The sequence below is a fragment of the Haliotis rubra genome, unplaced genomic scaffold (assembly GCF_003918875.1).
Source record: "Haliotis rubra isolate DU_JTF1 unplaced genomic scaffold, ASM391887v1 Scf13, whole genome shotgun sequence".
Lineage (NCBI taxonomy): Eukaryota > Metazoa > Mollusca > Gastropoda > Lepetellida > Haliotidae > Haliotis > Haliotis rubra.
In genome coordinates this window covers 420,065-541,960 of record NW_025765225.1, presented here as the reverse complement: position 1 = coordinate 541,960, position 121,896 = coordinate 420,065, and the positions used below count along the sequence as shown (strand labels likewise).

At 39.7% G+C, this 121,896-nt stretch overlaps 2 protein-coding genes and 1 long non-coding RNA gene across 5 annotated transcripts; 2 read left to right on the top strand and 1 right to left on the bottom strand.

Moving 5' to 3' along the window:
• The first annotated feature begins 2,142 nt into the window (after window positions 1–2,142).
• Window positions 2,143–104,060, top strand: LOC124267071 (ninein-like). Of its 3 annotated transcripts, XM_046701901.1 has the most exons (32): window positions 2,143–2,303; window positions 12,566–12,744; window positions 27,477–27,561; window positions 29,592–29,791; window positions 59,766–59,847; window positions 62,459–62,616; window positions 63,235–63,533; window positions 64,826–64,898; window positions 65,673–65,812; window positions 66,720–66,860; window positions 68,575–68,607; window positions 70,045–70,219; window positions 70,780–70,896; window positions 71,244–71,330; window positions 72,207–72,390; window positions 74,655–74,753; window positions 76,319–76,476; window positions 77,056–77,228; window positions 77,804–78,076; window positions 83,115–83,409; window positions 83,829–85,158; window positions 86,298–86,476; window positions 88,380–88,577; window positions 88,827–89,006; window positions 89,419–89,523; window positions 90,240–90,353; window positions 94,055–94,168; window positions 94,883–94,990; window positions 95,916–95,972; window positions 98,345–98,537; window positions 98,935–99,056; window positions 99,362–104,060. In XM_046701901.1, exons 6-32 carry the CDS (start codon window positions 62,464–62,466, stop codon window positions 99,557–99,559), a joined length of 5,298 nt encoding a protein of 1,765 aa, XP_046557857.1. In that variant the 5' UTR covers window positions 2,143–2,303; window positions 12,566–12,744; window positions 27,477–27,561; window positions 29,592–29,791; window positions 59,766–59,847; window positions 62,459–62,463; the 3' UTR covers window positions 99,560–104,060. The 3 variants fall into 3 exon arrangements, with proteins under 3 accessions (XP_046557857.1, XP_046557859.1, XP_046557858.1); XM_046701903.1 differs by lacking the exon at window positions 68,575–68,607; XM_046701902.1 differs by lacking the exons at window positions 2,143–2,303; window positions 12,566–12,744; window positions 27,477–27,561; window positions 29,592–29,791 and adding an exon at window positions 46,137–46,222.
• On the top strand, window positions 38,032–40,923 carry LOC124267072 (galactose-3-O-sulfotransferase 2-like). Its single transcript, XM_046701904.1, has one exon. It carries the CDS (start codon window positions 39,228–39,230, stop codon window positions 40,512–40,514), a length of 1,287 nt encoding a protein of 428 aa, XP_046557860.1. The 5' UTR covers window positions 38,032–39,227; the 3' UTR covers window positions 40,515–40,923.
• On the bottom strand, window positions 61,227–74,014 carry LOC124267073. The gene is made up of 3 exons (XR_006895945.1): window positions 73,725–74,014; window positions 63,738–63,740; window positions 61,227–61,238 (listed from the first exon to the last, which is right to left on the bottom strand). It is a non-coding gene; the product is annotated as an uncharacterized LOC124267073 (long non-coding RNA).
• Window positions 104,061–121,896: the final 17,836 nt, after the last annotated feature.

Here is a 121,896-nt window from a genome sequence, read left to right as displayed (position 1 = left end):
ATTGTGTGACATCTGTGTGTTAAATGTCGAGCCACCCGGGTGAAACTAGGCCATTCTGTTTTCAATTTAAGGGAACCTGAAATATAGCGTTGCAACCAAGTATAGATCATTAGGTCAAGTTGTATTTACCTGTTTGTAGTTTAATTGACGCATTGTTGGACATTATACACATATCATAGAATCCTGCTTAACATCGATTCTGGACCAGAAAGACCCGTGACTGATAGCATGAGCAAATATTCACACCAGCCAAGTCACAGAAAACTACCAACAGTTCCCAATTTTATAAGACTCTTCTAACAAACTTGGAAACTGATTCTGTATTTAAATCTCATCGGGTCCAACGTTGGCAAAGACTGATGACGTCTAAAACCTTGGTGAAACCCATTTTAGCATCTCTGACAGCGTTCTGTTCTGCGGATGTCTTATGAAACATCGACAGTGAGTGACCGAGCGTGATTGTAGGCCTCTTTCCATCATTTCATGGCATTACACCCTGTAGACATGTGGGAATCGAACCCGGGCCTTCGGCTTGATGAGCAAAGAAACATATGTTGGTCTGGATAAATGCACTAACCAAACTGCCTGTGACATAGGCACATTTATTACATAGTTTATTGATCGCGGGATTGGCTCCATCAACTGATGTGCATCAACCTGACTCAACATATGTGTACACAGCCGTAAATCTTAATACATATACACCTACAACAACGCTGACTACAGCATAAAGCTTCGACAGCGGGGATCGATACTGGACATGTGTGTGTGTGTGCTGTACAAGGCCGGGCGTCCTTGTCTGCAGATTCTGCACGTCCCTCAGTGATTCTAGCTGATAGATCACACACTGTAGAACACAAATGTGACATTTGTCTAATTCTCACGGCCATTATCTTCCGCATATACATATGTATACATGCACATGGTTGCGAACATAAACGTTATTGGCAAACTTCGCCCTCCGTATAATGAGGTGCAGAAAATGCGAATGTCGACGCCGTTTGTTGCGTCAAAATGCCTGCTCAATACTAAACAATGTTAAAGAGACATGACCTATAGCTCCTAGTGATTTGTATATTTACTATACACGGTTAAAAAGGGTGACCGTTTAAGGAATTATCCAGTTTTTGCCTTTCAAGATATATCGTTAGCTACCTCAGTGTTATGACGAGGTTCTGCTGTTTCCTTCCCTGGACCATCAACTTAGTGATTATCAACTATACCGCGATGATTTCACACACACACACGCACGCACGCACGCACGCACACGCACACACACACACGCATACTGGTTTTACAAAGGATGTTACCTGTTGTTTTATATGCAATACGTGATTTCTGAACAGTAGAATGCTCAAATGTCTATTAACCGTACTACTATAGTTTGCTAAGAAGACATAAAAGCCCTCGTGACGTCAAAATGGCTATTGCGTGACGTCATCTGCTGTTTCGTCACTACCTAGTCATATTAACCTACTTCGTCATATTAACAATGGCATATGCATTATATCAGTATACAAGGTGCCTGAAACCAGTATTCAAACACGTGTTTTATTTATATCAATTGTGAATAAGTTTTGGATTCAAACCATCTTCAATTCATATTTCAACACCGACAAGAAACCTGCCTCATTTAACTTTTTATGAATATTTATATGCTATTTGTATACTTTTATGAACAGATCGCTCTTGATTAGACACCTCATATCAATCTTACTCCATCTTATTGATCATTCGTGTCCATTTGCTGGTCAGATCGGATTTAAACTGTCACATCCGTCAATCTTGAGTACAAACGCACAGATCTTCACCTCCTCACCGATTCTAAGATTAGTTTTTACCATAGTGAGTATATTTCTGTTTCTATCATAACGAACCTTTTTTTATGAAAACGTTTATTATATCGCACATGTATATCCATATACATGTACAAAGATACACAGAACAGCAACCGTTTTATATTTTGATTTAATGTAATTGTTTGTCAATATCGATGTATGCAACAGTAGCATATGTTTCCGAGCATGTTTTATGATCGATCGTGATAAATATAGAACCTGAATCAATAACAACAATAGTAATCAATATTGAATGTCACAGCAAGAACGATAACTCATTTGAATTCATCGCAGCGCCAGCCGCGCGTGTATTTGGATGATCTCACGAAAAACATGGGCGACGGAAGGAAATGAACCGTGCTGATTTTGGAGTTTCATAACATGATTCACAAGCGATGGCAACTTAGAATGGTGTGAATTTCCACCAGCCCCAAACAGAATACAGTGGAAGAGAATGATAAACAGGTATTGTTCGTGAATAGCAACTGGTAATTTTTCCCGTCATTGACGAGGTCGGTCGAGGAATCGTCACGTTTGACAGCACAGGCGCCCGTACTGCCGACATAATTATTCCATGCAATAACGGCCAATATACAATGGGTTTTATGCATGGTTTAATGGGTAAGGTGGTATTAGCCCTGTATCGTATATCGTGGGCCTGTGTGGCTCAACTCCCGTGTCTGTGGTTGTGTGTTGTATGGGAAACATGTCGGTGAGAAAATGGATACTTCGGGCAGGTGACATCTGGGACTAGCAGTTGTGTGGGTCTTCATTGGATAGGTATAAAATTATTGGCGTTCAAACTAGGTTATTTGCACAGGTTTATATGGATTTTTGTAATATTTTGATTTGGTGTGTCATTGTTTATCTGATTTGTAAGCAGTTGAGATGTCGATAAATGACCCCAGGTGCTGTAATTTCTAATTGATCAATTTTAATGTATTCATATTGTGTTCATTTTGAAGCCAAAATTTTGTCTACATTGTTATGGTTGTACCTTATGTTAAACCTTTTTTGTGTAAATGTAAAAAATAATAATATATAATTGTGTCTCACAGTTAACATGTAGCTAAGATACATAGCGTTCACTGACATGTCAGTGAACGCTATGTATCTTAGCTAAGTTAACATGATGATTTGATAATTTTGTATGATCATTTTAATTGCTGAATAATTTCCAATAATATCTGATGTATTAAAATACATCAAGTTTGATAAAGGTATAAACTACATCCTTAATTTATTGATTATATTTATAGTTAGATTAAGATTTAGATTATTTTCTATACAGTATTGTTTTCAAAAGCATAATACTACTGATGTTATGATTATTCCTTACCCGTGAAGGTCCGGGATTAGAATATTGATCTCCAGTAACCCATGTAACATACGTAACCCATGCTTGTCGTAAGAGGCGACTAACGGGATCGGGTGGTCAGGCTTACTGACTTGGTTGACACATGTCATCGGTTCCCAATTGCGCAGATCAATGCTCATGCTGTTGATGACTGGATTGTCTGGTCCAGACTCGATTATTTACAGACCGCCGCCATAGAATATTGCTGAGTGCGGCGTAAAACTAAACTCACTCACTATGATTATTTCTGACAATATATTCCTTATAAATGTCATAATGATAAACAAATGAAAGATAATAAACATTGAAAATATACAAACCGGTAGTGAATTGTCTCAAACATGGTTTTAAATTTATATAATTATATATTAATTGCATAGATGTTAGCAAGAATGCTGACTGTTATGAAACAACCTGTATTTCACTTATAGATTCTGTTGTTTTTGCTTGTTGTTTAATGCTGCATTCAGCAATACTGCAGCTATTTGATGGCAGTCAGTAAATAAGTCTGGACAGACAATCCATTGATCAACAGCATGAGCATCGATTTACGCAATTTATGAACCTGATTCTGTAGTCAACTGTATCTTTGAGTAAGTATCTTATCCAAAGAAATGTGTAACCTACTCTTCTCCTAGAAGGGAGTGGTCATTTAGAATGAAGGGGTAGGAGGGAGGACTTAGGGCAGTTAAGGAAGCAGTTCATGTAAAGGGACAGCAATAGAGGCTTCACCCAAATTGTTCACTGACAGATAGGATGGGAGAGGGGTGGGAGAGGAGTGTATGTGTTGTAAGGAAAGGGGGAATAATGAAGAAAATGCTACATGCAAATTGACAAGTTAATAGCTGCAATTTTCTGATTAAAAATAAATCAAAATGATTATTTGGCTTGTACTATCTATAGGATTTCCAGTTAGCCTGTGGCAAGAGAGATGTATACTACACAACTAATAGGGTGGTAGCTTAATGTTTAAAGCGTTCACTTGTCACTAATGACGTTATTAACTGTTGCTTTTCTGGTATTCCCTGTCGTGTTGAAAGCATTGTCAAATCAGTCTCAAACCATTCGACCGCCTCCGTGGTGTAGTGGTTAGAGCGTCCGCCCGGAGAGCGGAAGGTCGCGGGTTCGATCCCCGACCGCGTCATACCAAAAGACGTTAAAATATGGTACTTGTTGGTCCCTGCCTGGCGCTCGGCATTAATGGGTACAACAAGGACTGGTCGGCTCGGAGTCAGTATAATGTGTCTGAGTGGGGTATTCATGCTTCACTGCGGCATGGTATCTCAGTGAGCTAGCACTATAAAACCAGCTTCAGACTGGGCTAGTACAAGCAGCCGCACATACACATACACACGCATGCACGTCGTCATATGAGCGAAATATTCTCAAGCACGACGTAAAACCCAATTTCACCTCACCTCAAACCATTCTAACTCGCCCACTCAACAAGTAACAAATGTATCAATGAAGTCCCTATTCTTGACATTGTTGCAGGACCTTTATTGAGTGTCTTGGAAGATGTGAATGATTAAAACTGTTTCAATCATTGGCTAAAATTAGATAGTAGTGATCATGATGATCAATATTTAATTATCATTTCTAAATGGATAACATGAAGCCAAACCTTAATAATGTAATTTTGAAATATCTGCCTTGTAAGTTTTTTTAACATTGGTGCTGGAATGAAATAACTTTCCAACGTATCTCGTCAAATGCTTGGCAACAAACTAACAACATTCTTCCTATTGTACATTATGCATTGTGAATGTCTTTAAAAGGAGATTATGAATATGAGTAATCTATATTTTATATGTCTGGTACAGTCTGTTATGTACTAATGACTTGAACTAAAATGCTATAGAGAATTAGTCCCAAGCTACATTATTCTAAAAACACAACCACATGCATGTTATTGAAGTAACAATCGATTAAAAACGTCAGAACATAAGATTAAATATGTAATAGTGGCAAGATGTATTATGAATCACGTTTTTTAAATGTCGTAATGAACCAAACCCAGGAATATGTGATTCCAGTGAAGGGTTCTCTTTGACACTAGCATTTGGAGACTAGGGCTATGTGGGGTGGATTGAGTTTTTGCCAGTTATTTCACTAGTTGTATTGCAACGAATGATATTGTTATGAAGGTACATGTATACAGTTTTGTATATTGGTATCTGCTCCTAGTTAAATTTGTATGGCTTGTTTCAATATGGCTTCATGATATCCTGTATATTGTTTACCTGGTAACAATTTGATGATTAATGCAGAACATCAGAAACAATTTTAGAAAATTTGAAGTCAAGTATATTAACTGTGGTAAACTGAATCTTGACATGACTAAATGATCATATCACTAAGTCATTGTCAATGAAATATGTTTGAGGAATAAGTTTAGGTGAAGTTATGATGAAATCAGGTACTTTGATGCATAATTCCTAAAATGTATTGGTTAACGGTAAAAAACCAATGAGTATGCAGCTGCTAAAATTGATTTTTAGCCACATGGTTGTGTTTAAACTGCTGCCCAACACTTCAGGTGATGTTTGTCTGTGAGTGGCCTGTCTTTGTATTGCTGTTACTATAGGACAACACTGAGTAGTTTGTTTATTGACTTGCAAGCTACTGTTTGTTGTTCAATGCCACGCTCTGCAGATTACAGCGATTGATGGCATTTTGTAAATAATCAGTCCTGGACCAGACAATTCTGTGATTGATATCATGTCATTGATGTGTCAGTATTACTTTAGTGAGTCAGTGTCTGTTGTTTGTGTGAATGTCTGTTATTGGAGGAGTGAGTGTGTTATGTTAAGTAGTGGGTGAATGAGTTAGTGTCTGTTGTTTGTGTGAGTGTCTGTTATTGGAGGAGTGAGTCTATCTGTTGTTTGTGAGTAGTGTCTGTTATGTTGGTGTGTCTGTCTTTTGTTTGTGGAGTGTCTGTTATTGGAGTTAGAGTGTTTGTGTGTGTGTCTGTGTTAAGTAGGAGTATGTTGTGGATGTGTGTTACTCTGTTGTTTGTGTGAGTGTGTGTCTGTTATTGGAGGAGTGAGTGTGTTATGTTAAGTAGTAGGTGGAGTGAGTGTAAGTGTTGTTTGTGTGAGTTATTGAGGAGTGTCTGTTGTTTGTTTGTGTGAGTGTCTGTTGTTTGTGTGAGTGTCTGTTATTGGAGGAGTGAGTCTGTTATGTTAAGTAGTGGGTGAATGAGTTAGTGTCTGTTGTTTGTGTGAGTGTCTGTTGTTTGTGTGAGTGTCTGTTATTGGAGGAGTGAGTCTGTTATGTTAAGTAGTTGGTGGATGAGTTAGTGTCTGTTGTTTGTGTGAGTGTCTGTTATTGGAGTAGTGAGTGTGTCATGTTAAGTAGTTGGTGGATGAGTTAGTTTCTTTGTTGAGTGTGTGTCTGTTATTTGTGGTGAGAGTTAGTCTGTTATTGGAGGAGTGAGTCTGTTGTTTGTGTAGTTGGTGGAGGAGTGAGTTATGTTAAGTAGTTGTTTGTGTGAGTGTCTGTTGTTTGTGTGAGTGTCTGTTATTGGAGGAGTGAGTCTGTTATGTTATGTTAAGGGTGGATGAGTGGATGTTTGTGTAGTGTCTGTTGTTTGTGTGAGTGTCTGTTTTTTTTGTGAGTGTCTGTTATTGGAGGAGTGAGTCTATTATGTTAAGTAGTGGGTGGATGAGTTAGTGTCTGTTGTTTGTGTGAGTGTCTGTTGTTTGTGTGAGTGTCTGTTATTGGAGGAGTGAGTCTGTTATGTTAAGTAGTTGGTGGATGAGTTAGTTTCTGAATGAGTGAGTGTCTGTTGTTTGTGTGAGTGTCTGTTATTGGAGGAGTGAGTGTGTTATGTTAAGTAGTTGGTGGATGAGTTAGTTTCTGTTGTTTGTGTGTGTGTCTGTTGTTTGTGTGAGTGTCTGTTATTGGAGGAGTGAGTGTGTTATGTTAAGTAGTTGGTGGATGAGTTAGTTTCTGTTGTTTGTGTGAGTGTCTGTTGTTTGTGTGAGTGTCTGTTATTGGAGGAGTGAGTGTGTTATGTTAAGTAGTTGGTGGATGAGTTACTGTCTGTTATTTGTGTGAGTGTCTGCTGTTGTGTGTGTCTGTTATTGTTTGAGGAGGTGTCTGTTAAGTGTTATGTTAAGTAGTTGGTGGATGAGTTAGTGTCTGTTGTTTGTGTGAGTGTCTGTTATTGGAGGAGTGAGTCTATTATGTTAAGTAGTAGGTGAATGAGTTAGTTTCTGTTGTTTGTGTGTCTGTGTGAGTGTCTGTTGAGTCTGTTATGTTAAGTAGTTGGTGAATGTCTAGTTTGTGTGAGTGCCTGTTATTGGAGGAGTGAGTCTCTTATGTTTAGTAGGAGGTGAATGAGTGAGTTTCTGTTGTTTGTGAGTGTCTGTTGTTTGTGTGAGTGCCTGTTATTGGAGGAGTGAGTCTGTTATGTGAGTTGAGTGAGTGTGTTGTTTTCTGTTGGTTGTGTTGTTTGTGTGAGTGCCTGTTATTGGAGGAGTGAGTCTATTATGTTAAATAGTTGGTGAATGAGTTAGTGTCTGTTCAACAAAGGCCTGGGTTCTATTCCCCACATGGGTACAAAGTGTGAAGCCCAGTTCTTGTGTCCCTTGCTGTGGTATCACCGGAATATTGCAAAAGGACGTAAAACCTGACTCACTCACTCACACATTTGATGTACACTGAATCTACAGGTGTTCAGTTTAGTGGGCTTGAAAGACAAGCAGGTATGTCATGATATGATTTCTCTAGGTATGGTCTACTTTACAACATGATGCTGAATTTGCAGCAATTTTGTGTGAATTTTCATATTTCCAAAGGAATAAAAACCATTGTAAAAGCTTGAACCCACGGAAATATTTGGTTTCAGATAAACATATCTCATTTCAGTCAGTAATTTGTTCAGATAAAGCTGGAGTTCCCCCATAATAACCTCTATTTAATAAAAAGTCCCTTTTCTTAAATACCTCAGATGTATGGCTGAGATTACCTTCATAAATTGAATATGCAGGAATAAGTTCATGCAGGAAAACAACACTGGTTTCACAAATGAATTAATACAGGTTTCACATATGAATTGATATAGGTTTCAAATGTGAGGTGATACAGGTTTCAAATATGAAGTAATACTGGATTAAAACATGAACTGGTAAGAGTATGTCACATATCATATGAACTAAGAATATTTATATCTGTACTGATTAATCGTGAGCTTTCGGTATCACCTGGGAACATTTTTCTGAAGCTGAGTTATCCCTTGGGAAAGTTTAGCTATATAAAACTTTCCCCCTGAACGCAATTTTATTTTCCATAGTCGAAATATAAACAAAGTAGACAAAGTATGCCACACATTTCCTGTATCAAATGTTAGTTTGTAGGACATGAATCAATCATCAGGAAGTAGTTCTCGACCAGGGTCTATCACTGACGGCCGGTAGAGATGATACCACTATATAATCTGTTTTGGTACCTGGAAAGAAAGGTTTCTGCAAAAATATTGTCCAGTTACTTTTGTGTAAAGATAAATGAAAACGTTCGGATATGAATGTGATGTATGAAACTGTTAACATTCGTCTACCTCAGCTTCAGTTGTATTCAAGTGCACACAGACACGGTAATGATAGTTTGACAATGTCCATATATGATGTTAAAATATAGTGTTGTTATTTTATATATACTTCACTGAAGTAACAGGAATTGAATTTCTGAATTTCTTATTGAGATGCTGCTGGTTTGGGGCAGTATATGGACCTTAGAACAAGTCTAGATAAACCCATGCTTCTGACTGTGTCTACTGGAATGATTTTATGAGAGCTTCATTTGTCTGTCAGTCTTTAATGTTGAACCAGTACATTATGCTTCTCACCATGTTACATGACATTCATCATCTACACTCAAATGGCTGTGTTCATGTTGTAGCATCTGGCCCCGATTTCTCAAAGCAAACTTAAGTTTTTACTCAAATTCGAACTGAGTTTGACAATTTGAAACAGCTGAATTAACTCAGTTGCATTTTTAAAATAAAAACACCCAAACAACTTAAGTAATCTATTTACCAAACTCAAATTGTCAACTATGTTTGAGTTTGATATCGATTTCAGTTCAACATGGGAAATGCGTTTTCTCAAACTTGAGTAAAAATTTGAGAAGTTTGTTTTGAGAAATCGGGGCCAGGAAACTGTACAATGTACATTGGTGACCTGACCTATTTGAATATGCATTGTTTGGAATTTCCTTCTTCTGATTTCATGGAAGTACGAACACTTGTCAAGGCAGTTGAAGTTAAGCCAGTGAAAGTATCCAGATGAACTGCTGTCAACCCATATTATACCATGGCATTCTAAGTCTACTCTCGGTGTTATTGTTTGCTGATTTCTGTTTTTAATTCAAATGCCAGGCTACTCACATTAATTACATGACACTTTCCAGGCCTAGGGTCAATTAGGGTCTTGGGAGACACATTCGTTCCATTTGGTACCTACAGTGATAACAAGACAGGGTAGTAATACTGTATGTACAGGCCTACCATACAAACGGTGAACAAATCATCAAAACTGAACTCATATACACCAAAACAGAACAAAAGTCACCAAAAACTGCAACAATATCCTCTAAAACCGAAACAATACATCTGTAATGGAAGACAAATCGTTTGAAATGGAAACAAAACTCGCGTATCAGCTACAACACCGCTGCGAGAACGGTCGCCGAGCGTACAAAACAGCATTCATAGCATCCCAACACGGCAGTCATAGCATCCCGAAACGGCTTATACATTGTCAAAGATGGCGGCGAGGGGGGACGAATAGGCTTTGGTACATAATTGTTTTTCGTCACTATGAGTCTAATCATGAAAATTTGATATCGGGATGTAGCGCATAAACCCCCTATTGTAGTAAGCTTCAAACCTATGTCCATACTTCTCAGTGTCAGGCTTGCAATTCTACACAATGTGGTCCCTCGTTCGACCGAATAGGATTTCTTGTCAACATGCCTTGCTACAGTTTCTCTTCAGTTTTGTAAATAAAGTATTCATAGCATTACATTCAACATTACTATATTTTAGTGATTTAAAAAAGTTTACAAAACTTTGTTCATTCTCCGTGAATTGCATATCTAAGTGATCATTTTTAGAGTGTACGAGTGCAAACTCAATCCACTGATTAGGGCAGGGAGGCGACTTCTTGAGGACTTGTACCGTTTTGTACGCTCGGCGACCATTCTCGCGCGCTGTTGTAGCTAATATGCGAGTTTTGTTTCCATTTCAAACGATTTGTCTTCCATTACAGATGTATTGTTTCGGTTTTAGGGATATTGTTGCAGTTTTTGGTGACTTTTGTTCTGTTTTGGTGTATATGAGTTCAGTTTTGATGATTTGTTCACCGTTTGTATGGTAGGCCTGATGTAGGGCCGCTACAAATCCACTATGAAGCAAATGTAATACATATCATGAATATTGGGTCACTATTTTAATAACAAGGTAGCAGTAGATGTATTATTCATTATATTCAGTGGGATAATATCAGAATACATTTTTTTACCTGTTTTGACCATGTTGACAATGGTATTTCACATGACTAGTGATCTCATTAATGTCAAATGAAATGTATACAAGTGTTGACTACAATCCTGTTTGGTATGGATATACTCCATTTTGCATGGCTTGCTTTGATAAATAACACTTCAACTCATCTAAAAGCAATCTTTTTTTTAATTAAATTGAATATGCATTCCTAGTGATGGGTCTGCTTGTCAAGCTGAAGACCTGGGTTTGATTCCCCAAATGGGTACAATGTGTGAAGCCCATTTCTGGTGTCCCCTGCTGTGACATTACTGGAATATTGTAAAAGCAGCGTAAAACCTTACTCTCTCACTCCTAATGATGGTAAAGACAGAATTGAATTCATGAAGGGATACAGTTTGATTCCATGAATACACAACAACCCTAGTTGTAAGTAGTACAATGTCCATAAGAGGCTCGGTTGATACCCTTCCATGGAAAAATTGTTCTGATAACACCCTGTTGTGTGTAAATGTGAAAGAAGGTTGAGGGAGGAATAGCAACCTTTATTTAGATTGGATTAGAGAAGTTATTGAGACCCATTTTCCTAGTTAATAGAGGACAAGCTGTTGTAATGAGTCATTCATTGTGAGAGCTCTCTGCGGTGAATTGTGAATTTTGGGGGGTTATCCTAAAATAATCAGGAAAAAATCCACTCCTTTGTCATGAGATATAGATTGTGAGAGACTTCCTCATGGCCATATATAATTTCAGATTAGGGATAGAAATGCATTTGTGTTCAAGTGTGCAGCAAGTTACACATAATTATGTTGTGGAGTGCCATTTAGAATTCACATGTGACAAGGAACACTTTTCATCCATATTAGACATGTTAGAAGAACAGGATCAGAGGCAGCTGCAGTTTTGAAAGTTTGTCCTTCCTTTTCACTGAGGTGTATAATGCCATTTTTAGTTTATGAATCTCCAGGTTTATTTTGTGAATCATACTGTGCATCAAGTGTGTTTTTTGTTTTCATTTTCCATGTGTTTGGTCAGCTGACTTGTGCAAAAGTAGAACTATAACACAGGCTCAGTTACTTCATTATTTTGTTAAGAAATAGGATTTCTATTTCTTTCATGACAAAGTTATTTTAACAGTGATATTACAATTTCATCCACGTGTCTGCACAAGATTTTAGCACTGTAGACAGGTATCTATAATCCTGTCGTACTGTATCATGAGGTGTGAGTATATTGAAGGTAAAGATTATCGATATGTAACACTTACATGTAATTCACAGCAAGGTCATTATCATAGACAGTGTATCATGTTCTTATTGTTCCATTGTGCTAATTAATCTAAGTGAATGTTAGTGTTAAACAGGAAAGCATGATATTGTATGTTGGTGTTGACCTAACTGACTGCAGTAAAAAATGAAAAATGTTTTCCTGGTGTATGTTTGTGTAAAGATGCTCTCAGATTGATTTACAAAGAAGGGTAACGTTTAAGTGGGTGATTGTGCACCATGGTGAACAAAAACTGCCACGATCAAATGTTGTAATTTAATATTACCACTTAATGTATGAGTAGAGTGTATATTCATGATGGGCGAGTCAATCAGTGTTGCGTTTGTTTCGTGTATGAGTATATTTGTTGTTGAACATCATGGCAGAGCATGTCAGTATAGTGTTTATTGTGTATGAGTCTATTTTACTTGATGGATGCCATTTATTAAGTGTGTGAGTATATATGTAGTAGGATGTGATGGAATCTGTAGTATGTGAGTATATATATTGTAGGACATGATGCCATTTATTAGGTGTGAGTATATATATTGTAGGATGTTATGGCATCTGTTCAGTGTGTGAGTATAAATATTGCAGGACGTGATGGCAGAGTCGGAGGAATACAGCTCCCAGCTGCGAGATGTGTTTGACATGTTCGACAAGACGGGCGAGGGCGCCCCCTGGGACGAGAGGCCCTACTGGAGCTGTGCAAGGGCCTGCAGCTGGAGGAGTACTCAGACCTACTCCTGGACAAGGTGCTTGAGAACAAGAAAAAGGTCAGCAGGACATCACAATTATCTAATTTCACCTATCCCTAGTGTACAGTACACAACCCTGTTGGTAAATGACCAGATGGTGGCCACATGAATACGTGCAAACACCCAGTTGCAGGTACAGCTACGTGCAGTGAACTTGGATAAAGTACAGTGACTATCTGTCCCAGTCCACCCAGCTATGAATGGGTACCTCATAAGGATGAGAAAGGCGCAATAACCTGGTGCGCCTAATGGCTGCAAAAATTGTTTAGATTGATAATACGCTGTGCTGTTGAGACTGACGTCTAATGATCAAGGGAAAAACCAGTGCCTGAGCATGTACTAGTTGCATGGATATGTGCACTATATTCATATCCTATAATAATATCCCAAACAACAAATATGGGCCATGGACATGCAAATTTTTGTTAATGCGATCAGTTGCTACAACCTTTATGGTGTCTTTTGTCTACTTAGGTGCAGGAACCGCCTCCGTGGTGAGCGCCTGCAGGAGAGCGGAAGATAGCGGGTTCGATCCCTGACCGCCTCATACCAAAAATATGGTACTTGTTGGTCCCTGCCTGGCGCCCGGCATTAATGGGTACAAGGACTGGTTGGCTCAGAGTCAGTATTATGTGTCTGAGTGGGGTATTTATGCTTCACTGCGGCATGGTATCTCAGTGGGCTAGCACTATAAAACCAGCTTCAGTCTGGGCTAGTACAAGCAGCCGCACATACACATACACACGCATGCACATCGTCATATGAGCGAAATATTCTCAAGTACAACGTTAACCCTATTTCACCTCACCTCACCTTAGGTGCAGGGTTTTACCCACTACAATACGCTGTGTCAAATGCTATTTTAAATGTATTATGGATATTCACCATTGTTTTGACTGTCACTTTTGTCTTTGTAATAACGACCAATTCTACTTAAGAGGTTTTACATATTTCCTGACGTGACGGGTGTGAGGTTTTACGTACTTTATATGACCGTCTATAAGACGACCCCATGGGTAAGACGACCCCCAAACTTGACCCTTAAAATCAGTGTCAAAATGGTATGTTTCGTGCATAAGTCGATCCCCCGGGATGGGGTCCTAATCGCGGCAAACACAGACCACAGACAACTGGCAGTTACCAATAATTATAACTTTGGTCCACATTATTCAAAGAATTCACTGTCATATATATTGTGTCTACTCACGGATCGAAACGAAGTGTAGTTGACAGAAAATGCATAATATATTTTGCTTCTCTAAATATCATATTTATTGTAGCAACAAACTGGCTTGCTTATTTTTCCCCATTCAACAATCACGAACTGATTACCGCTTCGTTTTCCATTGACTGCTAGTTTACAGTAACATCGGTAAAAATGTGTGAATTTAAATGGCTTCCTACCCCATTCCATGTGCTTACAACGTTCATGAGGGTCCGTATAACCTTAGTGTTGATTATATATATTTTACATAAAAACTGTAAATAGAATTACACAATGCTAGGATATATTTCTTTGGGTTAATTCATAGTATTCTGTATTATATTTTACTGACGACTGCGTCAGAATTCATCCCGTTATATTATTGTGCATGTTTGAACTTGTTCGCCGGGAAACGTGTGCACAGCTGATTGCTATTTCCGGCTCAAACACACACGGTAATCTTAATTAATTTATAGAGCAAAATCTGTAACTAAAATTACACAATGCTAGGATATATTTCTTTGGGTTAAATAATGGTATTCTGTATTATATTTTACTGATGACTGCGTCAGAATTCGTCCCGTTATATTATTGTGCATGTTTGAACTTGTTCGCCAGGAAACGTGTGCACAGCTGATTGCTATTTCCGGCTTTGTGTACGAGGCAAATTCGCACGGTAATCTTAATCCCTGCAAATAATACAATGCCCAGCAAAACAACTTATAACTTAAAAGGTAAATAATCTTGTCTAGTGATGTTTAATTGCAAATTTGACGTCTCTACTGACAAAGTCGTCTTCTGTTGTTTGTTCACGCGAAGTGATAGTGATACGATGTTGTTTTCTTACCCCTCGAAAAAAGTTTGACGAAAGCGTAACCCATGGAAAAGACGACCCCCTTCTACAGACTGCTTTTTTGGTCCTCAAAATTCGGCTTATAGACGGTCATATACGGTACTCGTTTTTCTAATGTGAGGTTTTACATATTTCCTGATGTGTTGGGTGTGAGGTTTTACATTTTCCTGAAGTGTCGGATGTGAGGTTTTACTTTTTCTTGATGTGTCTGATGTGAGGTTTTACTATTTCTTGATGTGTTGGGTGTGAGGTTTCACTCTTTCCTGATGTGTTGGGTGTGAGGTTTTATTTTTCTTGATGTGTCGGGTGTGAGGTTTTACATATTTCTTGATGTGTCGGGAGTGAGGTTTTACTTTTTCTTGATGTGTCGGGTGTGAGGTTTTATATTTACATTGTAAATAGTGTTGCCGATGAATTTTGGATTTACAGGGAGTGTTTAAAATGTTCGGTTTTCTAATAACAATAATTGAAATATTTTCTTCATAGGTGACAGTAACTGAACCACAACCACCTGATGATTATTAAAGCTTTTTATCTATTAGACCACAGAACTTTCTGGGATATGGGTCATAACATAATTTCTCGTAATAATTAAACATTGATAAATATTATTTTTCCTTATCCTGACTCATGCTAATTATGCTTGTCTCCTTCCTCTTGCGAATAATAGTGGAACACTTGAAATCCCTTGAAGTCCCCTTTAAAAAAGCGGACGTAAAATCACTCACCCAAGAGTAGCATCCCTTTCTTCCCTTTAGCGCCCAAATGGTCACATGATCGGCCATATTTGTCACTCTCTCCTTCTTCGCCCTTGAGGACGGTTGTGAGAGCACCTGGGTCCCTATACGGCACATATCCTTTTATATTTTCGGACCTTACATCAAAATTATTGCTGTATACGTTTATTAGGATTATATTCTACATTACGGTTTGAAATTTGTTCTAAATTTTCCGTTGTTTGACATGTGGTTTCTTCATGTTAACAATTGATGAAAACTTGTATTCGTTGTAGGTACCTAGTGTCTGCGGCTGACCCGCATTTATTATGTCCAAATTGCACTGTTTCATGTTCTTTCAGCTCTCGCTGTGAGTTTTGTGTAAATTTAAATTCGGTTGAGTTTATTAATTACCTTTTTTCCATCCATAGACGTGCTAAGGACTGGGTAAGTAGGTATTCACAAGTCATGTCTAAATCGAGTGATTGCGCTGATAACCGTGTGTTAACCACTGCTGCAGATATTCATAATTCTAGTGAATTGCTGAACGTTTCTCAGGAGCAGGTCGATGTACCAGGAGTGAACGCTGGAGGCCATAATATTATAGGCATGAGATTATGGTACTTGCCACAATAATAGATATACAATAACATTATTAATAACGGGTGATTAAGAGGTGAGAAGATACAAATTATGAGAGGATTTAATAATGTATTTAAGATATAAAGTGATTAATAACGTTGTAAGGTAGAAAGTCAGTAGTGGAGGTTACAAACGGGAAAGTAGGTCGTTAGAGCTGATGAGGGCAAGGTGAGGTGACTCATAGCTTAGGTAAGGGAAAAACTACTGCACTATCAAGATGGAGCGACGTGTCCGGGGACCTTGCTACCAGTTCTTGGTACTCTACGAGTCATATATGGCTAGGGGAGAGAGACTCTGAGATTCCTGGAATCCACCTCACGGTCTTACAGATATGGTAGTGGGGGTACGAAATAGAGGTGGGGGAGAGTAATAGATAGTCAGGTTGTGGGTTATTGACCAATAGAAAAAATGAAAAAGGGTGTTGGTTGTGACGTAGGAACCGAGGTTTAAGCTGGAGCAAAGCTCAGAGACGGGAGTCTGGTGCGGGCCTACTCTTGATGTTGGTCACTAGGAATCGTCTCAGAAATTATCTTGAAGCACCAGCATTTGGCTTAAGACTGAAGCTTTGCGGCTGAAGTCTTATAGAGTGACCATAGAGTAGGTTGACCAGCAACACAGTGTTAATAAAAACTATTGAACAATGATCATCGTCTTGTGTTTGCTGGGTACTGACATTGTACCTCTCGCACATCCCTTATCGTCAGGACCGAAGAACGGGGGTATACCGTAGTTCTGGTAACGACACGGCATCCCAGGTGTGGGATACCGACAGGTATATTTCCATCTACATGCCAGGTAAAGGTGCTAGTCAAAACGCCTTGGAAAATAAGAGATCATTTTCTACTGAGCTGACCTCATCGCAGATAAAGAAGGCCAAATCTTCATCTTCGCAGAAGAAGAAGGCTACTACTATGAAGACTTCAGCGAAGTCTAAGATCAGCTGTACTCAGAAGACGAGGTCTTTCTCAGCCGAGATTGTTCCTCCGGAAGAAGCAGATGTTTATGATGATCCACCCATCCTCATACCTGAAGTCACCATCGTCAGTAAGAAGACGAAGCCTGCTTCTACAGCTACATCGGCATTGGTATCAGCGCAGACATTGACAGGAGACCTACTATCAACGCAGTCATCGAGTACCAGAGATAGCAGCAGCATCAACTCTTCACGAGTGCAGCGAGCCTTAGATGACGTCTCTTCAGTATCAGATGCATCATCCCTGCAGCAGTCTCTTCAGACAACGCAGAACTTCAACCCGGGACTGTTCATGCAACAGTTTACAGACCAGATGATGTCGATGATGGAACGTCGCTTTGCTCAGGAGAAGGCTGCTATGAAGACCGCTACAACGTCTACTAGCCTGCGTGAAGGCTCTACAGTCTCCCCACCACATCTGGATGAAGAGGGAAGCCTGCGCGAAGGCTTTCGGACACGACGATCTTCCCCATCTGAAGTAGACGCCCCAGAGAGTGTTGCTAAGAAGTCTCCACGCAGGAAGGAATCAAGGCGTTCTCCAGAACCCTACAGACGTCGCAGATATGAGTCGTCATCTCGTTTGGACTCTGACGCCCATCAAGAGCCTGCGCGAAGACACTCCTATAGAGGGGAAACTACATCCAGGAATCCACCTTCGCGAAGATCTAGAGAAATATCTCAAATCTCCAGGAAAGATTCAAGATCACATCGGAATCGATCACCTGCACAAAGCTCATCTTATAGATCGTTGGAGACTCAAGTCGTCGTGCATCCTTAGAGCGAGAAATGTCTAAATCAGAGGATGAAGGTGAAGGCGTCTTCTCCGATACAGAAATTAACTCCTGGATCGCCAATGGCTTGGACTTCATCACCTTCTAAGGACACAGATGAGGCGTTTACGTACAAGATATCCAAAGATGATTTCGACACACTCACCTTTCCACCACCAAGTCGCAGAGTCAGCACATCCCGACATTCAACGCCAGGAAATTCCCTCTACATAGGATGGAACCCTTCCTATAGGCTCCAGAGGTTGATGATGACTATAATGAGATGAGATTATCACCGACTCCCGTCAAAGAACTTACAAGATTGAGGATAAGAAGTTAGCGCAGCTGGATACAACCACCAGATGTACTTTCTTCGGATGAGCCAGATCGAGGGCTATCAACGAAACTCTCATCTTTAAGTTCAAGAATTCCTCGGCCGAAGAAGACCGGATGATATACTCCGCTCTACTTATGCAGAAGAGAGACCATCAATTTATGTCGGAGCACCTAGCATCCACCTCAGCGGGCTTGACTCTCCTGAGAAGACAAGGGTTATTGTCAGCATGCACTTGGAGTGAACGCTTCACCAGTCTTTATACAGAGCCCCATGGTCATCATCTTACATCTTCCGAGGAGGAATTGAAGAAGTCACCAGAGAAGTCCCTCACGACTCTAAGGAAGTTATGATGATTAAATCCATCGACACTTTGGCTAACGTGATTCGTCAGGCGTCCCAACGCTACTCCAACAAATCTAAGTTTGCAGGAGTCCAGAGAGCCTGAGAAAAGAAGTAGAAAGGAGGAAGAGGCTCCTTTCGTCGGCCAACCGGAACTCTTAGAGGTAACAGAGGAAGAGGCCGAGCACCCAGGGGTGCAAGAGGAAGCAAGCATTGAAGGTCAGGTTCGGAACGACTGGAGTCTTCCACCCCCCAGCCTTTCCTGTGCAACCTTCGACAGTGGGTGGACGTCTTCAACAGTACTGGGAGAATTGGGGGATACTACAGGACGACTAGTAACGTATCCCAGATACTGCGCAGAGGGTACAAGATACAGTTGGAAGCCCATCCGCCGCTCACAAGCAACCCGATGGCCTTCAACTGCGCAGCCGACCAGTTAGAGAAACTGGATGATGCTATCAAGACCCTACACGACAAAGAGGCGGTAGAAGAGGTAGATCAAGATCTCATCACGCCTGGGTTCTACTCCCCAATATTCCTGGTACCGAAGAAGAATTCCAAGGAGAAATTTCGGCTCATTTACAACATGAGGCAGTTCAACCGGGAGTATCTACGCAGACCAGCAAAATTGCGCCCACTACAAGTATTTGTGATCGCCCACCTAGACAGCCTAGATCCGTTAATACTACAGGACAACCTGAAACCATATCTCCTATGGTGGACTCGGAAGTCGAATGTTTGCGGAGGGACCTTTTTGTCAGAGCCGGTTTGCAACACTCATCTCTACGTGGATGCCTCCCTACAAGGATGGGGTGCGTACTTCAACAACGAAGTGGCAGCAGGGAAGTGGTCGAGTCAGGATCAGAAGTCACACATCAATCTGTTGGAGATGAAAGCAGTAATCAACACTTTACAACATTGGTCCCGCGTACTAAAGAATGCTGACTCATGGTACACATGAACAACTCCACAGTGGCGTTTTGCATCAATAAACAAGGGTCAACATGATCAAGAAGTCTGCTACAACTCAGCTTTCTCCTGTTCAGCATAGTTGACGACCTGAACATCTACATGAAGGCATGCCACATTCCAGGAGCAAAGAATGTCATAGCAGACGCCCTATGTCATCCACTACAACCATCCCCGACGGAATGGATGTTGCATCCAGAAGCATTCAAGTTCATCAGACAGACTTTAGGATCCCCACTAATAGACCTGTTTGCAACAAAGTTCAACACACAGCTACCAACGTTCGTCTCACCAATTCCAGATCCTCAGGCATGGGCAACAGATGCTCTAAGTATCTCATGGAAAGGACTAAATGCCTACGTGTTTCCACCCCCTCCATTACTACCACAAGTACTACAGAAAATCAAGCAGACGACTACGTTGCAACTGATTTTGGTCACGCCCTACTAGCCAGCGAGGGTATGGTTTCCCGTCCTCATACAAGAACTCGGAAGTCCAACCCTGAAACTACCAGAGTGGTCGAACCTACTCGTCCATCCACACACCAAGCAAGCTCACGGGAACCCGACACTGTTCCAGCTACATGCGTGGAGCGTATTAAAGCTTGCCTGAAGACTAGAGGGTACTCTGCCAGAGCAGCGAAAGCAGTAACACTAGCTCTACGCAGATCAACTCGCAACTTGTACGACGACAAGTGGCAGAGATTGGAACAATATGCAAAGAGGAAAGACTTTACAGCAATGAAAGCAACACATCCTCAAGTGGCGGAATACTTATGTCATCTACGACAGACGAAACACTTAAAAGGTTCAACACTCTCAACGTACTTAGCTGCCTTAGTACAGTTATCACCATGAAAACGGGTATCAAGCTGACCAAAGTACCAGAGATTCTGGCACTACTACGCTCGTTCAAGTTGGAAGACCAACAAAAGAAATTTAAGGCTCCTGCCTGGGATCTTAACATAGTTTTACAACATCTCACCAGTGATGCCTACGAGCCTCTAGAACGGACATCCTTTGAACTACTAACTCAGAAAATGCTGTTCCTGATCGCCCTAGCAACAGCTGCAAGGATATCAGAAATACATGCTCTGGACTTTGAACGAAACACGATTTGAATCAAGACATCGTGACATCGTACATCTGGGACTGAGATGGGATTTTATCGCCAAGAACCAACTGCCTGGTCAGCCTGACAGACAGTTCCACATGCCAGCACTATCTACAGTCCTTGGGCCACAGGATATGCAGGATCTATCCTTATGCCCAGTTAGAGCACTTAAAGTCTACTTACAAAGAACTAAAACAAGGAGACGAAAATTCAAGCGCCTATTCATCCACTTGTCCACTGAGTATATCTAAAATCCACACGAAAATGTCAGGAGAAGTTTCGGAAGAAATCTGACATGTTGTGGTCCCCCCAGACTCATCAGAGAGAAGTTGAAAGAATCTTCAACAGTGCCGTCATAAGTTCCCAAGGGGGGTAATACAGGACGTAAATCTACAACCAGGGAATCCAGAACGTGGCTTGACCCACCACCGTTTCCAACGGATTCTGCAAGCATAATTAGCATGAGTCAGGATAAGGAAAAATATGTAATTTTCTGACTAAAATTGATATTTTATACTTATCCTGACTCATGAGGTTAGCCCTCCCAACCCAGGGTTTTTCCTGTAAATCCGGGTGTCGGGCTTACATACGGAGAGAGTGACAAATATGGCCAATCATGTGACCATTTGGGCGCCAAAGGGAGGAAAGAGACGCTACTCTTAGGTGAGTGATTTTACGTCCGCTTTTTTAAAGGGAACTTCAAGGGATTTCAAGTGTTCCACTATCATTCGCAAGAGGAAGCATAATTAGCATGAGTCAGGATAAGTATAAAATATAAATTTTAGTCAGAATATTACATATTTTTCCTTATCCTGACTCATGCTTATTGCTTGTCTTCTTCTTCTTGCGAACATAGTGGAACACGTGTATCTCCCAATTGAAGTTCCCTTCAATAAAGAAATCACTAATTAGTACTCACCACGAGTTACCTCCCTTGCCCAAGCGCGGGAACGAGGGCGCCACCTCAACCCATGTGCCTCACTCTCTCCTTCTTCGGGGGCGGTGGGGTAGCCTAGTGGTTAAAGCGTTGGCTCGTCACGCCGAAGACCCGGGTTCGATTCCCCACATGGGCACAATGTGTTAAGCCCATTTCTGGTGTCCCCCGCCGTGTTATTGCTGGAATATTGCTAAAAGCGGCGTAAAACCAAACTCAGTCAGTCAGTCAGTCTCCTTCTTCGCCCAGTGAGCTGGACGTGAGAGCGCCTGTGTCTCCCAACACACTATATCCTTTTAGTTTAGTACCTCTTATACTTAGTATAGAGGTGTAACTAGTATCCTTATTCAACTTGCATTGATTATTAATTGTGTTTCTGCTGTTTATTCACGGTTCGCCGTGATTGTTCAGTAGTTTACGCTAATGAGAATCTGCACAGATTGTAAACTACGTTATTCCGCTACTGATCCACATTTAAAATGCCCTAGTTGCATTACTCCATGTTCTTTTGTTTCTCGTTGTAAATTATGTATTAATTTACCAATTTCTGCCTTTGATAAATATTTATGTTCCGTTTTTAGACGGAAAGCAGATAAATATTGCAAACAATCTTCAGTCATGGCTAATAGATCAGAAGCTAATATTCCCTGTCAACTGTTGACTGACGACCCGCCGCCACCGGCTGGTGACATGCCTGAGTTTCCCTCGGGGGATAAGCGTGGGACGCAGTCCGCTATGTCCAAGAAGCGACCGGCATCTCAAGACCTGCCATCTTCTCAGTCTAAGACTAGGAAAGCGTCCATATCATCACGTACGCTTCGAACCCCCAGGTCTTCAGCTACGTCAAAAAGGGAAATCTACAAAATCTAATAATTTTGCCTCCGATATTTTACCTGTCACAGAATTATCTTTATATGATGATGACATTCCGATTATCATTCCAGATGTTCGTCATAAGAAACGTCCTGTATCTGCGACTGTCACCTCAGCGCAGATTAACACGCAACCAGAGATGCCTACGCTGACACCAGAGATTATGACTGAGGGTCCCGTCACTTTCACAGAGAGGCCACCCTCATCGTCAGCGCAGACCGCCTCAGACGACCTGGTCAACCAAATCATGAGCTGATGGAGGACCGTTACGGTTTACAGAGGCCCCAGAGCCACGGGCCCCAGAGCCCAACCCATATTAAGTCATAAGCCTTGGCTTCGCGTAGGGCCCCAGAGCCCACAAACGCGCCTCCGCGAAGGGCATCCCAGCCCGGAGCGAGCACTTCGCATAGGAAGTCCCAGGCCGCCTCCGCGAAGGAGCTAGAGCGCTTCGCCGAGCCCACACCCTGTACATCACAGAGGTCGTTCGCGAAGCAAGCGCTCATATGTCGATTCGGACACTGACTCGATACATTCGCGAAGGTCGCGAAGGCTAAGTGGCTCCAATTCTACCTCGCCTAGAAGAGCTTCGCGAAGCCCCTAGCGTTCGCGAAGGATGTCTACTCCAAGGTCTCCGTACACTAGCCACTCGTCAGTCCGTTCATCACAGTCCTCTCATAGATCTTCCTATAGATCTAGGACTCCGACATATGACCCTACGTCAGAAGAGGAGGAAAGTATCATTTTCTCAGATGCTGAGATTAGATACTGGATGGTGAATGAGTTACAACTTGTTTTCCCATCGAAGAACGAGAATTCAACTCAGACTTACGTCATGAAGGATGATGATGTAGACTATTTCACCTTACCTCCTATTGACCCGATTGCAGCGTACCAGCTAATCTGGATACAGCCTGCTCCAATCTTCGGAAGCCCAAACGCAGATCTGCAGACAATTCTGTTACGGAATTGAACAGCAGCCTTGTTACAGCGAATAAAACTCATATCGTCAACGATTTCCTGAGAAGAAATATGTACAACAAGTTCAGCTTTAATTCTACAATTATGACGATACATTCATGTATACAGTCTACAAGCTGACAACTTGCAAGTTTTATTGAACCTTTATATAAGGAAGTCGGAATTATCTTCAAGACTGAAGTTACTTTCACGACAGCCAGGAAAATAACCTACCCAGCATTAATATTACAGAGCGAGGTATTTCGCGCCGGAGGTTTCGCGCGTTTACCATTAAACCTCGAAACACGTGGTTACTCGGGTAACTTCGGGAAGCTACGGTGAAGACCGACGATTGTTCTAATATCAACGATGGCACTATATTATACAAGGTTCCTTTTCCTGTTACACCGGTGACATCACAGCGCGGGTACTCTACAGAATCAAAATGCCTTGTTCTGATTGGACCGCGATGGACAAGGCCCTACACAGAGGTCGAGCATAGTTCACAGTTCAAGACATAGGTTGCAAGTGACAACATTATATCAGTGAACGAGCAAGCCTCCTTACAGTCCAGCTAATCTGAACCTTCATGATTGGGCTGCCTTCTTGAGGTTTGAGACCTCCCCTGTCAAGTAAGGACGAGGGCACGGCAGTCAGGCGATTTTTTACATAAAGTTCAACGATGGCAGTCAACCCTGGTTGTGCACCTACATCGTCAAGGACTTCGCAGCGAATTTACCTCGACGACGGGATACAAGTGGATCCAAATCCACAGCGTCTCAGACTACAGTTGAATTTCATCATCAAGACCAAGAGATTGAATGTTTGGTCAGGCGTCTCCTTAGTAGAGCCGGAATCGAAAACACATCTCTACGTAGACGCGTCACTACAAGGTTGGGAAGCCCACCTTGCCGGCAGGACAGGGTCAGGTCTATGGAGCAATCAAGAGAGCAAATGTCACATAATCTGCTAGAGATGCAAGCAGTTATAAACGCCATAAGTCACTGGAGCAACCTACTACAGAACGCTCAGTTGATGGTTCACACAGACAATTCAACAGTGGCATTTTATGTGAACAAACAAGGTTCAACAAGGTCACAGAACCTACTGACTCGATGTTTCAGACTGTTCGATCTAATCGACAATCTAAACATACACGTCAGAGCTTGCCACATTCCAGGAGCATAGAATGTATTAGCAGACGCTCTCTCTCGGCCACAAATGGCACAGTTTTGTCAATTACGCTGCTAAGAAAGGATTTTCAGCCAGATATGCTACACATCCTCAAGTGGCAGATTTCTTATGTTATCTACGTCAAACTAAGAATCTAAAAGGCTCATCCTTGTCCACTTATCTTGCAGCTATAAGTTCTGTCATAACTATGAGAACGGGCGTCAAGTTGACAATAACACCGGAGTTACTCGCTTTGTTACGAGCGTTCCGATTGGAAGATCAGAAACGGAAGTTTCAAGCTCCAGCCTGGGATCTAAATATAGTGCTCCAACACCTCACGAGCGAGGCTTATGAGCCATTGTTATCTACGTCGTTTGAATCACTGACCCACAAAACCTTATTCCTGTTAGCATTAGCTACTGCCGCCAGGATGTCTGAGATTCACGCTTTGGATTACGAGAGAACACGCTTTGATGATACTCATACATCGCTTCATCTGGGACTTCGCTGGGATTTTATAGCGAAAAACCAACTGCCAGGTCAACCAGACAGATTATTCCATGTCCCAGCTCTCTCATCCATACTTGGACTGCATGATACGATGGATCTATCACTATGTCCAGTATGTGCACTGAAAATATATCTCCAACGATCCAAACAGTCCAGAGGGAAATTCAAGAGATTGTTTATCCCTATATCTACAGCTTCGCAGACGGAAGTCTCGCGTACTACGATCTCTATTTGGATCAGAACTGTCATACTACGAGCCTACAAGGCTGCAGGACTCGACCCTCCTAGAGCTTCTAATCCTCACGAAATTAGAGCGCTAGCCTCAACTCTCGCTCTACATGGGAATTGCTCGTTGAATACCATAAAGGAGGGATGTTTCTGGAGATCCGATATGGTGTTTGCCAACCACTATCTGAGAGATATCACCACCAAGGACGTCTCAGGTATCCACCATTTCGGTCCCATGGTCCTCACTCAACAGTTGACAGTTCCACGGAGAAGATAAGTCTATCTTACAGATTTAATACTTATCTGATAACAGTACTAATAGATACATGCTATCTATATATTTTGCTTAAGTTTAATTTATTATCTTAAGCTCAGTACTATGGTTTTTATATCATACTATATATAAGCTAACAACTCTACGGAGTTTGTTATCATATCTTAAGCTCAGTTCTATGGTTTCATTATAATGTATTAGCTAACAAACTCTACAGAGTTGTTGCTATTATTTATGTAGCTTAAGTTTATTCATATCTTAAGCTCATTACTATGTTTATATCATATAAGTATATTAGCTAACAAACTCTCAAGAGTTTTTTGCTATTATATATTTAGCTTAAGTTTCATCATATCTTAAGCATTATGGTTACATTATAACATGTATTAGCTAACAAACTCTACGGAGTTTTTTGCTATTATATATGTAGCTTAAGTTTATTCATATCTTAAGCTCAGTACTATGTTTATATCATATAAGTATATTAGCTAACAAACTCTCAAGAGTTTTTTGCTATTATATATTTAGCTTAAGTTTCATCATATCTTAAGCATCATGGTTATATTATAACATGTATTAGTTAACAAACTCTTCGGAGTTTTTTGCTATTATATATTTAGCTTAAGTTTCATCATATCTTAAGCATTATGGTTACATTATAAAATGTATTAGCTAACAAACTCTACGGAGTTGTTTTGGCTATTTAGGTATCTTAAGTTAATTATATCTTAAGCACAGTACTATACTCATATCATAAAGTATATTAGCTAATAAACTCTAAGGAGTTTTTGCTATTATATATTTAGCTTAAGTTTAATCATATCTTAAGCTCAGTACTATGTTTATATCATAAAAGTATTTTAGCTAACAAACTCTAAGGAGTTTATGCTATCATATTAACAAGCTTAAGTCTATTAGTCTTAAGCATTGTATTAATGTTATATATACTTTTATCATAATAAGTAAATTGTAATAACCTTTATATGGCAGCTGATAAGTTAGCAGCAGGAATTCATCAGTTCAGTGCCTTTATGAAGTTCCCATAGGGTTATTACAATCTTCACAGTTCAAATCACTAATTATTAAAATCCAAAGTATTATATATTCCCACCTCCTCTCCGTCAATGGATTCTACAAGCACAGCATGAGTCAGGATAAGGAAAAAATATGTAATTTTTAGAGTAAAATTGATATTTTATACTTATCCTGACTCATGAGGTAAGCCCTCCCATCCTCCCCACATAACACTTTGGATTTCCCTGGAAATTCAAGTGTTGGGCTCAGTATATGAGGAGAGAGTGAAGCACATGGGTTGAGGTGGAGCCCTCGTTCCCGCGCTTGGGCAAGGGAGGTAACTCTTGGTGAGTACTAATTAGTGATTTCTTTATTGAAGGGAACTTCAATTGGGAGATACACGTGTTCCACTATGTTCGCAAGAAGAAGAAGACAAGCAATAAGCATGAGTCAGGATAAGTATAAAATATCAATTTTACTCTAAAAATTACATATTTGTCAAAAACTAGCGTTTGAGTTTCCATTATTGCTGGAGAAATTGTTTTATATAGTAAGATGAGGGCTCAGTGAGTGAGTTTATTTTAACGCTGCTTTTAGCAATATTCCAGCAATATCACGGCAGGGGACACCAGAAATGAGCTTCATACATTGTACCCATGTGGGAATATTGAACCCACGTCTTCGGCTTGATGAGCGAACGCCTTTGCCACAAGGCTACCTCACCACCCCTGAAGGCACAGTGACCAGATGATAGTTACTCTCACTTGCAGTCATTTCAAAATGAGCTACTAAGAAAGTAAATCTGTATTATGTAAAAGCCAATAATTGTTTTTGATGTATTGTTAGTGAAAGAAAACCTGAATATTTACAGGTGCAGTTTGATGACTTCAAGGAAGCTTTTGTGGGTATTCTGCAGGATGTGGCACCGCTGAACATCGACGAAGACAAAAAAAACGGTGAGACTTCTTCTTTGACTGATCTGCTATAGGGCTTCAGATATTATTTGAGTATTTGCTCATTAGTCATCAAGTAAATTGGTTAATTATGGTTTTATTTTGTGATTACATTGTGTTTCCAGTTTATTTTTAAAGCTTTTTGAGACTTTAAGCAAATATAATTCTTCTCACCATACTTTTTCCAGTTATTTCTAATTTGCATCTGTTTGTGTGCTACCCTCAATGTGTAACATGTTGCATAAACTCACAGTAGCAAGATATATCTAATTTACAGCTGCTGAGACAAAGCACATATTTTATGCATTATTCATGGCATTTGCATAGATTGATGCTCATGCTGTTGATCACTGGATTGCCTGGACCGGACTTGATTATTTACAGACCGCCGTCATATAGCTGGAATATTGCTGAGTGAGGCAACAAACAAACAAAATATATGGTGATGAATTTTGGAGAACCCAAGAGGCGTTGTAACATTTGTTTATACCATTTTCAAATGTTGCATGTATGTTAATAATTTGACCCGTGAAGGTCCGGGTTAGAATATTGATCCCCAGTAATGCATCTTTGTCTTAAGAGGCGACTAATGGGATGGGGTGGTCAGGCTCGCTGACTTGGTTGACACATGTCATCGGTTCCCAATTGTGCAGATCAATGCTCATGCCGTTGATCACTGGATTGTCTGGTCCAGACTGCCGCCATATAGCTTGAATATTGCGGCATAAAACTAAACTCACTCACTCACTAAAAATTGATTTCCTTGTTGGTAAAGTGGTTTATCTGCAAGCCTTAATGAACATAAATTTATTACCCTTAAGATAAATTTGTCGAATTTTGATTGGTTAATAGCCAAAGCATGTGAAACCATGTAGGCGGATTTGCCACAGTGTACAAACCGTACACCTTGTCAAATCTGCCATGTGACACACTACACTGGTTGTACGAATGACCTTGACCTTAGATGGAATGTGGTTGCCAAAAAGCTGATTGCTTCGAAAGTTTAGAGTTGGCATATAAAGTTATGAGTATAAACAGAATAATAAACTTGTTGCTATAATTTCTTATTTGTTTGTGTCAATAAAAATAGAAAAAAAATTGAAATGCATTTGTGTTTTACTTTTCGATTAACAAAACCTCAAATTCAATCATTTTTATCATAAACTAAGTGATCATGAGTTATCTCCCTTTATGACCATTCAGGGAAAATCATGGGCGAAATGTTTTGCGTCTCATTCTGTTGAAGACTGAATGCTGGTTTTTATAGATAAGCTAAATAAAGGGATCTTAGGGTAATATATTCATCACATGATGTTTTGAAAGGGTGTAAGAGACTGTAAGACTCTTGTAAATTCTGTGATTCCATCGGCTGCACCTCAGGAAATATGGAATTTACATTAATACGTTCCATGATTTACGATAGGTAGCGTATGTCTTCTCTTAATATGTTCAGAATAGCATTATTTACCCAAAACTTTTGTCTTAATCTAAAACTGTTCGCTTTCTTTAGGACGGTATCCATTTCCATAATATGATTGGCTGCTTAGGTCACGTGTCTGATTTTGACCAATCACGACCCTTATAAGCAGAGTGTAGTGAAAAAAAGCGTCGTTAGAAACCAATCTTTATCCAATAAAATGTCGCTTCTTACAAATGTGAAAATACTCTCGGCAAGAGTACAGTGATATTGTTGATGTTCAGAGCTTTCGAACGATACACCATCAAACGATTCGCTTACCTCTATGTAAGTGACACGTGCCACTCACTAATTAACAAGAAACTGATTGACACTTCCGTTTCTGAATAATCTCGAGTCAATACCGCAAATCAACAAAATGTAAACACTTGCTTGTTTATACAGTCAAACTGCCCACTATATGTATTAATTACTCTGGGTATACACTATAGTACCTGTACACCTTTTCAAAACACAGTGTAACTAATAATATGATGCCCTGAAAATATAAATATGGGATCCTACTATTATGTGAAATCTGTGAAATGTCCATAAAGTAAAGTATTTTTATTGTCAGATGTCAGTGTCACACCTAAGTATGTGCTGGGTGGCAAGACATACGGACGTCGTTCCAAGCCGGATGTCTTCAACGGTGGTCAGTTGGATCAACTAACAATTGAGGATAAAGAATTGCTGGACATTGAAACTGCAGCCTCCACTGGCCGTCTCGGCTTCAAACAAGGAGGACGGATTATCTCCCCTGGATCAGAGAATGAGGTGAGATTGAAACATAGATATTTAGTTGGAGATATCAGTGCAACCTGTTGATTACCTAAAGTGTAATCCCAAATATAACATATGTTACATTAAGGCTTATGGTAAATTTTGGGTTGGTCAGATGTCACATTACAATGATAAAGCTGTTGAGTGACTGGGATCCAGATAATAATTCCCACAAATATTGACAGATGTTGACAATGCATGCATGTCAATGTGTGTGAAACAGGTGTAACAAATAAATCATGGAGGCAGTATTCAGTGAGGGAACACGTTGTGTGTTGACAACTTGTACCACCAGCTGAGCAACAGTCCAGCAGGAAGTCTTTGGTACAACTGATTACAGTGATAATCAGAGAGGCAGTGATAGCTAACAAGATGAGGATGAGCCAGTTGGCCATTCCCCACATGGATGCAATGTGTGAAGCCCATTTCTGGTTTCCCCTACTGTTATTTTGCTGGAATATTGCTAAAAGCTGCATAAAACCCAACTCACTCACTCACTGGAATATTGCTAAAAGCTGCATAAAACCCAACTCACTCACTCACTCACTGAATGAAACTGTTTTAATTCCATCTAAGTGTTTTCAGTAATACTGGATCTCTGAAAACAGTTGTTTGTGTTTTTAATGAGTGTCCCTTTTGTAAGTTTTCTCAGAGCCAGGGATGCTTATAACAGCAAACAGCTGGACCTTCACTGACTGGCCTCAAACTATATTCACCCACTCACTCATCCCTTGGAGGGCTCTTATGTAATAGAACACAATATATACTACTGAAAAAAGTTAAAGAATACCTGAAAATTTCATATGACTAAGTAATCTGTCATGGCTAACTCCTAACATCTATTTTACATGAACTACTAACCTGCAATGAGGTGTAGGGGAGATAGATTTGACCAATGGGTTCTACCCCATTTTCTGTGTGGGAAGGGGCGGTGGGGTAGTCTAGTGGTTAAAGCGTTGGCTCATCACGCCGAAGACTCGGGTTCGAATCCCCACATGGGTACAATGAGTGAAGCCCATTTCTGGTGTCCCCCGCCGTGATATTGCTGGAATATTGCTAAAAGCGGCGTAAAACCAAACTCAGTCAGTCAGTCTGTGTGGGAAATGTGGGATCACAAGTGGTCAGAAATAGATAAACATGTTGTTTTCAGACTTGAGATTATTCAATACCTGGACATTTCAACAAATGAACCTATAATTGTGGGTGTTGTATTTTTAAAACCATGTCAAATGCCATGTTATTAAAACATTAAACTACCAGAAGATGTCTGGACTTAAAATTTCATTTTTAGCCTCTGGGGATACAGGGTGAAATGCGATCCCCAGCAATCTTGTAGGAGGGGACTTTATGGATCAGATGCTCATGATGTCAATCAGTGGTTTGTCTGGTCCAGATTCAATGTTTAATAAAACCAGCATCATATAGCTGGACAATTGCTGAGTGCGGCATTAAACAACAGACTTTCAGGTTAACCATCAACAACCTGATGGCCTTGGTGTTTGATGTTGGTGTATAATATAACCTTGAGAGACAAGGGTAAAACAGTCGACTACTTATAGCACTGCAATCAATCACAGAGGTTTACTGTTCATGCTTAATCAGTAAGTTTTATTGTTTATTGTAATTTGAAATTGTTCCATGTATTTGTTTGCTTCACAGACATTTATTTTTGGGCCAAACATTTTGTGAACCCCCTTAGAAGTAAGTGCCTTATTGAAATACAAGTGATTGATCTTGCACCTTCAACCGTGAGAAATGAAGATGAAAGGTTTATCTCCATCAGGCTACAAGTCTGACATATGTTACATTAATACCATGCTGATAACACCTGTTAGGCTGATTAATTATTTGTCCTATAAACAGTAAAGCCATACCCGGAACACTGTTACAGGTTCAATATAATTTGTTGATCGTAGGCTTAGTTTAGCTTTGTACACATTACCCGTTAATCTCCCGTGAGTGATTTTCTGTGCACGTGATATCCTGGACAGAGAACAATTTAAATAAAAGCAATTCTTCTGCACAAACAAGGGGTGCAAGTCAGTGCTTTAATTTTGAAGTATATGTGACAGGTATTGGTAGGAACTGTGATTATATACCGGTGAAGATCCAGGTTAAAATTGGTCATCTGCCACCCATGCTTGTCCTCTGCTGCTACTTATGCGATGGGTGAACAGGCTTGCTGTCTTGGTGGAGACATGCCATTGTATCCCAACTGTGTAGATCGATGCTCGTGCTGTTGATCACTGGTTTGTCTGGTCCAAACTTGATTATTTACAGACCGCTGCCATATAGCTGGAATATTGCTGAGTGTGGCATTAAACAACAAACCAAAACTGTGATTATCTTGAGCTATTCAATTGAGGGCCTAGTTAGGAGTGTGATTACATGAAGATATTTTGTTGAGTGCATGACCATTCTTACTGTGCCATACAGATCAAATAGAAATTTACAATTGAAATCAAATTGAACTACATTTTGAGTAGTAATCTCAACACAATAGACATGAAACTGTAACATGACAAAGTCCTTCATAGTCAGGTGCTTGGGTGGATTAGAATGTTTTTATTTGATAGTAGTACATGAGATGGCTCTGACATTTTGTGTAGTTTGACATTAGTTTTATATACTGTATATTAGAGCTGTGTAGCGTTGCCTAAGTGGCGAGACGATATATACATGATAGATAAAATGACTGAATCTTTATTTGTTATACAGCAGAACTTGTGTTACATTCCCACACACGTAAAAAGCTGTTCAGCTAATAAAGTTTCAGCATTTAATGCTTAAGAACGTACAGTCAAACATATTCAGTATACCTTAATCTAATATATATAAGCTTGCAACTGAAGTTTCCCTTGGGAAGTTGTGTTTCTGCACCAATGCTTTCACAAACAATTCAAGGTAATTTATATCAGAATTCAGAATCACTGAAAAAACTCTTAAGTGTGCTTTCTAAATTTTATGTTCTCTTTCTTAACAAAGCTAAGACATCGTTCATAATTGCTAATAGTGCTATTTATCAAACAACTATAGCATATTTCAAACACTTGAAGACAAGTATTCTTCAGTTCACAGTGTTTGAAAAATGTTCACACTCTTTCACTTATACACCAACTCCGTTGTTCCTGTAACAAAGATAGCAGACACAAACAAATTCCTTCAAGGTTTAATTTGATTTTAAAATTCAGGAGACTTTCAAAGAGACTCCCTTCCTATTCCTAATGCAATACTCCCTACAACTTTAAGTAGTATTTAAGTTGTATCGGGATATATCGTCTCTTGTGGCGATGCATCGATGTATCATGGACCCTCGCGATATAAATATCCTAATATATTGCCTAAAAGTGTTTTGTATCGATGCACTCATATTGCGTAGTTGACGATGCAAACATCGATACTATCGATGAATCGTTACACCACTACTGTATATCATTAGATACAGTTGTACTTGCTGTCTTGCTTATCTTGGAGGTGAGATGTGTAGCTCGGTTATCTAAGGCCTCATGATTTGCTGTGCAGAATTTAATACCTATGTCAGACTAGAAACCTGTGAGTGTGTTCAATATACGGTTTGCCCAGATACAGGTTTTCTAGGTTTGTCAGGAGCATACCTACTCTCATGTTTTTCAGGGTGGTGGGGTAGCCTAGTGGTTAGAGCGGTCGCTCATCACGCTGAAGACCCGGGTTCAATTCCCCACATGGTCACAATATGTGAAGCCCATTTCTGGTGTCCCCCGCCATGATATTGCTGGAATATTACTAAAAGTGGTATAAAACCAGTCACTCATTCACTCTCACACAGTCTTTCATCAGAGTGTGTTACATGCTTCCACACTGAACTGCCATGCCAAACTGCCATGCCAAACTGCCATGCCAAACAGACACTAATACACAAACCTCAACATTCAGTTCCAGGGTGGTATTTTTTATTATTTGCCACAGATCAGGGACATCTCACGTTATGAAAAACTAATTTTGCTATTGTTTACATGTATTATTATTTTGCATTTGCAGTTTGTTTTAACACTGCCTTATAGTTAGATAGTTATTTAAGGAAAAGATGGAACTTCAATGCTATTTGAAAAGAAATAAATATATCAAAGTAACTGTTATGCTAAAGGTGTGTCAGATAATTTGAGATAATCAAACTTATCATATTTCTGATTCTTCTCTGACACATATTGATGTTATCATTCTATCAGCTGTCTTGGAAATCTAGACTGAGATTTATTTAACTCATTAAGGCAGAGAGCCGCATATATGGGGCAAATTAATCAGCTCCTCACAGCGAGAGCCACATATATTCGTCAACAGAAAGCACCTCCTATTCAGCGAGAGACGCACATGTGTGTCCTACTTTTGAAAATCGCACTGTACCTATTATTTCAACCAATTTAGTAGTACTGAGCAAATATTAGCTTTTCTTGCGAGAGATGCTACCTTTAGTGTCAATCAGAAGAAGTATTTAAAGTGTTTTGATAGCAATTGCTAATCATTATCATAGGCTTGAACAGCATTTGGCAAATGAACACATGTCAGCGAGAAAGAGGATTATGATGTTTTTACAGAGGTAAGTGTCTGGTACTCTTCATTGGGAATGGATACTAAAATACTTCGTATGCACATTGATTTAATTAAATGTAATGGTTTAGAGGTTACTGAAGATTATATTTTCTTCAACTTCCTAATAAATAAGAAACAATATATGAAATTTCAAGGACATACAAAGAATTCAAACACAATAGAATAGTTTGAATTTATTTTTTTAGGTATTATTACATTGTCATGTTTCATATAATGAAACATAATGTATAAACACAAATAATTATACATCCAATCTCGAATAGATTAGACATAATTTAACTTACTAATTTGAAGCTTACTGAATTGTAACTATTTATTTTCCAAAATCTAAAGTTGATAATGTTACCTAAGCGAATATAAAGTGATAACACGCTCTTTTGCGTGGAATATAACATGTCAGTGTTATTACAACAATGAAATCTTTTACTACGTTTGTTACAAAACACAGTAAGTTGGTAATTCAAAAAAATCTCACACCTAAACAGGAGTAATGTCATAAGTTATTACATGTTAACCATACAAAGGTATTTCAAGCATTTTTTGTTCAAGCTGTTGAAAGTTTCATGTTGATTTGAATTGTCAGTTTTGTATGCAATTTACATGTGCATTGTGTAAAACATTTGTATTTGATCTCTGTAATTATCAAATCCGGTGTAATTATCACTTGTTTCAATGAACTCAGTCTCTATTGATCCATCGTCAATAAAAGCTGGATAGTATGTCAGTTACGGTATCGATACACATGCGTATAATCATTCAATCAGATTACAGTAATGAGATAATTGAACACCTCTTTCAACCTTGAAATAACAGCTTCCGGTAGGATGCATATGTAGTTACGTCCTTGTTGAAAAGTTTGTCCTGTGACAAGTGTAAAATGGTTTAAACATATTTTATTCCATTCAAGAAGAAAGAAAAGGATTGGCAAACAAGCCTAAATGGCATATATTAATGCCGCTCCATAATACATATGAAGGTTCACATTTATGCGTAATGTTGTGCATTTTTATGATAGTAATAACATGCTGTCTCTGAATAATAACAATCTTGGATATCAACAATTTATCTTGGTTTTGTTTCGTGGCCAGTTGATACAAATAGGAAAATAATAGAAACTATAAAGCATTTTATGAATCAAATCGTTTAGAATATCCATATTCGTCAGATGTGATACTGAGTTACGACCATTTAGCACATCTCGCAGGGAGAAACCTTTCTCATAGAAATAAGATACGTATCGAATGCTATCATATTTAGGACAGATAAAAAAATAGTGGAATATATCCTCACAATCTTGTGAGCAGGAACAAGAAGCATTATCAGAAATGAAACGATTATACTTATCACTGTTTAAGTCACTACATCCCAATCTAAGGAGGCAATGTATCATTTGACAGAATCAACTACCAAAATTTAGATCGAACATTGTGTTGGTATTAACTTGTGGTGTGATTAAATTCTTAAACTGTCCAACAGAGGAAGCGTTTGTCGCATTTGTAGGTAGGTCGTTCCACAGTTTAATTGTGTCGGGCAAAAACGATTTGGCATAATTGGTAGATTTGCATCTTATAGTCCGATAATTTTCATTATTCCTAAGATTGGAGTTACTGTTATCAGAAACATTCCCTTGAGCAAGATCACAAACATAGTCAGGCACCATGTGGTTTACCATTTTGTAAAATAACGTTAATTTAGAAATTTCTCTCCGCTTGGCTAAGGATGTCAGGTTTGTCTCATGATATAGTTTTGCATGGCTCGTACCTCTAACTGCACCACATATTGTGCGTAATGCATCTAAGTGAAGGTTTTATAGTGACAAGGACTGTTCGTTTGTACAATTGTCCCAGAGATGACTGCAATAGTCAAATAAAGGTAAGATAGGAAATCAGATATAAAAAGAGTTCATTTTTGAAAAATAGTCCTTGGAACAGATATTTCAAACAAAATGCAAAGTTTTCATATGAAACAACAGTAGTGCCAGCTAGGTATCAAACATTGGTTGACATTGCCAGTAGAACCTGGAAGCTGGAAAATACACGTGAGACGTTGTTGTACCCATGAATTGGTTACCGTCTTCACATGACCCTTCTTTTAGCTTGGGTGGTAGGATTTAGAGGTGATTGTGCAACCCCCAACACTTTCAAAATAAAATAATGAATTAATAAAGATATATAAATAAATGGAACTACAATTTAGACAGATATTTCAATTTAACTTTGTAAACATTGCAATGAAGAAAATGACATTCAGTGTTGGACTAGTGATCATACCCATCATACAAGAATACCTTGGTGTTTTAACAGATATTCAGCAGGTGAAACCAGTGAAAACCTTCCTGATGTGTCATACACGCCAACCTTTACAATCCCATGTACACATGCATTCAATATCAGGCACAGACACGGACATCAAACCGGCCAACTTGTACAATCATGTCCACCCTACAACATTCAAATATTAAGTCATGATGCCCTGGTCAATGGATCCTATTTAGCTCATAGAAGTCTGTCTCTTGTACCCAGAAAATATAATAAGTGACACTAATATCTGGAATTGTTTCAAGTCAAATGATAGGGGAAGTCTATATTGCCTCGACTCTTTGCCTGAAATTAAGAATTGTTTTTCACTTCTATTGGATTTTAATTTATTATGACAGACAGTCTGTCTGTCTGTCTAATTTATTATTGTTTTTGTAAATATATATTTTAGGTGATATTGTTTAATTTCTGGGAATAAATGTCTGTCTATGCTGAGAGATTAAACATGGAAAAATGAGATATTGCTATATTTTCATTCAAATCATCTGCATGTTTTAAAGATGTGTACATTACAGAGTTGAATCGATGCTTAGGAAGAAAACAATATAACATTCAGTTGTCACCTGTTCTGAAATTTTGCTGAACAGTGATAATGAAGTATGTAATTTGCAATTTCAGTTTAGTCAAATTTAAGTTCAATAAGTAAAACTGTGTCTAAACAAACTTCCTTTGTGCAATAATCAGACTTAACAAACATACTGAGAGAAACAAAACAACGCAGGAAAATTCAAGTCATTTAATATTTTCCAGTTTTCATCACTAGCTTTGAATAGTGCTGTGGAAAGAAATCTGAGAATAAATAAAGGCACAATGCCATGAAGTGGTGTTCCCTTATTTGTTTCCCTCAGTATATCTGTAGTGTTTACAAAATATAAAATTATGCAATTATTGGCCAAATATTCATCCAAACAGAATTATAATTTGAATTTTAAAATTTCAAATATGTGTAATTCTCAGCCAGTGTATGATCATATGCACTGGTGCATTTGTCAATCCCACAACAAAAGGGGAGAAGTGCCTTTATTTGTCTTCCTTTCAGTAGGTAGCTGTGTCAATCTCAACTTATCCTCGAGGAGTATAAATAGCTCACAAGATTCAGCTTGCTCATGGGGGATGCTAGACTTGCTGTATGTCATCTAAATTTTGTAACTCAAAATTCATGTGTGTGGACTCATGATTGGAAAAATATCAAATGTACATCTGAAAATCTGCTGGAGGTTTTTGTCTGGAAATTAAGGCTTCACTATGATGTAGTGTTTGTTTATCAGTGGTATATTTATGCAAGTGACTTGTAGAGAGTCTAGTCGTTGGGTGGTGTGCAATTACCTGTGTCGAAGCTTTACGGGTGCTGTAAATTAAGCCTAACCCTGAAGTGTGCCCTGAGATAATTCAGGTATGCATATGAAACACCTGTCTACAGGTACAAGCTACAGGTAAATCATTGCAGGGAAACTGAGCTTGAGGGAAACTGACTAGTCATGTGAGACCAACGACACGACACCATCCTTGAGGAAATTCATTGCTTGGTTAATTCCAGATCAATAAATTTTGATCAACACAGTGACATCTGTTGCCATGGCTGCTTTGGGTAATCAAAGTCCTGCATGACAATAGTTCCAGACATGGCTGTCTCTATACCTATGTGACAGTGTGTAGGTGTCCAGTGATCAACACACAGTGGCCCGTGTTGGAGTTGAACAGAGGTGTGCTTGAAGGTCCTTTATCACAGGCAGTGTGTCACGGTCATTTCAGTGTTTAACACTCTATGGTGTGAAGACACAAGTGATCGTCAGACTTTGTATCAGGGATCTTGCAGATCAAGGGTTAATGTTGTGCTGTTTTCCTGCTTGAAACATTGACTTACTTCCTCATCGAGTGTTGGGATCATGTTAGTAGTATGAGGAGCATGTTGAGTGACAGAAGGCTGAGGACAGGCAGTGGCTGATGTTTGTGTTGTCTAGAAATACATCTGCAGTTGTGGTATTACTGGTTAAGATGTCAAATGTTGAAACTATTCATGAAGCTCTCATCATGAATGGAATAGCAAATTGATCCTGTGCTATTGACAAAAGTATCATGAGATCTTGATCATCTAGGCTTAACTGCAACATGTTTCTGTTGGGAATTCTGTCGTCAGAGCTTCAGGAGCTTCACAGTCTGTTTTGAATGAAAATATGTGAAAATATTAATCCTAAAGCTGGGTTGTGAATTATCTTATTGCTAAACAATAATATTTTCCATATGAGAATTTACAAGTAGTCAAGAAACTGTTGGAATCTCACAATCTCTTGAATTCCATACTGGACTGTTTAACTAGCCTTTTTTACCTTTTTGAAAGAAGAGAACTTTGGGATATTCATTCAATCCTGTGTCTGCCTGCACTGGTGGTTGTTATCATTGTAGATAAAAAACCATATGAATAAGAGCATTATATTACACCTCTGTGATAAGGCAGGACCAAGCTGTGTACACAGGAATAATTGAAATTATATCATCCTTGATAACACCAGCTTGAGATCAGCAACATGAGGTTATGGCGTAAGTGGTGCAGATCCCGTCTGCTTTTTGTGAGTGGCATTGCTGTGACTTTATACTTGACACTTACATTTGTGACATTAAATTTGAAAACAGAAGAAAAGGTAGCTCTCCCAGTTGAAGATTACAAAGTCGCCAACAATGATGGCCATGGTGAACATGGAGATGGAAAACCCAAAGCTGCTGCACAAATTGGGAATGAAAATAATGGCAGAGCTCAAGTGGACAGTGTCAAAGATTTACATTTGGATTCAAAAACTTGCAAAGAAAAACACAACTTTGTGTTCATCAAGTGCATGAAATGTGCGACGGAAACCATGGCAACGATTATTCGTCGGTTTGGTTACACCCGAAATCTTTCTTTTGTGACACCAGTGAGTAATAAGTTGTATCTCGGCTGGCCATATTTGATGACAGAGTATGACATTCGTCCATCTAGTCGTGGTTATAACATCATCATGGAACATTCAATCTACAATAAGACTATCATGCAGAAACTCATGCCGAAAGATACTCTGTATATCTCAATCATACGGGAACCATTCAGTCATGTCAAGTCAACGATAAACTATTTCAAGGTGCTGCAGATTTTAGACATTACAAGTAAAAATGGATTAAGCGAATATTTACATAATTTAGAAAAATATGAAGTTATTTATAAAAGTCCCGAAAAGCATCAACCCCGATTTTGTATCCCTGATGGGTTTTCAATGACGAAGAACCTGATGTCTCATTGTCATGGGATGCCGTTGGGTTTTCCTCCAGGTAGGGACGACATATCGGGGGACCCTGCCGCAGTTGACCAGTACATACAGGACCTGGGGAAGGAGTTCTACTTCATGATGCTTGTCGAATATTTTCATGAATCTCTTGTACTGTTGAAGCGTAAAATGTGCTGGACATTTCAGGATATTCTCTACAAGTCTGTCAACACTGGTAACTATACTTACAAGGACACACAACCTGATCCAGAGTTGGTGGCCATTTACAAGAAGTGGAGTCCTGTGGATTACAAGCTTTATGATTATTTTAACAGAACATTCTGGCAAACTGTTGACAAGCAGAGTAATGATTTCTTTGATGAAGTGGCTGCATTTGACCAAGTACAGAAACGAGTTAGTTCCTTCTGTGACTATGGAGGGCTGAATCTCTTGAAGATCGAGACGGCAGGTGGAGTCCAGGGTTTAGCATGGTCAGACATGACTGTAAGATGTTGTGGCCAGACTTACTCAGACGGATCCAAGCACGTCATAATAATGACGAGAAGGTACTGCTAAAGAAGGAACATATGGCAGGCAGTTATCTCCATAAGCCTCAAGCATTGTGCTAGTCTTAATCAATGTGTTTTAGTATTGTGCTGGTCTTTAGTAAACATAGAGTTAGCTTTCTTTTAGTATTGTGTTATTGTGATGGTCTTGGTTCAACATTGTGTGAAATTTGTCGTGGTGTTCACCGCCATGATATTGCTGGAATATTGCTAAAAATGGTGTAAAACTAAACTCACTCACTCACGGTGTTCGTCTTTGTTCAGGTTTTATGATTCGACATGAAAAAGTTAGGTAACATGAATAGTTTTTATGGTGATTTTATGAAGTTGTGTGCACAGTGTTCACTACAAAAAATATTCCCTAAGTGTTTATGATCCTTAACATTTTTTGTTGAGTATATAAAGTGAAATCTTGTTAATTTGAAATGGGTGTGATTGGTTTAGTTGTCTTGTGCCACTTCATGGTGTTGAGTTGCAACCCTTAGTCATGCCAGAAACAATGACTGTGAGATGGAGCACAATTTGCCATGAAAATATTAGTTGGTTTGTCAGCACCATACACATACTCATGGTTTTCACCACAGTAGCAACGACCTGTTACAAACTGACAAAACTCACTTATTAACAGGGCCGGTGGGGTAGCCAAGTGGTTAAAGTGTTCGCTCATCATGCCCAAGACCCGGGTTCGATTCCCCACATGGGTACAATGTGTGAAGCCCATTTCTGGTGTCTCCCGCCGTGATATTGCTGGAATATTGCTAAAAGCGGCGTAAAATCATACTCTCACTCACTCACTCACTCATTAACACCTCCGGACGGTAGATCAGTTTAGATGATGTCACTTAATGGTCCAAGGGGAATGTATGTTGTAGTTTGATGTTTTTGAAGTACTGATTGTGTGTTTTCATAGTCCTGAGACTACACTTGAATCATCTGTTTGTTGTTTCTTCTCATATTGTACAAATTTGCAGCAAAAGTTACTTAAATCCGCTGTTTCAAATTAATAGTTCACCCATTTTTATTGATAAGGTTATAACTAATGTTAAGATCTTGTATGGGTGACCTTGTATTTCACTGAAAGTGGTCGATATTATGAACAACGCTCCATACTAGGGTAACCAAGTCACAGAGCCTTACCATTCAATCAGGGCGGTGGGGTAGCCTAGTGATTAAAGGGTTCACTCATCCCGTCATAGTCTTGGGGTTCAATTCCTCACATGGGTACAATGTGTTAAGCCCATTTCTGGTGTCCCTGCTCGGATGCTGATATTGCTGGAATGTTGCTAAAAGTCAGTCAGTCTGGTGTCCCTGCTCTGAATTGCTAAAAGCGTCGGGAAACTAAACACACTCCTTGTACAACCGGTATGGGGATGGATTCTAACTGATCACTGGATTGTCTGGTCCAGGCTCGATTATTTACTCGAATATTGCCGAACTCACTCACTCACTAGAACACATTACAACGGTACAAACAGGAATCACATGGCCGAAATGGCTGGTTTGATTTTTGATGCACCATGTTGCTAAACACAGTTTGCACACACCAGATTGAAATTTATACCTCCATAGATACAAACAGAATAAATCACTTCTTAAAAACACTGTACTACAGTGCTTGACTGATTTTGACATGATGCAGGTGATGGGGACTTGAGGTTCATGGTGATCCTTTGAGTGACAGCTGAATGACATTTACAGTCAACTTTTGTTTGGAATGTTTTTCTTTCAGTATGTTCATACTGAGTATGTATGGATGAATGACCCTTTGAAAAAGTGCAATAAGGGAATAAAATGTGTGATTTTACCAAAACATATCAAGTATGTTGTTATTCTTAATTCCAATGTTTCAAATTTCAGTTTCCAGTGTGAGAATTGTGATCATGTAGGAATTAAACCAATTGCATGTCATAGTGAATCTATTGTGTTTGTGAACACTAAATTTTGTTTGTAAGTTGTGCAAGCCTGAACAGGTTACTCTTTAATGGATCTTAGCACTATCATCAAATTACCCCATAACACACAATGGAGTCTTTTGACATGTAAATGTAGTGTCCCATGTCAGCAGAATTCACATAATACTTTTTATGAGATTTTCAATGTCCCTCGTCAACAGCTCACCTTTGTCAGGTAGAGATCGCAAGGTCAGAAGATCCCTGACCTGTGAAGATCTGGGATAGAATTGGTCTTCAGTAACCATGATGCTTTGTCATAAGAGGCGACTAACAGGATCGGATGGTCAGGCTTGCTGACGTGGTTCTCAATTGTCCCAATTGTGTAGATTGACGCCCATGCTTTTGATCACTTGATTATCTGGTCCAGACTCAATTATTTACAGACCGCTGCCAAATAGCTGGAATATTGCTGAGTGTGCCATTAAACAAAAAACAAACCAAAACAGAAGATTCCTGGCTGCATCATATGGAAAGGTATTAAAAGATGGCACTTGTTGTCACCTTGCCTGTACTCAGCATTAATGGCTTACTGGTCTGAAAATGTCACATAATACTTTGTACAGGACTATCGATCTCTCTCAGCAGGGTGTCACACATTCACATAATACTTTATACAGGACTGTCGATCTCCCTCATTAGCTGGGGTATCAAACATTCATATAATAATTTGTACAGGACTGTCGACCTCCCTCATTAGCAGGGTATCACACATTCACATAATACATTGTACAGGACTGTCGACCTCCATCAACTGGGGTATCACACATTCACATAATACATTGTACAGGACTGTCGACCTCCATCAGCTTGGGTATCACACATTCACATAATACTTTGTACAGGACTGTCGACCTCCCTCATTAGCAGGGGTATCACACATTCACATAATACTGTGTACAGGACTAATGATCTCCCTCATTTGCAAGGTATCACACAGTCACATAATACTTTGTACAGGACTATCGATGTCACACAATACTTTGTGCAATATTATCGATCTCCTCAGCACACAGTCACATAATACTTATTACAAGATAATTGATCTTTGTCACCAGATGTCACACAATTACAAAAGAATGCAATCAAGCAGAATTAATTGTCTGATATGTGCATAAACATTAGCATGCAATGGTGATTACAGCAGGTTTTTGCAAAAGTGTGTGTATCCAGCCCCACTGGTGGCACTCAATACAAGCACATACAAAAACAAATGTTCATAGAATAAACGTGGGAACACATGGTACAAGTCAATAGGGAATGGCATCAAACATCAAACTTTAATATTATCACGACATATTGTAATCTTAATAAAACACGTACCCCAACTGAGTAGATCGATGTTCATGCTGTTGATCACTGAATTGTCTGGTCCAGACTCGATTGTTTACAGACCACCGTCATATAGCTGGAATATTGCTGAGTGTGGCGTAAAACTAAACTCACTCTCTCACTTAATGAAACAATTTTGTAGCAAGAGTTCTCTAAAATCTTCCAAGAAAGAACATGCTTGATTACACCTCAAAAGTTGTGAAATGGAATCTTCAAAGGCAGGAGCTGCTGGAATATTGTTTAATACAAAGCCTTAACTACTGGAAAGTCCCAAATCTAACATGTGTTACCTCTTGCTCTTGTCATACAGTCTTGTGCATAGTTTTTATGCTCAGAATGTGTATGAACTTTAGATCTAAATATGAAACAGACGAGGTGGACACGCCCGTCTTATGTATATCTTGTTCAGATAGATAAATAACTTTGACCATTGTTGTATGATCTCCGATTATTGATATAGCTGAAGCCAATCCAGGCAGTCATTCTTATTCATTTGCATAATGAAACTGATATGGAAATCCCAGGAGGACATTTTGATCCAGTGTCAACTTATATTGGGATAGATCCACATGAATGTCATATCAACAGAATAGATGATTCAATGTACTGGAGATTGTTGGTAGTGTTTGTGGCAGAGCAATCCACGCAGATGGAAATTTGAAACTGAAGCATATTGCTCCATATGATTTTGAATTTCATGATGACACAAAATAAGTGGTGATTGCGTGATCTGAGAGATCGTGTTGGCAAGGTATTCAGGCGCCATCTTGGTCACACACTGGTATGGCAATGAAAGTAGTGCATCAGACAATGCATTGAAGACAAGGATGGAGTCTGTAGATTCATCTGAAATTTGAAGACACACCTCACACACTAATTAAAGTTAAAGAGCATAATTTTGATGTGAAGATTTTACACCTCTCCCAAATGCTGATAAACTTTTACAGCTCCTCCAATACATGATTAGATTGACTGAAGACATTCATATGATCATGCTGTGATCACTAGCAGTTTTTACACCATCTGGACAAAGGTGGTGAATACAATACATATCACGAATATTGGGTAACAAATACAAATATTGGATAACAAATACTATAACAAGTCAGAAGTTGACGTGAATTCAGTGAAACCATAACAAATATTCATTGGGGTAGGCAATCAATGTTTTGACCATGTTGACAGTGTTGACATCATGACAGTGACCAGTGGCTGGATTGCTGTCAAATGAAATATGTAAGAATGTTGGCTATTATTCTGTCTGGCTAAGATATATTCCATTTTCCATATTTTGTTTCAATAAATAACACCTGAATTCAGGTAAAAAAATCCTTTAAAAACAAAAATATTCAGTTCTAGTGATCGCATATAATGAATTGAATTCATGAAAAGATATGGTACAATTCACCGAGTATGTGAGTGAATCGTAACCGGCATAATCTGGACCATCTTGGCATAGTGAGTTTACCTCAGTTTAAAGTGGGGCGGTGGGGTAGTGTAGTGGTTAAAGTCGAAGACCAGGGTCAAGTCCCCATGTGGGTATAATGTGTGAAGCCCATTTCTCGTATACCCCGCCGTGATATTGTCTTGTGATATCGTCATCTATATTTTTGCTTCTAGTTTGTGCTATTGTCAAACCTATATTCTCCTATATATATCAAAATACTCCTTATACTTTAATACTGGAGGCACAATTGTCCAAGGTGCTGCAGTTCAAGATGGTTGTACTCAAGAGGCATGTCATTTGTGCTCTGATTATGAGTGAGTGAGGGAATACTCAGCAATATATAGTGGCGGTCTGTAAATAGTCAAGTCTGGACCAGACAATACAGTGATTTAAACAGCATGAACATCGATCCCATCGATGGGATACGAAGACATGTGTCAACCAAGTCAGCGAACCTGAGCACCCAATCCCGTTAGTTGCCTCTTATGACAAGCATGGGTTCCTGAAGATCAATTATAGTCCGGATCTTAATGGATCTGCACTGATCATGATTCTTGATTTGTTAGCAATGCTGTGTGTTTCACTACACTGCTGAAAGACTTGCATCATGTAGGCTGTCCTCTAACATTAGCCGATACATGCCGAGATATAACTGAAATGCTCCTTAGAGCAGGCATTAAACCCCAACTCCTGAACTATCTATACTTCCGAATTAGACATGTTAATGCAATGCGTCAAAACTGAAACAATTCTAGGTAACATTTCCCTTTTGACTTTGTGAAACACCACAAAGGTTTCGGTGATAATTATAGCATGGGTGCTCACTGCAACCTTTGTACATTGGTGCAGATGACTTCCTATGTTGTGAGCAGGGCTTGTGGGGGGAAGCATTGTTAATGAGCTTCCTGTGTGTGTAACAACATCCTACTTCATTCATGACACCATGGCCGAGACAAGGACTCCAGGGGAACTGTGACGACACTATGGGTTGTGAGTATTCTCTGTAGGGGAATCATGAACACTTCGCTGTTGATCTTATATAGTTGCAGATACAAGTATAGTATAAAGATACAATGATATCATAGGCAGCTCTATCGATTATTTGAGGAGATTTGTGGTTTTCTCTGATGTGATTCTCTGATGTGATTCTCTGATGTGATTGTCTGATGTTGACCCATGCTGGTTGCATAAGGTTATACAAATAAGGATCTGAAGTGTGAAGTTTTCTCTGACCCATATAAAATTACTCTAAAGTAATAGACCACTTTGAGTCTTTCATATCACTTAATATTGTTGAAATAATATTGATGAATTGTGTGGTCCTTAACTTCTGTTGAGTAGCATCTCTGTGACATAATGTTCACTCCCTCCCTCCCTCGCTCACTTTCGGGCTTAATATTTTAGGCATTGTTTGTATTGCCTGCGTGACTGAACCCTGTCAGGAAACCTATAAGGGCGGAAGATGACTCCACACCCTGTTGTAAAATATTTACAAGAAACCAGTCTAAGTAGACTTAGGCTCAGTATTATTCGTTACACTGCTATACTGAATCTAACAAACCCTAGTAGAAGGTCTCGTCAGCTAACCTTTGAGCGATCTATGACGGTCCAATCTAACGCAAGACGACCAAACAGTCAATTAACCAGTCAGTCAATGGCTACTTGTTAGGGTTTGGTGGGACTTCCAAAATGGTTTCATTCCCTTCCCCGGTCACTGAAAACTGATCTTTCAACAATTGGAAATCCACATAAAATACAGATATTTGACCTGCAGTATATACGCTTATGGGTTTCTGATGACATTGTTACTATGAGCTTATAATTCTGCTAGATGACATCCTGAAATATTGACAAAAACGCTATTTTCAGCGACTGTTTACCCATTGTTGTGAATAATGGCATCCTCCATGTGTATCACTCGGAAGCAATTGTGCGAAAATACCATTCGGAATCATTCGAGATTTCAAGGTGAAGGTTCAAATGGTATGTGTGAATATTAACTTTCACGATTTGGTAAGCTGTATTCTGATTGGTTTATCCAAAAGGCTAGCTGATGCGACCTTCAACTAGGGTTTGTTAGACTCAGTATAGCAGTGTAACGAATAATATTTACTCAGACTGTACAAGAAACTAAATGAAAATGCCCATATATTGATAATCAAGAGAATTCATTTCTTTTCCATCTCACTGGCCAGGATCATTGTGTGGTCATATGATGTCATGTATAAATCTCAGATGTTAAAAGTTTGACATGTGAATCCAAATCTGACATTTGTGATTCAAGTGGCAACTGTAAATTCCACCCGTTACCTCACCCAAAGAGATTCTGGAGCAGAGTATACCTGCATATATCACCCCTGGCAAGTTGTTAGAGCTGATATATATGAGAATCAGATTATTACAAAGATTGAACTGGTGTACCTTGCAGGCATGGCTATTTGCCCATGCTGTTGGTTGTATACAGGATGTATTGATATCAGTAATATTGGTCTGTACAGTGTGACATAACCCTCAACACTCACCCGATCACCTACCCCCATGAATGACTGAAACACTCTGTGTATGTGCAAAAGAAACCAACTTGGAGTAGACTGAGTGGCTCTTGTTATGTGTGAAGAGCAGGAGACCATTCTTATATTTCAATGCCCTTGTCTGAAGGTTCATATTGTATGATAACCCCTCAGGTGAAGCATGTCAAATAGGATCAAATTTTGTTTTTACGTTTGTTGGTCTTCCTCAAAGCCAAATAGCAACAGAAGTATGGGAATTGTGTGTGAGAGATAATCTTGAAAACATTACAAATTGTCTTTTGGACTCAAATATTCTGCACAAGAGATGTTATAAATCCCTGTGTATAAATGGAATATGTACATATATGTTAATTTTATTATAACTTGATGATGAAGCAACATTGCTTGTTGTAGATATACATACATCATGTGATAGGTACAGGATCAAACACTCCTCCTCTGTGTGGTTGGTTCCGTATTAATGGATGTTTTCACTTGCAGCTGACATGACTCAAAATGAAGTATAACTTTTTGAAGCCACAATGAATACCAGTAGGACAATGTGTTACAAATTACTTTGCTATGTCAGTGCTCGGTTTAGTGCTTTGTTACTTGCACTGGTGCAAACCAGTATTACAAAGTGCAACCTAAGTCTCACTTGTACCAGGTGCAAGTCATTTTTATGCCCCCGCCATATATGGCAGGGGCATATAGGGTTACCCTCGGTGTCCGTCCGTCCGTCTGTCTGTCCGTCCGTCTGTCCGTCCGTACGAAACAGGGAATGTATTCTATCCACTTCTCCACCATAACCGCTCTGTGGAAATCAATGAACTTATACATGGGCTTTCTTGGGACTCTAATGGTGTGCATCTCATATTTTGTTTTTTTATTTTATTGTTTTTTTTTGTAAGTTTAGAGACATTTGAACTTAGGTACATTTTGCTGAATTTGTCTATGATGATAGTGTAATAGGGGATGAAGTCTATCCACTTCTGCACAAAAAACTGCTCGACAGAATTGAATGAACTTCTACATGACTTTCGTAGGGACTCTAAAGGTGTGCATTTCATAATTTTTTATGCAATTTCTTACTTTTGTCACTTTTACAGATGTTTGAACTTAGTTGAATTTTGTTCTATTCAGCCAGTGTTCGTTCCATCCAACAGGGGGTGTACGTTATCCACATATCCTCACAAACTACTTTATGGAATTCTTTTAGATTACACATGTGCTTTATAGGGACTCTAAAGGCGTGCATCTCATATTTTGATTTTGTATTTTATTCATTTTTCCAATTTTAATGCCGTTTGAACTTAGATCAATTTTTGTTGAATTTCTCTCTGAATATAGTGTTGTAGGGGGTGAAGTCTATCCACTTCTCCACAAAAGCTGCTCAACAGAATTGATTAAGCTTATACATGTATTTCATTGAAACTCGAAAGGTGTGCATGTCATAGTTGCATAGATGTTTATTGAACTTGTTCGTGAATTTTGTTCAATTATTGATCTTTATATGTCTTATGAATGTCAGCGGGGGCATCCGTGTCCCTGGACACAATTTTTTCTTGTTTGAGAAATTAATCAGCAATAAATCTAATATTTTAAGCATAAATATGTCAGCTCATTTTTCTTCTAAACTTTGAATAGTTATGGCGCCGAAACATTGCTATTTCTAGACACGTCTCGGCTATGACAGCACTGTGTTGCTATGGTTTCATGGCACTACATCACTGAAATATGTTTATGGGCACCGAAACCATAATGATGTTGAGGTTATAACCAGGTATTAACCGTGAAGATCTGGGTTCAAATTGATCTTCAGTAACCCATGCTGACAGGATCGGGTGGTCAGGCTCACTCACTCGTTCACTCACTAACTCACTCACTCATTCACTTGTGGACCAGTGAAGATCTGGGTTAGAATATTGATCTTCAGTAACCCATGCTTGTCGGAAGAGGCAACTAACAGGATCAGGTGGTCAGGCTCGCTGACTTGGTTGACACATGTCATCGGTTCCCAATTGCGTATATCGATGCTCATGCTGTTGATGACTGGATTGTCTGGTCCAGACTCAATTATTTACAGACTGCCACCATACAGCTGGAATATTGCTGAGTGCAGCGTAAAACTAAACTCACTCACTCACTTGTGTTAAATAGTATAGCAACATCACACCGTAGGAGCAGTGAATGGCAGGAAATATTTCATAGCAGGAAGTGAATGATTTATCACGCGAGAGGAGTGCAAGTTTTATTTTTTAGGTGTAGGAAAATTGTCAAGATCTATATTTGTATAGGCCACACTGTCCCTAAAATTCCTGCTGTAGAATAGAAGACACATGTGCGTAAGTCTACCAAATATCTTTCCATTCCGTCATCATACAAGCCATGAGCCTGTAAAACATTGCCTAACTTCGGCTACGTTTCCATAAAGATGCATAAACATATCAAAATTTAAGGTATCATTGCTGTATAAGCGAAAAACAAAATACACCAACATTCAGAGTAATTATCGAACTATCTTTATGCCAAATTTGGAATCTTAGTGTTTCCCCATTTTCGAGCTTTCATCCTCGTAAGACCAACACCATCAAACTGTTAGTGAAAGATTTAAGAACATCATGGTGAACAATGTCATGTCAAACTCTAATTTACACAGTGAACGTTTTACGGTGGTTATTCAGTAAAGTTTCTAGTGACAAACCGGTGCTGTACTGCCCAAAAGTATTTTATTCACAGAGAAACCATATAGACACATAAGCATTTCAGTCATGTAGAGCTAAATCAACTTGATAATTGTTTTTCACCATTTTTTTGCATTATATTAATCATATTTCTTACGTACTGATTCTCTCACCCAACTTCCATATCTGAGTAAAAGTGGCAGTGGTTTGTATTCTTAACTATTGTTTTGACATGGTCATATGATCTCCATCTGCAAAACATTTGCAGATGGAGATACTAGAAGTGAATTGAATCACCTTGGACGGCTCATTAAACAAAACACATACTCACACCCCTGTGATCACATCTACACCTATCAAAAGTAGTACTACTGTGAAAATGCGGTTTCATTCATCACTTTATCATCTACTCTTCACAACAACAAAAAAGAAACTCACAGGTGATTTTGAGAATATTGGACTCATGTATAGCTCCAGCAAAAACAATACAAATATGCTATTTCTTTCCAAAACGTCATCTTTGTGCTTCACCACCAATCGAAACATCGCCAAAGGCCGCTTTGAAGCTGGGGAGTTGCAGTTTGCAGTTGCCCGACTTTTCAACGTTCATTAGTGTACCATATGTCACGTTTGGGATCGTTTTTGCCCAAGAAGCGGCCTTCTAAGAGTTACCACCAAAACCCAGGACCTCTCCATCCCGGCTGCTCACTTGTGGCATCGTCTTGACACATCCATGGAGACTGCACAACGCATTCCTCAATTGAGAAAAATTTCTGACCAAACTGTCAGGAATCGATTGCGTGAAGTGGGGATTCGACCAAGAAGGCCAGTTGTCGGCAGGACTGCTAGTATTAATGGTATATCGCAGTACGCCTTTCAAGCGATACATATTCCAATGTTGTTGTTTTTTGTGATTATATCTTTATGGTTTAAGTTCAAATCCATAGAGGCGATACATAAAGCGTTCCAATGTTGTACAATGTTTTTCTGTGATTATATCTTTGGATGGTTTCAGTCAGTCAGTCAAAAATCCATAGACTTTCATTCATGCTGATGTTTTCCATTGTACTTGATTGACAAAACAGCATACTTTACATACAATACATTTTATAAAAAAGAAAATGCAACCCTTCAAAAATAACCCTAAATTAGAAATTTCTGTTATCACAACCATTAAGTTTTTGTTTATGGCTTTAGTATGTAGAAAATAGGCTCTGCATGTACAATTGATGTCACTCACTGTAAAACACTTAGGCTCCCAATACATTGCAATACGTATCGAATAACGGTACCAGAATCACAATATATTGCAATACAATTTATTTGCCAATACGCAACCCTAGTTTTGAGAGACTTCCATTGGCTCAATCGCTTGTGGTGATGTCGTAGTCTAAACCCTAGAAACTGGAGGCAAGTCTGGTTTGCGATTTCTTCTTCACCGGCAAGATTTTGAGTTAGCGAACTCTTTGTCTATGGACTTGTGATTTTTCACCTTTTTACCATTGAAACTACATGAAATAATTGCTCTTAAACTAACACAATAAATTCTTATAAAAATGGCTTACTGTAAACGTATTATATTTCGCGCAGGTTTTATTTTTGCGCTTTTCGCGCAAAACATTTTAGCGCGAAAATTTATACACCGCGAATAAACCTGTCATTCATTCAGTCTAGCCACGCTCGCCCCTGAGTTGTTATCATAACACATCACGTTTGAAGACAGAAATCAACGGGAATCTTAAAATGACGACTGATCATACTTAACTGTCGGCTGTAATGTTTCCCAAAACATAATTAAATAATAGGCCAAATCCATTGCCGAATTAGCGAAAACAGCAATGTGTGTTGTGGCCGCCATGGAAATTGGTCACATGACATGGTTTGATACAAAACAGATTACCGTGAAATGACTCGGAAAGAAATAATACAGCAGTATTTTATTTATTCATTAAGATTTTATTCACCAGTACATCATGAAGCCGAATAGTCACTAACACTCAATCATCTCATTCACAACAACCCGGCTTGTTTGAAATCACAAAGAGCTTCATATATAGTATAAGTTAATTCGTCAAATCGTCAGAATTCGAACATAAGACTGATGTGTTTTTCATCTCTTCCGGGAGTAAACGGATTACTGTGTACTAGTATATCGCTCAGATAGGGATTTCCTGTGATCAAGCAATAAACGCCACCTGACAGGTTAAGCCACTCTGTTTGTTTTCACTGCTATTAGTGGCGGCCAAAGAGACAGCTGGCAGTTCCGGCAATTACTGATTGCGCGAATAATTGACCGCGCGAAGTAGTCTAAACTGTCAATTCCGCGAAAATTGCACCACGCGAAAATAAGTACGTTTACAGTATGTGTTTCTTTTTTTTGAAGAGTGTATCTTTTCTCTTTTGGGTGGACATGGTGATTCATCATCCTTTGATACTAAGCTGAGTTTTTCAGGTTCCTGAGAGACATCAATATCTTTATCAGTTTCATTTGGCACATATTATAAATCTTTTGTATGTATTTGAGGCTACCTGTTATGTCCCATAAATGTATTTTTAAAATAATAATTGTCATCTCTCTGTAAATGTCAAAACAGTGATATATCACCCCACGGAAGTCTTGAAAATGTTGAGACAGTAGTAGCAGTTATATGGTTACATTTCCGTCGTTTTAGCAGCACATCTGCAGAATAGAATGCTTGATAGTTAGTGGTAATGATGTGTAGCAAATTGGATAACGAGTTTAGGTTGACCGAGTTCAGGTTGACCGTAAATCGTTCACCAACAGAAAATGAAATCGTTCACCATGACCAATTGTCTGGGTTCTTAAATCTTTCACTAACAGTTTGATGGTGATGGTCTTTCGAGGATGAAAGCTCGAAAATGGCATGACACTAAGCATTCAGATTTGGCACAAAGATAGTTCGATAATTACTCTAAACGTTGGTGTATTTTGTTTTTCGTTTATACAGCAATGATACCTTAAACTTTAATATATTTATGCATCTTTACAGAAACATTGCCGAAGTAAGGCAATGTTTTACAGCTCATGGGCTTGTATGATGACAGAATGGAATGATCTTTGGTAGACTTACGCACATGTGTCTTCTATTTTACAGCATGAATTTTGGGGACAGTGTATATATATGTACTAAATATAAACTAGGCAAATAAAGAAACTGTGCATACAAAATTTAAAATCTAAATTTATCAAACCTGTGGAGACACATAAGGATTTAAACTCAGAGATTAGTGACATGTATCCAACATGCATGCACGTGCCACGTTCCGTGACATCAGTGGGTTCGTCCTTGAGACGTGCAATACGTTGTTGCACGTGCATTCCGGGAAAGAGAAACAGAGCAAGTGAATGCCACACAATACTGTCACTTTGGAAAGCTCAACCCCTCGTTCAAATAATTAAACGGCTATTGAAACGCATAGCATGCCAAGGCTCACGTCTGCACAACGTCATGAGGCCATTGGGATGGTCCGTGGGGAAATGTCTCAACGACAAGTGGCTGCACATTTCCACTGCCACCGAACACCATTTCTGCACTGGTGAGACGCTACCAGAACACAAATGGCGTCATCGATCGGCCACGCTCTGGGCGTCCACGTGTAACAACGCCAAGACAGGACATATATGGATAAGGGTGACCCATCTTCGCCACAGTTTTCAGACTGCAGTGATGAGTGCCCGAACCATCCCAGGACTTCGCATTATCCAGCCCAACACAGTTCGACAAAACGCTTCGTCATCCACGGGATCAGACCACGGCGTCCGCCATATTAGGACTCGTGGCGTCATTGTGATTGACTTTTCAATAGATATGGTCTCATGATGACAATTTTCCAACTGGGATAATACAATGCACTAAAAAATAGATAAAACTTTCCTACACTCCTCTCGCGTGATAAATCATTCACTTCCTGCTATTAAATATTTCTCCTACGATGTGAACATGCATATAGTGATAATTTAATGCTGGTTTTATAGTGTGAACCCACTTCAACAGCAGTCTGCAGTTTAACATGCACACCCCACTCAGACACAAGAAACTGACTCCGAGATGACCAGTCCTGTTTTTGAACCCTTAATGCCTAATAACTGGCATCGAAATAACAAGCTTCATTTTTAAAAAGTTTAAGCCTTTTGGTATGATGTGCCTGTGGATCGAACCACAGACAATCTGCACTGCAGGCAGACACTTTTCAACAAGACCAAGGAGGTGCACTTTTGAAATATTTTGACATGGTAGTATCATGATTTACAAAGTGAATACACATACATATCACTGTCCAAACATGTTCCAGCAACAGGCCATCTGTGCCATATCATCATCCGTGGTGGAGCAATCAATAAACAACAAACATATGACAACAGCTGAAGGCCGAACTGTGAACAATAATCAATGCTGACACATTCCTGGTGTTGGAAATTACTTTAAAATGTATCGTAAAATGAAGAAAGTCTCACGTGGCTCCGTATGTATCCCTAATGTACCAGATTTCTCAGTGCATGTGTTGTATTTACACGTTGTTGAGTCAATATTAATTGTAGGAATCAATACTGATATTATTGTCTGTTTCTAAACATTGGGTTTAACGTCTTGCTTGAGAATATTTCGCTCATATGACGGCGTTTTGTATCATAACACTCATGTTCAGCTTGTACAGCCCAGACTGAAGCTGGTTTTATAGTGCTAGCCCACTGAGATACCATGCCGGAGTGAAGCCTGAATACCCCACTCCGACACATTATACTGACTCTGAGCCGACGAGTCCTTGTACCCATTAATGCCGAGCGCCAGGCAGGGACCAACAAGTACCATATTTTAACGTCTTTTTGGTTATGATGCGGCTTGAACCTCGCGCCTTCCGGGCGGACGCTCTTGAGAGGCGGTCAGAAAATAGATGTAACAACACACATACCAAAATACCAAATCAGGATTATTTCCTTAAACCGGAGATGATATAATAGTCCAATTACATGATCTACCTTAACTGAACTTCTAATTCTCTATCTGAGCTCACAGGTTGTACTTCATTCTCAGCAGAACCTATCCTATGTTTAAGGATACTGTTTGTTTGTACTGGGTTAATATATATCAGAGTGTTCTATATACCTCTTGTTTGTCACCCTCAGTGGATACCAGGGCAGAGAAGGGGTAGAGTACCATATGTTTGTCAGTCTGTGTAGATGCCAGGCCAGTTGAGGTCCCCAGAACCTCATGTTTGACCCTCAGTGGATACCAGGGCAGAGAAGGGGTAGAGTACCATATGTTTGTCAGTCTGTGTAGATGCCAGGCCAGTTGAGGTTCCCAGAACCTCATGTTTGTACCCTCTGTGGATATCAGACCTGAGGAGATCCCCTGTACTGTAAGTTTGTCAGGCCAGTGGAGGTCCGAATACGTCATGTTTGTCACTCTTTGTCAATACCTCGATAAGTGTACAAGTAACAATATAAACAGACTAGGTGGTTCCAGTTCTGTCACTGATTGATATAATCATACGCAGACATTATGAAATATTGACCATTAACGTTCAGTCACAGGTTTGCCCATTATATACAGGCCTCTGTTTATATATATGCAGGTACTATAAATATTTTGTCTTCTTTTACTGCAGCAACCCCAGCAGCCATATTATTGGAATCAGTTCAACTTTCTGTTTTAAGTAATTCAGGGGGTGATGGGGTAATCTAATGGTAGAAGTGTCAGCTTGTCAGAATGGTGTGCCACAATGTGATATTGCTGGAATACTGTTAAAAGTGGTGTAAAACCATAATCACTCACTCACTCACTATAAATAATTCAGAACAAATTTCATCATTGAAATATAGAATCAGCTTAATATTGGAAGAAACATTTATATGAACATGTAAAAACATGTAGGGTTTATCTAGCGAATAGTGTCACATTCTAACAATTAAAGATTATGTAGTAACTTTAATATTTCATATAAACCACTGAGGGAATGGATATATAAGTAACCTATTGTTCCATGTGCTTCTGTACTTATGTGCTTTATCCCACATCAGTGAAGATGACACTGGTTATGTTTGGTAAAGCTCCAGGCTAGCTTTTAGACATTTGTTTTTGAAGAATATATCAAACATAGATATGATATAATATAGTGTACTTTATCTATAGTCTGTTTGGCTCAAAATCGGACAAATGAATTGCAATCTAACTCGAAAACAACTAAACATAGAATACTCAATGAAACACTAATCATAATCATAATATCAGACCAACTCTGTGATTTTTTGTAGAATTTATGACCTAAAAATAAAATAGTTATTTTACAAACTAATGTTTAAAATTTTGACACAGTTCACTTTTTGTTACGATGGAGGACTGCAAAGAGAGGAACAGCCAGGTGTACGCGAAGCACGAGCACAAGTGCTGACAAAGTCATTGATTCATTAACCTGTGCTGTGCCGTCTCCATCCTTTTTTGCACACCTGGCTGTTTCTCTCTTTGCACCCTTCCCTTGTAACAAATAGTGAACTATGTCAAGATTTTAATTCTGAAAAAATATCACAGAGTTGGTCTGATATTTTGATTATGATCAGCGTTTCATTGAGTATTATATGTTTAGTAGTTTTCGAGTTAGATTGCAATTCATCGGTCCGATTTTGAGCCAAACGGACTATAGTAGGTGCTGGGTCTTTCTTAGGCACTGGCCTCATATAAAGCACTGCGTATGTAACAGCATACAAGATCTTAATTAGTAGGTCTTTTATGGTATGACCAGAAATTATGGAGAATTTTAGGTATATGTTTAATTGCATTTCTAGTATAAACAACCTTGACCAGCTATCAAATGCTTGGTTTCATTCAAGAGAGACAACTCCGTTAATCGTTTTTCATTAGTTTGTGAAGAGTTATCCCCCTTTGTTTACTTGCTAGCACACAGCATTTTCAGTGATCCTCAGTAGGGATGATTTAGAGAAGAGGAAGTTGATTTTAGAGTATTATAACAAGGACATCAGATCAGCTAAAGTGATTTCAAGTAGAACAGTCATCCCTTTGTCCACTGTTTATCGTGTTTTGAAAAATATTGCAAATGGATAGGGCATTGAGCACCAGGGAGGTGCAGGTAGGCCCAGAAAATTGACTGTCGGTGACAGGAGGCGGCTTGGTATTCTTGTTTCTAAAAACAAACGAAGGAGTTTAGAAAACATAAGGCTGGATATGATTGATAGAGGAACTGTGGCTGTCTGTAAGGAGACAATTAGAACTGAGTTGCATGCAATGGGTTGGCAGAAAAGTCGAGGAATTCCATCACCGATAATGAAACCTGAACAAAGGGAGCAACGGTTGAACTGGTGCTTACAGCATAGAAATTTTAACTGGGACAATGTGATTTTCTCAGATGAAAGTTCTGTGTGGCTGTTTCCTAATACACTTAAATTTTGAACCAACAAACTGAAAAACCTTTGTGTTAGCACCCAAAGTACAGTCCAAAATTTAACGTGTGGGGTGGCATATCTGTGTTAGGGGCAATGCCCCTCTGTGTATTTGAAGGGAATATGAACAGTGAGGTGTACACAGATATTCTCGAGGGACATTTACTTCCATCTGCTCATGTGTTCTATGGAAATTTTTTTTCCAGCAGGACAGCGACCAGCATCGTTCAAAGCATTCACAGGCCTGGTTTCGGACCCAAAATATGACATTATTAGATTGGCCAAGCTATAGCCCTGACCTAAATCCAATAGTAAATGTTTAGGGACTTATGAAGGAAAGTGTCAATAAGAAAAATCTGACAAATATTGCTGAAATGAAAGAAGAGGTGGTCCAATATTGGGACAGCATGGTCCACGACTTTCTAACTTCTTTGATCAGTAGTATGCCCGGCCGCATTGAAGCCTGCATTGCTGCCGATGGTGACTTGACAAAATACTAACTGTTCACCTGTCTTTGAATCTGGAGTTATGTTCTGCTAATATTCACATTTAATAAGTGAGTAATGAGTGAAAAAAATATTAAAAATTACAATCTTAAATTCTCAATAATTTCTGGTTGTACTGTATAAGCACCAGGTCTCTTTGCATAAGCACTGAAAATGCAGTTCTCAAATTTGGTCAAAACTCAGACTTAAGTTTGTTTAGAAATCGGGGCCACATAGACATTAAGCCTTGGATCTCTAACAGGCACCAGCTCTCTAATGGGCACTGGACGTGTGAGATTTATAGTAATAGTCCACTTATATGGTGCTCATATCTTGGCACATTGCCTGCTCACACCGCTATGTACAATACTGTCCCCGGTCATAGGACACTATCATACTTTCCTATACTTTTTCAACTCCCTGAGGATCATACAGCCATGCTGCCTGTTAGGTGCAATGAACTAAACACTCACATTGCCAGGACATCCTCCTAATGGTTAAAGCCATTTCGAATCCCCACATGGGCTGGGTGAACTGATGTTGCTGGAATATTGCTGGATCTAAACTATCAGTTCCTCCAAGGATTTTACAGCTGGGTGAACTGAGACAATGTGGATCTAATGTGCCCAAGGATTGGGACCACCTTGGGACCCGAACCAAGGTGCCTCCACCAGTAATAAACTTACAGTATCCACTGAATATTTATAAGATCAGAAATGAAGGGTCCTGTTTTACCATACCTAGTCTGAAATATTGAGGTCTATCTACAACCAGGCATCCATTACCCTCTTGTTCATGGAACAAGTGCCAGGGGTTTTGTTGGAGGAAATACTGTCCTTGTAACGTGATATATTTGTGATATCACCCGTTCTCAGTAAATGGTGTACCTCTTGCATACAGTACTTTTCTTTGATATGTTATATTTTTATATTATATTCCGGTAAAACTTTTTAAAGTGACTCTGGTCATACATGTTTGTCACATCTGTATGTGAAACCCATTTCTGGTGTTCCCCGTCGTGATGTTGCTGGAATATTGCAAAAAGCGGCGTAAAACCAAACTCAGTCAGTCAGTCAGTCAGTCACATCTGTATGAGCAACAAGTTTGGTGCTGACAAACCATCATTGAACCCGCCTAATTAACAGATCCTGGCAACAAGGGGCAACAACTCTCTACATTGAAATGCAAAATATGTGACAATATTGGCCACCTGGAACCTCTGTTAGATTTGTATTTCAATGCATCATGTGAGATCTGCCCAATATGAAGGAACTAATCGATTTGTTGTAAGCTTACCTTTGTCACCGTACACTGTTTTTCTGCTGGAGTGATAATTCTACAAACCAGACCTGAGACTGCTGTTGCAAAAACCTGAAGTTGTTGTCCATAAACTTGTATGTTTTGTTCTTTCAAAGCTTACCTTTGTTGTTTGTTTGGCAGGACAATGAGTTCCACATCAAAAGAAGACGGAAAGATGCCCCTCGGTCCCGTGGGGTTCAGGATGAGACCTTTGAGGCTGAAGGTAGGTCATTGTCAAGTGAGATTATCTGAATGAGATGGTAATTAGCGAGGTGTAAAGTGCAAGCAATGTGAGTGAACCATGTGCAGTATACCCTACAGACAGGATTGCCATCACCACGTCTTTGTTTCTGAAGGGCGGTGGGGTAGTATAATGGTTAAAGCATTCACTTGTTATGCCGAAGACCTGGGTTCGATTCCCAGATGCATACAATGTGGGATCCCCTTTCTGGTGTCCCTTGCTGTGATATTGTTGGAATGCTGCTAATAGCAATGGTGAACCATACTCCCAGACCAGACATGAAAAAAAACCCATTTAATTTTATGGACAGCTACTTCTGTCTTTTTTGGGGAATGTTTTGATGTATATCCTAACACATTATTAAGCTGGAGTGACAATGTTACAATCCAGACATCATATTGCTATTACAATAATTCAGAAGTTGTATCTTCTTCTTTACTCAGGGCGGTGGGGTAGTCTAGTGGTTAAAGCGTTGGCTCGTCACGCCGAAGACCCGGGTTCGAATCCCCACATGGGTACAATGAGTGAAGCCCATTTCTGGTGTCCCCCGCCGTGATATTGCTGGAATATTGCTAAAAGCGGCGTAAAACCAAACTCAGTCAGTCAGTCGGTCAGTCTTCTTTACTCACCAACTTCAAGAATGCTGATCAAACGATCACACTTTATGTTTGCAGTGTTCGAGCAAAGGAACTGATAAACAGCCAGTTAACATGCTTAATCTGTATCTGAAAAATAGTATATTTGGGGTTAATTTAATTAAAAGTGTTTTCATTGATAAATGTGTCAAAGTGATCAGATATGGTCAGATGCCTTCCTTTTGCTGGAAGTTGAATGTGGGAGCATGAATGTGTGCAAAGGAAGAAATGCTTGTTCTGCCTCAATTACAATGTCACTATAATCTCATTTAAGCAGGAATGACATAATGCTTCCTGACTATCTTGCCCCACTGATTGTTGGGTTGTGTAACACCACAAACAATACTGGCTAGATAATGGGTGGCTGTGTCTGGGGTTATGCAAGCGGGCTTGGGTTACATCAACCTGACTGGAGCACATCTCCACTCATGTCTGGTGTGGAGGCCATGTACCATGTCTGGGATATTTTACTTTTGGAAGTTTTAATATTTTATTGGAACTTTAAAAGCATTTTACAGTGAGTAGTTTGTTCATGAGATAATGTCCTCATGTGTAATACACCTTTGTTGGGGATGTAGCAGTGTTAGCTTGGAATGCGAAGGACCCATGTTTATATTGTGAATTGTATTCTTGGTATCCTCTGGGGCGGTGGGGTAGTCTAGTGGTTAAAGTGTTGGCTCGTCACACCGAAGACCTGGGTTCGAATCCCAAAATGGGCACAATGAGTGAAGCCCATTTCTGGTGCCCCACGCCGTGATATTGCTGGAATATTGCTAAAAGCGGCGTAAAACCAAACTCAGTCAGTCAGTCAGTCTTGGTATCCTCTCTAGTGTACATTTTAATGTTGCCAACTTTCTCAATTGAAGTAAACAGCGATGATTTTGAAGCCACACGTTCCTTAATATCTTTGTTAAATGTTTTAAGAATCTGTGCATGTCCTTCCAATCGTTGTGAGATAAGGTCAACCAGCATCCTATGCTGGTCACAAGAGGTGAATAAGATCTTGTGGTAATGTTTAGTGACCTGGTTTATTGTGTCATTATACCAATGGTTGTCCATATCAATCACTAGATTCTTTTGGTCCCAGGGGTTTGAAAATGATTGAAAGGTTAAATAAGTCATAAGTCCGATTTCCAGATCTCTTCAAATGTATGCTTAATGACATTCTTTGACTGATTCCATGGCATGCAATCTTTGTGACTAATCTGTGAATGCTTGAAAGATCTGCACTCAAAATAAGTCATTTGAAATTATTGTCCCGTACACAGATGATTAAGCATAGATCAGGCAAACAGATGATCCACGCCCGTAGGGTATGATTCCGCATGGAGTATCTGTTTGCAATTTTGGACTGATGCTCACTGCTTCTGGAAGCATAATTATCCCCCACCAAGCGTTTAGTGCGAAGTGGGAATATATAGAATAAACTCTGTTTGTCCGTAGGGGCAGTGGGGTAGCCTTGTGATTAAAGCGTTCGCTCGTCACGCTGAAGACCCATTTAAATGTCCTCTGCTATGATAGTGCTGGAATATTGCTAAAAACGGTGTAAAAGTATGCTGGGTGCAGAGAGATTATATGTACAAGCAACCGCCGCCATATAGCTGGAATATTGCTGAGTGCGGCGTAAAACTAAATTCACTCACTCAACCATATGTACAAGCAACTGACAATAAGATACCTAAGGTGGAAACAGTTGATTAAAAGTTAATAATATAAATAGGCATAGATGATGGCATCACTGAAGATTCAAGACATCTTTTGAAGAACAGCAGTACTGTTTCAACCCTTGTGTTATATAATATAATTTCTATTTTATTTGTATCCCTCCTTAATACCATTCAAGAACTTCTAAAACTTGCATCACTTTGTGCTTTCCTGTCACTCTAAGCTAATATTTGTTTGTATGAGTAAAATACTTTTCAATATTTTGTTTAACCCTCCTGACACTTCCATTGCAGGTCAGATGAACCAGACGATGACTGACGCAGACGTGGAGTCAGGTGAGGACAAGCTGCTGGAGGTGTGGCGGACACTCGGGGTCGGACAAGATGGTTACCTCACACTGTCTGAGCTTCGCACTGTCTGCAACTACATCGAGATGGAGATGGATGAAGAGGTGAGTTGTGTTGTTACCAGTTTTGAAAACTTTAACTTTTACGTTGAACCAGTGTACCCATGAACATCAGGGTTAGAATTGGTCTTCAGCTACCCATGCTTGTCATAAGAGGCGACTAACGGGATTGCATGGTCAGGCTCACTGACTTGGTTGACACATGTCATTATATCCCAGTTGTGTAGATCTATGCTCATGCTGTTGATCACTGGATTGTCAGGTCGAGACTCGATTATTTAAAGACCGCCTCCATACAACTGCAATATTTCTGAGTACAGCATTGAACAACAAACAAACGTTGAACCAGTGCGTTTTGTTTCTTTTAATCATTTGCATCATATCCTATAAAAATTCATACTTAATTATTAAAAATATAAAAAATATACTTTTGATTGTATTATGAAAGTTGTTTTGTAATGTCCTTTTTAAAACAGATTTATTTTTTTTAATTTAGGGTAATTATTCTCAAATAATCTAACAATGTATGTTTTTTATTTTGTCATGTTTATATCTCCTCAAATATCTTGCAGTAATGGAAATTTAAGTAAAATTGATTGTCCTAACTGAAATATAACTGATTTAAAATTGAAGGAAAAATAATGAGGGAAATGTTTTCTTCAGGAGGTCTGGAAGCTCTTCAAGAAGCTTGATAATGACAATGATGGCCGAGTCAGCTTTGAAGAACTACTGAAAAGTTTCAGCCAGAGCTCCAGCGCCCGATCACTGACCCCTTCCCCACGGCCATCAAGGAGCATCCAGCAGTCCCAGAGGCCTGTAAGCACTCCCACAATCCGATCTTTGTCCGCTCAGCGGAAACTGCGACTTGGTTCCACTCCTGCCGAGCGGAGTGTTACTCCACTGGTCCTGACAAGCGGGGAAGTGACAGGTCTCTTCACAGCCCTGGACCCATGGCACTCCGGGTATGTGGTATTTCAGTTGTTATCGGAGTCTCAGGATTCTTGTTGATTTACTCTCTAGCTCATTGGATAAAGTGTTTGCATGGTTATTTGGTCAGTGTCATGCAAGAAGACTTTAAAACATGTTACCTGTGCTTACTCTGCCTTGTGCTCAGTGTTTATTATGCAACAACCCCTTTTCACCTCACCTCACCTCAAATCTGTGACGATCTGGGTTCGAATTGATCTTCAGTAACCCATGCTTGTCGTAAGAGGTGACTAACGGGATCGGGTGGTCAGGCTCACTGACTTGGTTGACACATGTCATTATATTCTAATTGCGTAGATCGATGCTCATGCTGCTGATCACTGGATTGTCTGGTCCAGATTCGATTATTTACAGACCGCCGCCATATAGCTGGAATATTGCTAAGTGTGGCGTAAAACTCACCTCACCTCACCTCACCTTCTTGCTTTGAGTACCGACAGGGATCAGGTGTCTGCTCATCTGTCCTGGCTAATTGTATAGATTTGCTCTTGCTTTTGGTCAGTGGTTTGGCCCAAACTCAATACAAACCAGTTTTATAGCTTGAATATTGCTGACTGACATTTTACCAGATCTAATCACTTACATTAATAATTATTTAACTTAGTGGTAATAAGGCCTGTGAATATTAGTCTTCAAAGGTTTACCACTATGTGGGGATTTCAAGTAGATGATTGTTCTAACCATTGCTGGTTGTAAGAGGCGACCAAATGAATAGGGTCATCAGACTCAATGACTTGGTCGATTGCATATCATTGTACCTCAGTGACATGCACCTTTGTTTCTCAATATTAATCACAGGATTGTTTGGTCCAGCCTGCAGGACTCCATCGTATAACAGGAATATTGGTGATCGGGTTGTTAGACAACGAACAAACACATCTAAAATTTGCCCCTTGTTATTCAAGAGTAGAGTAGACACCCTGCACTTTGTGACTGTCTTGTTAGCATGCCAAAATGGGGATCAGCAGCTGCAGTGTCTTCAAAGGATCCATACTATGAGCTGCTGTGTTTCTGTGTACACTGAGTGTGACAAAACTGAGGAAACAAGCTGGCTGCAAGGAACAATGTTCTTGTTCTTGTTGGGGCCGTGGGGTAGTCTAGTGGTTAAAGTGTTCGCTCGTCACACTGAAGACCCGGGTTCAATTTCCCACGGGTACAATGTGTGAAGCCCAGTTCTAGTGTCTCCTGCCATGATATTGTTGCTGGAATATTGCTAAAAGCACCATAAAACCAACTCACTCTTAATCTTGTTAATATGTTGTTGCAGATTTGCCCAACCAGAAGATGTCATAGATCTCTGGGAGAAGCACAACATCATGAATGGAGCAGATATTCTCACGGTATGTTTGTTGTTGCTGCAGCAGATTGTTCTTAAAGATACTGACGTAAATGATAGTCAGCTGTTCTCTTTCGTTATTTATTTGAAAAAATATTTCAAATGTTAATGAATGTGTTTATGTATTTCAAAAATGTTCTTCAGCTGTAAAAAAAACCCATGCATTGTAAATTATGAAATTAATGTGAAATAAATGTGAGTGCCCAACCCAATGTGTTGTGAACTTCCGTGAAATTGATATGACAAAATGACAAGTAAGGCTGAAGGGGTCGTTGTCGACGCAGGTACTACAGATATGTACCCCAGGTATGTTCTGTGTACAGAAACAACGATCCCTTCCATGTAAGCCTCTAAAATGTTTATTGTTTAAAGTTATTATCTTTTGAACTTAAACAAGAAAAGTCAGAAATGTTAGGCTTCATTTCTCTTCTCCTAAATAGATCTTGCAAATGTTATTTTCCTCTTCTACCTTGAACAACTATCTAATATATAGATTTCATATTTCATGTAAGACTACAGGAATGAATTACTAAAGGAGTTGTCTCCCTTTAGTCATAAAGCGAAATCTGTGACTTTGTTATGATACATGCACCTAGGCAGCTGTACTTACAAAAAAAACAAAACATCAATATGTTTCATGTGTTATTTTGATATGACAATATTCTTGCACTTGAATCCCTTGGGTTGAATGTAAAAACTCAAAGCCAGACACTATTCATGAGGCAGGAAATAGTATTGCGTGCAAATAATGATTCTTTGACTGCTGTTTGTTTTCTAGGCCCTTGACTTTGACCATGACACCAAGCTGAATCTCTCTGAGCTGTCGTATGCGTTGGAGCAGGCTTTAGCCAATGAGAATCTGGACAATGTCTCCCATGCTGCACTGGTCTCGTGCCAACAGGAACTGAGACATCTCAGGTCAGCCTTGTCAGCGGGTGTCCTTGATGAATGCATGCTAAGTTACTGATTTGTCTTATTATTCCAGACCCAGTTCCAGGTTATGGGACGTCCTTGGTCATGCAAACTTGTAAGAGGCATTTATAGGACTCTGAGATTGAGTTGTGAATCCCATTTCTGGTGTCCCCACCGTGATATTGCTGGAACAAAAGTAAAACCATGCTCGCTCCCTCCCTCCTCTCTCCTCCCTCCCTCCCTCCTCCTCTCCTCCTCTCCTCCTCACTCACTCACTCACTCACTCACTCACTCACTCACTCACTCACTCACTCACTCACTCACTCACTCAGATCAAGTTAATTACCAGGAGTCAAGTGCAGTTTAGAGCACTGTGTTGGTTAGAGTGTGGCTGTGTCCGTGTCTTTGTGTCATTTTTCACCTCATGTCTTGAAAACTAGAACCTTCATGAAATTGGACATATTTTAACCACTGGTTATTCCAAAGTTTCAAGATGCAACTCTGCACACAGAAGCAGTGTCATTCCCTGGTAGTCCAGTCAGTACTAAAATTACAAAATACTATTCACACAGAGGGTTAGATTTGGTCTTCAGCAAGTAAGAGGCGACTAACAGGATTGGGTGGTGAGGCTCGCTGACTTGGTTGGCACATGTCATCCAAATCACGTTGATCAATGCCCATGCTGTTGATCACTAGATTGTCTGATCCAGACTCGATTATTTACAGACTGCTGCCATATAGCTGGAATATTGCTGAGTGTGGTGTTAAACAACAAACAAACAACAAAACTACTCACACATACTCGCATGTGGTAATTTACAAGTGTACTGAGTGGAGGTTCGGTTCTCTCAAACAGCTCCTGGACAGTGTATTTGTTTTTCATGTTTAATGTTTCTGGCTATGTTCTTGTCAGGTCCTGTGTGGATGCGTTGACGAGTGAACGGGACAAGTTGAAGCTAGATCTGCAGGAGTCGAATGCCCGAGCCGCACTACTGGCCAAGGAGGTTGACGAGAGGCACGCACACATGGAGAAGTCAAATGAGTCCAAGTTGTTGTGAGTTGACATGAACAGAATTCACGTGTTCATTTCTTATCATCCCAACTGGGATACCAGGACCAGCGCCGATTTTAGTTTCTGTCTGGTAATCTTCGATTGAAGAGTGTAACAGGTGCCCCTCAATATATGCTGGTTGTTTCGGGCGACCAAATGGTTTGGGTGGCAGGGTTGAGTGACTCAGGTTTGTAGTGTATTAATGTTGGTGTGGATCATTTGTAATACCAACCCCTGTATTGGTTTTCTGGTCTAGACTTGCTTATTTACAGGTCACTGTTATGTAGCTGGAATACTGCTGATTGCATCCTTATACAACAAACATGATAGCTCAAAAACTAACCTGAAACAATGTTCGAAGAGTGGGCAACGGGTGCAAGAGTTGTATTCAGAGTACATCATTAACAGTTTTTACCACTCCTTATATTTCCAACAAGTTAGACCCATGAATATCACAGGTAGAATTGATCTTCCATGCTTGTCGTAAGAGGCGACTAACGGGATCAGGTGGTCAGGCTCGCTGACTTGGTTGACCCATGTCATCGTATCGATGCTCATGCTGTTGATCACTAGATTTTCTTGTCCAGACCAGATTATTTACAGACTGCTGCCATATAGCTGGAATATTGCGGAGTCCTGCATAAAGCTTAACTCACTCACTCACTCACTCCCTCCAACAAGTTAACTGAACATGTTTGCCATGTGAATATTGGTTAATAAAGCATTTCTGCAAGTTGCTCTGCCCAAATCTGTGTTAAAAAATGTTCCGTTATCAACAGTCACAAGGATTCATAAAAGCCTCGATTGGACAATGTACTTAATGCCATTTCATGATTAATTTCCATGTCAGCTTTGTGCACCTGTCTCTTTATGATATTGACACGTAAACTGTCTGCACTTGCAGTAATTTATGTGAAAATGAGCATCTGTATGCATGAAACAGCTGCCTCTTGATGAAAAGATTAAGTGCCACTGCAACTACTGTGAACCTTTTAACACCGTTCTTCATTAGAATCTCATGGCCGTGCTTGAAGTAAAAGAGGACTGTGATAAGTTCATTGGCCATAGTTTGTCATCTGTTCTCTGTTGTATAGTCACTTGTCCCATATCGGTGTACCTACTAATGTTTTCATTGTGCATAATATATACACAGTTATCTAAGCTTCCAAATCCAAGGCCACTGTCAGACAAATTGAATGTTCAAACTTGGGGGTTTTCTACTTCTTAAGGGACAAAGTATTATATAGGCCTTATTTGGCCCAAAGGTTCTGCTTACTTTAAGCAATTAGCAAAGCAGACACAGCCATGAAAGTTATCAGGTGTTCATAGGAATGGGTAGTTAACAGCAACTCTTAACGTATAAGTAAGATTAAATTCCTTAAGAAACATTTTATAAATATTTGAAGTCTTTCACTCAAACTGATTTTCTTCAGCGATAAAGATGAAGAAAATACAAACATTGTGAAAAGAAAACATTTAAAACGTTTAAAAAGTCATCCTTTTTCACTCTTTTAGCCATTTGTGTGATCTTGCAAGAAGTGTTAACCTTAGAAGAACAAAGACTCTTTCTCCCTCATGTGAACATGTTCTGATCATCATATCATGTTAAGAAAGTGGTCTGTAATGTAACATTTGATATTTCCTTTGGCCAAAAATCTTACCTCCCCCGCTGTTAATATGAAACATTTTGATGTAATAAAACACCTGTTTCCTACAGTGACATAATCTGTGCCATTAAAGACACCTACATGTGAGTACTCGTGGGCTCATGTAGTCACATTTTCAAGTGGGAATATGGGTTCATGTTATGGTCTCAGCTGGAAAAGGATTTTAGATTATTGGCTGGTTTGGGTGCAGTATGGAACCCATTTATCAACTTCCTGGTTTTGTTTTTAACCCTGTGGTGTTTCCTGGTCGGCAGCTGTCCAGTCCCTCATGCTGGACATAAGAGGAAATACGCAAATGAATGGACAAGGTGACATTAATACACTGTGTAACTATATATTGACACTGGTTGTTATTATAGGTTCCCAGTAACCTGTGCTTATCGTACCAACAAAACGGATCAGATGGTCAGATTCATAATATAAGTCGGGGCGGTGGGGTAGCCTAGTGGTTAAAGCGTTGGCTCGTCACGCCGAAGGCCCGGGTTCGATTCCCCACATGGGCACAATGTGTTAAGCCTATTTCTGGTGTCCCCCGCCGTGATATTGCTGGAATATTGCTAAAAGCGGCGTAAAACTCAACTCAGTCAGTCAGTCAGTCATAATATAAGTCACTGGAATGTCTGGTCCTGACTCATACACTTAAAGACTACCATGATATAGCTTTGATATTGCTGAGTACAGTATTAAACAAAAGCAATCAAATCGAAAGATTGATGATGATGATGATGATGTGTGCATGAACTATGTAGCTTTACAAAGTTCATCTGGTGGTCACTGTTGTAAGTTCAACTTTTATTCCAATATTATTTCCCCTTAAATCATCTTTATTCATCTGTAGATTGGTGGTTGGTGTTGCTTGTTTAGATGAATCTGAACATTACCTCTAGGGACCATAGACACATGGGTTTCCCTGTTTGGGTTTTATTTTTTACTACTGTAAAAAATGTTTTCCTTTAGTCGTAACAATGGAGACATTAAACATGACTTTGCTTATTCCACTTTTGTGGATTGTGGGTCTAATACCATTTCTGTTTATTAATAACATTTTCTTTAGTATGCTTTGGGTGAAATTAATGTCTTGTTTGCAGATGTAGCGTAGAGCTTTTAGCTCATCTGGTCTGAATGTCCATGGGAATGGACACTTTTTGTCCTACATTTTTGCCATTAAGCTGAAGCCTTGGGAGGTTGTTTGGCAATGTGATGGCTGTAAATTTGAAAATGTTATGTGTAAAAAAAAAGTAAACATGCATGCGATCAAATTTATAATGTTAATGCATTGTGTTAGGTTGAAGTTGTGTAAGATACTGTAGCAGAAAACAATCAGTAAAGGACACTACTTTAATTTGAGAAAATACTACTCAAGATGAGACAGTCTGAGGCCATTTGCTTGTTGATAAAACATTCCCCTTGGCTTAAACTACTATTTTGCTTAATCCCAGATTAATGAATTAAAGAAAAACTTTCACTAGCTCTTCCATAATTTGACCCGTGCCCACATCTCAAGTTGTCTTCTTGTCCAGAACAATAGAGAAGAAGTATCAGGACCAGATCCGCAGCCTCCAGGGGGCGCTGGAGTCCGAGCGTGAGACCCACTCGGCCCACTCTGCTAAGCTGCGGCAGAACCTGGAGACAGAGATGGAGGGACTGAGACAACAGGAGACCAAACTGAAGGAGAACCTGGCTCTGGCACAGGAGGTATGTTGGGGGATGGGGCATTGGTGTGGCACTGAGACAACAGGAGACCAAACTGAAGGAGAACCTGGTTCTGGCACAGGAAGTGTGTTGGGGGGTGGGGCGTTGGTGTGGCACTGGGACAACAGGAGACCAAACTGAAGGAGAACCTGGTTCTGGCACAGGAAGTGTGTTGGGGGGTGGGGCGTTGGTGTGGCACTGGGACAACAGGAGACCAAACTGAAGGAGAACCTGGTTCTGGCACAGGAAGTGTGTTGGGGGGTGGGGCGTTGGTGTGGCACTGGGACAACACAAATCATTCTGCCTCTGAAGCTGGCTAGCTGTATGTTTTATAGTGGTTATTGCTGTTTACCAACTCAAAAAGGTAGGAAGACTGATTTTGGATGATAAATAAGAATCACATCCTCATGTCTATGGAAATAAGATATATCAGAATTCATCAGCAACAGCTTAAAACTCCCAGCCAAGCATCCAAGTTTTCAGATGTTTCTTCCATGTTAAAATGATGCATCATGACATGATGAGTTCAAAGTGGTGTTAAACCCGGTGCCTTTTTCTCCCAGGAGGTGGACCGTCTGCAGCTAGAGTGTGCCAGGTCATGTGAGAACATTGATGACGTTCACAGACACAACATACGCTTGCAGAAGGAGCTTGGCAATCTCGATGATCTCCGCAGGAAGGTAGGGAAATGTTCTCAGTGATGTCAGAAACAATTAATTTAATCTTAGGCAAACAAAACGTTCACTTTTTGTTACACATAACACAAAAGCCCAGTTTGGAATCACAGCCTGGAATAGGTCCCCAGCAACCTGAGCAGGTTGTAAGAAGTGGCCAAATTGGTATTATCCTGAAAAACATTGACCTTTTCTCACAATATCAATGATGGGATTATCTTATTCAGGTGCAATATACTAGTAGCTGGAATATTTCTGAGTGCTGTGTTAAACAAAGAAACAAATGTGCACTACAAAGTGTCACTTTGCAAACTTGTACATATGACCATGCGATGGAGATGATGTTGTTGCAGCTGACAGAGTACGAGCAGACGCCAGATATGAGTGAGGAGAGACAGCACTATCTCGGCAAAATCAGCTGGCTGGAGCAAATCAACAAGGTACTGTCTTGTTATACAACCAGAGCCACATTCCATGTTGTGTTACACCTTGGTTAAGAATCCTGCAGTTACTTGGTAAGTCCATACCATGTGACAGAACAATACATTTGTGACTGACTTGTCATTTGATGAATATTGACATGTCAGCTAGAAAACAAGATGGTGTTTACAAGATTTGGTTAGTGTAAAGACTTCATAGACTTACAAGACCCGTGAAGATCCGGGTTAGAATTGATCTTCATTACCCATGCTAGTTGTAAGAGGCGACTAACAGGATCGGGTTGTCAGGCTCACTGGCTTGGTTGACACATGTCATTGTATATCCATTGCGTAGATCGATGCTCATGCTGTTGATCATTGGATTGTCTGCTCCAGACCCGATTATTTACAGACTGCCGCCATATAGTTGGAATATTGCTAAGTGCAGCGTAAAACTTAACTCACTCACTCACGAGACTACTCATGCTTGTCTCATAATGATGATACATGGGCAACATAGGTTTCCAGCACTCTGCATTTTTCACAATGATGATTCTTCATCTAGAACAGGTTTCCAGTACAGTGTGCTTTACTCACAATGATACTGTATCTGTAGAACAGGCTAGCAATTCTCGAAACGTTCTTAGCCTTACGAACTTCTTAAGCCCATTCTTAACACATTGGCTACGATCAAAGTTAAGAATTCTTAGGGCTACGAACGTTTCGAGAATAAGGGCCCAGGTTCTCAGTACTATGTGCTTGCAGATAATTATGATGCTTTTGTAAAGCAGGCTCAGGTTTCCACCACCCAGTTTGCTCAGTCTATAAGCCATCATAGCATCTAAGACTCTACAAATTCTTGCACAAAATGTTAGTTGACACCGCATTCTATTTCAGGATCTGAAAGATAAAGTGGATGAACTAACAGCAGAACTAGAGAATCTCAAACAGCAGTTGGCCTCGTGTACACGCAAACTGCGGGGCAGCTCCAGCTCTCAGTCCAAGATTCCCATCCGAGAGGGCAGCCAGCTGACAGACCCCACCAGGAGGAAGTCATCCCTGGCATCCATGTCCTCCACAGGTAGGATATATTTGCAATACTACCGGTGTAGCAGGCCATTTCTTCTCCGGTCTAAACTTTCCCCATGGAGAATCTGGCCAAGGCCAAACTTTCCCCGGGAAAGTTTGGTCCTAGGATATTCTTTCCCCGGTTGAAGTCAGGGCTAGGCTAAAGTTCTCATCTCTCCTCCTCCCTTTCCGCCTGGCCTAAGTTTCCCTCCTGTTTAAACTAGGATATTTTGTTCTGTTTTCTATGAAAAGGGGGGAGATTCTGGCCTAGCTAGGCTACCTCTTCCCAACCCTTGCTCTTATATCAAAAGGGGAGAACCAAGTTATTACAAACATCAAACCGACAGTAGTTTTGACTTAAATTGTGGTACACAGTTTTGCCAAAGAGTCCATTCTTGCCTCTGACTTGGGTGTAGTGATTTGAATGCATACATGTTTGAACGGCAAATCTCTAAATCCATCCTGCTCCTGCCGCCATTCCTATGAAGACACATTGCATTAGGTCTTCATCTGTCCAAATCATGTCACCATAAGATGTAAACATTCAATCGCACATTTGATGGGTTAATAAGATGTAATATACACAGGTTGCTTGCTCTCTTATCATGCTGTTTATTATCTAATATTTGTTGTATTTATGTATACCTGTAAATGTAATGGAACATTATTCACATAAGCTTGTTTACTAATCCATAATCACTTTTGGTGAATGAAATATGTTTCAGATATCCATGGGCCAAGTTTACCCCTTATCAAACCTTGTCTTTTGAATTTAGAATAAGGCACTATAGTGGAATGATAGATGATACAGCATTTGATACAGATATTGTGTTGTGTTGTTGTGTTGATGTTTACGTCTGCTTCCAACTGTTAAGTTGATGTCGCCAACGTGGATGCCATATTTAAAGCCATGAGTGAGGGAATAAAATTTTGAATGGACATGGACATCCAAGTAAAAAATGGGTGTTTAGTTAAAGTTTCGAATATAGTAATGATTTTGAGATAAGCCAATTTGGAATAAGTGGGGATAAGTAAATTATTGAAATATAAAAATATGTATATGATAATTTAAAACAATAGTAATGATATACCCCGGTAATATATAATAAAGTAAGATAAATTTGGTAATATTAAATTATTTTTAATAATTTGGAATTAGGGAATTGTGTTGGGTCAAACATGATTTGACAAAACAAAATGTGAACCATGTACATGTTATATATGAAGATGAAGATGACCAGTAAATTGTTAATGGAAATTGAAATCAACCTGAATATCTTATCAATATGTTCACGTGAATAGCTATGTCTTGTTTTCGTTTCTGACTTTTTCAAGACGAACATAAACATGAAAACAAGGGTGGAAAAGAAGTAGCCTTTAAAGTTGATTCAGGGGTGGGGAAAGCTTGGCCTAGGACAAACCTTCCCAAGGTAAGATTAAGCCTAGGGTTTGTTTGTCCTAGACCAAAATTTCCTCGGGGAAAGTTTGTCTCTAGGCCTAAGTTTCCCTGGGGAAGGTTTGGCCAGGGGGAAAGTCTGGCCTGTTACACCGATACAAAATTCAACTTGATAAATCGACCAATTAATATTTTGATACAGTGTTATTGCATGCTCAATTTTTTGGGATTATTTCTTTTGGAGGAGGCGGTGGGGTAGCCTAATGGTTAAAGTGTCGCTCATCATGCCTAAGACCCAGGTTTGAATCCCCAATGTGTGAAGCCCATTTCTGGTGTCCCCCATTGTGATATTGCTGGAATATTGCTGAAAGCGGTGTAAAACTAAATTCACTCGCTCACTCTTTTAGGGGAAGCAAATGCTTTCCGTCGGCTTCAACATGTGGGAAAGAACAGACATAGTCAAAATGTAACTGTACATTTAGAGATAAAAGATTTGTGGACCAGTTATTTCCCAAAATGAAAAGTCATTATCTGCCACAGCAAGCATTTATAGCTTTCAGTTTTCACATGCTAATTCAATAAAATGGTGTGTTTTTTCTTCTATTTTTCTATCACCATATTTGTTTTCTTGGGTATGGATAAGATATGTTATTGAAATCATATAATATATTTTGCTGTACAGTATGCCGATGTGAAGTTTATCTAGTTTGATGCATGGTAAAAACATGTGGGGTAAGCCTACTGTACAATATGGTGTTGTGTTTAACATCATGGTGCCCAAGGACCTAAAATATCAATCTATGGTGTGTAACTGTTATTGTGTTGCAGGCTATAAAGGTTGCTGAATGTCTCACTGATTCTTTATATTCTTTCTGTTTCAGAAGCAGAGGTGGAAGATCTGGACAATTCAAAGACAAAAGTAAGAAGATCAAAACTAGCTAAAAGAAAACCACCTGGAAGGTCCTCATTAGAAGATGATAGTGAGTGTTATGTTGTGTTGTGCACTCTAAGATGAATGGGGATGCAAGGGAAGCAGTTGAGGGGGCACTAATTTCAACATGGAGACCTTTTCATTATGAAAATGAGCTAAAGATTGTCAGTAACTAGGGCTCCAAACAAGGCACCATGGGCATTTGCAGCTGGATGGTCATGTGGGTTCTGTGATATCTGCCCAACTTAGTACTCGTTTTGAATCCCTGACCGTTGGCTTGTCAGTATGATTGACCAGTGATATTAAATTGGTGATTATAACAGGGTTCTGTCATTTTAGATTATCAGAATTATGCTCTTTATCACAGTTTCACATTCCGATATCAGGCCTACCAAAGAAAACTTTCCCACTGTGCAGAAAAACGCAGAAAAGCCCACATTAATCGTGGAAATAGCAACGTAAACATAATACCTCGCTACTGAAACAGTACAAACGGCAACGAAAAACTATGAAACTGCAACATTTTAATATCAGCGAACTTTGACCTCTACTGCGCATGCGCATTACGATCCACGCTTCGTTCCAATTTCCGAGCAACCGTGAATCGCCTCGCGTAAAAAAGTATTAAATATGTCGAAATAAGTGCTGTCAATCATTTCATACGAATGGAAAGTAAACTAAACAAGTGTGCACACAAGTATCATGATAATAAATGACAAATAATAAAACAGAAATACTTAGAAAGGGAATGTAACTTTTGCCCAACTGGAAAATGTCAACATGCGGTCGAGACTTCCTCTTCCATGTGCGCACGGCAAAATCAAAGTTGCAGGCTCTTCGTTTTTTTATGCAGTTTTAGCGATTTAAAGATGCCGTTTTTACTGTTTCAGTTGTGAGGTATTATGTTTATGTTGCTATTTCCACGATTAATGTGGGCTTTTCTGAGTTTTTCTGCACAGTGGCAAAGTTTTCTTTGGTAGGCCTGGATATGTTCGGTTTTATTCAAGTTATTCGGTTTAAGATTACTTCCTTGCCAGTGATTTAAGGTTAGTGGCAAGTCTCAAATGCTAAAGATGCTTGTCAGGTAACTGTCACAGGTTTTGAGTTGTATTTGAGAGCTTCAAACCAAAAGAGTTGTACTTTTTGAGTTAGTTTGTCTGATTTAAGGAATGGTGTGGGTCTTTTACATCTACTGCAAACGTTGGAGTTCTCCTCATATAAATGATGCTGCAATTCATTGTGCAGAACTATGTCTCTGACATGTGCTTAGAGGATTCATGGGCTACTTATGTGAACATCTAATATCTGCACCAATTTGATATCTTCCTGTCCATGTTAAGCTGACAATGTTGTTTATCTAAAACACTGTTCAAGGTGGGAGGCGGTGGGGTAGCCTAGTGGTTTAAGCGTTCACTCATCATACTGAAGACCTGGGTTCGAATCCCCAAATTGGTACAATATGTGAAGCCCAATTTGGGTGTACTCTGCGGTGATATTACTGGAATATTGCTAAAAGTGGCATAAAACCAAACTCACACAGTCACTGACTGTTCAAAGTGGTGTTTCATCAAGTTCATTCACTCTGAATGTTGGCCCACAATGTTTGGTTTGCAGGTGGCAGTGAGCACAGCCTGTCCAATTCCCAGAAGCTGGACCTGCTGGAGAAGGACCACCAGCAAATTGAGCACTCCTTCAGGCTGGAGGTGGCCCAGCTGGAGGACAGCCACCAGGCTGAGAAGGAAAGAATCATGGCCAATTTTGAGAAAGAAAAGGTCAGCTTTCAATCAATTCAAATAAGTAAATAATCTTAATCTTTAATTCAGAAGCATTCTTTCTGTTTATGTTGAGGGAAAAGTGCTCACTGAGAGAATTATTCTGAGCAAATATTCAGTATAGTGTGGCAATGCCTGTATGAACTATGGGTCGATATAGGTTTATATACCCAAATCTTGAGATTGCATCAATTATGGCAAGGCTACAACAAAATGGCTGTCCATAAGGACTGTTTAGAGTTAAATGCATGGACAACTCTGACCTATAACCTGGTTTATTTAGAACTGTGCCCTTAGTGTTGATCTTTACTTACACTTTTGGTCAGTTTCATCTTTGCTAACCTTTGTGGGCATCAGTGCAACAGACTATTCAATGCCATCCTTTCCCCTTTGAGGGGCCGTAGGGTATTTTAGTGGTTAAAGTGTCTGCTTGTCATGCTGGAGACACAGGTTCGATTCCCCACATGGGTGCATTGTGTGAAGCCCAATTCGTGTGTCCCCAGCCCTCATATTGCTGGTATATTGCGAAAAGCAGCTTAAAACCATACTCACTCACTCCCTCAAATCCACCTTTTGTAGGAGAAGCTGAGGGCAGAGTTTGAGCGGAGTCAACAGGAGCAGCTAGCAGAGCAGCAGAAGGAGCTACTGAATGTCTTCACCTTGGAGAAACAGGACCTTCTCCAGAAGTATGAGTCCAAGAAGAACCTGCTGAACCAGGAACATGACCAGGAGAAGGAGGAACTGCTCAACAGGTGGGTGAACATTCATGCCGTGATGTGGCTGTATTGGCTGAAATGATGCTGAATAGAGGATCATAACAAGTGGTTATTAATATGGGAATTATCAACCAAGTCTAGGTTAATCAGTGTCTGCCAAGTCTTTAGCAAGGCTGATATTTCCATATTGAAAAACACAAGTGATGAGTTCTATTTATCATTTTTCCATTGCTGTTTCCCTTTAATAACTTTAATAACGGTAACAACAACAATTCTGTGTCATTTCTATCTCTAGTACAATGTCACTGATAGTTAGCTTTCAAATGAAATAACGCTCTCACTTGCAAAAAGGTCCCACTAATTTGTGTATCTAATTTGCATACTAACGTCATTAGGGTATGACGTAGAAGTTTTATGGCATAAACTAATGTCATGGGTAGATGATTTAGTTAAATATAAAATAGCATTGAACCTTCAGAATATGTAAAAAATAGATGTAAAGTCCATGTCAAATTATAAATGATTTTTAACCTGATGAAATATGTTTCTTAAACATTTTATAACCTTAACCTTAATGTGTTAATACCACATCTCTATGTTAATTATTGTAGGTTAAAGGAAGAGTATGAAAAGGACCTTGAGTTACGTCTTGGTAAAATCAAAGATAATTATGACAAGGAGATATCGAGATTGGAAGAAAATCGTGGAATAGATCGCACTGGTATTCGTGACCTTGAGAAGATGTGTACTGACCTTGAAATGCGACTGAAGACTGAACGTGATGAGGCTGAGGCTCTGAGGGAGAAGGACTACGAGAAGCATGAGGAGGAGAAGGAACAAATGAGAAAGGCTCAGGTTCGGGACCGGGAGAAGCTTACCCACCGGTGAGGCCATAGATGCAACCATACATGGGTTGCAATAACATACAGATTGTAACATGCAAGGTGTGATGCAATATCCAGTTTTTTACACCATTCTGGGAAAATTTTAGATCTATATTGAATGTTTGCATTTAATGTTTTGACATTTGCTTGAGCAACATTTGGTAGGTGTTTCTGATTACAAGCTTGTAAATTATAAAACAAAGAATTATTATTTTTCCTTATCCTGACTCATGATCTTTTGCTTATCTTCCTTTCCCCTTCGAATGGTAGTGGAACACTTGAATCCCTTGAAGTTCCCGAAGCGGACGTATAAATACACTCACCCACGAGTTACCTCCCTTTGCCCTTTCCCGCGCAAACCAGTCATGTGACCTTCCTTACTTGTCACTCTCTCCCTTTTCGCCCAAGCGGATGGTTGGGCGAGCACTGGAGTCCCGTATACGGCATCACATACTTTTTATTTAGGCCTATTCTTCAAAATTACGCTGTATATGGATTTGGCTATAACTACTATGTAGTATTTGTACAATTTTGTAAAAATTTATTTACTTTGAGTCGTAAATTCATCGTCATGTAACATTGTTTACATTTCATGAAATCCTGCATTGTTTGCAGGCACAGGTTATCCGTGGCTGATCCTCACCCCCAATGTCCTTCGTGAATAAATCCATGTTTTTCCAGTTTGCGCTGTAGTTATTGTATTGATTTATCAAATCTTCAGTTAATCAATATTTGTCTTGTATCTATAGACGTGCATGGATCCGGTGAGAAAGTCACGATTGATAAAAACTGCAGATCAGCCTTCAAACCGTATATTGCATACAGGGGCAGTCTGCTGGTAAGGGGGCCAGGAAGAGATCGTCTACATCTCAGTCGACTCCGTCTGAGACTAAGAAAAAGACGTCATCTTCTTCTACAACGCAGAAGAAGTCAGCTGTTACCAGACGGAGGGCTAATCTACGTGAGCTAGTTCATCTACGCACCAGGAATCCTTCAACGAAGAGATTGTACCTCCTCACGTACTAGACGTTTTTTGACGGACCCCCTTTACTTCTACCTGAAGTATCTATGAGATCAACGACTCTGTCGACCTCTACTACTACGAGATCATCCTCCACTACAGTCACAGCAGGAAGCTGTTGCCGTACTACCTCTTACTTCTCGTAGTGAAGTTGAGGCACATAACTCATCAGCGTTCGTGAACGCTTCATCTACACCGCAGCAGCGTCAACCTATGCAGAACTTCGATGATGTCCATGATGGAACGTAGATTCCAGAAGGAATCAAAGGCTAAGAAAAGTCTCATCTACCGAAACCGTGCACAAACCTAAGGATAGGTGCGAACCCACGGGCCTGCGCGAATCTACTCCTCTTGGATCTACACCTCAAGGCTACGTTGGAGAACGGTCTCCACAGTCAGACGGCTCTGTCATCTTGGAGGATGATAGAGATGGCTTACCTACTCTATCTACGTCTGCGAACCCTCAACGTTCGAGAACATCGAAGGATCCTGCTCCTACACCTAGCCTCTCTGGGTCGAGATCTCATATGTTGCACAGACGTTCGCAAAGCTAATCACCTCAAGCCAGAGGTTCGCGAAACGTTCGCGAAGAGAGAGCTCACCTCACAAAGGTTCGCGAAGCGTCGCGAAGCGATGTGTCCACAGATAGAGGTTCGCGGACAGAACACTCTCAAGATAGACGATCGCATAGGGAGGAATCTTCAGATAGAGGTTTGCGAAACAAGGCTGAAGGTTCGAGAAGGGAAACAGGTTCGCAGATGGATGAACTGTTGAGACCTAGCTCTACTAATCTGGAGACTTCGGACTTGCAACCGGACTTCGTCTTCCCAGACTCATAAGTTACAGCATGGATTGCTAACGCACAGCTTGAGAAAGCTACAGACATCTACATGGTTCAAGAACTCCAGATCTACAGGCAGATAACTGCAACGTAGACATCTACAGGGTTCGCAAACCCTAGGGTTAACAAACCCTTACATCAACAGGCAGGATGTTGACGTCGACTCTATTACCATACGGCTGAATAAAACGAAAGCAATGATGGAAACAGATGCTGAGGTCTTGTACCGGATAGCAGATGGCCTGCGGATATTGTCGTTCACTCACTCACTCCAACCCAACAGAGACATACTGCATATACGCTGAGGACTTCGACTCCAATATGATATCACCTATGAAGCCGATATCTCAAGTACTGGAGAACCTCAAGACGACCTTTGTAAAGGGCTTAAGGTTAACATCGCCTTCAAGTATACTTGAACGGACGTACAGATGATCGTATTAACACTCGTCACTCAGAGTGGGCATTAGGAATTATATCCTATCAACTAGATCCATACAGACATACATCTCGACAGCCTCCTTCGTCATGCTGGGAATAAGTGATTCATATCACTAAACAAGATTTACACTTGGAGCAACCCTTTGTCAGGAGGTTTATATGAGCGGCGTAGGATTACGCACGCTTTTACTCACAGAATTTATGGAGGCCAACTTGCTACAACACTGGTAACGTCATGCTTGAAGCTGATTGGTCCACGTCAGACAACGCCTCCCACTGACAAAGCAGGCTCCAGCATGTTTTCTCATTGTAAACAAACCCGTGGTACGGGGAGAATATTTCATCGATAGCCTTTGAAACAGTATACAACTACGGCCTGTTATCATCATGGGAATCTAATAGATGTCTAGCCTTGACAGCAGGATAAACGATGTTTATTTTGGAAGTTGTCGCTGATAAAAGTCGGTATGAGTACCTGTCCCCTGCGATGCTACACGGGAGCCAGCCTTGCTATAAATAGACAACGCTTCGATGTCAACACAGATCGCCTGCGTATATAAGGGGAAGAATGATGTATCATCACTGCAATCAGAGGTTAGCACTTCCAATGGAACGTCCTATCGATTGGAATATCGTAGGCTCTATGATTATTCATACGAATAACCAAGCCTATCGGCACCTATCTACAACATCGAGGTCTACGCAGTGCCGGTTATCCGGAGGAAGGCATACAGGTTCTTCAAAGTGCCAATCAACTCAGAGAGCAGCTGAACTTCTCAATTAAGTTGCTCACGCAACTAGGATGGCTAGTGAACCTGATGAAGTTGGAGTTAGAATCAATCAAGATCTTCAATTGCTGGGAAGAAGAATTATCACAATACAGGATTGAATTGTGGTCCCAGAAGATCATGGGTCAAGATACAAGCCATGATTCAACAAGCAGTCATCTCTCCGTTAACACTACGAACATGGCAATGTCTACTCGGTCTACTAACCTCGGCGCAGGACTTGACTCGCACAGGAAGGTTACAACTAAGACCGCTGCAACGGTTCCTGATAATACATTTAGACATCGACTCGTAACCTATATGACGACAAATGGCAGAATATCTGTCATCTTAGACAGACCAGACATCTGAAGGGTTCGACACTATCTACATACCTCGCTGCAATCAGTACAGTGATTACTATGAAAACAGGCATCAAGTTGACGAAAATACCAGAATTACTGAGATCTTTTAAGCTGGAGGACCAGCAAAAGAAATTCAGAGCTCCAGCCTGGGATCTGAATGTAATTCTGCGTCATCTTACCATTGATGTCTACGAACCACAAGATCAGATTACACTCGAGCTGCTAACACAGAAGACGCTGTTCCTGCTTGCGTTAACCACTCGCATATCGGAGATACATGCGCGCTGGACTTTGGTCGAACCACATTCGACAGAGGGCAACATAATGCAGTTCATCTAGGACTTAGATGGGACTTCACTGCAAAGAATCAGTTGCTTGGCCAACTGGACAGACAGTTCCACGTCCCAGCGATATCTACGATCCTCGGAACAGAGGACACCAAGGACTTATCCTTGTGTCCTGTCAGAGCCCTGAAGATATCTCTTCAAAAGACTAAAACAAGGAGAAGAAAATTCATGCGCCTATTCATCCCCTTTGTCAGCAGTGACGACAGTAGAAGTCTCAAAGACGACAATATCTTTTTGGATGTGAGCTGACAAAGCAGCAGGATTAGAACCTCCAAGAGCTTCCAACCCACGCCAAGTCAGAGCACTGGCGTCAACACTTGCTCTTCACGGAAGCTGTTAGATATCAGCTGTAATGGAGGGCTGCTTTTGGAAGTCGGACACAGTGTTTGCCAACCTCTACCTCAGAGACATCACCTCTGACAACGTCTCCGGCATTCACCAGTTTGGGCCAGTTGTTGTAGCACTACAACTAACGGTCCCACAAAGGCGCTGAGTTGGAAATCTCACCCTTTATCACGTTGACTTGTTGATGAGTTTTAGTTTGAAAGTCCATGCGCACAGTCTAGACTAGACTAGCATGAGTGATTAAGACTCTGTACGGGTAATGATCTTACCTGTACATTAAGGGGTCGCAACTCATTTATGATAACGATCTTATCATAATCTATGGGTTGTTATAGATAACTGGTAAAAAGAAGATACTAGTATATCTAAAATCCACACGAATCTAGAAGATTCACTTGTCTGAGGGAGAAGTAAGACAAGATTGTGGTCCCCCTGAGTTTATAACGGAAGATACAACGGGGATAACGGGGATACAGGACGTATCTAAGGACAGCTGATGAATCCATGAAGTGGCTTGACCCATCACCAATCTGTCGGATTCTATAAGCAAAATATCATGAGTCAGGATAAGGAAAAATATGTAATTCTTTAAGTAAAATTGATATTTTATACTTATCCTGACTTTTGAGGTCAAGCCCTCCCAACCTCCCAACACTTCGGGTTTCCCAGCAAACCCAGATGCATGGGCTTATTCAGGAGGGAGTGGCAAGCATGGCACGTCACATGACTGTTTGCGCGGGAAAAGGGAGGCAATTCGTGGGTGAGAACTTTTACGTCCGCTTTAGGGAACTACAAGGGATTCAAGTGTTCCACTAACATTCGCATAGAAGAAGGAGATAAGCAAAAGATCATGAGTCAGGATAAGTATAAAATATCAATTTTACTTTAAAAATTACATAATTTTATTTTAGCTTGCAAGCAGAATACCAGGAGAGACTTAATCAGGAATTGGGGAAGTCCCGTGGTGATCATGCAAAGGAGACTTCAACTCTGCTGAGTACATCTGCAAAGGATCAGTCACTTGTTCAGGACCTTGAACAGAAAGTTGCTGACCTTGACCTCAAGCTGAAGTTGCAGCAGGAAGAGATTGAGTCTGAGTGTGATCGTCAGAGGGATGACTTGGAGAAAAAGCACCAGCTGCAGATGAAGGAACTGGAGACTAGGCACAAATTAGAGCTGCTGGACTATGAGAATATGTTGGAACAGGTTGGTGGAAATAGGGAAAAAAGCAATTAAGTGGAAGAATTGTCAGCAATGTTACTGAACTGCTCATTAAATGACACAGTGCTTGTTGAAAATGGTACCACCCTTATCTTTGCATTATATGTAAATTTGTATGTGGAGTGAGTGAGTTGGGTTTTAAGCTGCTTTGGCAATATTAGGGCAATATCACAGCTGGGAACATCAGAAATGGGCTTCACACATCGGTGTGTCAAGGGAATGCTTTATCCACTTGGCTACCCCACTGCACCTTGTATGAGGATGAGATTTGTAAGGTTCATGCATATATTGCGTCATTTTTGGAGAGATAAGTCTGATATGAATGAGTAGAGAGTGAAACAATCATCCACTAGCAAGCAGAAAGAACAACCCCCTAAATAATTATCATTCATTCATTCATTCAGGGAGTGAGTGGGTTGCAAGGCAAATTAAAGGAGGACTTTGATGTGTTGGTGGAGCAGGGGAAGACAGAAGCTACAGAAACTGAAAGGGCGGCCATGTATGAAGAGCTGAGTAGGCATCGGGGGGAGTTGGAGGCAGAGTGGAGGTCCAAGATTGAACTTTTGGAACAGAGAGAAGTTGAGAATGAAAGTGAGAGAAGAAGAATACTCGATGAACTGCAACAGAAAAAAACAGCTCTGGAGGAGGACAGTGTAGCACTTGAGAAAAGGAAGGCTGATTTTGATGTGGAGAGTCATAATATCCTTGATGAGTTAGATCGTCAAGAAACTCTCTGTGAGCGTGCTAGAGATGAGATTAAAAAGAGGAGGCAGGACTTTGAGGATGTAAAACAGAAACTTGAAGTTAATCTTGAGACACAGCGACAAGATCTGGAGAGAAGTCTTCAAGATGTAAGAAAGAGACAGGAAGAGTTGGAAGAAGAAAAGGAAAGGCTTGAGGAGGAGGTCCATCAGAGAAAGCAGGAGCTACAGGCAGAGCATGATCTTCTTGAGGAGAGTAAAGTTGAATTAGAACAAAAAAAGGCTCAATATGAAAACAATTTCAGTCAGGAGCAGGACAGTTTGAATTCAGATGTGCGAAAGAGACTGACAGCTTTAGAAGCTGAAGAAGCCCTTCTTAATGACAAGAAGGATAAGTTTGAGTCATGGCAGGAGAAGCAAATGGAAAAGATGCAAGTGAAAGGAAAGGAAATTGAGGCATCAATTCTTGACTTACAAGAACAGAAAGTGACATTGGAATCTGAGAAAGAGCAAACTCTTAATAATCTGAATAAGGAGAGAAGCCTACTGAAAGAGGAGCAGGATAACTTGTTGGTGAGGCAAAGAGACATTGAAAAGGAATATTCCTCTTCCCTCAAGGAGGTACAAGAACAAAGACAAAGGTTAAGTGATGAAAAGGATGATCTTCTCCAGGGGCAGAGAGACTTTGAAAAGGAACATGCAGCTGCTCAAAAGGAGTTCCAGACTCAGAGGGATGCCCTTCAAAAGGCAGACCAGGAGAAGCTTGACAAAAGAAGACAGGAGTTGGACAGTGATAAGACTTCAATCATGGAAGACCTTCAAACCCAAAAGGAGGAGGTGCGGGTTGAGAAGGAGAAACTGATTCTGAGGCAGAAAGAGATGGAGTTTGAACATTCTGCCCTTGTGAACCAACTGAAGGTCCAGGAGGGTGATGTTCAGAGAGATAGGATGTCAGTGGAGACCCTCACTGCTCAGCATCAGGCCAGGGAACAGCAACTGAAGGAGGACTTTGATCGGCAAAAGTACACATTGTGTAAGTATCTTTGTTTTTATGTGGAGAAAACTAAATGTGTATGACTGTAGATAAACTGACAGTTGAGCAGAGGTATTAACTTGACCCTTGAAATCTGTAACCAAATGGTGTGCCCTGACAACTAGCTTACAATTGGTTGATACCCGGACCCCAAATATCCGGAAACCTTGCCTTCCAGTCAATTTTCATAAAAAAAACAATCTCTATACATTATAAAAGTGACTGTCTATAACGGATATGGGGTTTCCGTTCCCGGACGGTAAATATTACAAACCAACCAGCTAAATCAACACAAAATTGACTCACTTATCTGCTCGAAGCTTTGATCTTCCACTGACCGTGAGAAGTGAAGCGTGAGTGTCCCACGTGTCTTGACACGAGACAAAGTCTGCTAATCCAGATTAATGACTGATCAGCAGTGTGATGGATCACAAAGCATGGATTAGAGCTTGATTTCGTGGTTTATTACCGTCAGGTACAACATGGCGGACTTAATGCCGGAACTCTTAATAACACCCCACAATGCATTTCAATCACATATAAAACTTGGCACATGAATAAACTGGATCCGGAATGCAATACATTACAAGCAAGGTATTGGTGGTGATTAGTAGGCCTATCTGACACAGAGTGAAATTGGCAAATCAAACCGACCATGCTGTTTTGGAAGTGATTTTAAACCAGAAGTGTATGCTCGCTACTGTTTCAACACCTAAGCCTGGATGACAGAAATCCAGATATCCTGATATTCAGTTATCCGGATGATTTACGCAAAACCGGATATCCGGGGTCTCACTGTATATCACAATTGCTATGGTTTGGCTAGTTAAGCGTCATATTTTTGTGGTTTGACTGTTATCTGTTAACATTGTATTGTGGTCTTATTAGCTTGATCGTGTCGAATTGGAATAAAGCTTATACAGCTGATTACTATTTAAGCTTAGTCTTCGACACAGTAACACATTTTATTTAATGGTGCATATAAAACCTTCCCTAGCATGACAAGAAGTCAACTGAAATGTTAAATCATCATGTCTAGTGATTTTCAATCACAAATTTCTTTCTTTGGCAGTTTTTTTATAATCGTTTGTTTGCTCACATGAAGTGCACTATGATGTAGTTTGTTGCTGTTTCTCAAGGCTCATCATATGAGGAAGAGAAGACTGCTCTGATAGAGAGGTACCAAGACGAGATTCTTGACATGCAGAAGCAGATGTCTGTGATCAGGCAGAAGCTGGAGGTGGAGAAGAGCCAGCTGGAGCAACTACATCAGCAGGACCAGCTGGAGAGGGAGCAGGACTTGAGGGAGGAGCTGCAGGTACACACACAGGCACACATAGGTTGCCTGGACAGGCCCATACAGCTTCAGACAGACATAACAGCCATACACAAGCTGGTTTGGACAGATATACAAAGGTGCAGACACAGCAGGCTGGCCTGGACAGACACATTTAGGTGCAGACACAGCAGGCTGGACTGGACAGACACATCTACCTGGACAGACACATACAGGTGCAGACAAAGCAGGCTGGCCTGGACAGACACATACAGGTTCACACAGACACAGCAGACTGGCCTGGACAGACACATTCAGGTGCAGACACAGCAGGCTGGCCTGGACAGACACATACAGGTTCAGACAGACACAGCAGGCTGGCTTGGACAGACACATTCAGGTGCAGACACAGCAGGCTGGCCTGGACAGACACATTCAGGTGCAGACACAGCAGGCTGGCCTGGACAGACACATTCAGGTGCAGACACAGCAGACTGGCCTGGACAGACACATACAGGTTCAGACAGACACAGCAGGCTGGCCTGGACAGACACATTCAGGTTCAGACAGACACAGCAGGCTGGCCTGGACAGACACATTCAGGTGCAGACACAGCAGGCTGGCCTGGACAGACACATTCAGGTGCAGACACAGCAGACTGGCTGGCAGACACATTTAGGTTGCAGACACAGCAGACTGACCTGGACAGGGTTCAGACAGACACAGCAGGCTGGCCTGGACAGACACATTCAGGTGCAGACACAGCAGGCTGGCCTGGACAGACACATTCAGGTGCAGACACAGCAGACTGGCCTGGACAGACACATTCAGGTTCAGACAGACACAGCAGGCTGGCCTGGACAGACACATTCAGGTTCAGACAGACACAGCAGGCTGGCCTGGACAGACACATTCAGGTGCAGACACAGCAGACTGGCCTGGACAGACACATTCAGGTGCAGACACAGCAGACTGGCCTGGACAGACACATACAGCAGACAGACACAGCAGGCTGGCCTGGACAGACACATTCAGGTTCAGACAGACACAGCAGGCTGGCCTGGACAGACACATTCAGGTTCACAGACACAGCAGGCTGGCCTGCTGGCCTGGACAGACACATTCAGGTTCAGACAGACACATTCAGGTGCAGACACAGCAGGCTGGCCTGGACAGACACATTCAGGTGCAGACACAGCAGGCTGACCTGCACAGACACATACAGGTATATGCAGGTGCCGACAGACACAACAGGCTTACACAGGGCTTGATGGGAGTAGATTGGTGCAGACACACATGTATGTATGCAGGCACAAACAGACACTGACAAACATTGATTGACTTATCTGGACTTGGTAATTCTTTTCGCAAGGTCTAAGTGATAAAATCATCAAACACCAGAACTTTAATTTACTTAAATGAATCCAATTTCTATCGTCTTTTCTAAAACCAGGCCTTGAGAAGGCCGCTCTGAAAATATTTCTTGTGACATATCCACAAGTTGTAACACGACTGTAAATAGTTCATCACTCAAGCTTGTATCAAATACTAAAAACAGTTTTCTTGGAAGAAAGTAAACCCTTAAAGTCCTACACACTTCTCATGTTGATATTCTACCAAGATTTGTATCTTCACATTATCAAGTACAAGACAAAACATTATCAGTATACTGATTTGCCTTCGTAGACTCTGCAGTATTTTCTTTGATGTATTTGAAGATCTCTAAATTCGATGAAAGACATGTCAGTGCTGTAAAGTCCAATGGTGTTATTATTTGTCTAACTTTATTTGTCAACATTTGCCTTCAAATATGACTCAGGACCAGATTGTTGCAATGCATACACATCGGCAAACAAAGTTAAAACTAGGTCTTGTGTTAATCCAGCCAATAATGACTCCAACATTTACCAATTTCTTTCTTATTTATTTACTGTTGTATTTTCAGACAGACTTTGTCCGGCAGATTGAAGAACTACAGGACACATTTGGTCTTGAGCGCCAAGTTCTGAATGAGAAGAGTCAGATGCTGGAAGGGGAGATAACTGACCTGCAGTTGGAGCTGAAGGCGGAACAGGACCGTGGGAAGCAAGCAGAAGAACAACTCCAGTCCACTGTCAGCCGACTACAAAACCAACTGAAACAGGTAGAATCTTCATGCTTATTGGAGTAAAACTGTTGCTTGTTGTGAATTTATGAAGGTTATATGTGAGGGCATCATGACCCTGACAACCAACAAAGTACATAGTTGTGCTGATGTTTGCACAGATCAATAAGACCATAGGTCCAGATGGGTAAATATAGGCTGTGATGTGTGGTAGGATTGAACATGATTCAATTGAAGGTTATATGTGCCGACAGTCAACACAGTACATACTTGGTGGTGCTGCTGCAGGTTGAAGACATGAGAGACAGCCTCCAGGTCAGACTGACGGATGTGGAGCAGGAAAAGGCAGCCACAAAGAGCAGTCTGGAGAAACGGATTGACGAGCTTCTCTCAGACCGGGAGATGGCTGTGACAGCTGTGAGAGCAGAGGTGGTGGAAACGGCAAATAAGACGCACTCCATAGAGAAGGTCAGAAAATGCTCAGTAAAGGTCCAAGACCTGCAGCACTTTGGTCTTTCCTCACATTTCAAGCTATTTCAGTGATATTTGAATACTTGTCAAAGTGGTATTAAACCCATATTACTCCCTGTGGTGTATGCTCATGTTATCAACCATTAGGTAGTCTGGTGGATACGTAAATAGTTACAGCCTTAAGTGGTAAAGCTTGAGTTTTACTGGTTGTGCCATGAAACTTCATAAATTCGTTCATCTGTTAATTCGGAAACGCTGCTCATGCCTGTGCTAATATAAGTACACCGTCAGGACTAGTGACTACAATGGAAAAATGCATTCTTGCTTCCTGTCTCTTTAAGACTTGATTTCACATGAATATTGCATACTATGGTTTTAAAGCCATTTACTCACATTGCTTTGTCTGCAGGAGAAGGTGCAAGAAGAGATGACACAGATGACGTCCAAGATGGACAGTCTGCAGGACCAGCTAACCAGGCTCCAGCAAGAGAGAATTCAGCTTCTGGAGTACAAGGTATGTGGAATAGTAGGGAACGTCCTCTTTGGGACAACACTGTAGTTGTTTTCCAATATTCTCAGGACTTTGTTGCAGAAAGCTAGTTTCAGTATTTGATGCAAGCTTGGGCCATTCTTCTGTTTGGTGCCATATATGGTCTGAATCATATTTCGCTTGCTTCCCACTAGTGATGAAATTCTGTTATAAGCAGGCTTTACCTTAATTATTATTAAATCAGAACAGAACAGAAAATCAGAGATTATTTTAAAACCGTTACCTAAACTAACCAACACTTTCAATAGTTGGACAGAGACCACCTTGTGCAGAGTTACCCCTCATTCCATTTCAACTGATTACCATCCATTAATAACAGCTGTCTCCTGTGATGAGCATGAGTGTCTATAGATTGTGGGTTCAGGTGACAGAGCTTAAAATTTCAGCCTCGTCATGTCTACTCCAGATCAACATCATGCATGTTACTGAGATACACTCTAGAAATGGCGGGGCGGTGGGGTAGCCTAGTGGTTAAAGCGTTGGCTCGTCACGTCGAAGACCTGGGTTCGATTCCCCACATGGGTACAATGTGTGAAGCCCATTTCTGGTGTCCCCCGCCGTGATGTTGCTGAAATATTGCTAAACGCGGCGTAAAACCAAACTCAGTCAGTCAGTCAGTCTAGAAATGGCTGACTCACACTGGAAGTTTTCTCTCACTGCCTCAGTGTTATGTTTGTCAGGTGAAGTACGAGGAGTGTTACGAGGCCAAGCAGTCATGTGAAGCTGAGATCAGAGACCTCAAGCAAACTGTGGCAACACTGGAGACAAGGATGAGCATGATACAAAACTGGGAGGTGAGACTGTTTGAAATAATCTCACCATTGAGAGGACTCCCTCCATGATCTGAGTCATATTTACGTGTGTGTGCATTCCATATTTTTGTGGGAACTTTGGGGAGTGTGTGTTTGGGGATGGGGTGGTTTCAGTCATCTATTAAGATGCTTCTCGTCGCTGTGCAGTGTTCACGAATGGTGTTTCAAAGTAACAGGACATTGGGTCCTGTAAGTTTCAGATGTCTGCCTGACCCATTGAAAATTCACAGGACCCATAGAATAAAATTAAACACACATTTCAGATTTAACATTTCTTATAATTGGCATTGAAATTATTAACACACATAAGATTTTTAAACAGCAAACAAGTGTCACATGTCACATATAACAACTTCAGTCAAAGTCATTGTGAAATATAATATACAGTCAGACACTGGGGCCGGTGGGTTGGTGGGTTGTAGACTTCTATCGGACTGTTGGCGAATCTGCCGGATTTGTCAGAGGGTCAGACGCTATTCGTGAACACTGCGCCGTGCAAAGTTAGTGTCCCTCAGGCAAACCAGAAACTTATGATCATGGGTATGTTGGCAGGTTTGACATCACCATACCAGTGCTAGTGGGATTTGCCAAACTGCTCAACATCTGAGACCATCATATCAGGCTTTTTCCCCCCATTAAGCTCATATCCTTTGATATAAATGGAATACTGTTCACTTACTCACTCACTCACTCACTATTTTGGAATGCTCCCATAATTGATAACTTAAAACTCTGCAAGTATGTTTAGTTTTCTTGAAATTGTTTAATTGATTTCTGTTTTCAAGTTTTTTTGGCTTTGTTTGTGTGTATGTCAATGGCTACATCAGCCTGACATAACAAGAGCTGATAACTACCTTTCAGACGAATTGATGAAATCTGTCTCATAACATATATCTCTTTCCTGTTCACGTGGGATGGTAGGCTACCCCAATGGTTAAAGCATTCTGTATGTTTAAGATCTGGATTTCAATTTCCCACTTAGGTACAATGTGTGAAATCCACTTCTGGTGTCCTCCACAGTGAGAATGCTGGAATATTGCTAAAACAACCGGAAAATCTATGTAGCCTTACAGAGTGTGTCACCCGGGTTTAACCTTTGGTCTTCATGAAACATCCCCAGCGGATATAACTACTTTTTATGACCTGTTGACATGTGATGACTCACGTTCCTTGTTTTGGGGAAAACTTTGCAAATCACGGCAAATTTTTCATGAATCTGAAGTTGATCAATTGTTCATTTTACGAAGATAACATTTATGACATGATCATTTCCGTGTGTTTAGATTCTGATCAGCACTTTATTTTATGAATCTGAAGTTGAGTGGTTTTGCGTTGTCAGGGTATGAAACTCCCAAAACTTTCAGCCAGACCACAGGGCTGGTTAGATGTAAAATTTGCCAGCCCTGACCAAAACTTACCTGCCCTAAAATAATTTAGGTTTGACAAGTGACGTAGTTTATCATCCAATTGGAATTCATCATTTATTTTTACGAGTGAATAAATAATGATTTATTATCCTGAAATATGATGAATGTCTTATATACATGTCTAAATTTTAACCCGACCGCCGGGCAGGTGCACATGAATTTGAGAATCTGGCAATCTGTGTTGAAAATATCCTGTCCCGTGCAGTCAGGCAGGCAGGTATTTTGAATGCTGGTGTTGTGTGTTTAGTTTCTACTTTTCATACTTTTCAATTTCCCCTGACAACACCCCATAATCATCAAAGTTATTCTTCATTTGAAATTAAGATGTCAAAAATAGTATTGCTGAATAAATATCGATAAGCCTGTTAACTGTAAATATGAAATATTTCCCCTTATGACAAGGTAGTGGAAGTAGTGTGATAAACTGATCCGTTGATCAGAAGTTTCAATCGTTTATCCTATTTACTGTTTTAACGCAACATTACTACATCACCATAAAACAAGTGGTATTAGCAATTGTACTGGTTTCAGAATGCAGAAACATATATTTATTTAAAACTGACTAAATGACCTATACAAATTTCAGTGAGACAGATGTTATCAGGTGTTGCTGAAATTCTGTTTTACCCATCTTTGAGGGTATATGCCTTTCTTTGGTACATAGTGAAGTCATAATGGTTGTGTGTGTGCAATAGAACTAACACTGGCCTATATTGATCATACTATCAACCACTGGTTGTAACAACAGACTGGATTTTTAACTGTCTGTTGTCCTTATATTGTTGTATTGCAGGCTGCAATGAAGAAAATTGCACCCATTCCATTTTTTATGCCATGTTCTCGGTGTTGTATACACAGTATCCTTTTTGTGATGGTCTCTGCTTTATACAGACCACCCAGTCCCCACTTATGTGACATCCCATATTCTCCCTGTTGTATGCAGGCCATCCACACACCACTTCTGTGACATCCCATATTCTCCCTGTTGTATGCAGGCCACCCACACACCACTTATGTGACATCCCATATTCTCCCTGTTGTATGCAGGCCACCCACACACCACTTATGTGACATCCCATATTCTCCCTGTTGTATGCAGGCCACCCACACACCACTTATGTGACATCCCATATTCTCCCTGTTGTATGCAGGCCACCCACACACCACTTCTGTGATGCCCCTGTAGTATGCAGAGCAGTCAGACCCAGTGTTCGAAATAGCTACTGGCCTGCTAGCCAAATGAAAGCTGATTGTGAATCGGACCCGGAAATATATTGCTAAAGCTATCCCCACTGGCTAGCTGAAAATCTCAGATAATTGTTCTTTATTTAATGCACAGGAATAAAGAAAGAGGTTTTTGTGTTTGTTTTGTTTATATTGTTTCCAAGGGGAGACAGTAACTTACCATCTTCAATTACCGAACACCACACCAATTCTGACTGATATGCATTTTAATATTGATATTTTGCAGAGCCAGTGAAGTATGATTTGGGCTAGCAACATTATTACTTAACTTGCCCTTCTGGCCAGCGACTTTTCAAAATTCAATCATATACTGGTCAGACCTGGCCTCTGTGATCCCCCATGTTCTTCCTAATGTATAGAAAACAGCCCTAACTCCATGTCTCTGATAATCTGGGTTGCATAACCAGATCACTCTTCTGTGATGTCCATGTTGTATGTAGCCCAACCACACCATCTTCTGTGATGTCCATGGTGTATGTAGCCCAACCACCCAATCTTTTGTGATGTCCATGTTGTATGTAGCCCAACCACACCATCTTCTGTGATGTCCATGTTGTGTACAGAGCAGTTAGACCTGACTTCTGTCCAGTACATGCTGTGTACAGAGCAGTCAGGCCTGACTTCTGTGATGTCCATGTTGTGTACAGAGCAGTCAGACCTGACTACTGTGAAGTCCATGCTGTGTACAGAGCAGTCAGACCTGACTTCTGTGACGTCCATGCTGTGTACAGAGCAGTCAGACCTGACTTCTGTGATGTCCATGCTGTGTACAGAGAAGTCAGACCTGACTTTTGTGATGTCCATGTTGTGTACAGAGCAGTCAGACCTGACTTCTGTGATGTCCATGTTGTGTACAGAGCAGTCAGACCTGACTTCTGTGATCCCTCATGTTCTTCCTAGTGAACAGAAAACAGCCCAAACCCCACTTCTGTGATAATTCATGGTCTCCCAATTGTATAGAAAGCATCCCTAAATCACTTCTGCAACCCATGTTCTCCCTGTTGTATATAGAGCACCCAGACACAACTGCTGAAAGAGCGGGACCAGCTTCAATCCAAGGTCACAGAGCTGAAGGAGAAGCTCAAGTACTCTCATGCTGCTTGCACAGAGACAGAAAAGTTGAAGGTGAGCTTCAGCATGTGGTATCCTACCTGGGCATGAAGATGTCCTGTTGCAGGAATTTCCTTGTGACCTTTAAACTGAGACCTGTGATTTTCCTGGAGAAACAGCTAGTTAAAAATGCACAAAATGTCACTTATAGACATAATAATTGGTAATATAAGAAAGATAAATTTAATGTCTTCTTTGAAGTTTGTCTCAAAAGAAAATGCCAGTCATTGTTCTGGAAGATCAAATGTCTGGAACTGGAGTATTGCACATACTTTTTGAGGTGTTTAAAACACTTACATGTGTAACCTGTTGTGCTGAAAATATTACATGGTTTCCTCCTTTGAGTGAGTGAGCTTAGTTTTACGCTGCACTCAGCAATATTCCAGTTATATGGCTGCGGTCTGTAAATAATTGAGTCTGGACCAGACAATCCAGTGATCAACAGCATGAGCATCGATCTGCGCAATTGGGAACCGATGACATGTGTCAACCAAGTCAGCGAGCCTGACCACCCGATCCCGTTAGTCGCCTCTTACGACAAGCATGGGTTACTGAAGGCTCATTCTAACCCGGACCTTCACGGGTTTTCCTCCTTTGAAGTATTTTTAGTGGATACATGGAGATATTGACCAGTTTGTTGAAAGGAGTCCTCCATCTTGGAAAAAAACCCATTTCGTTTGTGAAAGACTTGAAAGTAGAGTATGTGCTGAGGCTTCCTCTTTGTTGCAGGTTGATCTGAGCAATATGAAACGTGAAAAGTCTGAGCTCCAGGAAAAGGTGAACTCTCTGAAGGATCACATCCAGGAGTCGAGACCTTCCAAACACAGGGAGGACAAGGTACAGCATGAGCTCATGGAGGACATGTTTGATGGTTGTCCATGTCTATAACATAGAACACTTTGTTAGCTGGAGTCACAACTATGTTTAGTGCAGGGTGCGGTGGGGTAGCCTAGTGGTTAAAGCGTTGGCTCGTCACGCCGAAGGCCCGGGTTCGAATCCCCACATGGGTACATTGTGTGAAGCCCATTTCTGGTGTCCCCAGCCGTGATGTAGCTGGAATATTGCTAAAAGCGGCGTAAAACAGCAGTCAGTCAGTCAGTTTAGTGCAGGCGTCAGGACATACCACATGTATCTGTAGATGTTGCCCAGTGGAGATCACAAATCACTGTAATGGGTGGAGGATAGCCCTGCCATGAGGCAGTGGCCAATATTGTTGATTGCCCTTTAGTACATGTTATTACTGTGGGGTGTTAGTCATAAGAGCTGATAGTAATGAGTGGGTGGTCACACTCAATGACTGAGTTGAGTTTGTGTCGTCCATCGCTTATTGTATTGGTCGTGCTGATGCTTTCATTCACCTCTTTGCATGATTAAGTTAAGACCACTGTGATATTGCTGACTGAGGCATTCAACAGCATTCATTCACTGACTGTACTGGTGATTTGAGGAAATGGTTCCTATTGATGAGCACCCGTGAAGGTCCGGGTTAGAATATTGATCTTCAGTAACCCATGCTTCTCGTAAGAGGCGACTAACGGGATCGGGTGGTCAGGCTCACTGACTTGGTTGACACATGTCATGGGATCCCAGTTGCGTAGATCGATGCTCATGCTGTTGATCACTGGATTGTCTGGTCCAGACTCGATTATTTACAGACCGCCGCCATATAGCTGGAATATTGCTGAGTGTGGCGTAAAACTAAACTCACTCACTCACTCCTATCGATGAGAATGATTGCACATATTGTCTTCTGTGTTTGAAGGAGCTTCACGATGAGAAGAAGCTGCTGGAGAAAAAGTTACAGAAGGTGTCTGACAAGGTAAAGATGTCACATGAGTACAATAAGAGCAAAACCGTCTTATGTAATTGTTTATTTTAACACACAGTCAAACCTCATTATCTTTCATCTTGTATCTGGAATGTACTTGTACCAACCAAGATCTCAAACTTATTCTCCAGTCCCAACTGCCTCTCTTTAGGTCCTGGTTTCATCAGAAAGTGCAAATCAAAGAGATCAAAGGAATCAGTACACTCATGACACTACTCACAATATCAAGACTGTTAATTGATATGCTTGAGATGAGACTGGCACTTTGTTGTTTGTCAACTTGACAGACTAAATACTGAACTTGCTGCTACGACTAATTGACAAATAAGGTGCAAAATTTGTAATTGTTAATCAATGCAGGCAAAGTTTGTTTCAATTTGTCGTTATATTGGTGTGTTGTTCTTTATTTCTTGTTGTCCCCAACCGGAACGGGAGAATGTATTCAGCAGCGTCTGTATGTATGTCCTGATTCTTGTGACCACGATATTCCATGAACTGGTGTACCCAATGTCTTAATATTTGGTGACAGCCTACATTGGAGGATTACGCAAATACCAGACGATTTGGGTGACCTTGACCTTATCTTCAAGGTCGCCATGACACTGACCTCTTTTCAAATTCTTGCTAACATGATATCTCATGCCCTGTTGTACATAGTGTCTTCAAATTTGTTGACAACCTACATTAGGGGATTACACAGACACCAGTCGATTTGGGTGACCTTGACCTTATCTTCAAGGTCACCATGACACATTGACCACATTTCAAAGGTCACATGCAACCCAAAAATCAAACATAATTAAAACACAATTATCACTTCTTCATGACATATAATATGCATTGCTGATTATGAAAAAACAAATAAACAAAATAATAAGCGTATAATCGCAAATCAAAAGTGCAATATTTTGTACTTGGGTTTACCTCCTTCGAAACGAAGCAGCCGGGATACCGAACCCAGTCAGAGCGGGTGGGTGTGCACTCAAGTGTAACGGCTGGTTCATTAGCAGAAGCCGTCTTCACGGCTCATTGTGTGTGTATATATAGAGATGTTGGGTTTTGTAAATACATGCTCATTTTTTGTGTATAACATTTTGCAATCAACAGACATCATAACATGTCATGTGTTCAAGTATCACACCTGCCTGTCTGTGTAATTACATAATGTGACAGAGACCGAACTCGGGCCATAAATCAATGCATTTTGTTTATGGTGTATAGCCTGATTGGTGTTAAGTTCAATTGCATGTGGTCAGTGATCGCAGTTGTGTATTGAATATTGTCATTAGCAGACAGGCAGTCAGACACACAGGTGTCAATAAATCAAGTTTTGTCTGTGACAGCGACATATCTATATCACAGTTAGAAATTGTGTCAACGCTAAATAATGACATTGCTTTTAAGTATCGAACTAAGAAAGTGACTCGGTAAGAAGAACGTGTGGTGAAATAGACAAATGAAATTATATAAACAGTTTATTTACTGTCATAACATATAAAAAGCTCGCGCCTGTGAGATATCAATAAAACATTATGAAAATAGCTCACACCAAAGCCTTCACCGAGTATTCACCAGACAACCCGCTTCCTAGTTACGCGAACCTATTTCACTGCGCACGTGCTATGAGCGCAGCCCAGCTGTTGAAACCCGTATTCCCCAGAAAAGTCTGGGGAAAATTAGTGAAACGTTTGAACTTCGATTTCGCGCGGGTTTTTTCATCGCGTTATTTTTCAACTTTATAAGTTGAATTTAGTTTTGACGCTTTGTTTCGGTATGTCCATACCGAAAGGTATCAGAATCTGCAAAGTTGTGTTTTACGTTGCATGTGACCTTTAAGTAAATGCGATATCTCATAAAACGTTGACCCAAGTTTAGCCTCTGAGCTGAAGAATATATTTCCATTTTTTACAAATTTGATTTCAGTAATTAACATAATGGGTATCAGGGTAGGGTGGGGGTAATAGGGGTTGGGATACATGGGTAGAAAAGTTGGACCCGTCCCAGCCCTACTACACACTGATAGTGGATATGTGCATCTGCATCTATACATTCAAACCTACTATATTCCTGAAGTATCTTCAGAGTTAAGAGAAGATTCTGAGAAGTGACCATGACTAAAACCTACATCACACGTAATGTAATCTTCTATGTGACCAAAATATCAAAACTAGTGAATATGTTAGATTTCATTCTTCTTTATTGGCAGGGGACATTGCCATGTTAGTGGCAAACACTTGTGTATGCAGTGTTGTTACTTGATGTGCCTAGATGGTTATGCCTTGTTATCTCGAATGTCTGGATATCTCTGGACATTTCCTGTAGGTTGAGATAATGGAGTCTGGAATATCAAATTACTTTTGTAGCTACTGGAAGCAAGCACGGCCCTGAGTGTGGCGCAGTCACGACATCTACAGGAGATCAGTCGATGGAAAGACCGCACAAAGAACATGGTGGATCTGGAACAGTTCACTAATCTCCAGCTTGGGCTCATGGAGCAGCAGAGACATATGAATGAACTTCAGGCTGCTATACAGGAGAAGCTGGACCTCATAGAAGGTAGGTGTCCTTCAGAACCGTGGCGAATTTCAGGCAGCTCAACTGAAGCTTGTGTTTGTGACATAGGAATTAATTCTACAGATGATTGAATTGCTTGCTTGAAGTAAGTTGTATGTCTGAGACAAATAAACTTCAGACAGCTTTACCTTGTAAAGGTCTGGCTGTAAGTTGTTAGTTTCAGTGACAGAATTATCAGAAAAGATTTTCAGAATATTTAGGGATTTTAGCACAATATGTCACTGATGTCTGGGCTTTTTTGAGAGGGCAGTTACAATTACTATTTGATGACCAAGAAACAACTGAAAGCCAGACCAGTATGGATGATAAAAGAGTGACTTGTTTATGGTCTGATATTTGTGGTTGGGCTGAAGCTAACACTGACTGTTCAACTGCACAGACCTGAAGGAGGGCCACAAGAAGCGTGTGAAGCAGCTGGAGGCAGACAAGAAGGACCTGCACACCAAGGTGGAGTACTACCACAACCTCTTCAAGGAACAGGCCGAGAAACTCATGACCACAGTAAGTCTGTCTCGTCATCCTTAGGGGCAGTATTACTTGACAAGACATGAATACTGAATGATACTGTATTACACCTGATAATGTTGATCTGTGGCATTTCTTCAGAATGCACAATTATCTTCGAAACAGGACAATGTGGTAGCCAAGTGGTTAAAGTATTCATGTTGAAAAGTGTTGGTGAACATGTGTCAACTTCTTGTGTTTCCCACTGTGATACTACTAAAAGTATTGCCAAGGCATCGTACCTTAATTACTCATTTTGAAACTCTGATATTGCTGACCAGTTTGTACTTGTATCATTTCAGTACGAGTCTCTGTCCGAGAGGAACATGATGGTCAATGACCTTCACATGGAGAACCTTCAGCTTGTCAGCAAGGTGAAGGTCACCGAAGAGCGGCATCGACAAGCAGAAAAACGGTGTCTGCATGTAGAGCGAAAGTGTGCATCATTACAGAAAGTCATCAACCAGGCATGCCAGAACATTGCACATGCCTATGCATGATTACACTACAAATTCTCTTGAAATATGTCACTTTGAGAATGGACATCCCCGTTTCCAGAGATTATTTTTAAAGAAATGTGATGAAAGATACTTTTATACTTTCTTAATGGAAAGACATTTTATGCCTTAATGACCTTGGCTGTGACCATGAAATGTGATAAAGTGAATGTGCCTCATACAAGATGATGCCGGATGCAGAGACATTGTCAATGGATGCAGGTGCTTGTGTTGCATGCTCCTGCTTCAAGACGACTACAAGTGATACATGAGATTACCACTGGAACAGTGGACAGTTTGTGTTATGTACAGTATTGTTGTAACGACTTCCCTCAGGAATATCTGCCTGTTCTGCAGATGTTTGTTGTATCTGAGGATATGAGTGCCTTCAGTAGTATTATGTAGTGCTAACTGATTCGTCTGTCCTGAATACCTCAATTACAGAATGACCATTGGAATATTCATCCAAATGTCATCCATTCCAGTGTGTGTCTATGTGCCCGGGTTCTTTATGTGTTACTTCTTCCTCCGAACTGTACCTGAACTGGATCTTCCATTGCCTGCCATTTTACAGATTAATAATTTTAGTGCTCCTCGATCATGTGTATCTTTTATTGAGATTATTACCTCACCTAGCAGAACAGGCTCAGACCTTGTGTGTGCAGACTGTGTTTGGGCACCATGTTGTGACTGCTATACTTTAGGATAGAACCCCACACTCACTCACTCATGCATTCAAGGGTAGATATGTGTTTACAGGGTGTGATAAACATTCCGGTCATAGTGTTTATATGTTTCTGAAAATCTGTGATTTTTGTCTGTATGAGGATAACATCCTTGGCTACCTTCCTGCATAATATAGAGTAAATGTCTGCCTCAATGTCAGAGAGAAGATGCAGGGTCATTTTAAGCAAATAATTTATTCTCAATGATAGGGGAAGAATGATATGAGTATGGTTTTTTATTAACCAATCTGGTGCTTCTTGAAATAGATCTGAGGATATTGTACTTGAAGTATTTTATATTTGATTAATTAGTGATACACATTCGAAAGCAAAGTTCTTGTCATCAACTTCCATGTCCATCCATTCACTATCTGTAAACCTTTGTTCTCGTGTTCATCACTCCAAAAGGTTTATCAAACAAATTACTTGCTGTGACAATGTTATGAATTATGTATTGTAGTTTGTACACCTGTGATGAGTCTGCTTGAATTTAGCTATGTCATTCCCTGACATGACAGCATTCATTTATTTTTACTTGTATAAGCGTTACCCTTTGTACACTGCCAAATTATTGTGACTCTTTACATTCCAGGTCAGTATGCAAAGGGTACAGAAATTAGATATTTCTTTCACTTTCAAATTGTATTTATTTATGCATTAGTTCAAATTCAGAATTGATGTTGACCTGAATTGAGTCCATGGCACACAATCAGAAAAATATTAAATATCAAGTTTCAAAATTTCACAAATGTAATGGTTTTGTTCACCATTCATTGCATAATTCAACAGGCTTTCTTAAAATGAGGTCTCAATGTCTTGTTTCATGTATATCAATTGTTAACAATCAAAGAACTTTGCATTTCAGTCAAAGTGTGTGAAACAACACATACAGCTGGTCAAGAGATTACCAGCGGGATGTTGCTGGAATATTGCTAAAAGCAGTGTAAAAACCATACTCACTCACTCACTCAAGAGAGACTATAATATGACTCAATTATTTGTAAACCACAAGACCTCTTGCCAGAGCAGAAGTAGCATAGCATCACATTGATTCTTAGATAGTTAAAACCATGCATCTGAAAGACTTAAGCATTTTGCATGTACAGTGAAACAGAACTGACTAATGCCTTGAACTCTAAATTTCATTTTGAAACAGTGGCACCTGCGGGATATCTCCAATTGGCACTCACTTTGTCCTGAAACTATGGGCACCAAGATATATTCCCTGAAATTCAAGTTTATATGGGGAGGTGGGGTAGCTTAGTGGTTAAAGTCTTTACTCATCACACCGAAGACCCAGGTTCAATTCCCCTCATGGGTACAATGTGTGAAGCCCATTTCTGGTCTCCCCTGCCATGATATTGCTAGAATATTGCGTAAAGCAGCGTAAAACTAAACTCACTCAAGTATATATGTTCACTGTACTGCAATTTAGATGCTGATGATGGTTTGACACATACGATAGCTTGGGTATTTTTCTTAAAGAATCGCAAATGAATAATGCTCCACAATGTGTATGATTTAAAAAGTTTTTCTATCCCCACATGTATGTTAATTAAACCACATGTAAATGAGAAAAGATGCAGCATTTATCAAATGATTAAAATGAATATATTTCATCTTCTCATGATGCACACATCTTATAACTGCTGTCTGTTGACAGAATCTCTGAGGTAATTATGTTACTTGAGAATCAAAATGTTATGGTGCTATTACTATCTTTATATTTCCTCGTTTTAATGTTTTGTATATATGCATGTAATAATTTGTAAGTTTGTATTTAGCTGAATTCACACTAACAAATTTTAATTTGAGTGTTAAGTGGGATGTTAAGGAAGTTATTTATCTGTCAAGTTACTACTTATATGATAAATTATATTTTCTTGTCAGGCTTGGTTTGCTTGTCTTGTTTTAATTATTTTCTGGAAATATATTTAATATACATATACATTACATGATAGTAAATCAATTACTGTAAATCATGAAATTAGAGCAAAAATATGAGTGTCTCTTGCTTGCATAAATGAAGTGACACAAGCTTCTGTGGACATATTGGAGTGTATCATCATGTCAGGTTCACTAGGCCTGGCCGGAAACAGTGGTAAATATAACAAAGGTTACAACAAATAAAGTAATTGAGTATTAGATGTAATCAGTGGTTCCTTGTCAAGTGTGATCAGTTTACACAAATTTCTGAAGCTTTTATGCCAGTCACAACCATGACCATGTTCTTCATAACCTGTCAAATAATCTGATTGCTTTTAATTGCAAGCAGGGCAGTGGGGTAGCCTAGTGGTTACAGTGTTCGCTTGTCACACCGAAGATCAGGGTTCTATTCCCCACATGGGCACAATGTGTGAAGCCCATATCTGGTGTCCCTGCTGTGATATTGCTGGAATATTGCTAAAAGCGGCGTAAAACCATACTCACTCACTTTAATTGCAAGCAAAACACTGCTCACCTACACAGTGAACATTTCTGGTTAAGCAAAAGCTGTAATGGTGAATACACAAATCTCATTCACACGGATTTCGGCAACATTTGTAACAATAGCTTGAATCTGTTTTATCTTTGTCGGTGACCTGACCAATGTGATTTGAATATGAGGTTAGTAATCTGTTGTTGATTTCATGTTGACAGGTGAAGTTGGTGTTATCATTTCCTGATTAGTTTTTGTAACTGAGGCACAGTTAATTGCATTAATTTCATGAAACATTTAGGCTAGGGGTTAAGATTCCCATTATTTGGGTGTTGCATTAATTTCATGATTGACAGTATTTACATGTTCTGCATAAGAATTGAGTTAAGTATATAATGTGATAATGTATGAAAAGAAGCTGATAAAGAATCAATAGATGACTTTATAAAATGATGCATTTATATTAGGACATAGGACTTAACATGTATGGGTTGTAATTAACATGTAGGATTTTGTGTTGTTTTACTAGCATAATATGTGTTGGCATTTACAGTCACATCATATCATTATGGTTTATTTAAGAGGGAAGGAAATGAATGTGTTTAACCATGTGTTGTCAAATTTATGTGACTCATGTTTAAAATTTTTGTGAACGATGAATGAACATAGACAATCTTATTCAAGGTGGTTTGAAATAATGACAAATTGTAAGGATAACAAATTGATGAATTTCATAAGAGTGACATTTCGATACAGGTTCTTGAACCATTGCCAAGCACTCCAGTCTGGAATGTAACATGATAAAAGGAGGTGGCATTGAATTGAACAAGATTATGTATGGAAACATCACACTTACGCTTAGTAAAAAATAAGTTGTTATAACTAGAATTTGTCATTATTGTACTTCCCAACTTCTAGAATGCCATTCAATGAATTAGTGTAACTAACTTTTCAAGTTTCAAACCTAGCTGAACTTAATACTGTTACACATGGAAAATGATACACATATACCTACATTTTTGAAATAAGGAAAGTTTAAGAGTTACAGTTATTCTTATTTATTGTATAATTGGAGTATATTTTGTCTCACTGATTTACCCGAACATTACTTTATGTGTTTAGGGTCAGGAATTGAGTGAGATATATAGATGGATAAAAAACATAAGATTTCACAGCCCTTTGATAAAATAAATATTGCAAGAAACTATCACTAATTTGTCTTCATCCATTCTCTGTTATCAAGTGTTTGAGTCTGTTATGCTGATATGCCACACTGCTACTAGACTGTGACAGTCTGCTGTTGATTTTATACCTGTAATCAAGGCCTGTAAAGAAACAAAATAAAAGTGAGATATATTTATGTGTTAGTTGTGTTGAACTTATCAAGCCAAAATCCATTTGTTCTAGGCATGCATTTGGATGTAACTTAAGTTATATCTGGTATTTCACATTCTCAGTAAACGACAGATTCTAGTACCTTTTGGAGTTGAGCCATATTTGGGGTTTGAACCTACACTGTCAGGATGAGGCACCTAATCGCCTACACACAAAGCCAGGGATCTGACCCACCTGGCTACTGTTGCTTCTTCTAAAACGGAAGTTGGATAACTGGTTGTCTTGATCAGATTTTGTGTACCCGTATGGCATGTGTAAACTGGCAGAACCTTCAGTTTCACGCAGCTATCCAGGCCCGCGTTTCACAAAAGCCTCCTAAATTTAGGAGGTCGTATCCCCTACGACCTTGTTTACGACCCTCTTCCGACCTCCTTTACGACCGTTTTACAAAGACGTCATATCCATGTCGTACATTGTATAAGAGGTACTTTGTTGCATAGCAACGCATAAAGCGAGACCGAATGGGCACCTGCTTATCTTGTTATTCCCAAAGTATTTCAAAATAGAAATAGTTTGAATAACAATGCAAATGTTATGTTTTTAATTCAATGTACAGGTTATCTTATCGTAAAGAAATATCAATAAATGAATTATTTTGGATTCTCTCACTAAATTCTATTGAAGATTACAAGATAAAATGTATAAATAATTTCCATTAATATTATCAGTTTTACTTCTAAGGTTTGAATTAAATCGCTGTCCATTAACTTGTTCATATGAAACTGCAATATTAGTCCCGATCTATTGAATATTGCACACTATAGGACCTAAAGTCAATGTTGCAGTTATGGCTACGCTTGATCTACTAACACTTGTGTAAAGGTTTAAAATATGGTGTGATACTCTAAATGTGTCAATTTCTTTTGTAACTTTTATTCAAACAATCAAAAACTTTCAAAGAATAAAAACGTATACCCTATATCCATGTATGATGTGATATTGAACAAGGCTAAATGTAGGTAGAATCAGGGAGACTATGTTGTAGAGTATCCCTGGTAGAATCTACTGAAATTGGTTTCATGAAAAAAAATATCTGAATGATACGCAAAATATACATCATAGTACTGAAAGTGTAATCAGAAGGATAGGACGATTGTGTTTACTTTTTTTTCATCCGACCTTCACCTCAAAGATATTGCCTAATATGTAGTACTACAACAATGTTGATGTGTGACATCACAACCGATGACCGATTTCTTACAAAATGGCGGCTTCGCTGACAAGGGTACACAGGATTTTGCGAGGACTCTTCCCTTGCTTCAGGGATCGTCTGTACATAAATATGAAATGTAAGTATTCAGAGTGACTCTGACTATCTGTGTATTGTTATATGTTTTCTTTGTTAGTAATAGAAGAAGCCAGAAATGCTGATAATTACAGTTGTCGTTCTGTGTGATTTTAAGTCTGTCACGCTGCACGGAAACTTTGACAATTTCTTATGAAGTATCAAATCATTGCATTGTATCTATTTTTAATTTCCTCTTTCTTGCTATGAAACTCTTTCCATACATATTCTAAAGTATTGAGCCATTGCAAGCAATGAATAGCCGGCTGCTACGCAGTATAAATCGGATTTTTTCTTTGTTTACATTTCAAACTACAGTAGCGCAGTCTTCCGAGCACAGCGTTTGTTTTCACACCCAATATCCAGTTGGTATTGGTAACAAAGACCAACTGTGATTTGATTTTAAAATGTATGGGGAATTCAGTGATGCATTTGTCGCAGCTGACTATGAAATATACGTGATGTAATAGGCCTCTCAATACCGGCCTTTATGAGATGTGATTTTGTAAACACTATCCAATATGGCGGAAAGCGCGCGTCGGCGTTCGTGTAAGTATATTTTCGAAAACATCCAAACCGATTCTAGGTTCATCGGCAGCGTTTCAGATTATCATTAGTGGTATCATGAAAAACTGATTTCAGTTATCATTAATATGTTATTTTTGAAATTCAGTACTCCCAGTAATTATCCGATTTTCATATTTGAAAACATACTGTCTACACTGTACAACAAATAATGCTGTGAATCGTGATTTTGTATTGTGTATAAAATGGTGACATTTACGATGAAGCCTAGTTTGAAAAGTTATTTAAGCACTTTAGCTTTGTCTGAGATTTTAGTGGATGGTATCAAGAAACAGGGAATTTCCCGCAGAATACAAAACTGTGAAGTATATTTGTGTGCGTGATATATTTAGCATTTTATTGGACTTCAAAGTGAGGGTTGAAGAGGAAGGAGCACCTAGGTTTTTTTAATCAAGTCCAGATACACGCGAACACTAGCGGTGTCACAGAGTATTCTTAACACACTAGCTTGGGATACTCCATGGAGATCCCCGATTTCACTGAGGAAAACCCCTTTTGCCAAATACCTCTGTGTACACAACACTTGTAGGGAGGTCGGAATAGCATGTGAACGCCTTGTAGGTTTGTTCAGTTGGGGCTCTAACTTTCTGCACAGTTAGAAAACAACATGAGTGTCGAGCACGTTCCACCTGTCTCAAAATTTCTCAGGTTTTCTTTGTTAGCCTGTTTTAATCACTTGCAGTGCCATAATCGTTGATGCCATCTTTGTAGTGTTTACGACCTCCTAAAGCATTTACGACAGGTCAATCGGGGTCCTAAATTTTGGGCTGTTTACGGCACAGTGTAAATATACGAGGCCTTTGTGAAACAGGGTAAAAAAGTAAGAGGTGGTCTACGACCTGCTTTATGAGGTTGTACCGGTAAGAGGGCTTTGTGAAACGGGCCCCTGGAGAAGCTGGACCTCATAGGTGGTGTCCTTCAGGAACATGAATGAATTTCTGGCAGCTAAACAGGAGAAGCTTCAAATAGGTTTACCTTGTAAAGGTCTGGCTGTGTGTTGATTGTGATGGAATCATCAGAAAAGATTTTCAGAATGTTTTGGTATTTTGGTACAATATGTCACTAATGACTGGGCTTGTTTGAGAGGGCAACACCGAATGTCCGGCCTTGTCGGATAATGATATTTTATCAGAGGCTCAGGCCGGCTTTAGAAAAGGTTATTCTACAATCGATAACATCTTCACATTGTTTAACCTTTCAGAACTTCTAAAATGCCAAAAAAAGAAACTATACTGTGCATTTCTGGATTTCCAATAAGCCTTTGATAATGTTTGGCACGTGGGACTTTGGCAAAAACTTCTGGCAAATAAAATTTCTGGTAAATGTTTTTGAGTTATACACAACATGTATAGAAATATAAAATCTTGTATATTATGTAAAGATGGTTTTACGGACTTTTTCCCTGTCGATCTGGTGTACGCCAAGGAGAGAATTTATCACCCACATTATTTGCTATTTTTATGAATGATACTGAAATGTCTTTTGATAAAGATTTCTGTAAAGGTGTGGAGCTTAAACCTGTAGATTTCAATGATAGGTTAGAAGATATCAAAATGTTTGTATTATCATATGCAGATGATGCCGTTCTCTTGGCTTCAAACCCCAACGATCTTCAGCAAATGTTGGATTCTTTCATGCCTATTGTTCCACATGGAAACTTAATGTCAATATTGCTAAAACAAAAGTTTTAATATTTGGCTGTTCAAAGAAAGATCACAAAATCCCATTTAAAATTGGAAATAACGTTCTGGACAATGTTAAAAAATACACATATTTGGGCGTAGTTTTCAAAAACAGCAGAAGATTTACAGTAATAAAAGGAACAGCTGTTGAAAAAGCCACAAAAGCAATGTTTTTTATTCTTAGCAAAGGTCGGAAACTGCATCTAACATACGAATTACAATTACGTCTATTTGATTCCATGGTGTTGCCGATTCTTCTATATGGTTGTGAGGTTTGGGGATTTGAAAATACATCATTATTGGAAAAAGTACATTTAAACTTTTGTAAACAATTAGCACTGTTAAGAAAAATCACCCCAAACGTTATGTTGTATGGGGAGTTTGGTAGATACCCACTTGCAATTGATGTGAAGTTGAGAATTTTTTCGTTTTGGGGTCTACCGCCTCCGTGGTGTAGTGGTTAGAGCGTCCGCCCGGAAAGCGGAAGGTGGCGGGTTCCAATCCCCGACCGTGTCATACCAAAAGACTTTAAAACTTGGTACTTGTTGGTCCCTGCCTGGAGCTCGGCATTAATGGGTACAACAAGGACTGGTCGGCTCGGAGTCAGTATAATGTGTCTGAGTAGGGTATTCATGCTTCACTGCGGCATGGTATCTCAGTGGGCTAGCACTATAAAACCAGCTTAGTCTGGGCTAGTACAAGCAATCGCACCTACACATACACACGCATGCACGTCGTCATATGAGCAAAATATTCACCAGCACGACTTTAAGCCCAATTTCTCCTTACCTCACCTCGTTTTGGGGTCGACTTTTAACAGGTAATTCTTCCAAATTATCCTTACTTATCTTTAAATTACCTTTTAACGACACGCATTTTGGAAAGAGTAAGCATAAATGGATAATGAATATTAAACATACGTTTGACAAAATTGGACTTAGTTATATCTGGAATTCCCAAATTTTGAAAACCTTAATAAACTAAAAAATACAGTTAGATGTAAACTAGAAGATGCGTATAAGCAAGTGTGGTTATCTACGGTAGAACATTCATCAAAAGGTATCTTATAACTCCTTATCAAACTCAGATTTAAGGTTAAGTAAATATTTGTATATTTTAAAGGATAAGTGTTCAAGGGCAGTGTTACGTTATAAAACAGCAAATGATAACTTACCGATTGAAACAGGCCATTGGAGCAATATTCAAAAACGTGATAGATTATGTAAACTTTGTAATGGTAATGACATTGGCGATGAATTTCATTATTAATTTATTTGTTCGTACTTTGTAAATGCAAGAGTTAAACATTTAAAGCCATATTTTTATACAAGACCAAATTTTCATAAAATGTATACATTATTCAATAGCAATAAGATAGGTATTCTCAGAAAACTTGCTTTACTCTGTATTATTATTATTATAAATGTTTATAAGAATCGTCTGTAAGAATACTCCATCTAAATATTCCTACATGTAGATATATGAATTATATATTCACTTTATTTGTAATGCAATCTATTTGCATATATGTATATGTATTAGTGGTGGTCCGATTAATTGAAATAATCGAAGATTGGTCGCAGTGACTAAACGACCAAGCAATCGATAATGTTTTCTCATAATCGAACACAAACAATTCTGCAACACTTGTTTTCATAAACAATATTTTTCACAAGGTTGGTTTTGTCTGTTACATTTCATAATCACTACAAGCTCGTTTCAAGTCATGATTGAAATTTATGTTCCTGACATACTAATCATCCTTTAAAGATGTGAAATTTGCCCAAAAAACCAAAAGAACTACGTTATTTTCCTTATTTTTATGTGCATTAACAAGTTTCATTAATGACGCTAACCAATTTTTTTCAACGATTGATCGGTTGTAATAAACCAATCATCAATTATGAGATTTTAACCAATTCCCAACACTAATATGTATGTATGTGTGTTTGTATGTGTATATGTATGAGTATATATATGTATATATATACATGTGTGTATATATATATATATATATATGTGTGTATGTATACATATAATGTATTGTTTATTCATCTGTATAGATATTGTACATAACTGTGTGTGTGTATGTATGTATGTATGTATGTATGTATGTATGTATGTATGTATGTATGTATGTATGTATGTATGTATGTATGTATGTATGTATAATAATAATAATAATAATGTGTCCATTTATATAGCGCCAAACTCCACACTAGGTATGCTCATAGCGCTAACACTCAAGGCCATTATTACCCCGGATAACCCAAGCTGCCTGTTAGGTGCTAGAAGGTTATAGTCATATGACTTTTTTCCACCGGGTACCCATTTTCCTACTGGGTGAACAGAGGCAATTTTGAACAAACTCATGTATGACACAGATGTAACCTCATATGCCGGTGTCTGCGGCCTAAGATGAAATAAAAGTTCAGTTCCAGTCACAATGTACTGTACTGTGAAGCATTTCCAGTCGTGAGTCATCTCAAATGTTAAATATTATTTTAACATCTTTAAGCCTCACAAAGACACGAGGGCCTGTGATTTCCACTGAAACAGTAGTCAGTTTGTGTTATGTACAGTATTGTTGTAACGACTTCCTTAAGGAAGAATTGCCTGTTCTGCTGGATACGAGGGCCTTATAGTATTATGTAGTGCTAATTGATTCTTCTGTCCTGAATACCTCATGTAAAGAATGACCACTGGAATATTCATCCATTACAGTGTGTGTCTATGTGCCTGGTTCATTATGTGTCACTTCTTCCTCTGAACTGGGTTTTCCGTTGCCTGCCATTTTACAGATTAATAATTTTAGAGCTCTCCGATCATGTGTATCTTTTATTGAGATTATTACCTCACCCAGCAGAATGGGCTCAGACCTTGTGTGCTAGAAAATCAAAATGTTCTGATGCTATAATTGCCATACTTTAGGATAGAACCCCCACAGTCACACACTCATGCATTCAAAGGTAGACATACTTCTTTACAGTCCTAGTGATTCTGATGTATGTGTCACTTTGTGATTGCCTCTTTAATACTTTATGGGGTTAACTCCCCTGTATAACTACCATGGTAACATTTGCCAACTTATGTCAGAATAAAGATCCAGCCATTCCAAGAGAACAACAGTCTTTATACACAATGATTTGTTCCAAATGACGTCGCCAAAATGATAGGAGTAGCTAACTTTTATAACCCAATAAGAGGCGGTGGGGTGGCCCACTGGTTAAAGCGTTTGCTCTTCACGCCGAAGACCCTGGTTTGATCCCCCACATGGGTACAATGTGTGAAGCCCTTTTTTGGTGTTCCCTGCTGTGATATTGCTTGAATATTGCCAAAAGCAGCGTAAAACCATACGCACTCACTCATATTACTGACATTTAGCATTATTTTGCTAAATGGATTTATAGGCAGCATTTACAATTCCTTCGCATAACTTTGAACTCTAACACTTGCCTTTGCTTATAGTAACCATCCAGCGTAGCAATGCATGAGGCCCTGTATTATTTCTGCATTCCATAATAGCAGCATAATGATGACATTTAGCATTATTTTGCTAAATGGGTATGTTGGGAGCATTTACAATTCCCTCACATAACTTTAAACTCTAACCCTTGCTTTGGCTTATAGTAACCATCCAGTGTCATCTTGATTCATCTCAGATCGAATGACCTGTGTGCGGTCTCCTCGAAGGCATTGTATGATGCCATGTACGAGGACCTACTATACATCCACCTGCGCTGCCTGGCTGCCACCATCATTTGGTTGATGATGTTGCCTTGGCTCCAGTGGTGTGGAGCCAATGACATCTGTGCCCTTGAGCTGAAGCGGAAAAGGCTGAACCGCTGTATCAGGAACATCGTCAAGGGGCAGCTGGGTGGCCGGGTTTGTAACATTCAATCCGAACCCCTCCCAGTACCTGGATCGAGTCCACCTCACCAAACAGGTCATGACAGCCCAACTCTGGGCTGTGCTAACAGGACTCCAGTCTTAATCTCCAAGCTTAACTGCTTAAGTGCCCTGCTTTTTTCACTATGGTCACAACCCCTGCCACATCCCCTCCCCTGCCCCCACTTTAACATGTTGTGGATGGCAGCCCTGCTTGCTGTCCGGCAACAGCCAGCGTTCGGATCTGTTGGGATGGTGCCGACGGGACTAAGCAGCAGCACTGCTCAAACAAGGGATACTTGGCTTCTGCTTTTACAGCAGCAGCTCAAACCTTCCTGCCTGCTGTCTCCATGGGAGGAAGTACAAGAGCTTCCAATGTTTTACCCGTCTGCTTATATCCGGTCCTGACGGAACCATCCACACCGCGCTATTTGTCATCCCCACAACTGTCTTGTTTAGTCTATTTACTTATGCACACCTTGCCAAGGTCATCTTCATCTATCTCCTATCATATCATGACAAATTTAAAGGTCTGCATATAACCAATACTCATTAAGAAGGAGCTTTTTGAAATATATCCAACTTGATGAAACTTGAATAATTCTTTGAAATGCATTTATTAGTGATATACGTGAAAATGCAATGTAATTGTTTTTTCTGATTCCATAACTGCACTGTGACCTTTAAACCTAATGTTTATTCCTTCCGAAGTCTAGTCTATCCAACAAATAATTACTGATGATGTATTTCTCATGTGAGAATAATTGCGTGTTTGATGGATTATAGTTTATACATCCATGATGATTAAGGATAAGTAGAGCAAGCTAATATTGGACTACCTGCATAACCAATCCAAGCATTATTCATCAGATTTTGAATCATTGTGACAGTCACAATGAATCAGGAGCTGATGAAGTTGACTGCAGATTAAGCATGACTTTTATGTCAGCATATGTCAAAATCAGAATTCATCCACCAATATTTTGTTGTTGAGCAGGTTCCAAGACTGACAAAGAGAAGAATAGCATGATATATGGTTGACTAAAATATTCTTATCTCACTCTTGTACTTAGTAAAGGTTTTCTTTTGACTCTAATGTCTAACATTCAACAAGCATGGCTAAGATACCAATGCACTTTTCATTTAATTCTAATTGTTTCTCTTATGTGTAATTTGCAATTTGTTCTAAACGAGTAAAGCTTGTGGGTTTTAAACAAAGGGTTTTTCCCTAGGGCAGATATAGAATATGTAATTACATGGATTCTCACATGAGAACTATGCATGAAAATTTACTGACCTCCTTTAACACAATATTTTATTTCCCACATTTTTACTTGATCCGTGATTGTGGTATCACAGGCCAGCTGTCATAAAATTTAGAATTTTGTCTTCTTTTTTTTTAAAGGTTTCAACCTAATTTAACAGGTCTGGCTACTAACATATACTAATGATATTTATAAAACCTGAGAAACCCCAATGGCTGTGATCTCTTGAAATGATTCCTGCTGCTCCATAGTGAGCTTGTCTGTTTATTGTGGCTGTTCTTTACTGACACAGGGGACTTACATTAGATTCTCTCATATTGTGAAAGATAAAACAATGCAATAAATATCAAAATGATGAAATTGAATTATTTTCATTGTCCAAGATGCACAGGTACCAGTGATTGTAGTTTGGGGGTGGACAGATTGTGTGGCAATTGTGTAACTTGAAAATCAAAATGTTATGGTGCTATAACTGCATTTGTTTCATCTATATACATATTTATTTTTTTATATGTGCATGTAACAATTTGTAAGATTGTTTAGTGTTTAATTTCCATTCAGATAACAACTGAGTTGAAACATAAACTCAAGGCGATAACTGGAGCATAATGACATTAGGGCGTTAATCTACTCTTGAAATAATATATATGTTTTATTGTTTCAGCTCCTAATATAACCATGTTTACCTAATACAATTCAAAGAGGTCAATAAAAGTCATATAAAGCAAGGTATACTCAAGTCTTAAATGTGAATGAAGTTATTACTCAAGAAACTAGAACACCTTTTGTTTAATTAAAGGATGTTTGCCAATTTGACTGGTTTCTAGAATAATATTTTTTTCAGCTTATATGAGTGATTTCACATTTTCCAAATACATGTATATGTAAAATGTACATGTTTTGGTGTGCATTTTATTCCCCTTGGAGCACATATTAACTACCGTGCCAAATTAATGGTAAGTAAATAGATATGATATACTAACCTCATATGAATAAAATTGTCCTAAACCGCAAATTTGATCATTTTTATCATCAACTAAGTCATCATGAGTTATCTCCCTTTTTGACCATTTCGGAAAAATCATGGCGAAACGTTTTGCGTCCCATTCTGCCGAAGATTGAATGTTGTTGTTTAAAGATACTAGCTAAATAAAGTGATCTTAAGGGTAATAAATTCGTCACACGGTGTTTTGAAAGGGTGTACGGGACTGTAAGACTCTTGTAAATACGGTATTTTGATACAAGGGCCACACAGTCCCATACACCCTTTCAAAACAACTGACCGCCTCTGTTTGTACATAAAAAAAGACATTAAAATGTTTCTGTTTTGCCTCGGCTTTGGGTATAACAATTCATGAGCTTCGTGTGTCTGAGTGGATATTCAAACTGCGGCATGGTATCTCAGTGAACTAGCACTAAAAACCCGCTTAAGTCTGGGCTGCATACACACACATGCAGGGAGCATTTTCTTCAGAAACTTCCTGATCACACCATGTAAAACAGGAAGTGATATGTGATATTCAGAACTGCTGGATTATCATGGATACCCATTCAGACACATCGTAATGACAGCTATTGCTTTCAATATCAGACTTAACCGCTTTTTGAAACTGCCCAGCACACAGTCAAAAGTGATATTTGATATTTAGAACAGCTGGATTAAGTACATCGACATATTGTTTTATTCAGTCAGGATAATGAATTACCAACCTTCTTCTTTCCTGGCAGATGGCCGATGCCACATCCACCTGGCCTTAAAGGTGGCCTTTGTGATATGACATATTAGCTTTATATGCTCAGGCAGAGACCATATGGTCTCTGGCTGTATGGTCTCTGGCTGAGGTGATGATTCTGTCTTCTGATTGGTTGACATTTAGCTCACAGTCAGTTTTACATATTACTTAAGTTTACAGGAGAGTATGACCCCACGTAAGAATGAAGGAAGGATATTCACCTTGCCATAGAAATACTTAACATCCTTTTTAGACTCCAGTTAAATAAGCTTTGGTCGACTGAAAGGTCATGACTTGTTAGAGTGGCATTTTAGAAGTTGGGACATACAATATTGCACAAACTTTATGGATAACAACTTCTTTATTTCAAGAATGCGACGTGTTGATACATATTCTTGTACCACTGTCATTCCTGCTTGATTTAAACATATTTTTATTCATGAAGATGAATTGTGATTGGTGAACAAGCATTACTGCTTATATTAACACCGCTCCCATGCAACATATAATACAACATGAAAATGGAGGATTTTACGTCATCGATACTGACCATTGCATAAATAAAATATTTTTAAAATATATGAATATATACAGATTACATGAAATGAAACTATTCTCTAAGTAGTCATAAGTTAGAGAGTTACAGTTGTGTGTGTCTCACAAGCTATTGTAGAAATATAAATCAACCATGAGAAGGTTGTTGAGTAAATTTAATTATTTTCCAGAGAAAATGTAAAGCGTTGTGTCTTGGTTATATAATCGTGGACGGATTCAACTATTTTCTGGTTTACACAGGGAGTAAGTTCTTTGTTTCCCTTAAGAATGGTATCCAGGTTATAACCGGTAGTGTAAAAATACATATTAAGTCTTATCCGAGTATAGTTACGGCAAGTGAGGAAATAGTGTAGGGCGTTTTCACTCTGATGTCCACAAGAACAACAAGGGCTGTCTATTAAATGTCTGTTATACTTATCGGCGTTTAGGTCGCTACATCCGAGCCTACGGCGGCAGTGAACGATTTGGCAAAAACGAGTGCCATAATTAAGGTCAAAGTAAATCTTATTTTCAGTTTTGGTAATTAGGTTTTTAAATTCTGTGAGATTACATGACGCTTTGGAATTTGGTAGGGCATTCCATAAATTTAAAGTGGCAGGTAAAAAGGATTTAGCATAAGAGGCAGTGCGACTGTAAATTCCTTGTATTTCAGAGTTATTCCTCAAGCTGTAGTTTGTAGTCCCGGAGACGGAGTTTGGGATCAGGTCACAAAGATATTTTGGCAACAGGTTGTTGTACATCTTATAGAAAAAAGGTAACTTCTGGCAATTCCTTCTATCTTGCATGGACTGAGATTTGGTTTCATTATAAAGTTTGTTATGACTTGTGCCACGAACGGCACCACATATAGTTCTCAGAGCATCAAGATGTAAATTTTCTAATGTACGCGATTGCTCAAAGTACAGTTATCCCAAATATGCGAACAATAGTCAAAAATTGGCAAGATATAGGATTTATACATAATATCCAACGTTTTACGTGATAATCGGTATTTAAAACTCCTCAGACAACTGATCATAGGGCGAACTTTACGTACAATATCATTAGTGTGATTATTCCACGTACAATCGCTTTGGAGTGTTAATCCTAAATGTTTATGACTTTTGACTTCTTTTATGATTGTTCCGTCCATGAATAGGTTCGGTTTTAGAGACGGTTTCGTTTTACGTGAGAACTGAGTAGTTTCGGTTTTATTTGGATGAAATGTACCCTGCCACTTACGGGCCCATTGTGAAATTCTATCTAGATCTTTGTTAAGACAGGTAGAAGCAACTGATGGATCGTCTATGATAACATATAATGATGTGTCATCCGCAAAGAGACGAATGTTACTGTCAACATCACATACAATATCATTGATGCATATCAGAAAAAGAAGTGGTCCAAGGACAGAGCCCTGAGGTACTCCAGCTAGTACAGTTTTCTTGTCAGATTTATAGCCGTTAATTGCGACCCGTTGTACTCTATTTTCTAAATAACTTTCAAACCATTGTAATAGTTCGCCTTGGATACCATAGGTTTTCAGTTTATAAATAATTCCTCTATGCCAGACCTTATCAAAGGCTTAATAGTCCAGGAGGAGAATCTCAAAAGGGGCCTAGAAATAGGATTTCGTAGCCTCCCCAGTACTGATTTTGTTTGACACTATTTTCAGTTAGTATGATGTCTTGGGCTCATGAAAAGGCCTGTAATACTCTCAGATTGTGGTATCAGGGTTTTTTTAAAGGCCATTATATGTGGTGGGTGTCTGCGATCATTTTCGTCACATTTGGTTTGCTGCCCGACAACACCTCAAAGTTAATCATTAATAGGTTTACTACTATTGTGTACCTTCACCTGCAAATACAGCACACGGCTCGCTTTTTAAAAAGCGGAAAACATTATTGTTATCGTGTATCCAAATGAATAGAAGTGACAGATGTTTTGGTTAAAATGATATTACTGATCTCAATTCCGAAATTCCTAAATAGTTTTTAATATTTAAACTCGTTTAGATTGTCCTAAGTAAACGTTTGACGATGGTTTGTATATTGTGATCGTGTTGAACGAGTTGCGACTATGTGCGACAGAATTGAAGATAAAACATCAGTCAACCGAAAGTATATATAAAATGCCAAATAATAAGCGTTCATAATCCCGATACCGATAACATTACCTGTCGCGTTAATGGAGGGGTCCCATGATGCATGTCTCGGCTACCCGAACTGTACATAGTGTCTTGATTCCGGCATTACACAGCTACGAAATCTTACCTGTTCACCTCACTAATTTTCACGTATTTGTAATCGTAAAAGTAACCTATCAATTCAATACCAACGTAAAAGTTGTCTTTGCTTGTTTACAGCGTGTAAAGAGACTCAATGGTGTATTCAGAAACTGAATCCGAAATGAAGTCACTGTCAGTCTTAGTTGACATCTCGTGCTAATCAAAGTTTTGTAGTGTTAAATCAAAATGCAGCGCGGTTTCTTTGACTTTTGACGACAGCCCATGCTGTTGACGGGTCGATATTGGATCCCTGAGAATACATGTCAGCTTGTGCTTGCATTAGCCGTGTATGCTGCTTTACAGAATACCCCGCAAGCGTGCGCGACACTGTTTCAGCCAATCAAATGGGTCCTGAAGCCCTCACGTGTGAGGTGTTATCGGAAGCGCCCAGTTTCATCGGCATGCACATGGATTTTGTAAACACATCCCAAAACGTTTTTTTATGTGTGAATTAAGGCTATGATACATATCTTTGTGAATATCTTCACTGGTATCAGCGTGCATTATTTCATTTTCAAGACGATTATAGAAAACAGACTTGTAAACCTGGCCTGTCATTGGAACCGATATCGATCGTATTGACGGGTCACATATATACGGCAGGTGTATTTTAATTACTATTATTTGTTTGTGATATATCGCAAACAGATAAACATAACATTTTCAGAAGCATTTATGGAATATTATGCAAACCAAATGAGAACGTTGCTAAAACCCCTTAAAAGCAAAGTTTCAAAAATGAATATTTTTTTAGAACCGTGAATATACGATGAGATATGGGATGCGTCTATAACATTATTCTGTTGTTGATACAGTTCATACAGTTTGTAAAATGACACAGAGAAGTTATGAAGAAAACAAACTAATTAGACGCTAATATTGTTTTATGGGTTCTGGAGAGCCGCTCAAACGGCTCACTGATCACGGGTTTGCTTATTGCAAATTGAGGATGTTTGTTTCCCTCTGCAAACACGGTCCAGGGCCTGATAACCACCCTATGCCCGCGGAAAATGATAAGTTGACAATGATGATGCACATAGGTAAGTTGTACCTAATGTATGCATTCAGAAATCGACACTTTGTGTCGCATTATGTCAGTAAGCTCACGTTAAATCTACAAATTTTAGGAGAAGCATTTACATAGGCTGATGCAGCCTGTTTGGTGATCCGTTTTCCTCTCGTAATTTATTAATGTTTAATGTATATTACATGTCTTTGTGGAAATAAAATACATCATCATCTTTGAAAGAAATGTGTATCATGACGTCGGCGATTTGATTAACCAGCATCATCCGTAATATCATTTTAACCAAAACATCTGTCACTTCTATTCATTTGGATACACGATAACAATAATGTTTTCCGCTTTTTAAAAAGCGAGCCGTGTGCTGTATTTGCAGGTGAAGGTACACAATACGTCACTTCCGGAAAATATGCAAACGACTTTATAGTTGTTTGCAGGATTACTCTTGACGAAGTAAGTTTTGATTCATGCTAGATGCAATGGCGGTAGAGGTCATATTAGTTTCAAAATGTTCCAGAACTCACTGCAAAGATGAATACTTTAACATTTCTAAAATTAGCATGACATCCACTAAAATAAATCACTTTTTCAAATGCGATTAATTATTTTTACGTAATTTGCATATGTATACAACCGACCCTGGGCGTGGTGTTTCTTCACGACTGTCAAGTAACCACCAAGCTTGGTGATTTTACGGGGTACGCTTTAATCACCCCGCGCCGTGTTTGCACCCAATCGAGTTGGTTCCACGGTGATTGAATTAATTAGGGTCAAGCGCTTCAGTTAGTACCGCGGAGCGCACCCGTCTCGCGTACACGAGACGATAGGCCGTCTCGCGTACATGTTACGTCTCTGACTTCTTATACAAACAAAACACAGCGTAAGACTAAAGGTAGAAAAAAATGAAAAACGCTGACAAAATTCCAGATTAAATATTCGGAAAATATACCCGCGAACGAAATACGCAGCGCGTCGGGAAGCGCACGTAAAAACTCCAAAAATCGTCATCAACAGCATTGGTCAACTATCGCTCCACGTTACTCGGCTTTTTCAGGAAAACCCCGATCGAGTGGATCGTGAATTTAGGACGAGTCTTCTTGTATGTTGTAGGTCACGGAAAGAGGCGAGTAGTTACGATTGGAATGTGATTTCGCAATTTACGGAAACGACCGAGCTGTAAACGATCGTCTCAAACACACTCATGAATATACCTCGTGTTTCATGCGGCGAGTTTAGATCCACTGACACAGTTAATTCAAGATTCTGAAGCCATATGTAATCATTGCGCCGAAGAGTGAGAAACAACGCAAATCATTCGTGTGAACTCGCCTAATTCCGTAACCTACAGTTACAGATTTTCCCATTCGTGACACACTCGTGTTATTCCGGGACAAGCTTGTCTATATACAGAATATAACGCCAGTTAGACGCAAATCAACTAAAAATAGACAATCCACTAGTGCACTTTAAAAGAGAACCTGACACCTCAGTCCACCTTGGATGCGAAGAAAAGCGAGTTACGAATACTGGCGTCTGTTGTATTTGTTACAATTACGGTATATTAGTTAAAAAACAAAAGAGGCAGCATTTCCGCAGTAGGGGAATTATTTTGAGCTATTTTAAAACTGGGTTTTCCCACACGTTCCAACATAGCGCCAACGCATCAAACAGCGAATGCTGTGTTGCGATTGGATAGCCAGATTACCGAGTACGTTGTATTAAACGACTGGCAAATATATATATGTGAACCAAAGGGAAATTTAAGTGGATAGTAGCAAAACGAATAAGTTGATTCGAAACGTTTTCACAAATAACTTTCCTCAGTTTCTTCTTACATTTCACGATTTTTATTTCAGTTTCAATGTTGTTGAATTTTACATAACATTTTTAGCGGTCAGGAAAAAGAGAATAAGACCATACCATCTGATTCATCAGTTCGGGAAGCTGGGTAATTTGTGTTGCTTTAAGTGAAACTTGTGACATCCATCTTACACGTAATATGTACTTAACGATAGTATAGCTAGATCTACTTCTGTGTCTGAAAAATAATATTTTATTCTGTTCAAAATTTAAAAAATGTCATTTCAATATATAATACAAAGAAATACACTCCAGGTTTAAAATGTGATATTCAAATATCAAGTACAATTTTTAAAGACTTTCATTGCCGATTGCTAAACGTCATCAAAACGACAAAAAATGACCTGTTTCAACGATCAGCTGATTCCACCGCCTCGCTTCGAACGGCCATCTGGTGTTTCATTATTGCAATATAAGCAATCATAGTTATCACTGATGAATCATGGAATCACGGAACAAGTATTTCAGCGCATAACACTTGCTAGGGAAGAAATATGCTGTCCATGCACCAGCGTGAACGTTACCGGTGAAGGTGAAGGTTATACTGGTTAACTGTCTCTCTACATGCAATAGTACCACGTACAGCTCAAATCGCGCATACGACATGCGCTGTCAGTTTAAGGTTGGACCGTCCGAATCAGCGCACCTAGCGGATTAGTGAAGGGAAGATAAATTGAAAACGATCGCCCATTAACAGTGTTCAACAGTGAAGACCATTTCTGGTGTACCTCAAACCAGAGACCATATCTATTATATGGTCTCTGCTCAAACTCCATACTCTCACCTTTAAATTAAGTTAAAGGTCACATGCAACCAAAAAATCAAACATAATTAAAACACAATTATCACTTCTTCATGACATATAATATGCATTGCTGATTATGAAAAAACAAATAAACAAAATTATAAGCGTATAATCGCAAATCAAAAGTGCAATATTTTGTACTTGGGTTTACCTCCCTCGAAACGAAGCAGCCGGGATACCGAACCCAGTCAGAGCGGGTGGGTGCGCACTCAAGTGTAACGGCTGGTTCATTAGCAGATGCCGCCTTCACGGCTCATTGTGTGTGTATATATAGAAAGTTGGGTTTTGTAAATACATGCTCATTTTTTTGTGTATAACATTTTGCAATCAACAGACATCATAACATGTCATGTGTTCAAGTATCACACCTGCCTGTCTGTGTAATTACATAATGTGACAGAGACCGAACTCGGGCCATAAATCAATGCGTTTTGTTTATGGTGTATAGCCTGATTGGTGCTAAGTTCAAATTGCATGTGGTCAGTGATCGCAGTTGTGTATTGAATATTGTCATTAGCAGACAGGCAGGCAGACACACTGGTGTCAATAAAACAAGACATTGAGTTTTGTCTGTGACAGCGACATATCTATATCACAGTTAGAAATTGTGTCAAAGCTAAATAATGACATTGCTTTTAAGTATCGATCTGAGAAAGTGACTCGGTAAGAAGAACGTGTGGTGAAATAGACAAATGAAATTATATAAACAGTTTATTTACTGTCATAACATACAAAAAAGCTCGCGCCTGTGAGATATCAACAAAACATTATGAAACTAGCTCACTCCAAAGCCTTCACCGAGTATTCACCAGACAGCCCGCTTCCAAGTTGCGCGAACCTATTTCACTGCGCA

What these genes read in the sequence shown, in the direction of transcription:
- LOC124267072 (XM_046701904.1), top strand. Translation starts at nt 39,228, where the DNA reads ATGAGGTTATGGCGTAAGTGGTGCAGATCCCGTCTGCTTTTTGTGAGT.
- LOC124267071 (XM_046701901.1), top strand. Translation starts at nt 62,464, where the DNA reads ATGAACCAGACGATGACTGACGCAGACGTGGAGTCAGGTGAGGACAAG. An exon ending in CGGGAGAAGCTTACCCACCG is followed by an intron (nt 78,077 to 83,114) that starts GTGAGGCCATAG and finishes ATTTTATTTTAG; the next exon opens with CTTGCAAGCAGAATACCAGG. An exon ending in ATGAGAATATGTTGGAACAG is followed by an intron (nt 83,410 to 83,828) that starts GTTGGTGGAAAT and finishes TCATTCATTCAG; the next exon opens with GGAGTGAGTGGGTTGCAAGG.